The 142,654-nt window shown below is 49.8% G+C and overlaps 2 protein-coding genes, 1 long non-coding RNA gene and 1 pseudogene across 5 annotated transcripts; 2 read left to right on the top strand and 2 right to left on the bottom strand.

The window, feature by feature from the left end:
* Positions 1-24,996: 24,996 nt before the first annotated feature.
* LOC132228575 (uncharacterized) lies at positions 24,997-38,948 on the bottom strand. Its single transcript, XR_009451376.1, has 3 exons — positions 38,815-38,948; positions 32,411-32,531; positions 24,997-28,667 (listed from the first exon to the last, which is right to left on the bottom strand). It is a non-coding gene; the product is annotated as an uncharacterized LOC132228575 (long non-coding RNA).
* A 172-nt stretch (positions 38,949-39,120) lies between these two features.
* On the top strand, positions 39,121-87,747 carry GAS6 (growth arrest specific 6). 2 transcript variants are annotated; one of them, XM_059685203.1, is made up of 15 exons: positions 39,121-39,407; positions 39,687-39,853; positions 53,556-53,580; positions 55,279-55,341; positions 67,347-67,469; positions 68,480-68,602; positions 72,457-72,579; positions 73,377-73,498; positions 75,209-75,327; positions 75,657-75,846; positions 77,837-78,001; positions 79,208-79,376; positions 83,129-83,301; positions 85,878-86,106; positions 87,191-87,747. In XM_059685203.1, the coding sequence occupies exons 1-15, from the start codon at positions 39,329-39,331 to the stop codon at positions 87,343-87,345; spliced, it is 2,025 nt and encodes a 674-aa protein (XP_059541186.1). In that variant the 5' UTR covers positions 39,121-39,328; the 3' UTR covers positions 87,346-87,747. The 2 variants fall into 2 exon arrangements, with proteins under 2 accessions (XP_059541186.1, XP_059541187.1); XM_059685204.1 differs by lacking the exons at positions 53,556-53,580; positions 55,279-55,341.
* A 9,054-nt stretch (positions 87,748-96,801) lies between these two features.
* TMEM255B (transmembrane protein 255B) lies at positions 96,802-142,404 on the bottom strand. Of its 2 annotated transcripts, XM_059685200.1 has the most exons (9): positions 142,255-142,404; positions 132,387-132,529; positions 130,542-130,604; positions 115,098-115,187; positions 110,568-110,648; positions 107,104-107,189; positions 105,439-105,598; positions 102,805-102,948; positions 96,802-97,531 (listed from the first exon to the last, which is right to left on the bottom strand). In XM_059685200.1, the coding sequence occupies exons 1-9, from the start codon at positions 142,307-142,309 to the stop codon at positions 97,364-97,366; spliced, it is 990 nt and encodes a 329-aa protein (XP_059541183.1). In that variant the 5' UTR covers positions 142,310-142,404; the 3' UTR covers positions 96,802-97,363. The 2 variants fall into 2 exon arrangements, with proteins under 2 accessions (XP_059541183.1, XP_059541185.1); XM_059685202.1 differs by lacking the exon at positions 115,098-115,187.
* LOC132226425 (ferritin light chain-like) lies at positions 126,510-127,183 on the top strand (annotated as a pseudogene).
* Positions 142,405-142,654: the final 250 nt, after the last annotated feature.

Raw genomic sequence — 142,654 nt, 5'->3', positions numbered from 1 at the left:
CACAGTACATGAGCAATGAATGCTTATGTGAATGAAAGGCTCAGGTGAGACTCCTACTCAGACCAGTTGTGAATTAAGGACCTAGTACCTTAACTAGGAATGAATAAAGGAAAATACAACAACCACTTTTGAAAGCTTGCTGCTATGGATTGAATTGTGTCCCCCACGCCCCACTCCCAAATTTATATATTGAAGCCCTAACCCACAATATGATGTTATTAGGAAGTGGGGCCTTTGGGATATAATTAGGGGAGGTCATGAGGATGGAGCCCCCATGATGGGAGTAGTGTTCTAAGAAAAGGACACCAGAGCTCCCTCTGTCTTTACCGTGTGAGGACACAGGAAGATGGCGGCCACCCGTTAGCCAGCAAGAAGGCCCTCACCAGGGAACCAAATCTGCCAACACCTTGATCTTGGACTTCCCAGCCTCCAGAACTGCGAGAAATAAATTGCTGTTGTTTAAGCTGCCCCGTGTATGGAATTTTATTATGACATCTGGAGCTGGCTGAGATATTTGTTGACCCCCCAGAGTCAATATTTGTGGTGTCATTGCTCCCAGAGGATTATGGTAATTTCCTTTCCCAGCACAAATGGAATCAGATTAAGCCAAATGCATTGAGAAAACCCAAAGACAGGACCAGCGCTTCACCTCTGGATAAAGGGTGCTTGGTAAAATGATCCATCACGCCCAGTTCACAGCCAAAATTCACTTGCAGCTTTCCAAAAGTGCCAAAGAGAAAACAAACAATTGAGAGAGGATCTTCATTTGACAGATGGAAAATTTACAGCATCATAAGAGGAAGCAATTTGCCAAGAAGAAGATGGAGAAGAAAACCTCTGTTCTGGTTGTGAACCTAAGACTACGTTTCACAGAATTTCTTTCAATTTACTTGCTGATGACAATAAGGACAGTGGGCTTGCTTTCTCAGGCAGAGACTATATCAAGTGAAAAGAACCTTGCTTCTTGAACCAGGGAGATTGGGTTCTACTTCTAGCTCCTGAAAAATTACTTTCAACTTTGAAATTGGTTCCAAAAAAATTATGAAGATAGAATAAAGACATTTTCTGTGTTCAATTTATCAGATTATTTATCTCTCCCACACTTTTTTGGAAAGTTACTTGAGTATGTTGTTCAGCAAAATGGAGAAAATAAAAGAGGAAGATCTGGGCTCCATAAAATAGTAGGAAGCCCAGCCAGCCCTTCCTGCATCAAACTCAGAAAAATCGTGAGGGTTAAGTCCTAAAATGACAACTGTGCATCAGGTCTAGAAAGTAAATAGTTCTGATTGGACCAGAATGATAGCTGGAATCAGGAGGGACCGATCCTTGGGGCGGGGGTGGGGGGTTGGGGGGAGGATTAGTGAGTTACCTGACCTAATGGTAAAAGGAAAATTCAAAATATGTAAGATGGATTTTTTAAAAAATGAGCAACTTTTGTGTCTTCAATATTTTAATAATAAATGAAATCATCCTGTTTATTGAATTCAACAATGTGACAGCTGACAGTTCATATGATCTAGTCAATACCTCCTTTTTTAGAAGAGGAAACTTGTGGCTCAGACCGCAAGTGAATAAGCCAGAGTGAAAATCCAAAGTTGTAACGCAACGCCTGCCAAGCACAGAAAAGCACAACCATCTCCAGACTCCTCTGATGAGACAGGTCTCTGCCTCTGGAGCCTGATGTCTGTTCATTAAAGCCTCACCCACCCCTAAGGATTGTCATGAAATGTTGCGTCTGCAGCAAAGACCAAACTTCTGTGCCATCCTCCAGGGAAGAGAAGGAAAGAATAAAAAACAGAGTGTGTGGCGGAGCCCTGCTCCTTCTGCATGTGGGGTCATACCCCAAGAACAGGGAGGTGGACAGGGGATGGACAGGGCATGGATGGGGGAAGCCACCTCCAGCCATCTGTCACTGCTCCTTCCTCTGTCTCCTCAGGGCCCTTGCATCACCCATGGCTCCCTCACAGTCGGAATAAATGCAGCACCTCTCTAGGATCTAGCAGTCAGTAAATGTCTGTTTGGTTAAGTGTCATATCCACCCAAGAATAAAGACAACAACAGCATTTCTAGTGGATTTTCCATCCAAGCCCGTCTTCTCTACGTAAACTCCATCTGCAGGCCAACCAACCACCGGCCCGAGTAGTGACCATCACACAAACGTGGCCAGATAGGAACCTGAGTGGCAGGCTGTCCACAGTGGGGCTGCAACAGATTCGGGGCTGATGTTGCTGCAGGAGGGGCTGGCCAGGATTCCTGGAAGAGGTGAGAGGAGAGGGGTGCACATTCCATTTGGAATATAATGTGTGTTTTTAAAAAGAAGAAAACCTTCCTGGCCAGTGTGGTTCAGTGGTTGAACATCAACCCATGAACCAGGAGGTCATGGTTCGATTTCCAGCCCGGGTTGCAGGCTCAATCCCCAGTAGGAGGTGTACAGGAGGCAGCCAATCAATATTCTCTCTCATCAGTGATGTTTCTCTTTCTCTCTCCCCCCACCCCTTTTCTCTCTCTGAAATAAATTTAAAAAATAAATAAAAAACCTAAAGGAGGAAATCGCTTGCACCCTCATTTTCAAGTCGAAGCAGACATTGCCTTTCCTAAGCTGCCTTGCTGAATAAGTTTGGCCTTTTGGAACTCAGGGGCAGACAGTGCTGCAGGGAATTCCCAGCACCTTCCGAGGATCTAGCAGTCAGTAACTATCTGTTGGGTTAAGTTAGGAGAATTAGGAATTCTGATGAAGAGGGAATTCAGAGGTTAGGGCCTTGCCAGAAGCATCAACTTTCATAATGAACAAAAACTCAAGCCTGTAACCAGCCTCTAACCCAGAGCCATAACTATCTACTTGAAGCTAATGGGGTGGGGGGAGTGGAGGTCAAAAAAGAAGTAAGGCATATTGCAACACAGTGTATTTAAAATGATTTTCCTGGCAGGAGAACACAGTCATGCTTGCTTTTTGGCACGGGGATCGCCTTAATCAAGAGTCTTGGATGCCGGTGCTCACTAGTGGCTTCGGTCTAGGCAGTAACCCACCAACTTTGGGCCGCCGGCCTCCAGGGGCCCTCTGAGTTAACACTGGAGCTCCTGGCCAGGCCCAGTAGCTCCTGCCAGAAGATCCTGAGGCTTCCACCTATTACTGGACTGGAGAATCGATTCACACTTTACCCTCCAGGAGAACCCACAGCGGGCAGGCTCCTAGGACTGAGTTTAAAACCAAAAAGTTTTGTTGGAGATGCTCTCAGATGAGCCAGCTGCATTTTTAAATGTTTAGTCTCAACAGTGATGGAAATTTTTGGGAAGTTCTTAGAAATTTATTGAGCACTTGCTATGTGCCAGGAACCAAATAAGCACTTTCACATGTTCACCCGTTAGGCCCCTCAATACCCCTGCTGAGCTACCATTGAAACGCTCAGAAGTTAATTCATTTCCCCCAATCCACCCAGATCATGAAAGAGTAAGCTAAGAGCCCAACAGCCTCTCCCAGGGCCTCACTCCCTAAAGCGCTGCTGAGCTGCCCTGTGGCAGGGCTGCAGGAGGGAGCAGCGTTGGTCAGATGGGCCATGACATCTGGGGGACATGGGGATGCTGGCCAAGGTGGCTTTCTGACCATCATCTCTTAACATTCTTAGGTTACCCACCAGGGGAAGAGGAGGATACTCAAGGCACTCGCTCCTTAAAGGAGGTCTCAAGGTTCAAGTGAGGACACACACTGCATAAAGCCAGTGACCACTAACAGGAGCCTTTGGGCATCCGGGTGCCCAGGCACACACTTTGGGGAAAGTGCCTTTCCCATTGACTGATGATGAGGCCAGATGCCACACCGTTGGCCTGCTACATGCTGAGGCCCCAGCGGGCAGCTGTACCTCGAAAGCTAGTTAGCATCCACGCTGTTCCACCCCCTCTGCCAAGAGCCAGGCAGCTGTGCATTTTTGCCAGGGTGTATTTCTGCAGAGCTTCTATCAAGCAGGACAGCTCTGTCAACCTACTATTCCCATGAGCTAGTTCTCACCACCACTAGTTCTTATTACCACAGTTACTGAACCTGCTTGTCCTCCCTTGAAGCCTGGCCTTAGGAGTGGATCAGTTTCTCTCCACAAAGAAGCGTGGGCCAAAATAGCTGTGTCTGGCAGTCACTGTCGGGGTCCTCTGTGACCATTCCCAGGGCACCGTCCCTCTGCCTCCTGCTGTCCAATAGCTTCATTATGTAGCTGTGTACACATGTTTGTGTGTGCGTGTCTGTGGGTGCATGCATGAATTATGCTGTGATAGCTTTACCGTGCAGGACCATGTTCAATACCAGTAAATACATTCTACCTTCAAAGTATGCGTGGAAATGGTGTCTCATAACTGTTCCCCAGATTTGCAGTAAGATGGAGCCTAGCACACTGCCTGGTTAGGTTCTACCTGTAATGAAAATGAATGAATGGTGGAAGGTATCCATCATACCTACAAGTACATCAAATGTTTCAGCGGTGCCATTTCATATGGTGTTAGGTCTTTTTAGGGTGCAACTGAGAGACCCTGCCCAAGCTACTTTGAACAACACCCAGAAAAAGAAATCATTTGTCATATAAAGTGTAAGAGTAGATCTTACTTGCTTCAGGCATGGCTAGATCAAAGTCATTTTGACTATCTCTTGTTCAATCTACTCATCTTGGGTCTCTGCCTTTTTCTGAATTGGTTTCATTCTCAGGGAAACTTCCCATGTGATGGGAACATGGCTTATATTGAAAGCTAGCAATGTCCATCTGAGCAGAGAGCTTCTTTCTCGGTACTCCAGCAAAAGTCCCAGAGTAGACTCTGATTGGCCCAGCTCACTCAACCAATCACTGTGGACAGATGAGTGGGGCTCTCTGACTGGCCAACCCTGGGTCATGTGTCCACTTCTCTGGCAAAAGATGGAAGGGAGTGGTCAGTTTCACTTGAACCACCAAGAAGGGCTTCTTACCTAAAAAGGGACTTCTGAAACCAGAAAAAAAAAAGGGAGAAATAAAAGTAGAATGCATGACAAAAATGCCCAATACATGAAGTCTTCTAAAGAGCATGTCCCCTGAGGCTGGGGGCCCTTTGCAACTGCAAGAGGATAGTGTCCTAGGGCGGTTCAGCACAGCAGCCCTGCGGTTTCTCTGGGGTGACGTTGTGACCTTCAGAATCAGAGAACCAGTGCAAGTCCCATCTCTGTTACTGAGAACTTCCAGGCCTGGTATCCCTGAGGCACAGCTTCCTTTCTGTCAGATGTAGGTGGTCATATTTCCTGCCACACAGAGGTCAGCTCTGGAGCTGGTCACTCCTGGACTTGAATCCTGGCTTCATAATCAGTCAGCTTAAGCTAGGTTATGCTCAATATCAAACAACCACAACATCTCACGGGCCTCCAACTATAAGCAAGAGTTTCTTGCTCACGCTACTTGCACGTGGAGGGTCAGCAGGGGCTCTGCTCCATTGTGGGACCCGGACTGGAAGACACCTCTGGGGAATGGAAATCTCCTGGCCCAGAAGAAGGGGACCTGATGGGAATGCCATGGTCCACAAAGCCTCTGCTCAGACATAACTCACATTTCATTGACTAAAGCAAATAAAGCAGTCAAACCTGACACCAGTGGGGCCATGAAGAGGCGGTGAGTCCTTTGAACAATAAACCAACCGGCCTATTGTTTAATGTGACCTGTTTCAGCAACATTCCCAAGTTGGTTTCCTCAGCTGAAAAGGGCTTACCTTGCAGGACTGTTGAGGTGTTCGTGAGCCAGCATTTGCTAAAGGGCCTGCCTGGACGCTGGCTTCCACTGCAGGGCCTCCCCTAGCATTTCCTCTCACTCTAACAGCTCATCCCAAGCTACACGCTACAGATGTAACGTTTATTATCCCTGTGGTCTCAGAACCCTTCTGCTTTCACAGAGCCCGTTTTGTGCTTGAATCCCACATAGTGAGCTGTCAAAAGGGCCCTCAGTCCAACCCTCGCCCTGGCCTCAGGGTTGTCCAGGTCATTAAATTCCGAGTGCCCTTTCACGTGGGTTGTGCAGAGAACACAGGCAGCTGTGGCAGTGGGTCGAGGTGTTTCCTGTGTGAGAATTTCCCTGCCCCAGCAGAGTTTGGGTGCGGTGACCTCCCAGGTGTGACCCACACACCTTACTGTAGATACGGCTCACCTGCTGTCCAAGTGACAGGATAACACCCAACCAGGCCAGGAGCCCTGGCCCTGGACCATGTCCCTCCTGTCACTAGTCTCCATGGTGCCTGCTTTTCTTTTTCATTCCTACACTCTGGTTGATTTCACTGGCAGCAAAATTAAGGACTTCTCTCCCCTTCCCTAAAGTCGGAGGAGAGTAGCCTTTTTTGGTATTCCCTGTCAGAAACGGCAGGTCCTCGGCCCATTGTGTAAATATGAAGTGCTAGCTGAGATGAGTTTTGACTACTGGATCCAGAAGGAGTAGAAAAACGAAAGCCGAATATGGAAACTCCATGTGTATAATCTACCCTAGCTCAGTTGACCCCGGCTAGTGAAACTGTCCTTAAGTCCTCCATGGGGTAATTGAATCCTGCTGTTAGCCTGGCCCTTGTTCACTAGAAATTTTGCTGAGTATTACCAAGACTTTTGTAAGCTCTGCTGCGAAGTTTCCAGATTTTACAAGCACTCTCTCCATACGGTAAATAAGATGTTGAAAGAATTGGCATTCTCTGAAGGCTTGTTGTTGTTGTAGGGGCTCCAGTAAGTACACATCAATGAGTTTGGCTTGGTGATGTTGGCGTGGACATCGAGATGTAGGGGGCACCTCTTAGATGGTGGCTGTCCACCCCCTAACACCCCACTGGCCAGCCCTTGTTCTTCCATCTCCTTGCTATTTATTTCCTAGGAAACCACTCTCCGCTGTTTGGAACCACAATTGCACAGAGGAAAGTCACAGAATACAGGAGGATTATCTAATGTGCTTGCCAAGGACATGCTGCTCTTCTAAAATCCTCTTGTAGTTTTCTACAACCAAGGCGTGGGCCAAAGCATCTTCAGCCATCCAGACAGTCTGGGAGAGATAGCACTGGCGAGGACTTCGTTCACTGTCGCCTGGAGCCACCAGCAGCTTGGGTGTTCCGGTGCTAAGAAAAGGCATCTTGACTGAACACGTAATTAGGGCCCACGCTTGATGCCCTTTGAACTAGAGATCATCTGCACTGTGCTTTCAAGGGAGCGGGGACTCCAATCAAGAGGGAAACGTGGGCAGCTCTTTAAATGCAACCACAATAAGTAACTGCTTTATGATCAGCCAAGAAGTCAATGTCCTTAATGCTTCTGTCTAATGCAGACCAGATGCTGCTAGCACTGCTGAGCCCAGGACCGCGGGTCTGTCCCCGGTCTCCACCGGCGGGTGCGCTGTCCGCTGTCCGCTCCATCCCCGACCCTCCGCGCTCCGGGCTCACTCTGCATTCTTCTCCCACCACAGGAGAGAACATTCTTTCCAATTTTAGGATTTGTTTGAACCAAGCATGAATCCTTCTTCCATTAAACACAATTAGCACTGAAAACATGGCGGAGGAATTAAGAAACTATTCTGTGTTTGCTTTGCAGACACCGTTAACTCTTTGATATGCCAAGATGCCAAATGGTTGGCAGGTAAAAAGGACAAACCGGCAGTGCCACTAGCAAGCGGCTGGTGGGTAAACAGCAGCCACAAGGCCTTCTTCATCGTGAGGCTCAGCTACCTGCAGAGGTGGGTGTCCTGTGCAGGTCCCTGCACCTGCATTGCTGACCAGTCACCTTGGGGGAAGCAGCCAACATCGCTGTGTCCATAGAAAAGGGAAATAACTCACTGTGTGCTTGAGTGGAATGATGGGACGGATCATCCAGGGCAGTAGAAACTGTCAGCATAATGCAAAATTGTCACCAGTGCCATTGTGCGTGTTATGACCATTGCAGGAAGATCCTTTGTCTAAAAAATGACAGAATGAGAGAAACTGTCACTGTGACCCTCTGAAATATTTATCACCCGTCAGCCTAACAGCAAGCCACAATGCTGGCCCTGATGGCCTGTATGCATTTTGGGAAATGCCCCGAATGGAGGAGGTGGTGAGGGTCTGGGCGGACTCCTAGAGCTTTGCAACAGGTCTGAGGTCATCATTGGTAACCAAGGGCCAGACCAAAGAAGGGGTGTCCAGAACCTTCTTCAAGTTTGCATTTCTCCAGTTCTATCTGAATGTCCACTTGGATCTGGTGGCCAGACTTTGGCCTGCACTGAGCTGCACTGGACTCCAGTCCCGCCCTCCTGTAGGCTAACTATGTTCCCTGGTTCCTGTGACCTGTTCTGGCCATACAAGGCAAGATCCAGGAGCTCCAGGTTGTGCCCAGACTGGTGACACCAAGCAGGCCACGCAGACCAGCCAGCAGGTGGCCCTTCTCGCAGGAGGAATTAAATATAAAACCTTAATGGATTAGTTCAATAGAAAAGTGGAGAGGACAGAGTAAAGAATCAATAAATTAAAAGCTAAAACAATGAAAAACACCCAATCTGAACAACAAAAAGAAAATTATCTACCACTATATATATAAAAGCCTAAGTGACCATTACAACAGAATGACTGAATGACCAGTCGACCAGTCGCTATGATGCACACTGACCACCAGGGGGTAGACACTCAATGCAGGAGCAGCGCCCTGGTGGTCAGTGCACTCCCACAGCCAACCTCTCACGGCTGGCCAACCTCCTGCAGTCCCTCTCCCCCGGCTGGTCCCTCCCACTGGCTGGTTCCTCCCCCTGGCCAGACAACCAACCTCCCATGGTCCCTGCCTCCATTCTTCCTCCCAAGCTGGCAGGCTCCGATTGACCCAGCCCTGATTGGCCTGGCCCCGATGGGCCCTGATCGCAGGCCAGGCTTAGGGACCCAACCCATGCATGAATTTTGTGCACCAGGCCTCCAGTAGACCATAATAAGTAGTGTTTATTCCAGGGATGCAAGCTGGTTCAACATTTGAAAATCATTCAGTGTAATACCCCATATTAATGGCACAAAGGAAAAAAATATATACATAATTATTTCAATTGAGCAGGAAAAAAAATTGACAAAAATTCACAAAAATCAACACCTATTCATGTATAAGACAACTACCAGAAGTAATTACATGAATTTGGTAGTATTGTAGGATTTAAGTGTAAGGTAAAAACTCAATTGTATCTTTACACATCAATAAAAACATACCTACATGTGCATGGTCAAGTCATTTTTAATAACAATGTCAAAATAACTCAATGAAGAAAGAAATCTCTTTTCCACAAATGGTGCTAAGACAACCAGATATTCATCTAGAAAAAAACAATCAACATCGACCCTTAACACACATCACACTAAAAAAAATAACTTCAAAATGGACCAGAACCCTAAATGTAAAATAAAAAATTATATAACTTCTTGGAGAAAAATCTTTGCACTCTTTGGATAGGCAAAGATTTGTTGGATGGGATACAAAAGACATGAACCATAAATGAAAAACTTGATAAAGTTGACTTTATAAAAATTCAAAACTTTTCCTTTTGGAAAGACAAAATTAAGGAAACAAAAAGGAAATAGATCAACAAAGAAAAATTATTTGCCTTTTTTCCCCACCTATGCTGACAAGACATTGTTATATTTTTGCAACATTATCTGACTTAAAAAATGTTGATAACTAGAAATAAAAGGAAACATCCTAAAAACGTTTTTACTTTTTTTACTTGGTGGGAAACTCTCTTGAATAGTTCTACATCCTGGCTTTTATTCTCCTTTCATAGCTGTACATCTAAAGTCATAAATCCTCTCCATGAAGACAAGCCTGCTGCTACCTGGAAGCTACCCAGATGTCTTTGCCCAACACATTTCAACATCTCTTTAGAGTTAGAGATAAGCAAGAAAGAAAGAAAATAAAAAAGGTTGGAGTGGGAGAGCTAGCTCTTATTGCATATTGGGCCAATTGTCCATATCTAATTCTGCTGCTGGAGTCCACCCTCAGGCAGAGAGCACCAGCAGGGGCCACTGGCACCCAGGAACCCAACAAGGGTCCCTGACCCTGAGTCCAGCTGGTCCTAGAAACCACTTTTCCAACAAAGACTTATAGATGGCCAACAGGCACATGAAAAGATGTTGAACGTCACTAATTATCAGGTAAATGCTAAGCAAAACCACAAGGAGATGTCACCTCAACGCTGTTAGTATAGCTATTATCAAAAAGCCAAGAGATAGCCCTGGCGTCATCCCAACCAACGTCATGACATGCCCAAGACCTAGATCTAGCAAATGGTATACCTAGAGTGCAAACACATGCCTGGTTGATTCCAGAATCAGAGCTTTGAGCCACTAGACTTCCTCAAGTTCACTTAAAATAATGAACTTAAAATTAGTAAAACTAAGAAAGAAAATGACAATGATGGATAATAAAATTAATAGACAAATCCAGTAGTATTTCCAGATGCTGGCAATAACCAATTGGCAAACAATAGTGAGGACAGAGAACCTATTCAAAATAGTAACCCAATCTGTTAAAGACTTAGCATTAGTTAGGTTAAGACATGTGTAGAAATTTTGTAAGGGATTATAAGAGAAATTTGACTAAATTGAGAGACGTGAGCATAATATCAAGAGCAGAAACCCGAGATGGGAGGACTGGTAGATCTGAGTGCATAAAAAATATAAAACACATGAAAACTATAAAACGCACCATGCACACATTTGTAAAGCAGATGAAAACACAAGCCTCCAGCTATGGTCATAAAAAAGGGTGTAACCAAATGGAGAAACACACTGCCCTCTTAGGAGTCCTTTTACGTGTTGAAATATTTGGTTAGATAAGTGAAGAAATTGGTTAAAGCAGGGAATCATAATAGTGCTAATATATTTCAAATGTCTTATTTTAATTGAATGCCCACTAGAGCTAATGTGTAAGGGTGCCTGTGCCTAGGTGTTAGGACAAAGTATAGCCAGATAAACTATAATTATTATTAATTATGGAATACCATGGAGACTTTAAAATGGTACTTGAGAAGCATTTTTAGTAAACTTGAAAAGTGCTAATAATATTGATAAGAAGAAAAGGCATGTTACAGAACCATAGATACCACAGGAACACATTTATGTGAAAATATAGTATATCTATACTGATATATTTATACATTTACCTATGTATTAAGATATCAAGAAAATGTATAAAAATCTTAACAGTGGTTATCTCTGGATAAATTTTCCTTATTTCTGTTTTCTTGTATTTTTTTAGTGATCTGCAATATACATGGATTCCTTTTATAATTAGAAAAAAATTGTAAAAATAATTTGATTTGCCCTGACTGGCTTGGATCAGTGGATGGAGCGTCGGCCTGCGGACTGAAAGGTCCCAGGTTCGATTCCAGTCAAGGGCATGTATCTTGGTTGTGGGCACATCCCCAGTGGGAGGTGTGCAGGAGGCAGCTGATCGATGTTTCTCTCTCATCGATGTTTCTAACTCTCTATCCCTCTCCCTTCCTCTCTGTAAAAAATCAATAAAATATATTTTTAAAAAAATTCGATTTTTAGAGTGCCATCTTGGTTACTGCTCAGATATTTATGCGATCCTTAAATTTTTCTGTCTTAATACACATTCTGGTGCCACTTTTCCATAAGATAAATTAGGTCTGCTCTGTGAGGAGAAGTCCTATTACTGGTATAGTAAGAATTTACTTGGGAGAGGAAATTACCCTAGATTTTAAGTGGGGCTTGCCTATATTTTTTTTCCGGATTTCCCTAATAAAATGAGTAGCAGCACATACCAACTTGGTGATGTTTCTGAATGGTTTTTTACATATGTCAGGCACCCTTTTGGTGGTGGGGGAGGGTTGAAAGCTGTGTTGTTTTCTCTGTTTTGACTGCCATTGTCCGTCGTGTTTTCATGGGGGAAGATGGAAGTCCCAAAGTGTGGAGGGGAAAAGGCAAAACTTTAAAATTAGCATGCAGATGCCTAAAATTTGGGAAACATTGCCATATGAAAAAATGCTTGTTCTTCGTGTTATAAATACAGTATGTCGTATCCATGTTTTGATTGCCTTTAAATACCTTTCACTGTGCTTTCTATATATGCACCACTTCTGTTTTATTTAAGAAGATAGTCTTAATCCCCCTCTGCTTAAGTATATTCATGTTTCTTTTTCTTAGTGGATTTACATATTTTTGCAATATGATATACTGAAGTTTTGTAAAATTTGTTAAATGCATCTTTGCTTCTTAGGTTCAATTATAATCACCTTCTTCTAATTATTACAATTTGGAAATAGAATAAAACCCCACCTCAAGTGGGGTCCCAAAAAATCCAAATGGGTAGGTTGTAGGATGACATTACTGCGAGGTCAGTGACCTAGGCAAGCTTAGCTGATTCGCAGGCCACACCTGACCAGGTCGTCCTGAAATTTGATGCCACCAGCTGGAGCTGCTTCAGGTTGGCTGCATATGGTGGGGATGACTCTTGTGGTTGGCTTGGACTTCCAGGATATCGGCAACAATTCCAGAAATTCCTGATGAATTGGTATACATTTCACTAACTATTCAGAGAGATTGGAGAAACTGGCCACCTAGTTCTCCTCCCTTATAGAAGACTTGGAGAAGGTGTGATAGCAACCTGGACATAGGAGCTCTGTTTAACAAAAATAAGGGGCCAGGGCAGGTTTCCAGGTGAAAATCAAGAGTGATATGTTAGATACGCCTCGTTTGAAGCTCCCACTGGGGATACGTAGCAGAGAGGAGATCTACTGAAATTTTATTTTTGTAACATTTCATCCAAACTATTCTCATTTCAAAAGTCTAAGGGATGCATTCCAAAATATTCAGCTACGATCTCTCTTTTCTTCATGGGTGTTTATATGATCCTTTCTTCCTTTTCTTAATCTCAAACCTTGGCAAGTAGGTGCCTGTGGTTGGAGGTTGGGGTGGAGCTTTACTTTTAAACTTGCTTTGGGGCAAGTTGTGCTGCCTATAATATCAATGCCAAGATCCACTTTCAGTCAGGAAAGTTTCTGGAATTAATTTTTTAAATTGATTTTAGAGAGAGGAAGGGAGAGGGAGAAAGGGGTAGAAACATCAATGATGAGAATCATTGATCGGCTGCCTTCTGCACACTCCCCACTGGGGATCGAGTCCTCAACCCAGGCATGTGCCCTGACCGGAAATTGAACTGTGATCTGCTTCATGGCTGGATGCTCAGCCACTGGGCCGCACCTGCCGGGCCTGGAACTAATCTTTGAATTATTCATTTCCACATGGAGGGTAAAGGCCTGAAAGTTATATCTGGGTTGCAACGTGGCCCTGCTTGCTTATTAATTATGTCATCTTCCCAGTTTCTTTATTTGGACAATTGATACGAGACTGCCTGTCCTGTTGGGTTGCTGTGAGTTTAAACAAGACAATGCATCACGCACCCAGTAAATGGGGTTGCTATTATTATCACAATTCTCATGGCTACTACTACCACCTCCACGGTCATCCCTAATATTTGCAAGTAAAACCTCTGTGATTCATTGTTGACGTTTTTTCATTCTACCAGGTCCTTTGTGTTGTCATCTTTATGGACTTGGGCAATGCTTTTGGAGTCTGATCAACATTGCATCTTTGCTTGGTCTTTCAAAATACCTATTCTAATTACAAGTTTAGTATTCAAATACCACTAACCTGTTTCACTTTTACAGATATTTGCATTTTTCACTCTTTCAAAACTAGTGTAAATTCAGGGATGCTTGAGTAACAGCTTTTAAAGGGTGTTCCAACCTCAGCCCGGTGGGTCTCTCCCCTCTATTTTTTCCTACTTCCCTTCCCCCACCCCATGGAGCAACTGAGTTATTGCTAACTGGACCAAGGATGGCCTTTTCTCTAAATTCCTCATTCCTTTTAGAGAGTTCCCTGCTGAGCTTTTGTTAGTTGTCCTTTATTTTGGGTACGACTCTCACTTTGAAGAATATTTAGCCCGAGGAAAGCTATCCTTTTGACCATCTTCCTGGAAGTCTATTTCTTTCTTCTTAACTGCTACAACAGTGGCGTACTCCAATGAGACCCTGATTACTGAAGTCACCGCCAGGTCCTCTGTCTTTGACAGTGTGCATATTTGGAAGAAAGTGAGTCCAAAGCTGCAATGTCTGTCCTCCTGCCAGAGAAGCAGACAATCGGGGGCTATTGTTTGGAGATTTATGAGGACTCTGCTATAGCATGTGAATTCCTTGGCCACCAAGGGCAGCCTCATAAGGAAAGTATGCACTGAAACAATGGAGGTGTTTGGAAATGATTCACATGGTTTCCGGAATGACATTAATAGACTAAAAATATTAATCCCCCACTGAAGTTTATTGGTGGTGTGTAGTGAAGATCCGGCACGGCCAGCGCTGTGTCCTCTGGCAGGCTGAGGTCCTCTCTGTTTCCTCATCTGCACAGTGGGGGAAATGCGCAGGCAAGGCATGCGTCCTGCTCTGTAGGCACGGAGCGGACCCACTGCATGCAGGGCCCTGCGTTGCACTTGGACTCCAGGTCTCCAGGGTGTCACTGGTTTGCTCAAGGAATTTCCAGTGCGTTGAGAAGGTGACACACACACAGGGAATGGTGTCAGAACAACAGAAATCAGCTTATACACGAGTAGGAAACGCATACAAATGGAAGCCAACATCTTATTGGGAGGTTTCCATGATAAAATACTCATTATAGAACATTTGGAAATTTTTTAAAAAGAAGAAGTCACTTAAAGCTCCATCACCCAGAGAAAACCATGGTGAGCATCTTTTTATTGCCATACTCTCTTTGAGAAGTTTTATATGTAGTTAGAAAAGAAAAGAAAAGTTGTTCTCATATATCATAAACCTAATCTTCTTTCTTCAGAACAGGGCTATCACACAGAACACTTTGCCATGACTCATGGATGTATGAATAAGGGTTGTTAACTCTTGATAAGTGTTATTGCTTTTTCGTCATCCATTAAGTAGAATTTACTGCAGTTCATTTAATAATCTCCCTGTTGGACATTTGGTGCGTTTATACTTTTCACTATTACGAATAATGCTATCCTATAATGAATATTTGGGGACATAAGGATTTTCCCCCCACCCCCATATTTTGAACTCTTTCCTTTGGATAAATTCCCAGAAGTAGAATATTGGAACACAGGATATGAATGTCTTTAAGACTTGATACATACTACTTGGCTGACCTTACACCAAGTCAGTGCTGTTAGTTAAAGAAAGTATATTCAAACACTGAATCATTTGTATTTTGTTGGAGAGCTTTGGGAAGGAGTTTGGTCTTCTGCTTCGAAGAGCTGTGCAAATTTTAAAAAAGCTAAAAAGTGCATAGGTTGGACTTCAAGAAGAGTCTACTGTGAGGGTTATAATTTTTTCCTGTATTTATGGAGCACCTACTATTTGCACCCAATATACTGGGTGCTAGAAAAGATATAAAGAGGGGGTCCAAATTCTCAGTGGGCGAAAAGTCCCCTCTCAGAAGTTCTGGCCCTGTGAGTGAGGGTGAGGTAGACATTCCGACATTCCGTTCTGGAAGAGCCCTTTGAAGTTACCGAGGCACCTGCCTGGTCAGACATCACTCAGTGTGGTGGGGAGGAGGGAGGGACTTTGTAAACCGGAAGTCCCAATACAGGAACAGCTCAAAGCATGCTTACCTCCACTGCAGTGGAACAATAGAGAAAACTCTAAATACCTCCTGCAGTTTGCACTCCACCCCAGAAAACAAAGGACTTGCAGGGGGCCTGACGGTGTTCTGCATCTTTTTCCTGGAAGCCTGATTCTAAGCTTTGGTTATTCACTAGATTAATATACATTTTTTCCTGAAACAACCCCAGTTTCCACAGAGTAGGAGAAAGGAGAGGGGAGTTGTGGGAGCCCAGATGAGGAAGGGAGGGTGTGACGGGGCTGGTGGAGGCCTCCTTGTGCACACAGCTGATGAGATGACCCTCCTGCTCCCGTCAAGTCTGCGGGTCTGTGATGTTCAGGGCTGGCCTCCAGCTGGCGGGAGCCCCCAGTGTGGAGGCGAGGTGCGGCTCTGCCTGTGGTCCCCAATCTTAGAGGAGCGGCTTTTATCTCCCTCCAGCCTGTGGGTGGTTATGATAAAGCTTCTTTTTGCCTTGTTGGAGCCAGGGGTCTAATTAGTGATGATGTATTCTTATTCCAAGCCCTTTCAAGTTTGAAATAAGAACCCCAGCCCCCCCCCCCCCATGAGCCTACAACCTTTGGTTTGTTGACATTTCAGAGCATCTAAATTCCTGCTTTGTTGTAAGGAAAAACAGAATCTCGGCAACAAGAATCGAGTTCTAGACGGAGCGAGAGAATTCTGAACATTCTACTGTTTGATTTTGGAACTTCTCCACATGGATTCCACCACCAGCCCGTCATCTGAGGGCCAGCCTTCCTGCTAAGATGAGTCGCACGGAGTCTGACTGACCACTTTCTCACGCCAGCTGCTGGAGGACCACATGAGCAGTGATGCCACCAAGATGCCTCAACCGTCAGGTTCCTGCATTTCATTCATTCTTCCCTTAACATTTATTCTAAACCACCCGGGTACGGCCTTTTGTGCAGGCCCTGCTGGGGTTGCGGACACAGTTACGAGTGGTCCTGAAAGTGGTCACAAAATTGGGGCCCCTCACCCACGACATGAGCTTCCCTCTCCCCAGGGAATTGGGGATTCATCTACACGGGGCCAAACAGCCACAGGGCAGCACCTCCTTCCCCACGCTCTGTAGTGGGAGGAAAACGATACAAGATCCTGGCAACGCCACACTTCCTCCTCCGACCCAAAACATTCCGCAGAGCAATGAGGAAGAATCTCACAGGTATTACGCTGAGGGACCGCAGCACAGGATGCAAACTGCGTGCCTCCATGTCTAAGTGCAAAACCAGATCAGCCTTGGCCAGTGTGTTCAGTGGTTAGAGTGACAGCTTATGGACTGAAGGGTCGCAGGTTTGATTTTGGAGACATACCTGGGTGTGCAGGAGGCAACTAATGGATGTGTCTCTCTCGTGTTGATGTTTCTCTCTTTCTGTCTTTCCGCGCCCTTCCATATCCTCTAAAAAAAAATCAATGGAAAAAATATCCTCGGGTGAGGATTAACAACAACGAAAAAGAACTAGATCAGATTTACCTATGATGAGAACATCAGGAGACTGGCTGCCTCTAGCAGGCAGGGGAGAGAAGTGAAGGAGATAGCCTGTATTTTATCAGGGGTGAGGGTTACATAGGATTATCAATTTATCAAACTGTACAACTTGTTATACGTAACTTTTACCTCCCCAAACCCCCACATCGGTGAGAACAGACAGCCCAGGAGTGGGGACCATGACTGGGCTTGACTGAAATGCCCAGACGCAGAACCTGCTTTGAAACGCCAGGATTCTCCTCTCTTAGTCGGCTTTTCTTATTCAAAACTGAATTCTACTAAAAGCTCTAGGGCCTAGGCTGTCAGAATTATACTTTGGAAACAATTTCCTTGCACACAGCTTTCTTCCTCATCTTTTCCACTTCACCTGGACCCCTGCTACATGATAACCTCCCAAATAACTTTCCAAGTGAGTGAGTCTATACACCTTCCATCGATTTTGTTCCGTTGTTTGAAACAAACACCTCTCAATGGTAAAGAGGCCAGCAGGGAGCTGGAGCGACAGGTTTGTTCTGCGGTGGTTCTGTTTGTCATTAGCCACGGCCATGGCCATCCTAACAGACTGTGGCAGGTGCTGAGGCCGCAGCAGCAGGCTCCTCCATCCTCAGGACTCATCCCCACTGAACGGGAGGCTCATCTTCCAAAACAGCACAACCCCCAGGTGTTATCTTTGTGGGTTCTTGGCTAATTGGACAGAGATTCATTTTGCATAATGACTCAGCCATTCCCGAGTTGACCATGTGTGGGGTGCTGTTCTAAACACTGCTCCCTATGCTGGCCGGCAGCGGGTGAGACACCAGTGAACGATACTCAAAGTTGGTCCACCTCTACCCTGTCCCTCCGCCCAGGGACAAGGCTTTCTTTTGGGAGTCCACCTGGTCTGAGTGGTCTGAATAGGGATCCAGAGGTCCCCAGGCATCCGGGAGCCTCCAATTCCGAGGCTGCCCCTCCCAAGTCTTGGAGCTCCTGTCTGGCTGCCCAACAGGGCCTGCCTGAGAGTGAAGCTGGCCCTGAGGATCCACAGAAAGGAATGGGGGCCAGGGCCGGACATCAGCCCACTCTGCCCCTGGGCTTAGAGCTACACAAGCCAACAGATGAACTCACGTTTCCTGTACACCCCTTCGTCTCAGGTTTCTGTACCCGCCACCTGATGAAGTCATAACGAATTAACTGCCACCCCTGAATGGTCACCGCCCCACCCTAACCGCTGGCCACTACTGACCTCTCTCCATCCCTACAGTTTTGTCACTTTGTTACACAAATGGGATGTTGGGTATGTGCCTCTTGAGACTAGCTTTCTCCCTCAGCCCAATGTTCCTGAGACCCATATAAGGGGGCGGTGTCAGCACCTCCCACTTCACAGTTGCAAACGTCTGTGGCTGTGGGACATCTGAACTGTTTTCTAGTCTTTGACTATTTACAAATAAAACTGCTCCAAACTTTTGTGTCAACATCAGTCTTCATTTTTCTAGAACAAATCTCAAGGAGTGTGATTGCTGAGTGGCATGGTGAGTATGTTCAATGTTATAAGAAACTGCCCAGATGTCTCCAGAGTGGCCCTGCCATCTCACACTCCCACCAGGAGCCGGTGAGAGGTCGTTTCTCAGCATTCTCACCAGCACTTGGTGTTGTCACTTGTTTTATTTTAGCTATTCTAATGGGCGTGAAGTGATAGCTCCTTATGGTTTTAATTTGCATTTCCCTCATGACTAGTGATGTGGTGAACTATTCAATCTCTTGCTCATTTTCTAATAGAATTGTGCTTTGTTCTGCAGCTGAATTTAGAACACTTGTTATATTTTTGGATGCAAGTCCTTTGTTAGGTGTGTGATTGGCAGTATCCTCTGTCTGTAGCTTGTCCTTTTGTTCTCCTAATGGGGTCTTTGCAGAACAGAACTTTGAATACTTACCTATTTGGATGACTTCTCCAGTGGCCCAGGACTAAATCTTGGTCTGTGTTAACTCCCTGCCCCCCCCCCCCGCCCCATTTTTTCACATTCATTCCATCCTTTAGACATTCAGACTCTTTTGCTGAGTATCCACAATACCAGGGATATACCTTCAGGAGTGTAGCCTAGCAAAATCTACCCTCAAAAAGTGGTCACAGCCCAAGGGCCAAGCACACAGAAGGGCCCTATGAGTCAGTCCTAGGTTTGGGTTCAAGAGAGGGTCCCAGTGGGTGGAACCCTGTGCTGAGGTAAGGATGATGGAATGGGGGACAGACAGGGCTGAGGGGGAAGGGGAGTATCCAGGCCAAGGCAATCATATGTGTGAAGAACTTGGGTCCAGGTGTGAGGCGCATGGGAGAAGGGTGGGTCATCCAGCTACTCGGGCATCAGGCACACACACGGGAAGAGGTAGAGAGAGGTGAGACGGGAGAGAAGAACAGGGAACATACCTGCAAGCAACACTGAGGAGCTAAGTCTGACCATCCCAAGGGCAATGGGGAGCCATTGAAGAGTTTACCAAGCCTTATCATTCTGTGTCAGCAAGTCTCATTCATCTTCTTTCTCAATTCTCTTACATTTGCCATGTCACCATCACAGAAGGGACGGTTGTTAATTTGAGGATAGCCTCTTTCAATGACCTCTCAGCTCAGATGCCCCTCCGCTCCCACCTGTCCTAACCCATCCTGCACTGGGATACGTAGCTATATCCTTCATGCCCAAGCTCTGAGACCTTCCGTGGCTCCCTCTGCTACAGGAAATGAGGTTGGGCCAGATCCAACCTCTAAGGCCTTAAAAGTCCCATAAACTCCAGTGAGTGCTTTGCTGCTTTCTCATCATTTTTAGTCTCCGCCACTAATCCCACACTGTGTTCTACTTAACCCACATTTGCTCCTACCATTAATCCTACAAACTGTAGACTCCTGAGTCCAAAGGCCCATCACAGCCTCTGGCACTTAGTAAGTATTCACGTATGTGCTTCCCTGGGTTGCTCTAAGGAGAAGCAGTGCAAAGAGGAGCCTGGATGTCAGGGATCTTGCATTGTAACAACCTGCACTTTCCCATTTGGTGATCATGCGTTTCGCCTGGGTCAGGAACCACAGAATTGTCCAGCGACTCACAGAACTGGACATGATGTCATGTCTTCCTGCTGGCTTACCTCTGTGGAATGTGATGGGTAATGAGAGGAGCAGGCCTTCCCTACAGGTCTCAGTTGGGAAGAACCACTCCTTTTCCTCCTCCTCACCTCTCAGCAAAGCATACTTTTTCCTACCACAAGAGTGTGGGGTAAGGGGGGAAATGTACCAGCCATCAACCAACTCCGTCTCTCCTTTCTCTGGAGCAGAAGTCTTCCTATTTCTTCTAACTCCCCCCGCCCCAGCAACTCTAAATCTAATCGGTGCACCTCAAATAGGAGTCCATGATTCTGAAATTAACAACAAGACCTTGTGAATGTGACATGAAGCCCAGGTTGGTGAAGGTTAAGATGTCTTGGACCATCCAAGGGAGTTTAGCTATCTTAGTGCCACATGTTCCTATAAAAACCATGTCTCCTTTTAGGCAGCTCTAGGCCCAGATCACGGAGGGACCTAATGAGCTGTCGTCCAGAGATGAGGGCTGGTGGCTGTCTGCATAGCTGGCAGCCCCAAATTTCTAAAATCTGTGCTCAGGGGGAGGTGATGGCAGCCACATTGGTGACCCTGAGCCCCCAAATCCCGCTCCCACCCCACTATGGAGGCATGGGCAGATCCTCAGGCTCAGAACTTTGGAGCTAAAGCAAAGAGCTGTTTCTAGCTGGTGCAGCCCTGAGCAGAGACAAACCACAGACAGCAGAGCAATTCTCAGCAACTGACGTTTATGTTCTAAAAAGCCACTTCCTATGTAAACATGTAGGTGTTATTATTTTACACCCTCTATAACTGTTGACATCGAATGGTTTATCTGAACTTTACTATGAAATATATATTACAACACTAAAACAGAATTCTAACAAACCATCTGAAGAAAGAGTGTGGCTTGAAGTACCTGGACCTACATCCACCCTGATCCGCAGAGCACCAAATTTTATGTAGTTCATGTGGTCACAGCATAATGCCCTCCTAAGACATCCATATCCAAATACCCAGAACTGGTGACTATGTTACCCTGCACGCAAAAGGGACTCTTCAGGTGAGATTAAGTTGAGGATGTGGAGATGGGAGATGATCCTGATTATTATAGTGGTCAAATGAACTCTCAAGGGTCCTCATAAGAGAAAGAAGGAGGCAGGAGGCAAGAGAGGGACTGCGAAATGCTGTGCTGCTGGTTTGAAGATGGGGAAGGCACCACTAGCCCAGGGACACAGGCATCTCCTGAAGCTGGAAAAGGCAAGAAATGGATTCTCCCTGTAGCCCCCAGAAGGAAGCAGTCTTGTGACACCTTCATTGCAGACTGCTGTTCTCCAGAATGGTAAGATCATGAATTTGTGTTGTTTTAAGATCCCCCCACCCCACCCCAAAGTTAATTATTTTATTCAATAAATACTTACTGGATGTCAATATTCCAGGCCAGTGCTAGGGATCAGCTATAAACCAGAGATCCCTGCAAGCCAGAATATAGATCATAATTGCACATAGATATTTAGAATTTTCCATGTGTCTCCTTTCTATTCAAACAAGACATTCCACCATGGGATTCAGTCCCTGGGCTAACCCAAGGCCAAACAGAGGGCAAGTTAAGTTGTGGGGCTGGGTGGGTGGAGACAGAAGACTGGGCAAAGGTACCACACTGATGGTGTGTGTGTGTGCATGTGTGTGTGTGTATGTGTGTGTGTGTGTGGGGGGGGGGGTGTTGAGGCTCACAAAGCCAGAAACATGCAGACCCTCAGGAAGAAATGCTTCCATCTAGCAAGTTTCCTATTGGAACACTTCAGCATCCCCATGGTCTCCAATACAGTCCGAATTCTAGCTGGGTTTTCAGGGCCCATTGAGGAGGTCCCAGCCCACCCTTCCAGCCTCTACATCCTCCACTCAGCCCGATGAGCCTTTTAGTTTCCAGCACACACCGTCACCTTGGCTTTTCTGTGCACGGATCCCTCCAGGTGGAATGCATTTTTCTGTCAAATGCCACCACACTTGGAGGGCGACCACATTCCCTAAGGGTGTGTGTCTGGCCACAGCATGCCCCTGTTCACAGACATCCTCCCACAGCACTGACCAGCCACTGGGTACGGTCTGTCCCTCTTCCCTGATGTCCTCTTGCTGTGTCCAGCCCAGGACCTGGCCCAGAGATGAAATGGTTACAAGATCCTAATTGGAGGGGGGGGGGCAGGGTAAACAAACTAGCCCTTAAAAATATTGTGAAATAACCAGGGACTTCTGATCACTGTTGTCTGATTATTTTAAGGAGTCTGCCAATTATTTTAGTTGTCAATATGGATTTGTGGCTGTGTGGGGGTTTTCAAGTTCTTATCTGTGAGAAATACTTTCTGATATGTTTATAGATAAAATAATATGGCATCCAGGACTGGCTTAAAATAACCCAGGGTGGAAGTGGGTGTGGTGCAGACTAAACAAGGCGGGCCAGGGGCTGGCATTATTGCCATGGTACTGGCTCACAGGGCTCCGGACATTGGAACCCGGCTTTGTGTATGCTTGAAAGTTTGAATAATAAACATCACAAATGTGTGAATTCCCAATGGTTTGTGAATTCATTTTCCCTGTATTGTCTTTTAGCAGCTAACTGCCTGAGCCAAGAAGTGGGACATCTCTGATCCCAGCTCTTAAATCCAGGAGGTGACTTTGAACAGTGTTCGGTGCACATTCTTCATAGTGGAGAAGAGGAGCTCACAGCAGAGACTTGACCTTCAACAATTTGCTGCTGTCTGTCTACACCTCAGGCCTTAGTGGGACATGTTTTTTAAAGGACCTTCTCCATTCCTACCTGTATAATGTTTGCCTTCATTTTCCTCTTCTATAAAAGTCATCAACGTTCCTCAGGCACACCTTCCGTGTTTTAGAGGAGTTTAGGAGCAAATGAATGAAATACACAACGCTTCAAACGACCTTGAGCACAAAAAGGGTGGGGAGAAGTGAAAGTCCCAGTGACCATGAAAGTCTGTGCTTGCCTGCTCACCTGCATCATCTCCATCTTCACACTCGAAACCCCACACCACACATCCCATCCCCCCACCACCAAGGACAGAAAAGGTCACCGTCCACAGACTGACCAGCCCAAGGCAAGAGAAAGCAACACCCGTCTTTTGCTAAATCCCGCACCCACCACATTTATCAGGACTTCTGCCTAGTTTAACAGAGAGGAAACGACTTGTTTTGATAAGACAGAGCTACATGCTGGTAAAATCAGATAAATGGGGTTGGACGAAAACGTTTCTTTGGCCGGCACTCCCTGTTTTTTGCTTGGCCTGAGAGTCTGGTCTCATTTTGGAAAAGTTAAGAGGACCTAGGCGACCTTCTCGATGTTTCCAGGGTGCTACACGGGACGGGGACCGTGCTCGGTGACTCGGTGGACTGCACTCTTCGGAGTCACCATCCGAGGAAACACAGCTGTGCCTGAGGCCGGCCCCTTGGGTTGTAAAGGCCAAGCCCACAATGTCAAACAAGCTGTAAAGTCTTTACAGCCCTTGTTCTCACTTTACACACTGTTGCAGCTCTTCCTCTCCCTCCCGAAGTGTTGGCAAAGGTCAAATGTCCCTTTATTTACTCTCACTCAATTGCATTTTATCCATCCCTTAGAAACAGAAACCAGAAGTGTCAAATACAGCCTTCGTCCAGGACATGACCCTGATTTCTGCAGCCCTGGGAGACAGGCATGACCTGAAATAAACTCTCCCACAGCAGCCTCCCAGAGAGAGTCTCTGAACTGTGATGTCAGCACAGGGGTGAGGCTGGCAGGAAGCCCAGGGCACAGGGGAGAGGAGGAGGGGCCCACGAAGGAGCCCCGGTTGCCTGAGATGTGGCAGACAGGGACTGGGCCTGTTGACGTGGACAGAGGCCACAAGCCTGTGACAGGCCTGAGAGCAGTTCGGTGGTCCCCACGACCCAGAGCACCTGCAAGGGAAGTCCCTGCAGCATCTCAAAAGCAACTGCCGTGTCAAAGATACCTGGACTCACACACCACCTCCACCCTGTACCAGGTTGGGGTCAAGGCTAAGCTGCTCCAGCAAAGAGCCCCAACGTCACAATGACCATCAGTGAACTGGGAAGTCCATTTCTTGCTCATGGTAGACCAAAGTTGTTGGGGTAACAGCTTCATGAGGCAGCGCATGACCCAGGCCCCTCCACTCTTGCTGCTCTGTAATTTCCTGGCTATGTGACTATGTTCTCAGAGCAGCTGAGGTTTGGGGTGCCCTCTGCACACTCTAGACCTGGGCCTGGTTCTGCTGTGTGGTGGATGCTGGGCCCTCTGAAGACGGTACCAACAATAATATGGACCAGTCAGCAATAGGACACGTTTCCTAGCAGTGACATGACATGGAGATTTCTCTTCGTGTAAAAGATGAGAGCACCTCCCCACCATCCCATGGGTCACAGGAAGGGTCATTGCAAGAGGGCTGTAGAGACTCTGGAGCCCATGGAACTGGATTCAAACTCAGTTCATCCACTTCTGCTTCGAACACTAGGCAAAATACCTTCTCTGAGCCTCGCACTCCTCATCTGTATAATGTAACAAAGCAAAGTAATGTAATCAATGTGTTCAACAATGCAATAGACACTCAAGAGGTAGTTGTGTACCAGCTCCTCCCTCAGCCAACACCTCATGATTCTCAGATGCCCACAGATCTTGGGTTCCCAGCACCTAGCACAATGCTTGGCCCTTAGTAAGCCCTTAAAATTTTTCTTCTGTAAAGTAACTTCTTTTTCCCTGAACCTACACACACAGAAATGCATCAAGACTGGGATCTTACAAGTAAATGACAGTGATAGTCACAACTAGACAATGTCTTCAACCTGAGTTTCATAAAAATTAAAGCTATCCGCTCAACCGGGACTTCTATTTCACAAATACACACCAGGAGGGTAGTGCCACCGCTTTCCTTCTGCGTTCCAACATGATTCGGCTCACATGCAGAGTCCAGAAGCCTGAAATCAAGTCCAGGTGCATGAAATCAAGTCTAAATCCCTTCGCATTTCTATGGTCCTCAACAAGCACACCGTACATAGGGGTGTCAGCCCCTTGTAGTGAACCCTCTCAGGCTGTGGGAGGGGCGGCCGGACTCCACCGCAGCCTGGAGAGGAGCAGGCAGGCATTTCTGTCTCCTTGGCTCCAGCCTCTGCATCCTTCCTCCAAAATGTAGCAGTTTCCAGGGCTGCCTGCATCACACTTGGCAAACCACGACTTTAGCGGGTATAACTTCAACAAGTCATTTATTTTGTTAAATCCCTGGACATCATTAGCTCATTCTCGGCACCAGAATATACTAATCTCCTTGCCTTTGGGGCCAATGAAATGTGCTTTCCTAAGCCCTACTTAGCTCTCTCTCCTCTGTGATCATATAGGATTTGGCAACTCTGACCGACCATAACTAATTGGTTGTGTTCCCCTTGCCTCTTGCAATAAAAAGCCAGTAAAAGAAAATCCATTTTTGTGTGATGCATAAATCATGCCTGTTCCAAACCCTAAAAACCTGGAATGGAGGAAGGCTTCAGCATTCTGACGCAGGCCTTCTTGCGTGCACATCTTCAGTACACGCACACCATTTGCTTCACTGCGTACACACACAGATCATCGCAACGTTCCGACGGCTGCTTCTCGCTCCTCCTGTGACCGTTAACTGGATGCTGGTTGTTTAAAGGCCAGTAAACCAATACTGCTTGAAGCAATTTCAAGTACTGGCCAGGTTTGCTCTCTGCCCAATTCCTGGGAAATTTCCTATGTCATGCAGATAGGCAATTATAACCTTGGATTTCGTGAGTTGCAGGAGGATGAGGAGTGACTAAATACCAGAGGATCTTCAACAAGGAAAGTGCCAGGGATGAGAAGACAGACAGTCACATGAACTGCTATGAAGCCGGTTCCACTTCTGAGTCCCAAGACTCTAGTAACAGATTTCCAGCAGGGAAATAGATCCCGAGGGAGCTTGTGCTTTAGCTTCCGCCTTGAGACAGGTCACGTGGTGTGCTTTGTCGCAAGGGATTTGCCTGTAGGAGCCAGAAGGAAGGGGGCCCGCATTCACACCCCACCTCCATGACCTGCCTCTACTTGCCTGACTCAGGGAAGGCCCCACCCTGAGGTCTGGGGTGCCCTGTGTATGAAATATAAGCACATCCCATCAGCACATCCTAAATGACAGTGTAACAGAGGAGGGTTGGTTCTCACTATAAATTCTAAGAACTTGACCACATTTATTGGTTGTACCTGGAATTTGTTTCATAGATGCCGTAGTCCAAGTGCCTATTCTTGGCTCCCCGAAAGAAATTTCACTAAGAATTCCTTCTCCAATAAATACCAACATAAGAATTGCCCAACAAACCGACCTTTTGTGAAAATGAGTGGCCCTGAGGGAGGCATCTCCAGGCTCACATTGCCCAAATTCGCTCAGTGGTCTACCAACTGAGTGCTGGCATTTATCCACCTAGAATTTCTTTGTAAAGGAATTTGGCCCAAGTACACTCTTTCTTATTATCTAGAATCACTGCTTCAGCATGAGTACAGAACAGATGAAAGGCTGGTGGATAACTCCCTACACGGTGAAGAGTTCTCCAAGATACTTCCTGATACACAAGATGGCCTCCTCACAGTGGCCATACCATTATCTAGGGGAAGTGCTTATCTCCACACTTGGAAATAAGGTCAGAGAGCAGGTGGCGAGTCTCTCCACTGTCACACTGGGACGTTCCTTCCCGGGCCCCACCAGGCTATTTCATCATCGCCGCAAATGCCTGGTCTCACATGGCTATTTACTATGAATTACAGATTCAGACTCTGTAAGTTACATGAGAGCTCAGATCTTTTCTGATAAAGAGGCGAATAATTTCTGCCCACAGGAAAAGATACATTCAATATATATAAATGGCCTTGAAAGACATTCACCAGCTTTGTATCTGACCCAGCCTGCTTGCTCTCACATTCCTCCTTTAATGTCTGTGAGTACCCTGCTCCTTAAATACTCTTTGAACAAGCTTTATCAACTTCCTGGCTCCCTCGTTAATAAGTTAATAAATCTCTTTTTTTCTATTAACCCTCACCCACAGATATTTTTTTCCATTGATTTTTAGAGAGAGTGGAAGGGACAGAGGGAGAGAGAGAAACATCAATGTGAGAGAGGCACATTGACTGGTTGCCTCCCGCACAAGCCCTGACTGGGGCTAGAGATTGAACCTGCAATCCAGGTATGTACCCTTGACTGGGAATCGAACCCTTGACCCTTTGGGTGTGGGCCAACATTCTAACCACTAAGCCACACAGGCTAGGGCGAGTTAATAAATCTCTGACGCTTGTTCATTCTATATTTTAATGAGAGTCAGGCTTTGAAATTATGTCATATCCATAAGACAGAAGAACAAGCCATCGCCTGAAAGCAGCACAGGTGGGAGTACCCAGAAGATGGGTCCACTTGGCTCTGCTGTCCTGGGGAAATGGAGCACCACGATCTCCCCTTTGAAGCACGCAGGGGGCAGACAAGTCCCTGTGAAGCTCTGCCAGCATTGCCATCCATCACCCAATGTTATGGGTTAAAGGTGTCATCCCGAATTCATGTGCAAGAGTCCTAAGCCCACAGTATTTCAGGATGGGACCTTATTTGGAAATAGGGTCATTGCAGATGTAACTAGTTAAGATGAGGTCCTGATCCAATAGGACTGGTGTCTTTATAAGAAGAGAAGAGACACAGAGGGAAGATTGTGTAAGGACAGAGATTAACGTTACATGTCTACAAGCCAAGGTCTGCTGGCCAACTCCAGGAGCTGGACGAGGCAGAAAGAATCCTCCCCCAAGGCCTCCAGGGGCGTGGGGCCTCTAACACCCCGATCTTGGTCCTTGTTTGGTGGCCAGGAGACTGACACACCAATGTGCACAGCCTTCCTGGGGACTGAGTCTGGCTGGCTGCGCTGAGAGGGCGTGGCAGCTCCACCGTGGTGCCTTGAGCGTGACAACTGGCCGGTCCGTGGAGGTTAAAAACTGACTCTTCATGTGTTCAAATAGCTGAGTCAATCCTAAAGGCTCGGGAGGCTGCTATAAATATTTTGGATACTCTCCAAACATTTCTAGACCTCTTCAAGCTCCATGTGAAAACAGTTCTTCTTTTTTAATTAATTAAAGCAGAGCTCATCGTTTTATTTGAAACTTGCAGGGTTCAGCAAAACGTCAGCACTCGTGAGGAGATGTGTGCCACAGTTTATTCAATTTCCTTTTAATAACTTTGTTTACGTGTCACCAGCATTCATGTCCATGATTCCATTTCTGTCGGCACTGGTGGGTGTGTTCCCACTGAGCTCACAGCATGACTCCGTTCCTCCCAAGACTGCCTTCCATCACGTTTTCCTCGGCTTCCAGCCAGCCATGAACGCGGATCCGACCAAAATACTCTACTGCCATCCCCACTGCTGCCCGTACGGAGCTGCATTGAAATCCTTCCTCTCCTGGAGAAAGAGTCATCTGGGACACACCTATTAGAGAAAAAGTGGGGAGGTGCCATCCATGCTGAAGCCCAGTTCTGATTTGATCAGTTCATGTAACCACACTTCCTTCCTAGACTCAAGGGGAGAGGCGAGTACTAAACTCCCTTTCTACACATTTGCTTGGTTTCCCTAAAAACTCTTCCCCAGTCCCCATCAAAGAGAGGAGGCTTTTGAAACTCCTAGGGATTCTCTAAGTCTTGTTTTTAAGACTGTCCGTGACTCCTTTTAGGTAAACATTAAATGACAAAGCAGATCCAAGGCCTGTCTAGACATGCTAACTCTTCCACGCTTCTCCCCAGTTTCAACCCATCAAGTGCCCAGGGTGCAACATGGCCCCTCCAAGGCAGGGGGCAGAGCGGCTGCCTCACTTTCCCCCGAGAGACCCTAACCGTCACCTGCTCCTTTATGCTGCCAGGTTTGGCCTCAGCAGTACCATTCAGTGCCTTCTCCAGAACAATTGGAATCACTTCCTAATTCTTGTTGTGAAAACTAAGTGAGCCGCCTCTGTCTTCAGAGACCATTTGCTGGGGAAGATGGTTATCGGTATAATTTTCCAAATGAATAAACTAAGCTATATGGCTTTTCGAAGATCCTTGATGACTGTTACAGATAAGAGAAGGGAACAGTCAAATGAGTAATCAGATAATTCACCCCAACAAACCAAGCAATCCTAATGACCCTGTAATTAGGTTGCTTTAGCCTAAGCACCTAAGCACACCGCATGCACGCCATGCACACAGCTGGCCTCACAGCTGGCCTCGGAACGTCAGAGAGACCGCCCAGGGAAGACGCTTTCAGCTGAGCATGTGTAACGCTTGTCTGGGTGGAGAGTCCCCGGCCTCACACGCGGTTGTGCCTCTGTCATTTACTTAAACCCTCTCGGTTTCTATAAAAGTTCCTCTTTATGCAACAGTGAATGCTCACCCTCAGAGGTCTTCGTTGGTATTTGTAAATTCTACAGGTTATAGTAATACATGCTCATTGTGAAAAATTCAGTAAGTGCAGAAAGATACAAATAAAGCAAATAGGGAATTTCCCCTCCCTCCCACAGGTAGCTGCTGTCAGCAGCGTGTCCTCAGGCTGTCTACGACCCAAACAGTCATGGAGATGGTGTTTTCCACACACATCCCTGACTCGAGGCATACGGCAGTTCCTCCCTCCTTCTTACAGCTTCGACCCGGGACATTCGGAGGCCACCGTTCAGCCTGCCCGTCTCCCCCCGCCCCGCCCCCCCCCCCCCCGAAACACATGCTCACAGCTTATCATCAGAAAGGACCTTCCCTAGAATATGGCATCTCTCTCGCAGGTTCTGGGAAAGCTGCCGATTATCCTAGAAACCATGGTTCTTGGGCGGTTCCCTTAGAGCAGTGGTTTGCCACCTTTCTAATGCCACGACCCTTTAATACAGTTCCTCATGTTGTGGTGACCCCCCCAACCATAAAATTATTTTCATTGCTACTTCATAACTATAATTTTGCTACTGTTATGAATCATCATGGAAATATCTGATATGCAGGATGTATTTTCATTGTTACAAATTGTGATTAATCACAAAAACAATATGTAATTATATATGTGTTTTCCAATGGTCTTAGGCGACCCCTGTGAAAGGGTCATTTGACCCCCAAAGGGGTCGCGGCCCACAGGTTGAGAACCGCTGCCTTAGAGTCTAAGCATCTCCCTGTTTTGAGCTGCCATCTCGGTGAAACCTTTACACTGTCCATTGCCCTCATGGGCCTTCATTTCCAGAGCTTCCCATAGGCCAGGCCTCCCAGCAGGTGGTCTGCCTCCTCCCTTCAGGTACCTGAAAGAGACCTGAATCAGACATTTCTGGGGGGACCCGAGTGATGCAGGAGGCCCATCATCTAACACTTGTCTTCTGCATGTGGGCCATGAGGAAGAAACCAAAAGCCCTTTGTTGGGCTTGGGCATTCATTCACGGTCAAACTTGGGACTGAAAGGATGGTCCCATCCAGTTCAAAACAGTCACATGGCACTTCAGTTCCCCACAACTCTCAATGGCTTCCGTGTACCATCTAAAGAAGGTCCAAATGCCTTAGCTGAGAACACAAACCCCTCACTCTTCTCTGCTTCCCCCCCGCCCCGCCCGCCCATTCCAGAATTTATCAAGAGAGGCACACGTGTCGCTTCGTGTAGTAAATTTGTGGGTGAGATTGTCTGCACAAGGCAGGGCGTTCAGTACCCCCAGCTCTCTCCTCTAATTGCCAGTGATGCTCCCCAATCACCATGACAATGGAAATGACTTCCACACACTCTCCAGCCCCAAGGGTCACCACGGCTGTGAGCACCTCTACACATCAACATGAGGGGTGCCAGTCAGTATGGCCAACGCAGGACCTTGCACCACCCATTTCTTCAGCTCTTCTCCCCACTCTCACCAACCCCTCCAGCACCAGAAGGAAACCACAATGAAACACTAAAGCACTTCTGAGGAGGGAGAGACCAGATCCAGCCTGAGGGCGGGAGTTAGAAGAGCAATGGGAGGAGGAAGCATCGCAAGCTCCAAGCAGCGGGTCCAGCAAAACACCAGCTCACAGCAAACCCAGCTCTCCTGTGCTGAACGCACAACACGTTTCATGCCGTGTGTGTGTGTGTGTGTGTGTGTGTGTGTGTGTGTGTGTGTGTGTCCCTGCTTGGCCCAGTCTGGAGGGATCCTGGTCAGAGGCCATGAGTCATAACTTTGACAGTTGAGCCGTCTCAATGGGAGGATGTGAATCCAGACTTCCAGGGCATGAGCCTCGTCCCTTGGGGAGCGGGGACGCCGGCTGAGCACTGCCAACTGCTGCAGAGTGCTTTGACTTCCTTCTGGGACATCCCGAGGTCGCCTCTTCCAGGAGCAGGCCACCCGGCTGGAGTGTTCGGTCCTCAGAACATTATCAAGAAGCCCTCACGTGTTGTACCAGCTTGTGTCTCGCGGGGACACGTTCGGCCCTCACCCCTCATATCTCAAGTGAGAAGGATTTCAGCCAAGACATCCCTCGGGTGGAGGGGGAGGGTGCTCTCTGCCCATCTGCGAACACAGCCTAGAGGCCCAGTAAAAGGAAGTACCAGTGGTGCCGAGCATGGCGGGGGCAGTTTGGGGCTTCCTGTCCTTGAAAGCAGCACCTGATTTCCTGAGGCCACAAGACCCAAATGTCTGGGTGTTGCGGGCCAAGCTGCAGAGTATCCAGGTCAAGCTTCTGGAACATACCTGCTTTCTGTGTAGATCTGGCTGATTTCTCTCCCGAAAGAGAGAGTGCGGTGCAGGCAGCCCAGCTGCAGTCAGCAGCCCCAGGCTCTTGCTCTCAGCCAAAGGGCCTTTGCCAAGAGTTCCCCTCCCTCTAACGAAGCCTTGGCAGTGAAGGCAGGTACGCTGGCTATGCTGGCTCTCTCCCATCTCAGGGTCGGGGGAGAGGCCTCATCTGGCCACACAGCATCTTGTCGGCATCAAAGACCTTCCTGCTTTCAGCCAAGAAGTTCCATGTCCACCCCTCCTGGGCCTTCTTAGAGCCAGACTGACAAGGAACCCGTTGCAAAGGGGAGACTTCAATTCGAAAAGCACTTGAAGCGTGTTCAGAGTTACTTAGCTAACAAAATTTACTGGGGGTGCTAAATGGGTGCAAAAAGAACATTTTTCCTGTTGGCTTTGCAAAAATATAGCTCTTTGTCACAATTACAAAATTAAAGGCCACCTGTTATGTGGTGTAATGAGTGGGGGAATGTGACATTACCTCCTTCCATGGACACATCAGTCGGTGCCAGATGCCACAGTCCAGCACCCCATGAAGACGTTTTCTGGAAACTATGACTCCATTATATGGTCACGGCAGCAAAGAGTAGACAGATGAGGCCCTACAAAATAATGCCAAGTTTTCAGAATTTTACAATACATGTCTACTAGTAAGCTGACTCACAAGCTTTTCTAACAAATATTTTTATCAGCCAGAAGGGAAAAAATGTTCTGAAAAAAGTTACTGAAAGCTCTAAAAATGTAAACTTTTATATCACTGGACATTTATCTACACCTCCAATACAACAAGCTATTCTTCTAAATAAGGGGCATCTGTTGCATTTTGTCTGCCCAGCAACCTTTCCTTTTTGGAGCTCTGCCCTGCCGCTCAGGGCTGTTGATCACATGGCATATTTCCAGTGAGAGCCGTCCATGCACGTCCCACAGATCAGGAGTGGGAGCGCAGCCCATGCAAGGCCAGCCGACTCCTCCCTGGAATGCCAGTGGGAGTGCTGTGGAACCATGGAAGCTTCCTCCGGACCTGAGGACATTGCAAGCTGAGAGCGGTTGTGCCAACGGAGCCACTCCCAAAGGAAACAGAACTTCAGGAGAAATCCATCTGAAACCCTGAGGTCAGCGCAAGCCTGGACTTCTCAGTTACTCAAACCAATGCATTCCCATTTGCAGTGTAAGCACGTTTGCATTGAGTTTCTGCTCATGCAGTCAAACTGGCCCTAAGCAACACATTACTGAAATCTCCAAGTCTTGCTGCAGTTATCCCTGGGCAATGGCATCCCAGGACACAGGCTTTGTCCAAACACGGGTGCATGAGGATGACTCTGGCAAAATATTTATGCTACCTTGGTCATCCCTGCTTCTGGGGTCCCCGCAGACCAGCAAGCCATGGAGCTGGCTGGATGTCTCGGTGACCCGACCTGGCATCATCAACCATCCAGCCGCACCCTTCCCATGATTCTCAGCTCCCACAAGGTGTCTCGGGGTGGGGTGATCGGTTCTGGCAGCTCCTTGTGCTAGAGCTGAGCATGGGGATGTTTGGGACTGAACTACCACTTGGTCAGTAGTAGCCCCTCTACAGTAGACGTGTTCAATAATGAGACTGTCGCCCTCTTCTTCCCTTCTAAGACCAGCAGGGAGTCAGCAGTGGAAGCCGTGTGGCTGCAGCAGGGCTGGGGAGTCAGGCATGGCTTCCATTTGGACTACCCAAGCAGTTCCCATTCACTGTCTCATTGAACTGCCATATTACGCACCAACAGTTAGGACGTGTCATGCCATTTTGCAGATAAGGAAGTTTGGGGTGGAGAATAAAGGTGACTTGGGAAAGGTTACATTCCATGGAAGAGGTGAACTGTGTATTTCCAATTTAAAGGTCCTCCTTTTCCCACCATGCACCTCCTCCCTGCACCATCTTCTCCCCTCCCTTGTTTCATCCCTCCCCTTTCTCCCTTCCTCCTTGCACCTGCTCAGCAAACTCACCAGGACTAGAATCAGGACTCACAAAGGTGAGGTTCCACATTTCAGACTAAGGAGGGGTTAATCAGGCTATGGTAGGCAGCCTTGCCTGGAAATTGGTGTTGCTTCTATGGGAAGATCTCTACGGAATTCCATACAACCACTTATATTTAGTACTAAATACCACCATCAGTAACAGGAGACAAAGGGCACAGAGTAGGGAGAGCAAAAATCTTCTACAGCAAGATTTTTGATGTTAAAAACAAATCTTCCCTTGAAAACCAGAATAAGATGGTCACCCTCAGCAAAGGCCCCGAGGACTTTTCCACAAAGGGATTTTCACCTTAACGAGATCTGGCCACCTTCACTCCCTATGGTGAGCAGTGTTACAAACTTTTTACCACAACCCACAGTTATAATGACATTTTACATCATGACCCAGTGCACACTCAGAAAACAGATATAGTGGAAATGAAGAACTCACATCTGATAAACTCTGATATCCTCTATCTATTCTGTATCATTAAAAAACTGCTCATTAACAAAATACTAAATTGATTTCAAAACCTACCAGTGGGTTGCAAACCATGAAAGAAACATTTACCAACTAATTCTATGAGGCCAGCATTTCTTGGATACTAAGCCAGATAAAGATAATACAGGAAAAGGAAATACCATCATGAATAATACATCATGACGAATGGGGTTTATTCCAGGGATTCAAGGTTTGTTTATTTAACACTTGAAAATCAATCAAGGAAATTCACATATTAATAAATGAAAAAAAAAGAAAAACATAGGATTGTCTCAATAGATGCAGAAAAAGCATTTGACAAAATCTAATGCCCATTCCTAATTTTAAAAATCTCACATGATATTATTAATAGAAGAAACTTCCTCATATTGATGAAATGCATCTATGAAAATCCTACAGCTAACATTACACTTAATGGTGAATTATTTCTCTAAAATCAGAAATAAGACCAGGATACCCACTATCTACTATTTCTACTAGTAGAGAAGGTTGCTAGACAATCAATAAGGCAAGAAAAGAAGTAAAAAGCACCCAGATTGGAAAGGAGAAAGTAAAGTGTCTATATTTATAAACGACATGAACATCTATGTAAAATATGTTATTGAATCTACCAAAAAAGCAATGAAACAAAAAATTTAGTTATGCAAAGTTGTAGGATAGAAGGTAAATATACAATAATCAAGTGTTTTAATCAGAAGCTGAAATAAAAAACATTTACAATAGAAAGAAAAATACAAAATACTTAGAAACAAATTCAAAATGCATCATAATCCCAAATGAAAAACTTTTACCTATAAAACTTCTGGAAGAAAGTCTTTGTGGCCTTGGGTTAGGCAAATATGATTGCAAAAGTAGAATTCACTTAAAAATAATAAATTGTACTTCAAAATTTAGAACTCTGCCTTTTGATAAAGCAGAGTTTCCATTCCTTAATGGAATGAAAAGACTAGTCACAGATTGGAAGTAATTATTTGTAAATCACACATCTGATAAAGGACTTATATTCAGAATATTTAAAGAACTCTTAACAGTTAACAAATAACTCACTAATTGGAAAAGCAAACATCCCAAGAAAAAGGAAAAAAAGAGAAAATTTAAACAGAGACTTCATAAAAAATATATATTTGGATGGCAACAAGCACATTAAACAACATCATTAGTTATTAACAGCACCATTAGTTATTAGAAAAGTGCAAATTCAAGTCACCTACTCGAATGGCTAAAATTAAAATGACTAGCCATCTCAAGTGTTGGTGGGGATGTGGCACAACTGGAACTCATACACTGCTGGTGGGAATGTAAAATGGTAAATCACCTTCAGAGACAGTTTTTCACTTTCTTAAAAAGTTAAACAAATACCTATCATATGGTCCAATCATTTTGTTTTGAGATATATCCCCAAGAGAAATGAAAGTTTATGTGCATACAAAAACTTGTATGCAAATGTTCATAGCCACCTTATGGGTAATAACCAATAACTGGAAGCAAGCCAAATGTACAACAGGTGAATGATGAACAGATTTTAACACGTCCATACACGAGAATACTACTGAGTAATAAAAAGGAATAAACTATCGAAATATGCAACAATGTAAATGAACCTGAAAATAAATTTGCTAAGTGAAAGAATACAGACAAAAGAAGTCTACATACTGTACAACTCCTTTTATGTAAAACTCCAGAAAATGCAAACTATCCTATAGTGACAGAAAGCTGGCCAGTGGTTTTGCCTAGTGATGGGTATGAGGGTTTATGTTCAGGAGGGAGGATTTACTAAAGGGCCTGAGGAGATGTTTCTGAGTGATGGGCATGCTCCTAGCTTGACTGTGGTGGTGGTTTCACAGGTATATCCATACATCAGAGATCTATCAAAACTTATGCGAGCAGTATATTGTATTACCACTTTAGTGCAATAAAGCTGTTCAAAAAAATCAAATAAAAACCAATTGTGAATGGTCTGGTCAGCACCCCAGCACTATGTCTTCTTTTAAGACACTTGGCCCTTGAACAACATGGGTTTGAATTGTGCAGTTATAGACAGATTTGAATTGTCCACTTATAGACAGATTTTTTGAAATAAATACACAGTCAGCCTCCCATATCCCTGGGTTTCATGTCCATAGATTCCCAACCAACCATGGGTAGAAAACAGTATTTTAGATCCCTGGTTGGAAATGCATGGACATAGAGAGCTGACTCTATGCATTGTTCTATGATATCTTATATAAGGGACTTGAGCATCCACAGACTTTGGTATCTGAGTGGGGGCCATGGAACCAATCTCCCCTGAATACCTAGGGATGACTGTAGTTAAGTTTTGGGGGAGTCAAAATTTATACATGAATTTTTGACTATATGTGGGGAGGGTCAGCACTAAGTTGTCCAAGGGCCAGCTGTACTCAATTCACATTTATTGAGTGCACACCTAAATAAATGGTTTTATTGCCTTGAAATCATCACCCACAGATGTGGTGACAGGAGAATACAGAACTTTCATTTCCCTACAAACACCTCATTTCCTACCCACCTCCTACCCCACCTCTACACTTTCATCTCAGGTTTATTTTTTTAAATATATTTTTTATTGATTTTTTTACAGAGAGAAAGGGAGAGGGATAGAGAGTTAGAAACATTGATGAGAGAGAAACATCAATTTAGCTGCCTCCTGCACACTCCCTACTGGGGATGTGCCCGCAACCAAGGTATATGCCCTTGACTGGAATCAAACTTGGGACCCTTCAGTCTGCAGGCCAACGCTCTATCCACTTAGCCAAACCAGTTAGGGCTCATCTCAGTTTTTATCCTTAGAAAGACCCACTGGCTCTCCACCTCCTGACTACAGGCTGGTTGTCCACATAAAGCTTCCATAGCCCTGGATCTAACCTTCCCCTTGTGGAGGTGAGCTGTCTACTTCATCGTTGCTATTTCAGGGTATATAAAACAGTGCCCGACAACTCTTTCCAATTTCGGAACACATTATCCAGTTTATTTATCTATTTCCTTGCATTGGTAACTAGGTTGAAAATTGTGGGCTTTAGCATGGATCAGACCTCCTCCACTACTCCCCATATTTTCTTTCTGCGTTCCATAGTTATCAAAATCACAATGAGCAAGTATGAATGCATTTTATTAAATGAAGTTTCTGCATAATGGGAGGTATGATAATTATTGGGGTACCAACTCAGTAGAAGGGGTGAATGGGGAAAGGGAGTGAGGTCCATGCTAGCAGGTCAGGGGACCTGAAAAGCTCCATCCAGTGGGACCATACTGGTGCCTGGCCACCTGAAGCAGTGAGCCCACCCCGCACAGACCCTTCCAGAGGGACATCGCAGAGGCCAGGATGCTCACTCTTACTGGGATCAGCTTCTGGGAATTACATGCGCTCTAAAAATTCTCTTCTCCAAACACACACAAATGATGCAGAAACTAATTGCAAACAATTTCCAGTAGTTTGCACACTCCCTGAAATCTATCCATGGGCCACTGGTTTAGAACCCCCAAGAAATAATGAATAGAAGTGCCCGCGCACAGGTCTTTCCAAGCTCTGCGGTGTTGGCAGCACTCTCAGCCCTAGGCTGCATGCGAGTCGCCAGCTGACAAGGCAGTGCCTGGTGACGTTCAGACACAGATGCAGATGACTTATCTATTAAATCGTTAATTCTATTTGAAGATGGGCCTCATGAGCATTCACTTCCCCGAATTTAACGTATTAATGCTCATTAACCTGCCTTTAAACCCATGGCCTAAAAATAATTGTACCAGCAATGACATTTCATTCTCCTACTGTGAAAGGGGAGAAGAAACGGGTCTGGACCTCAAGTGTTGAACCCACAAGCAACATGACCAGCCATTTGGGGAGGAGGTGACATGCTGTCCCCTTTCTCATCACATTGGGGTTCAGGGGTATGGAACTAGGAGTCTCCAGAGGCCCTTCGGTTTCCAGGACCCCCTCCTCCTGCATGCTGGGCTCAGACTGCCTTGCTCCCCCCCCCCCCAACGCCCCTACCCCTACCCCCAGAGCCAGTGGTCTGCTGTGTTTTGTTTTTGTTTGTGTGTGTTTGCCTATACCTTTGCGAAATGTTCGGGAAGGAGAGACAGAAAGTCGTGGTCTCTGTGAACCAGCACAATGTTGCTTTCAGCTTAAATGTCCACTGGGAAACCTCAAGGTTTTCAATGTCATCATTATGGAAAACACAGATTACAGAAGGAAATAATCCAATGTCACTCCTGGCCCTCGTTGGGATTCAGTTTGGCCTCAGTTTGTCTTCTTTTTGGTGGGTTTTAAGTCTTGAGAAAATTTGCCTAAGAATGAAGAATCCAAAAGGAATATGGTAGATTTGAGTTGGGGGTGGTGGGGTGGGAAAGAGGTTTAATTGTAGTAAATGGTCATATTCTAGCACCTGCTCACGTTGTACCTGGGTGTTCTTTCTTCTTTCCTTTCACCCCATTCGGATTCATACGCTCGATCGCCGGTTTAGTAGAAACTCCCCCCAGCAGTCTAAGCAGCCGGCGTGAGAAGTAGCTGCGCCCGTGACCTGTTTCCCCTTCAATCTTTGATCTTCCCAGCTGAAACCAGCTCGGGCGCCAGGCTGCGGGTGGGAGCTACCGGCCCCGCCCGCCCGGCGCGGCCCCGAGGCCAGTCCTGCCCCCGGCCGCGCGCCCCGCCCCGGCCACCCTGGCCTCCGCGCCGCCGCCCAGACCGCCGCAAGTCCGAGGTGCTGCTGCCGCCGCCGCCGCCGCCGCCGGGATGTGACCTTCAGAGCCGCCTCACAGGATGACCGGAGCCACCGCCCCGCGGCGCCCGCGGCTCGCCACGGCCTCCCCGGCACTCTGACCGCGCGCGCTCCCGGCTGCCCGCCCGGCTCCCGTCCCCGGTCCCGGTCCCGGTCCCGGTCCCCGGTCCCCGGCCTCGCCATGCCGCCGCCGCCCGGGCCCGCCGCCGCCCTCGGCACTGCGCTGCTGCTACTCCTGCTGGCCTCGGAGTCCGCGCACAGTGAGTACCGCGCGGGGGCCGCGGCGGGGGCTGATCGAGAGACCCGCTCCGAAAGACCCCGCCACCCGGGGGCAAGGGCCACGCCAGTGCCCGCGTGCCAACCCGGCCCGTGCGCCCCGACTCCGTGCGCTCCCGCCCGCCGCTGCATCCCCGGGCCGGCTGCTGGGAGGACGCAGCGTGCCGGGCCCCGGGTTGACAGCGTGCCCCCGCTCTCTCTCCCCTCTCTTTCTCTCTCTCCCCGCTCCTCCCCGCGCCGTCCTCCCACTCGCGTCCCGGTAGCCGTGATGCTGCGGGCGCGCGAGGCGGCGCAGTTCCTGCGGCCCAGGCAGCGCCGCGCATACCAGGTCTTCGAGGAGGCCAAGCAGGGCCACCTGGAGAGGGAATGCGTCGAGGAGCTGTGCAGCAAGGAGGAGGCCCGGGAGGTGTTCGAGAACGACCCCGAGACGGTGAGCGGGGGGCCAGGCGCGGGCGCCGGCGGGGGAGGTGGAGAACCGGGAGGTGTGCCTCTGGCGCTCCGGGATTCCACGACTGGGCGGGACCGGGACCGCGGCGCGGAGCATTAAAGCGGCCAGGTCACCTCGAGTGCTGTCCCCGCAGCGCCGCATTTCTGCGAACATGCATCCGTGCGCGCCCTTGTAGGGAGTCCCAGAGTTCCGCAGACTTCCCTTTACAGAGTCTGAGATGCGTCCCCTTCACGTGGGGGGACCATGCTGCAAGTCACGCCCAGAACTCTTCAATACGGAGATATTGCGTTTGGGAATGGTGAAAGGCCAGGAATATGGGGTATCTGGACCCGGCTCACCCTCAAGGCTTCTCCACACTTTTTGAGCCCCAATTCTCTAGGTGACCTCCAGGCGCTCCTGTTAGCTGGAGGCAGAAACAGATCTTTGAGCGGGGGTCCTGTTGAGACCCTGCAGCTCTCTTCTTTAGTAGACCTCCGAAGGCAGTCACCTTTAAGGAAATACGCAACCTAGGACACCTCCACCAGAATAAACTAGAGGCTGTTTGTAAAATGTGAAAGAAATACCATGGTTAAAAAACGAACAGCTTCCTACCTCCCCCCCCCCCCCCCCTCAACTGGATGGGAGGAGTAGAACTGCCCACAGCTTCTTGATCCTCATGAAGAGGAGTAGAGGGTTTGCCTGGAAGAGGAATTAAAAGGTGTGCAGGCTGGGTCCTGGTCGGTGTTGCTCAGGTGGTTGAGTGTTGTGCTGTGCACTGAAAGGTCACTGGTCTGCTTCCCGCTCAGGGCACATGCCCAGGTTGCAGGCTTGATCCCCAGTAGGGACGCATGTGGAGCCAGGCTATTTCACACTGATGTCTCTCTCTCTCTCTCTCTCTCTCTCTCTCTCTCTCTCTCTCTCTCTCTCTCTCCCTCTCACTTCTTCTCTCTCTAAAATCAATTATATATATATATAGACTGGAATGACTTGTAGCAGTAGGTCCCAAAATATGATTACAGGAATAGTGCTAGAATATATATAGAGGGGGGTACCTGGAAGGGGGCGCAGGGTCAGGGGGCCTCAGGGTGGAAGTTAGGAAAGGGCCTCAGTGTGCACGTGCAAACACACACACACACACACACACACACACACACACACACACACACGCCAGCCCTTTTCAGCAAGGTGTTCTTTTAGAAACAGCTGGTGATTTCAGAAGCCTAATGGTGCTGGCTTAGGACATATTTCTATTAATAATGTCCTTGGAGACTGTAGGGCGCCAAACAGCCAAGTGCAGGCAGGGAGCAGCCCAGGTGTGGGCTTGGCGTCTGTGCAGGAGCTGTGCCATCTTAAGGGGAGGAGATGTGTAAGAGCGTCCTTGGTGGTTGTGACCTGTGGGGCCCGTGAAAGCCCTAGATGTCTATCTGTTCCTGGGCAAGTGACTTTGGGAAGCAGTCTTGAAAGAAACGGGGTGGACTTACGTTACTTCACTTCATGCTGTGAGGTCAGGGTGATTTCACAGCTGGTTTTGGTAGCAGCTTTGGTAGCAGCTTTTTTCTTTTAAAGAATTCTCTGGAATGAAATAAATGTCTCATGCAATAAATGAAAGGCTCTGTGTGACCAATGCAGGCTTCTTTTGGACTTGTCTTTCTGATCACTTGACTTGACCATCCCTTCTAGGTCACCTTTCTGAAAACAAGCTCTAAAATGATTGACCGCCACTGTGTGGTTCTCTCTGGCACCATTAGTTGTTGCCTCTGCTGCGCTATGATAGGATTATTTTCTCCAGTGTTACTGCCTTCAGTGTCAACAGCAACACAGTTTCAATCCTGTCCTATGGAGCAGGTTTGCAGGGTCTGTTCTGGCCTCACTGTTTTCCCTTTTCTTTGATGATGAATCTTCATAGCCCAGTGACTCATGCCTCTGCAGAGGCTTTCTGAAGGTCCTCGTAGCAGGGCTGTGTGCCTGGCCATCCAAGATCCCTGCCCAGCTGTGAGATTGTGTGGCAGGTACAGTGCTCTCCATCCACATGCCTAGCCTGGAATATTTATTCTGCAGAAAGTGTTGTCTGGTTTTGGCCCTTGGCTTGTATTCCTTTTCCTTGAGAGGCAGTGGGGAATGCTGGGAGGAGCTGGGTTAGGGTTAAGGGTCAGGAGTCAGGGTTAGGAGTTAGGGGCTGATTTGAGTCCCAGCTGTTTTGGTAGACCAGTTGTCCACTTGGATGTGTCCAGGTTTCCCACTCCACCACCCTGGCAGTGGTGAGATCCTCCAAACACTACTCACTGCTAATGTATTTTAGTAAATATACCTGTTGAAAAAGGTAGTCCTATGAGTTCCCCTGCTCCAAAAAGTTTAGGGCTCTCACTAGGAAATATTTATTCCTTGCATGCAAAGGCAGCTCATTTTGCATTTTTTGACTGAGGCTGATGGAGTGACCCAGGATGATGAGCACTGGCCTTATTTAGTTTAAGAAGTCCCCTGGACCTGGCCATGTGACTGTCACAGGACCTCCAGAGCCATAGTATCCTGGTGTGAAAGGCTATACCAGAATTGGCACTTCTTGGGTTGTAATCACCTGACCCTCTGATGGGTGTGCTTGTAGGCAGTGCCAGTCCTCAGAGGCCAGGGTCACCTTAGTGGCTGATTCCACCTGCCCTACCTGGCTGTCTGCTGGGTTAGGATCCTGGAAGCAGCCTGCCTGTCTGCAGTGTGTCTGGCTCCATTGTAATCACACCTGCCCAATTTTGGTTCTGCCTTTGGTGGAGTTTGCAACACTGCTCTTTCCCGCTGGCTGAGATGGCAGTGCTGCGTGTTCCGTTCCCGTTCCTGGGCCTTTGGGGACACCCTGGAGGAGGAAGCCTCCAGGAGGGACAGGGGAAGCTGGGGGAGGGGTGAGGTAGACTTGGGTCCCTGGAGCCAGCTCTCTGGGCTGCAAACCCTCTTCCCCTGAGCTCAGAGGTTTGTGCTTGTTGGGCATGTGCTGTGTGCTGGGTGTGCTCTAGGTCTTCCTCTCTGATCTGAATCTTTCCAGACTGGGCTGTTTTCCTCTTTGGGACGAGGGAAGGAGTCTGACCTTCAAAGTTCTTCTTGCCCTAGCTGTTTTGGCTCAGTGGATAGAGCATCAGCCTGAGGACCGAAGGGTCCCAGGTTCAATTCCGGTCAAGGGCACATGCCTGGGGGTTGTGGGCTTGATCCCCGGTAGGGGGCATGCAGGAGGCAGCCAATCCATGATCTTCTCTCATCATTGATGTTTTTATCTCTCTTTCCCTCTCCCTTCCTCTCTGAAATCAATCAATCAAAAATATTTTAATCTTAAAGCTCTTTAGCAAGTAGCTGTTAGTGCCATGGCTCTTCCTGATTCCTGGGGCTATCACATACCTGGCTGCAAAGGAAGGGACTCTCAGGCATTCTGGTCACCTGCTTCCCTCCTGGGGGCAAACTGTCTCCCACCCACAGTCTTTCTGGCCCCAGGAGAGTGTCCCAGGGCCCAGGAGAGGGGCCCAGGGCCCAGGAGAGGGTCCCAGGGCCCAGGAGAGGGGCCCAGGGCCCAGGAGAGGGGCCCAGGGCCCAGGAGAGGGGCCCAGGCCCCGTTGTTGCCACTGCTAATCATGTTTCTCCTCTCCAGAGCCCAAGGGGTGATTACATTCCCTCCTTATCTTGTTTCCTTTGGTGTTGTTACTCTCTGTTCCTGGCATTTCCCTCTCCCCTGCTTTTCCTTGTTCTAGGGCCCTGGGTAGTCCGTCCCCCAGCTGTCTCCACGGGGGTTCTCATGAATTCTTCTGAAAGGTCACCCAGGCCAGCCCCGCAGGTCATCTTTCTACGTAAATCCTTTAAGGCAGGTGGGTTCTGAACACCTTAAAGATACCATCTCAGTAATCACCCTCTGCTTTCTGAAAGGATTCTGGACAAAAGGCTTACCTGCCCGCCCTGCTGTCGAGGTACACGTCACCACCTGGCAGCACTGGGCTGCCCCTGCCCCTCAGCTTGTGGGGAAGAAAAAATTCCAGGCTGCAGTTTCTTATCCCACCACCCGGTTTAATTTGAGATGCAAACAGTAATATTTACACTATTCTCAACTGGCTAGTGGCGCACCCTGAAGACTTTACAATATGCTTGGCCGCTGGCCTGTGCTGGAGTGCATTTGTGTCTCTTTGTCTCTCCATCTTTGTCTCTGTCTGTGTCTCTCTCTTTCTCTATGTCTCTGTCTCTCTCTGTCTCTAGCTTGGTCTCTGTCTGTCTGTCTGTCTGCCTCTCTCTCTCTGTCTCTCACTCTTTCTGACTCTACGTCCCATCTCTCTCACCCCACCTCCAGCTCTTGCAAATGCCGGGGAACCCAATTGTGATGGGTTCCCTACCAAGGAGAGTTTTGGGGTGCAGTCAGTTTCAGAACTGCATCTGCATTCCCAGGACACCTGTCTTCCTGAGATCCCAGATTCTTTGGGGACAACTTGGGGAGGAGCACCCCCAACAGAAGTGAAAGCCTCTCCCTCAAGTTACCCCTTTTTGGGGTGACCTAAGGGATATCATGGGGGCAGAAGTGGGGCCCCAGCAGGAAAGTGGGGAGGGAGTTGGAAGGGGACCTTGTCAGCCCCACTGACTTGCCTTTGAAATGCAGGACCCTGAGCCGGGGTGGTGACACCTTGGCAGTGACATCCAGGATAGCTGCTGCTCACCTGCACCTTCCTGCCCCCCACCTGCCCTCCACACCCCACTCTGCCTCCCCAACACACACACACACACACACACACAGCTTGTTGGTATGAAAAATTGTGAAGGCTACACCAGAATTGGCATTTATTGGGTTGCCTGCACATGCACATATATGCAGACATACACTCAGATACATACACCCATACTGACACACAGTACACCCATGCAGACACATAGACACACCTACAGACACACACAGCCACACACATGCACATACTCTTCTCTCTGCAACTGTGGGTCCACTGAGCCCAGGCCCCTCACCCTGTGCAGCCCCTGTCCTCTCTTTTACGGGTTCTGTGGAGCATCCTGATTGCAGAGCAAGTGGTTCTGCTCCCACTGACCGCTCTGGGCCCAGGCCTCCCCTCCCGGGACCTCTCCCACTTGGGCTGTTGCCACTGGAGGCCTGAGGAAGCCCGTCACAGGGGCTGGGTCGCTGAATTGTTGTTCGACCGGTTGTGCTTTCTCTGGAGTTGGCTCCTGCACAGCTCAGAGGCCTGCACACGGCTGGTTAGACCCGAGCTGGCACCCACAGGTCCTGGCACCCAGGCTGCCACTGTCTGGGGGTGGGCCTTGAGCGAGATACAAACCCTGCCTGGCTCCCCCCCCCCCCCCACCCACCCCACCGTCGCCTTCTGCTGTCCCCGTGCCTACCTATATGTTTGTTTTAATCCTAGGAGTCTGCAGGGACTTAGTGCCAGGCTCTCCGGCGTAATAACAGGCCAGGCCCATAAATTACACTTCATCCTCGCCAAGGGGCTCAACATCTGCGGAAAAACAATTAAAGACATTTCAAAAAACACTGAACGTCTGCCTTTGTTATTTAGGAACAAAACGCCCTTTTAAGAAACTGATGCTGATGGCCTGTTTCTTGAAATTCCAAGGGGCTGGGCCAGGACATTTCAAACACCTCCCAGGTGAACAGTCTCCAGCACCACTGGCAGGTGTCCCAACTCCTTCACGCTTCGTTTCCCCTGGTTTTCCTAAGGTCAAACCAGGAGCTGTTTCTGTAATGCACAGAGTCGTTGTGGGTTAAGGGTTCGTATTTGATGTTGGAAATACTCTGCCTCTTCAGTGGTTATAATAGGCCAGTGATTTCATTGCACACCTGGTGCATATGCCGTGTACGCTTGACCCTGACACAGTCGTTCATTAAACGCTTTGAATTAATTTTTAAAGGGGAGTTGGAAGTGGAAGAAGTTCAGAAGGACATCAGTCCTTTATCTCCCTCTGACAAAGGCACAGGTCTGCTTGGACTGATTGCAGGGATTCAAAATGTAATATTCCCGAGAGATAGTAACATAGCACTGTCATACTTTTTAATACCATACTTGTTTTCTTTGGGCTTGTTTTTTTAAATTGCAGCTGAAATTTGTTTCTTTCTGGTGTTAGTGCCCATGATAATAAAATACATTTTCCCCACATTGGTCTCTAAAGCCTGCCATCTAGACCCAGTTTTTCCAAGGTCTCTTCTTGGAATGTTGGGCTCCTTGGAAATCACAGGCTGGGCTCCGCCAGATCCTGGGCGGGGTGCCCTGCTCACTGCTGCAGCCTCACACGCAGCGGCCCAGGGCCTCCCTGGGGCGGGCTGGGGCCATCTGCCTGGGATGGCTGCGTGACGGGCGGCTGCAGGTGCAGCCTGCCTGGAACCCTCGGCTGTGGACACACATTTCTTTAGCACGACGCTTCAGAAAGGAATGGAAGGCTGCTCAGGAGGGTCCTGTTGGAGGTTGTCCAGGGGCTGACATAGGCATGTGGGTTTGTGCTTCCTTCCTGCCTCATTGGATAGCAAACGCCTCACCTTCAAAGGCAAGCCCACCGTTTGTGATGTAGAAATCTGTTTCCTGCGTGCTTGCGACAGCCGTAATCACCAGATGCATTCTCCGAGTTATCCTTGTCCACATCACGCTTACCACATGCACGCTGTGATTTAGCATGGACCCAGAGAGGCACCCAGGTGCTCATAAATTTCCCTTCCATAAGCTAGGAACAAACAAGAATTTTGCAATAATGTTTATGGCAGATGAGAGTCTTGGGCATCATCTCGTTTTAAGCACTCCGGTGAAACTGGGACCCAAGAATCTATTAAGGGACTTGTCCAAGTTAGCTCAGGACTTGTCAAGTTAGTGGGAGGACTCAGATGGAAACTCAGGTCCCCTAACTCCAAGTTTAACATGTAAATGCTGAAGTGATAGAGACCTTCAGAGTGTGGGTCCAAAGAATTGTCTATACAACCGGCTAGATAGTGACTTCTAGAGAAAAATACCTTTGCCCCAAAGATTGCTTTAAACTACTAAGTTGTTAATCCTGTACTCTGGTAAGTATTTTCTTCTAGTTTACATGATGGGAAAATGCATCATTTTGTTTTTCCCAAAGAAACATAAAAAGAGAAGTGCAATTTTGCATTGGTGATGTGGGTGTGTATTCCTTAGTACCTGCCCTAAAGGCAGGTTTCCCTAAAGCAGGGAGAACTGTGCCATCCAAGGGGGGAAGCAGGAGGGGAAGTGGTCATGGGCTCTCCTCCCGCCACCGTTAAACCTGTAAGCTGTGGGTGGGTGCCAACGTTGCTTCCCACCACACTCTCCTCTTTTCCGCTTCTCATCTCTCTCTTCCTCCCTCACACTGGCTTCGTTCCTCCTTCCTCATTTTGGTCCATGCTGCTCAGCCTCTCAGGCCTTGGGTAGAAGTCCCAAGGCCCCTCTGCTCTCCATCCCCTCCCACCACTGCCTGTAACCAGCGGCCTCCTCCCGGGGCATGTCTCCTGCTTATCGCCTCCCTGACCGCCCTCGGCCATGGTGGACAGGCTGACATTCCATCCCGTCTGTAAAGCCCCCCCCCCCAACAACTGGCCTGTCTGCGCCCATTCACACCCCCAAACAACCGGGCACAGCCGCTCCCCTGAACATTTTGGGATCAAGCCCAAACCTCTCACCGGGCCTGTCGAGGCAGCGTGCCCTCTCCAGCACCCGAGATCACCAGGCCTCTTCCGTGTCCAAAACAGACGGATTCCCCTCCCTGTTTCTCTGCTCCAGCCACGCTCCTGGCTGTGTGTATTCTACCCGCAGGCACCCTGCTTGGGGCCCTCGGGGTGTGGTCTTTGATTCCGGCAGATGGACAGCGCTCAAATCTCAGCCCAGGGGCTGTGCAGCCAGGGCAACGGCTGGAGCTCTCCAAGTTCCAGCGGCCACCTGTCGCTGGAGACCGGAGCGGCCGCCTTATGTGACTCGGTGCGGATGACATAAGCAAAGGGAGTACAGCTGCTTCCTCGCTGGGGCTGTGGCCAATCAGCATAAACTCACACCTCTGGAGGTCCGAAGTCGGGATGGGTCCCCGGGGCTAAAACCAAGGTGTCCCACGGCTGCTTCCTTCTAGAGGTCCCTGGGGAGAATCCATCCTCACTCGCCTTTCAGCGTCTAGAGGGGCCACATGCCCTGGCTGGCAGCCCCTCCTCCGCCTCCACAGCTGCCATTTCTGGTTCTCTCTCTGCCTTCTTCCACATGTGAGGATAGTATAGACATAATTTGAATAAAGTCCCGTTGTTTCCCCCCTGTGAATCTCGTTTCCCCAGCAAGAAGGTGGCTGGCCTAGCAGGCAGGGCCCACCACCACGCCCGAATCCCATGAGGGCTAGCTGCTTCCTGCTCCTTCCTGTCAGCACATCTTCCTCACTCAGTGAGTGACATTGCTGCGTTTGGCCTTGAGAACCAAGGAGTTTGCTGAGCAAAGCTGTTGATGATCAGCCAGCGCTGTGAAAAGCCAGAGAGGCCTTTGCCAGGAGAGCACATGAGTACAGGAAGAGAGGTCTTTCAAAGTGACTCCAGTTAAAACACATCACATTACACAGTAAGTATACAAATCAATCTTGGGAAATGAAACTGTACAATATAGAAACAAATTTGGTCCATCTCATACTCTATAAAAGTCAGAGTATAAATGCAATTAGGCACTAAATTTTTAGTACAAAGGAAGACGGAAGTAAGAATTTAGGGAGGGAGCCAGGCACGATTTTTCCGAAAACCATGATTTTCAGAATGTTTCTTCTGACCATAAATGGAGATATTTTTGCAAACAAAAAAAAATGTGTGATGGCTTTGTCCATATTCTTAATCATCAGGTTATTCTCTTGGAAGCAGCCATTCTATGACACTCGCAGACGTCTCCTTCTTTTATTGTTAACTAGGGGCCCAGTGCACGAAATTCGTGCACCGGGTGTGTGTGTGTGGAGGGAGTGTCCCTCAGCCCAGCCTGCCCCCTCTCACATACTGGGAGCCCTCAGGCATTGACCCCCATCACCCTCCAATCGCAGGATCGGCCCCTTGCCCAGGCCTGACGCCTCTGGCCTAGGCGTCCGGCCCGGGCAGCGGGGTCCCACAGCTGCAGCGGCCCCTTGATCGTGGGCTTCGCTTAAGGCCCAGGCAAGGGACCCCTAGCTCCTGGGACTGCCAGCTTCGACCGTGTTCAGCTCCCATCGCTGGCTCCACCCCTACTTCCTGCTATCACTGGCCAGGGCGGAAAAGGCACCTGATTCTCCGATCATGGCTGGGGGGCAGGGCAAAGGCGGCCCCAGGGCCGCCTTTGCCCTGCCCCCCAGCTCTTAGCTCCCCTCTGGGTTTCCAATCACTGTCAGTGGCAGGGGGCTTCTTCCTGCTTTCCCTTTCACCTCCCTGCATTGTGCCTACATATGCAAATTAACCGCCATCTTGTAGGCAGTTAACTGCCAATCTTAGTTGGCAGTTAATTTGCATATAGCCCTGATTAGCCAATGAAAAGGGTATCGTCGTACGCCAATTACCATTTTTCTCTTTTATTAGTGTAGATTGGCCTACACCCTGACTTGTCAATGCCTCTGCACTGGGGGGCTCCCAGACCTTCTCATGAACTCATGAGATCTTGACCCGTGGTAGATTTATAATTTCACTTTGCGGGTGATTACAGTTCTGTTGGCACTGATCTGTCAAATTCAGCTAGCCTGATATTTTTTTGCTGCATACATTTGAAAAATGTAAACAAGGAGATAGAAGTGTATTTCTTGTGCAAAAGGCGGGAGGAAGGCTGAGTCATGCTGCTCAGTAGGGCCCACAGACTCGCATGACCTGTTTGTGCTCTGCTGTACTGGTGCGTGGCTTTGGTCTTCAAGGCCTCCTCACACGCCTGCCAAGATGCTGGAGCACCAGACATCACATCTGCACTGTAGCAAGGAAGGTGGAGAAGCAAAGCTCCCCTCCCCCAACTCTCTTCACTCAGTTTCACCTTGTGCTCACATCTTCTTGGCTAGAATTTAGTCACATGGCCACCCCTCCCTGCAAGAGAAGCTGGGAATGTAGTGTAGCTGGCTGAGTGCAGTGCAGCTCTGAAATAAACCCAAAGTTCTATTACTAAGGATGGAAGGAGAATTGGGCATCTCTGCTATGGGGAAAAGGTATTTGGGAACAAACCTCTTTAAAAAAAAAATATATATATATATATATATATATATATATATATATATATATATATTATTGATTTTTTTTTTTTTTTTTTTTTTTACAGAGAGGAAGGGAGAGGGATAGAGAGTTAGATGAGAGAGAAACATCGATCAGCTGCCTCCTGCACATCTCCTACTGGGGATGTGCCCGCAACCAAGGTACATGCCCTTGACCGGAATCGAACCTGGGACCCTTCAGCCCGCAGGCTGACTCTCCATCCACTGAGCCAAGCCGGTTAGGGCCTCTTTTATGAGGTTAATTCCTGTGAATATTTCCAAGCCTGGTGATAGACACTGTAATTAGCTGTGCCTAAGAGTTTTTGCACAACCCACCTCTCAACACGAGTCTTTCCAGCTACACTCACACAATCTGCTGTACCTTTTAATGCAATACTTGGTGGAGGGACCAGCCCTCCCCTCCATTCCTTGGTGTCCCACGCTGGGCCTGTGCAGTCACCTTCCAACCTGCAGCTGGCAATGAGGGGAGGGCTGCAGCCCTCATCGTTGGGGGCCCAGGCATGGCTGGAGAGGAGCCGGGGGCTCCACTCAGGCCTCCTTGCAGTTGCCGGGTGCCCATAGCACATGCGAAGCGTATGTGCACAGTGCAGAGGCACGTGCTGTGGGCAGGTGCAGAGTGCAGTGAACATGGTCACTGAGGTTCAGGGAGGGGACCAAAGTTTTCACAGACCCAAGAGCTTCTGCTGCTCATACCAGAGCCCTGAGCATCCAGAAGAGCATGTGTCAACTCACCTTGGTTACACGTGTTTCAGTTTTGTCCTAACACTGGCTGTGAAAAAGAACTTGGAGACCTTGGCTTTCCAGTGGGCTGCATCCACTCCCGAGCTCCCTGCTGGTTTAGGCCCCTCTCCCTGCCCCACCCTGTGTGTCGGGCACAAGGGGATGGCCATGGAGGAGGAGGGTGCCTGGAGCTGGGGACTGCAGGCCACACAGGCCCTGCAGAGCTGCAGCCGACCTCGAGGTCAGTGACGGGCTGTGCCTCTGCTCGGTGGATCCCCATGGCGTGCTGCTCATCGAGCCAACGCAGCTCCTGGGCCCTAGGCCAGGGTTTATGCCCTGACCAACTTGTGATGCAGGTGGAGCCGGCTCTGTGTTCTGTGGTTGGTGCCTTTATTCACAGAAAAAAGGGGAGGACAATTTTCATAGCCCTCCTCTTCTGTCAGAACGTTGAAGGACAAATGGGAATGTCTCTTTCTCCGGGGAGAGTGTGTAACACGTTTTATGTGTATTTGTGTTAGCTTTGCTTTTATTCGGGGCTAACCCTCTCTCTTTCCTAGATTACCAGGCAAATTAGCACATGGTTTACAGCCCTCTCCCACCCCAAATAAATCTAACACACGAATTAGGATAAATTGTCACCAGGTTTTATGACCCTGTGGTTTCAGTAACCACATGCTCATTAGGTGTGGTTCAGTGAGGCGCAATGAGCACGGTTTTTCTATTAATAATGTGTTGTTGTTTTCACAACAGCAGAACTCATTATTAAAGCATACGACTCATCACTATAAACTAAGCACAATTTTGAACAATATGATACACCTTTCTGGGAACCGGGGTGCACGCTTTTTGCATTCATTCTGAGTCTTTTCTTTCGGAGCCAACACCTTTCCGTTTGTGACAAAGCTCTGCGGCCTCTGTGCTCCCTCTAAACCCAGAAGGACATCGCGGCCTGCTTGCACCCCATGAAGGAGGCAGCAACCCTCCTCCACCCTCCGGTCCGAGAGGTTTCACCAGCGCGCACCTGGCCGGGCCTCCTTTCCTGGGCTCGGCAGTTGGCCAATCCCTGACCCAAAGCAAGAGAAGGAAGTGAAAGCAGGCATGCCAGGGGCCTCTGAAGCTGGCAAAGAGGGGCAATCCCTCCTGACTTCGTAGCTCTGACCTCCAAACCTGGCCTCTTTGTCCCTGAACGTTATCTTTGTGACTGTCACACAAGCTGAAATAGCAAACTTGCTCTATTACTTTTCCTTTAACGGGTTCAAGAGTTTTGGTTTTTAAAATCATACCCTTACTAGAACATGACTTTCTAAAATCTCATCTGTGTGCATCTTAGCAAAGCGTTCCCAGCTCCACCCAGTCTAAGAACTCTCATTGCCCTCACGTGGTACCACCTAGCCTGCCTCTTTCACAAACAGTGGGGAGGGAGGTCTGGCCACACATATTTGCGTGAAGGTGACAGACGAGGCTGTGCCAAGACCAGTGTATGAAGCTGGCAAATCTGTGGAAGAGCAGCGCCCTGTGTGGGTGGCCCTGGGGGCACCTCTGCCTATCACTCTTCAAATGCCACGCACCCGCTCCCGTCCACGCTCTTCCGGGATGCAGTGTGCCATTGGGAGCCCTTTCTAGCTTCATGACCTCAGTCACACTCCACCACCCCCCTTGAGCCTCAGTGTCCTCATCTGTGATAATGGGTTAATACAAAAGACCTTCCTTGGACGTGGTTGTGAGAATCAAACAAAATAATGTAAAAATGTGGAATGTCACCAGCATGCAGTTGACACCCAACATCTAGTGCAGTGATGGCGAACCTATGACATGCGTGTCAGAGGTGACACGCGAACTCATTTTTTTGGTTGATTTTTCTTTGTTAAATGGCATTTAAATATATAAAATAAATATCAAAAATATAAGTCTTTGTTTTACTATGGTTGCAAATATCAAAAAATTTCTATAGGTGACACGGCTCCAGAGTTAAGTTAGGGTTTTTCAAAATGCTGACACGCCGAGCTCAAAAGGTTCACCATCACTGATCTAGTGGCTGACGTTGCTTAGCCAGCCGCTTGGCTCCATGAAGGGGGGTAATTAGGGCCTAACTGTCCCATGACTGTCCCAAAGGGGGGGATCAGAGTGGACGTGGTGGGGCTGCTTTAACCAGCCACAGCCTGAAGGGCTTCCCAGCAGGTCCCTGCTGCTCGCCGAGGCAGGGCGGGTGGTTTTCGTATTTGACAGTCCCCTGTGCAGTGCTGAAGGCTTTAGCTTGCATTTATGGACAGAAGACTCCTTGCTTATACCCTCCATAACTCACCCAGCACCACTGTGGTTTACAAACAGTCAGGGCACATCAGTGCCTATGTGTGGATAGTCACACAAGGTCTCCACATGTCTGTGAGGACCCCTCCATCCACAAGGGTCTAAGACCTGGCCTTTACTTGCATCATTTCTCGTCCTCTGAGACACTTTGAGTGGCGCCTTCAAAGTCGCCACAAAGGGCATCGCTGTTGCTGGTTACAGAAAGTCTAACCACGTTCACGGTTCTGCAGAAGCCGCCTGGGCTGTCCCCTCTCACTTCCCTCGTGCCTCCAGGCAGGAAGTGGCTTTCTGGGTGGTGCTCGCTCTGCTGGCCCTGTCACTGAGCCATCTGTGGAGAAATTCTCCGCTCTCCTCAGACACCTGCTCCCCGAGAGTCTATTTCTATCTACGGGGGGAGAAAGGCGAGGCTCGATGAACCAACTGGGGGCTGTGCTGTGTAGGAAGCCTCATATTGTGCCAGTAAACTGTTGCCCTTTTTCTTTTTCCACAGGAATACTTTTATCCCAGATACTTAGGTAAGTTTAAATCACTGCTTCCTTCAGTTGTCATAAAGGCATAGTTGGGGGATGGTCGTTACATGTCAGAGAAACAAGGGGTCAAAACCTCATTTACCAAGTTATTCCTGGAGGGAAGATCACTTAATTATAGAGAGTTTGAAACTATCCAGAGCACATAGGTCAAAACACTTGTGTCTTTTGTACCATAATGATCCGTGTTAACCTCAATCCAATGCCATTATTTGCAAACCTTTTTTCTGCTCTGAGTCCAAGTTTAGCTTAATATTTGGGGATATGACCGATTCAGTAATTCTCAGACTTTTTGATCTCAGGACTCTGCATTTCTGACATTACTGAGGATGCCAAACAGCTGTCATTCACGTGGCTGGTAATTAAAACTGAGAACATTAAAGAACGTTTCTATTTCATTTGAATGACAGGAATGTACAAGCAAACACGCTTGGCCACTGAGCAGTGATGTCATTGTGTGAGGGTGGCTCTGCTGTACGCTGCGGGGAGAGTGAGAGTAAAGGGCAAACGACAACTGAGTCCTATCAGGACGATGACATTGACCTCCCCAACCACCCGGAGGGCCCTGGGCTCCCCTGAGAACTGCTCCTTCAACGAATACCGTTTTAAGATGGTCTGGGATGCATATCACTTACAATGAGAGAAATGTATTCCCGGTCTTCCTTGTTAATTTTGTAAAGTCCGTGTGGGTAAATGTCCCATTGGCCTTACATTCTCCTAGAGGTACCTTCTCGGGATCCGTATCTGGCAACAGGCCGAATGGACCGGTGACGCCCTGAAAAACCCGGAAGCTGCCTGCCTCTGGGCGCTCTGTTGGTCTCTGCTGGCCTCGCTCCTGGGTATGCGAGGTTTGTTTCCTGAGGCAAAGGATGACCAGTTATCCCACGAGCCCACCCTTTAGGGGCCATCTGTTGCCGGGCCAGTGTCCCCTTAGGCATGGAGAAGTAGCAGGGACCTGTGGAAGGACCCGATGAATTGGTTCAACACCCATTCTGCACAACTTCAAGCTTCCTATCATCCCGGGATGCGTGTGTTCAAGAGGCCAAGCCTCCCGTCCCCATCCCCATGCCCGGGCGCAACGGCCAGTGTCCGTCTGCATACGCAGCGGTTCCCAACCTGTGGGTCGCGACCCCTTAGGCGGTCGAACGACCCTTTCACAGGGGTCGCCTAAAACCATCCTGCATATCAGATATTTACATGACGATTCATCACAGTAGCAACATGACAGTTATGAAGTAGCAACGAAAATAATTTTATGGTTGGGTCACAACATGAGGAACTGTATTTAAAGGGCCAGAAGGTTGAGAACCACTGGCATACAGCACCTCAGACAGCTTGACTTTCACAGTAAGGTCCATTTGAAATGGAAGTTTAGCTCTCCGACTACGACCAGAAAACTTACTGGATGTTCTTAGTGATCCTTCCGTACACGAGCGGAGGGAGCCCGCTGAAGGAGCTGCGGACAGTGTGCACAGTCTGCCCCTCGGTGGAGGCACTTTCATGGGTCAGTGCCAAAATGTTTCGTTAAAGTGTATTAACAAAAGCGTTATTGCTGGCGGACAGGAGCACTCAGGTCAGCGTGAGTAGTCTGCTTTCCCCGAGGTCCCGAGAGGCTGTGGTATTGTCTCTAAAGCCTGTCTCGCCTCCCGCCTGAAGAGTGACACGCCACCCGTTTCTCTCTTGCAGCGTGCATTAGTAAACATGGATCTCCGTACTCAAAAAACCCAGACTTTGTTCAATGCGTTCAAAGTAAGTCCGTCTCCTTCCTGTCTTCCTCAAAGCCCCGTGAGTTTGGGTAACTGTCAGCTTTGTTGTGGTTTTCGGGGGGATCTTGAATATTTCCATTATCTGAAGGGGCTATCACACCTGCCTGAGGTCTCCCTTTTCAATGAACTGTCTTGTTCAAGCAAGTATGTTTTGGTTTTGAGTCGGCAAGAAGCGCACAGGGTACGAAACAAACCGTTCCCGAGGGTGTAAAGAGAAGGCACGTCCCTGGCCCTGCCTCCTAGTGAGCCTGGGAGTTCTCTTTCCCAGAGGCCACCACGCTACCAGCTCTAAGAATACATGATATGAGCAGTGTCGAGGTGGCTCCCCCTACACACGATCTGACCCCACTTTTGCCACCCAATACGGTGGATACCTCCCGTATCAGTACATACAGAGCTGCCCGCTGTCAACATTGGTCATGGGTGAGGGGCATAATTTAACCAATGTGTACTGGTGGACTTGTAAGCTATTTCCAGTTTTTTTGTTATCATAAACCAAACCAGAATGACATCCTTGTGCCTCTGTCACCTCTCACACATCTAAGTATTTCTGCAGAATAAATTCCCAGGAATGGAATTGCAGAATGAAGCCTATATTTATTTTTCCTCTTGATGAAGATCTGACCCTAATTACCCCCTCAGCAGGGGGTGAGCAGGAACGCCCACCCCCAAAATCTTCAACAGTCTACTGTATTTTTTTTAACTTTTTTATCTTCTCCAATATAAGTGGTGAAAAATGACACTTTATTTTATATTTTATTCAGTCATTTCCGTTTATGTTTTTCTTACTAATGGGTGAAGCTGACCTTCATGTGTTTAAGGCCTTGTATTTCTCCTGTGAACAATTTGTTCACATTCTTGACCTATTTGTCTCAATTTATAGGAGCTCTTGATTAGATTTCTGCAAATTTGCCATTTGTACCAAAGGTAGCAACATTTTTTACTTGGGCCATAATGCTTCTTTTTATTATTGTTATTTTAAGTGATCATACGGTAAAAAGGATACTCTTGTTGCATGAATTTTAACCCACTCATAGAACTTGCAACCACCTGCGCTGAGCCTGACTCAGGGCCTTCCTTGGTCTGAGAGTTTCAAAGTACAGCCCATGGTGCTGGAATGTGTACTGCACCTGTTCTACAGGTGAGGAAAACTGAGCTTCGAAGGGCACAGCCAGGCGCATGTAGCAGGACTCTCCCTGTACTTGGTGTCAGACCTGCCATTGCCGGGATAGCCTAGAAGGCTGGCCAGACTCCGAGCTGCTCCTAGTACCTGGCTGTCAGGGGCTCAGGGGGTGGGAGGGCTGTGTGACCCAGAATCCCTTCTCCCCCTGGGAAGAAGCACCTGTTAACGCAGAGGGGCCACAACCCATGGCCATGCCTGGAGGGAGACCTGGAGCAAGCCCCTCCCCTCAGGGTCAAGCCATGACATCAGCCTCCCCGGGATCATCCACGACCTCACTGGGGCCTGAGGCAGACGTGGGAGCAGGTCAGCTTTGTGTCATTTTGGCTTGTTGTTTTTAGTTAGCACTTTTCTGTCCATTTGTTAAGCCAATTTCTTATTTTATAATAATGTACTCAAATTCATTAGGCTGTTTTAGTTCCTGGGTTTTAAATTGCCCGTTTTTTGAGGTTATAACAAAAGTTATCTAAGTTTTATGTTTAACTGTATGATCCGCCTGGAATTTCTCCCGAGGAGGGAGGGGTCTGGATGTGTTCATATTTTCCCAGATAGCAGCCCCCTTGGTCCAACACCATTTATGTAAAAGCGCTGAGGTTTGGCTCAGAGAAGGGCCACCACAGTCCTGGGCTACGTTGTTCCTATGTGAGAGATTTCATGGCATTAAAGTGACTTAAATTGTTTGAACAACAAAGATGATTTCTTAATGGGATTGAGACTTTCTCTCCTCCTGGGTGGCGGGCAGCCTGGGAAATGAGGAAGGAGGGAGAATCTCAGAGCTGTTTCCTGAACTGATGCTTAGAGGGGGGAAATCGTGCAGCTGCTGCTTATGCCAGATGTTTTAAATGCAGTTCCTAGAAACTTAGGAAGCTGCCTCCATGCCTGGTCTCTCTGGCCAGCTCGTCCCATCTGAGCAAGCCTCTCACTCCTTCCCTCCCTGTGGACCCAGTACCTCCTCCTCGGGCACTGGGCCAGGGCACTGGGCTTCTCCGATGGCTCCTGGCGTGACAGGAGTCTCTGAAGCCCGAGGCCCTGCACAAATGCACCGGCTGTCCTTACGGAGGGATACTGTAAAGACTGCAGGGAGTTGGGGTGTCATTCAGGGAAATACGCACACCCTGTTGCTGGGAGCCGGTCCATCCTTGCTGTTTCAAGGGACCTGGCATATATGGCATACGGTTCTTAATATGTTTGCTCACCTTCTTGGCGCTGTGTTTTAACCAAAGCCACCTCTCCGAGAAAGGTTGAATCCCCAGGTAGGGATTTTCCCCTGAAGTTAGGGAGGGAATAAAACCCCTCAACTAAGTGCCAGGCGGGTAATTAATCCCTTTAACTACGAACAATCATGCTTAAACTACATAATCTTTTCTCCCTGGAATGGAGATAAGAAACGCCCTAACCTTTGTAATAGAGATTGATAGGATTGAATCAACTGGTATAAATACAGTTGTAACAAGACAGAAAGACTCAGAACTTAGAACAGAATTCAGAAGACAGAACTCAGAACACAGGGCTTGGAAGACAGGACCAAGAGAGACAGAATTTAGAACACAGAACTAGAGACAGAAGAACTTCGCTGGAGAGAGCATGCCGGAGGATCCTGGAGAGGGACTGGCCTCAGAGCCTAGAGACAGAGCCTAGCGGGAGAACATGGCAAGGGATCCTGGACTGAACCTGACTACAGAGATTGGCAGGAGAACCTGACTGGAACCTGGACACTGAACCTGACTGGAGAGCCTGGACAGAACCTGGCTGGAGAACCTAGCGAGGGAACATGGCTACAGAACCTCGCTGGAGATCCGAAGCAGAACCTCTCTGGAGATCCGGGCTAGAGATCCTGGCTAAGTTGCTGATCAACTGAACGCTGTCTCCGTGTCATCCCCTCTTCGCCGACTCCGTCCACGCCTTTGGGGACCCCTGGACCTGCTGGGGTTGGACCCCGGCACCCTGTCTTGTGGGCCCCGAAGATGTGCCTTCTAGGCATGAGTGCACATGGGGTCAATTCAGGCAACTTTGCACTGTTTTTATTGCCGGAAGACTGAGCGGGTAGAATTTCTCCGTCACTAGTGGGAATGGGGTGCTTGCGATATATTGAGAAAAGGAATTTTCTAAGACTTGCAGGGGAGAATGAGTGGTTTTTATTTGCGTAGAGTTACATCCCTCAGTTTGCAAAGTCTCGGGTCCCTTAATCCAGTCCTGGAAAAGGTGTAGCTGGGGCTCTAGCAGAGCCGAAAGCAAAGCCAGTGTCCAGAGTTTCCGTTCCACGGTGGAGCTGAGTCCGACGTTGCATCAGGCTAATTGCTGTCTATAATCCACTGTGTGGGTCCTACGTGGTTGTGAGCGACATGGGTGATGTAGGGGAGCACGCCCCCTGAAATAGGAGTCCCAAGAGAGAAAAGAGGGAACTTCCTTTGCTCTGGAGTTAAGTTTCTCAGATTTCACGCCCTTGCGGTGCTGAACATACCATACATAAGCAGATGTATTATAGAATACATCATGCCTGTTCTGACCACTGACTCGCACCCAGGTGTGACTGACAGGTAAGCATCTTCCCATGTCACCCAGACCTTACAGGGCATGCATCTATTGTCTAGTCCCTCCAACGATCTACAGGGAGCAGACTTGGAGAATGTTAACTACAGCTTCCTGGCAAAGCTGTATAAAAAGCATGCCTATATTATGTAGTCTCCCCTTTGCTCCTTTCTTGTTAAATAATAACCAGGTTATTATAACAGTACTAGAGGCCTGATGCACGAAATTTGTGCAAGAGTAGGCCTTCCTTCCCCAGGCTGCCAGCACCGGCTTCCCTCTGGCACCCGGGACCCGGGCTTCCCTCGCAGCCCTGGCTTCGTCAGGAAGGTTGTCCAGAAGGACATACAGAAGGACGTCTGGTCTAATTAGCATATTATGCTTTTATTATTATAGATAATTTTCATCTGTTTCTTCCTAAAAATAGTCCTATCTGGTGATGATGGGCAGTTTATGGCTGAGTGCTTTGATTATCAATTATTGTTAAAATTAAAGCAAATGGCCTCAAAGTGTTCATCCCTGACAAGCCCCAGGCCTGGGGCAGACTTTCCCACTGACAGTTCCGCCTTCCCTGCTCACAGATTCCCTCAGCACGTTGGTGTGCCTCCGGCGGGAGGGCCTGCGGTCGGTTTCTGAGGCCTGGGTTTCTCTGCTTTGCCCAGGCCGGGCTGGAGGAGATCCAGGCCTGATTCTCCTCGTGAGGGAGGATCCCTTTGCCCTTTCTCTTCGGTCAGAACGGTGGGCCTCCCCATGGAAGCATGCTGTCCAGGCTATAGCTTGTCATTACCTTCCAGTCTGGGGGGAGTAAAAAGCACCTGAGAAAGCGGTCCTGTTGGGTGTCCGCCGATGTGTCACATTCCAGGCCATAGCAACAAAGGAGTGCCTTCCTCCCTCTCCTTCAACACAGCCGTCTCAAGGCCAAGATAAGCCCATTATCTCCTAAACAGCTCCTTCCATTCAGAGGCCTGACATCGGGGCACAGATCACCTGTCAACTCAGAAACCCTCTGCAGGCTTGCTGGGGGCAGAGGGAGGGGCGTCAGGGATGGGGACTTAAGTGGATGCATTTGGGCCTGCAGAGGTTTGTCTCAATTCCAAAGAGGTTTGCTGGGCACCTGCTGAGTGTCAGTCAGGCTCTCAGATGCTCATTCCTCCTTCCTTTTGTCCTGGGGATAAACTTTGTTTTTGTTTTTTTATTGGATTTATGGAGGTGGCATTGGTTAATAAAGTAATATAGGTTTCAGGTGTATAATTCTATAATATATCATCTGTAGATCGTATGGCATGTTCACCACCCCAAGTCAAGTCTCCTTCCATCACTATTAATCCCCCTATACGTTCTTCTACCTTCTTCCACCCCCTTTCCCTCTAGTAATCACCATACTGTTGTCTCTGTCTATGAGTTGTTGTTTCTTTTGCTTAACCCCTTCACCTTTTCCACCCAGCCCCCCTACCCCCCTCACCACTGATAGCTATCAGTCAGTTCTCTGTGTCTATGAGTCTGGTTTACTTTGTTAATTAATTTTGTTCACTATATTCCACAAGTAAGTGAAATCATATGGTACTTGTTTTTCTCTGACTGGCTTATTTCACTTAGCATAATACCCTCCAGGTCCGTCCATGCAGTCACAAAACATAAAGCTTCCTTTTTTACGGCTGAGTAGTATTCACTCATCTCCTGATGGGCATTTGGGCTGCTTCCAGACCTTGCTACTGTAAATAACACTGCAATGCACATAGGAGTGTATATGTTTTTTCAAATTAGTGTCTTGGGTTTCTTCAGATACATTCCCAGAAGTGGAATCACTGGGCCATAAGGCAGTTCCATTTTTAATTTTTTGAGGGAACTCCACACGGCTTTTCATAGTGGCTGCACCAATCTTCATTCCCACCAACAGTGCGTGAGGGTTTCCTTTTCTCCACTTCCTCTCCGACACTTGTTGTTTGCTGATTTATTGATGATAGCCATTCAGACAGGCGTGAGGTGATATCTCATTGTGGTTTTCATTTGCATTTCTCTGATGATTAGTGATGTTGAGCATCTTTTCATAGGTCTGTTAGCCTTCTGTGTGTCCTCTTTGGTGAAGTGTGTATTCAAGTTCTTTGCCCATTCCTTTTTTCTTTCTTTCTTTTTTCTTTGCCCATTTCTTAATTGGATTGTTTGTTTTTTTGGTGTTGAATTTTGTAAGTTCTTTATAAATTTTGGATGTTAACCGCATATCAGATTTATCATTGGCAAATATGTGCTCCTATTCACTGGGTTGTCTTTTCATTTTGTTGATGGTTTCCTTTGCTGTGCAAAAACTTTTTAGGTTGATGTAGTCCCATTTCTTCTTTGATTTCTATGGCTTTGAGTCTAACGTTTACATCTTTAATCAATTTTGAGTTTATTCTTGTGTATGGTGTAAGAAGGTGGTCTGGTTATTTGGGGGGGGGGGGAGGTGCATGTATCTGTTCAATTTTTCCAACATCATTTATTGAATAGACTACCTTATCCCATTACTTGCTTCCTTTGTCAAATATTAATTGACTATAAAGGCATAGGTTTATTTCTGTTCCATTTTTCTATATGTCTGTTTTTATGCCATTGCCATGATGTTTTGATTTCTCTGTCCATGTAGTATAGTTTGATATCATGTATCATAAGTCCTCCAACTTTGTTCTTCTTCCTCAAGATTGCTGTGGTTATTCTGGATCTTTTGTGATCCCATATAAATTTTTGGAATATTTGTTCTAGATCTGTGAAGTATACCATTGATATCTTGATAGGGATTGTGTTAAATCTATAGATTGGTTTGGATTATATGGACATTTTAATGATGTTAATTATTCCTATCCATGAACATGGTATAGGCTTCCACTTACTTATATCTTCTTACCTTTCTTTCTTCAGTGTCTTATAATTTTCTGAGTATAGGTCTTTTACATCTTATAATTTTCTGAGTATAGGTCTTTTACATCCTTGGTTAAATATATTCCTAGGTATTTTGTCTGTTTTGAAACAATTGTGAATGGGATTGTTTTCCTAGTTTCCTTTTCTGATAGTTCATTATCCTATATAATAAAGAGGTAATATGCAAATTGACCATCATGCCCTCACACAAGATGGCTGCCCATGTGGTCAAAGATGGCTGCCACAAGATGGCTGGCAGGGGAGGGTAATTGTGGGTGATCAGGCCAGCAGGGAAGGGCAGTTGGGGGCAGCTGAGCCTACAGGGGAGAGAGGGCAGTTGTGGGGGACCAGGCTGACAGGGGAGGGCAGTTGGGGGCAATTGGGCTGGCAGGGGAGCAGTTAGGCATTGATCAGGCTGGCAGAGGAATGGTTAGGGGGTGATCAGGCTGGCAGGCAAAAGTGGTTAGGGGCAATCAGGCAGACAGGCAGGTGAGCGGTTGGGAGCCAGCAGTCCCAGATTGTGAGAGGGTTGACCTGTGGGATCAGACCTAAACCAACAGTCAGACATCCCCCAAGGGGTCCCAGATTGGAGAGGGTGCAGGCTGGGCTGAGGGACACCCCTCCCCCAGTGCATGCATTTTGTGCACCAGGCCTCTAGTTGGTGTATAAACATGCAACAGGTTTCTGGATATTTAATTTGTATCCTACTACTTTATTGAGTTCATTTGTCAGTTCTAGTCATTTTTTGGTGGAATCTTTAGGGCTCTCTATATACTGTATCATGTCATCTGCAAAAAATGAAAGCTTTACTTCTTCCTTTCCAATTTCAATCCCTTTTTTTCTTCTTCTTCTTCTCTGATTGCTGTGGTTAGGACTTCTACTATGATGTTGAATAAGCGTGGTGAAAGCAGACATTCCTGTCTTGTTACCAATCTTAAGAGAAGCACTTGTAGTGTTTTCCCATTGAGTATGATGTTGGCTGTGGGTTTGTCATATATTGCTTTTATTATGTTGAAGTATGTTCCATCTCTTCCCATTTTTTGAGGGTTTTTATCAAAAATGGGTGCTGGATTTTATCAAATGCTTGGTCTGCATCTATTGATATGATAATTTGCTTTTTATCTTTCATTTTATGTGGTGTATCACTTTTATTGATATACGGATATTGTACCATCCTTGCATCCCCAGAATAAATCCTACTTGATCATGGTATAGGATCTTTTTAATGTATTGCTGGATCTGGTTTGCAAATATTTTGTTGAGGATTTTAGCATATATGTTCAGCAGATTGGCCTATAATTTTCTTTCTTGTAGTGTCTTTATTTGGTTTTGGAAATGGGATAATTCTAGTCTTGTAAAATGAGCTTGGGAGTCTTTCTTCTTCTTAATTTTTTATAATAGTTTGAGAAGGATACGTTTTAGTTCTTTGAATGTTTAGTAAAATTCACCTGTGAAGCCATCTGGTCCAGGACTTTTGTTTTGGGTTTTTTTTGTTTTTTTTTGTTTTATTACTGCTTCAATTTCACTAGTTGCAATCTATTCAGATTCTCTGAATCTTCCTGATTCAGTTTTGGAAGATTGGATATTTCTAGGAATTTATTCATTTCTTCCAGATTGTCCAATTTGTTGGCATACAGTTGTTTGTAATATTTTCTTGCAATCCTTTGTATTTCTTTGGCGTCAGTTGTTACTTCTCCTCGTTTGTTTCTGATTTTATTTGGGTTCTGTCTCTTCTCGATGGGTCTGGTTAACCGTTAAAGGTTTGTCAATCTTGTTTATCTTTTCAAAGAAACAGTTCTTGGTTTTATTGGTCTTTTATATTGTTTTTGCTAGATTTTATTTCTGCTCTGATTGTTATTATTTCCTTCCTTCACTGCACATTTTTTGGCGAGGGCAGGGAACCGTAATGCCTTCTACCGGTAAGCAAGTAGAAACTGGGTCTAGCGATCAGAGGAATTTAGTCATGGAGTAGTGGGTCACCCACAGCTGCCTCAGATCCTCCCGAGGTCAGCCCTGAGGTCCCATATGCTACATGGATGCCTTTCCAGGCTGCTGCACTCACTGTAACAAGAGTTATACTCTGGGGGCAGAAAGGATGGGGAGGGTGAGGTCGAGTCTAGCCCAAGGACTAGAGAGATGAAGGGACATATCTTGGCAGGAAGGGGCTCTGAGGGATTTTCTTCTGGGATGGGTGTTGTGTAGGAATCTCTCAGAAAACCCCACCCCAGTAGAAGTTGGTGTTGGCCTCTCAACCCTGGGGACTGTGTGAGTTGTTTTTTAAGGAGGGTTGAGGCATTTTAGGCAAATTCTAGACAAAGTTAACCAGCTCTTCACGTCAAAGGTACATGTGTGTACCTTTAACTTTAAATCTTTAGCCAATATGTCAAGTGGAGACCCATACCACCTCCTTGACCCTTTTTTCCTGTGGGGGCCCATCTGGGCTTTGGACTGAGTGTTGTGGGAGGTGTCAGGTGAACCAGCTGCCCCGCCTGGGCTCAGGTGTTGGCCAGGCCGGTATGTTGCCTACCTCCAGTCTCTGACCCTCCTGCCATCAGAGCCCCTTCCTGTCAGGACGAAGTCAGGAAAGCAGACCTGTCCCTTCAACTCCCTAGTCCTGGGGCTAGACTTGACCTCACAGTCTAGTCCTTTCTGCCCCCAGAGTATAACCCTCTTTACAGCGAGTGCAGCAGCCTGGAAAGGCATCCATGCAGCATGTGGGACCTCAGGGCTGACCTCGGGAGGATCTGAGGCAGCTGTGGGTGACCCACTATTCCATGACCAAATTCCTGTGATCGCCGGACCCAGTTCCTACTTGCTTACTGGGAGAAGGCATTACAGCTCCCTGCCAAAAACAACTGTGCAGTGCCTCACAAATACTGGGAGGCATGATCGGTCTACACTCGCAAGTGTTTTGTGTTGGTTGTGACCATGCATACAAGCCCACTTTGAGGTGTGCCATGGGGAGGTCACAAGAAAAACACAACAAGAGACTTGGGTTCCAGTTTGTAGACAAGGTTATGCAGATTCCCCGAGGATCGGGGTGCACAGACCGCGTGGGCAGCCGAGAACATAAAGCACAGCGACGGGAGCCCACGCCGGGTCCCGCGAGGAACACAGAGACCACTGCCATCCTGTGCTGCTGGCAGGGGACAGGTCTACCAGGACTCATTGTGGTGACAAGAGCAAGCCCTGCGGTGGGAACGCTGTCCCCAAATTTGGAGTCAGGCTGGAAACATCAGTCATTTTAAGAACGAAGTGATCAACTGTACGTGACACCTGGTGCTTTCAGCTTGGGCCTGTTCCCAGGGGCCAGGCAGTGGAATGCATGGTGTCTGCAGATCTGGACGGGGTGGGGGCAGAGAGGAAAAGCTGAAGAACCATTGAATCCTAGGTCCCTGGGGGTCAGATGATCCTCTACTCACCTGCCACATTACCTAAGCTGGGCTATTCACTTTGTACATTAAAAAGGTGATAATACCTGATTCACGTGCTGTCGATGGGTGTGTGGCCCTTGGAAACCACACAAGTGACATGGTGTGAATGACAGTGGGTGCTGAGTGTCAGAGAGGGTGTCAGTGTAGCTGGTCTGAGCCACATCTGGGTGGCACGCCCCTGGTGTCACCTGCCCTGCTGCTGCCTGGTGTGCCACCTGCCTGGGCCTGGGGGTTGTGACAGTCAATTGGCCTGGGTGACCACATCTCCAGGGCTGCTGAGGAAATGTACCCAGCTGCCCTTAACTAAAAACAAAACCGAGAAGCCGATTTTGCTTTCGGTTGTCAATGCAGCTAAAATCCACGCACCGGGGGCACTGACGAGTTTCCGGAGGGCAGTCTGGGTGCCTTGCCCATCTGGCTGAACGAGACGGCCTCCGCCCTCAGCTCGGGCTTCAGCCATGAACCCGTGCTGTTCGGGGCCTGGATAAGAACTGGAGGAGAGAGAAATAGGAAAACAGCAGAGAGTCACCGGGAGATGTTTGATGTCTGTAGACTCATGAGGGAAAGACAGTCAGTAAATTCTGCGAGGAGCAAAGGCAAAAGCAGCTTTAAATGAGGGAAGAGAAAGGGCCTTTCAGGAGCAGACGGTCACGTGGCGCTTTCTGCCTGAGCTGGACGGGACATGCTGCCAGAGGCCAGTGTGGACACAGCTTGGGCTGGGCTGAGTCAGGACACACCTGCACTCGAGGAGAGTCTCTGGGAAACCTCAACAGGTGAGCAGCGGTGGATGCAGGGCCTGCTGTTCCCAGGACCTGCCTGTGTTCCCCCACCAGCTGTGCCTGGCCAGCTCCGGGTTCCTCCACCTCCAGAAACGGCCCAGCCATCGTGTTGTCTGTAGGCATGAGCCTTCCTCAGGCCAGTGGAGTCCGGCCTCTCCACGGTGTCCTGATTGAGTGCCGATGGCAGAGAAAGGGCCGGAAAGACTTGTCTCTCCCGGCCAGGCCCACTTTGGTGTGGCCAGGGGCCTCGTGGGAGGATTCTTGGAACTCTGAGTGCAATCATAGCTTCCCCAGGACTCTGATCTCCGCTGCTTGAGCGTGGGAGCGTGTAATCGCCACACAGACGGGGTAAGTGCCCGGCCGGCCTAGGTCGTGGGAGCTTTAGCCGTGTTCGTGAGAAGCTCCTCCTCATGTGGAGAGCCCTCAGGAGGCACCCCGCTGGGACAGTCTCTTAGCCACAGTCCCTAAAACAGGTGGAAATGATGCTGGTGATTGACATGCTATTATCCCAGGCAGAGGGCTTCCCAAGCGAGTGGGTCGGGCACGTCGGCCTGGGCACTGCCACCCCGGGGCACTGTGGGAGCAGCCAGTGCAGCCTGGGCCTGGGACAGTCCCCATCCTGGGCAGGCAGATTTCTAGGGGAAATGAGGTGGGGCTCCCACAGAGGCCAAGCCAAGTGGAGAGAATGTTGGCGAATGTGGATGGGCTCATGGTGTGAGTGGGCAGGGGGCCTGGCCTGAGAGGGTGGAGATGTCCACTAGGGACATCTGCCTGGAGGGCCCTTGGGTCAGCCAGGGCTCTGTTGACCTGCTCCCTGGGAGGTCTGAGCTCATGGGGCCAAGCCAGGCTCACTCCCTCCTCCCTTGCTTCCTGCGGGGCCAAGACCCCAACACCCTGGCCCTGTGTGTGGGTGGCCACTCCCTCCTGGAACCAGCCAGGGGCCTGGCCAGCCTGTTCTGTGACCCTAGTTCTGCCCAGAGGTGGGGTTCTATGTGGCCGGCCTGGGCCAGTGGAGAGGACACTGGTGCCCAGGACCTGCTCAGAGTGCTCCTGCCAGAGGCCAGTGTGCCCCAGGGTCCAACAAGAGGCTGTGCTCCTGCCCACCATGACTGCTCCCCCGCCCCCCTCAGCTGGCCCGGAGCAGCTCAGGACAGTTTCCTCCTTCCTTTCATCCCAGACCTGCCTGACCAGTGCTCTCCAAACCCCTGCAGTAAGGAGGGGACCCAAGTGTGCCAAGACCTCATGGGCAACTTCTTCTGCCAGTGCAAAGACGGCTGGGCGGGACGGCTCTGCGACAAAGGTAAGGCCACCACAGTCGCCGGACAAGGGGTGAGGTGTGGGCATTGCGACCTCCTTGCAGGGCCCCTCCCTCTTTCCTCTCCCTGCCCCAACCACCCTGCCCCACGTGGGGACACGGCCATGCTGGTCCGTTCTGGCTGAGACAGGAGTGGGAGGCATGGAAGTGCCTGCAGGCTGTCCTAGGACCCAGGCCCCACACTGGCCGGCCTCCACTCAGCTCCCAGGCGAAGAGGGAGAAGATGGGTGGGCAGGGCATCCCCGGCCCCTCACGAGAGTCATCCCAGAGTGAGAATGTTAACACAGTGCTGGAGGCCCTGTTTGCCTCTTGGGACAGGGGCGCTGTCCAGCTGGAGAGGCCATCAGTCAGCTCCTGAGAGAGCTGGGGAGGAGCAGAGGGATTCTTCTCCAAGAGCAGGGCTGGAGCACAGGACGGGGCCACCGCAGACAGTAAGACCCCCGCGCGGGAGCCTAGCGGCTGCCCACTTAGCCTCAGACCTCAGTGAATAAACGAGACGAGAGTAGTTTCTTCTCCCTCGAGTCTGCAGTTGTACAGAGTCAGCAAAGAAGCAGCAACCCCGCCCTCCCCCCCAACCCGGACCTCAGGTGGGCCCTTCACTCTGGTGGAGAGCCGGGCCTCCCCTCAGGGCCTCCTGGTGTTTCCTCCTGGGGCCGCTGAGCAGAACTGGAGGCCCTGCGCACAGGTGGTCCGTGAGGGCTCAGCTCAGCCTGTGTGGGGCTTGGCCAGACTGCGTTTGGGCCTTGCGGCTGCCTGGCCATATCCACCCTCGGGCACTTCAGCCTTCTGCCCTCGTCCCATGCACACTGGGATGGCCACGGAGCTGGCACTGGACTGTCACCACCCACAGCACCGGAGAGCTCCCTATGCCCTCCCGCCCGTGGCCTGGGGGTGGGTGCAGTGGAGAGAGACGTGCAGACACTGCCACGTGCTCGAGGCGGATGTGTGTCACCTCCGGGCTCTCCCCAGTCCCTCTGTGTCCTGTGTGTACCCAGATGTCAACGAATGCAGCCAGAAGAACGGGGGGTGCAACCAAATATGCTACAACAAGCCAGGCAGCTTCCACTGCGCCTGCTACAGCGGCTACGAGCTCTCCCGGGACAGCCGGAGCTGCCAAGGTAAGGCCTGGGCCAACCGCGGGCTTTCCCGGCCTCTCTCCTCCCCTCCCCCGCCCTCCTCGCGGCTCCTCCCCTCTTCCACTTTTGCAGTTGCCAAGTTGCTGAAGTTGGCAGTCACGTTGGCTCCTCTGCAAGAGGCTTTGGCAGTGGCTGCTTCTTTGGTTCTGGAAGGGAGGGCAGGAGGGCGGAGGGTTTCTGCAGAAGGAGCACATGCCCGGGCATGCCGGCAGCCCGAGGGAGCTGCCCGTCACCATCTCGGCAGCACCACAGACGGGATGATTCACTGTGTCTGTGGAGATCGCTGCCCCGGAGGGAGTGCGGCTGCTGGGCCTCCTTCCAGTGCCACGGAGCCTGCAGGCTTTTCTGTGCAGCTAAGCGCCCAGGACATCGCAGGGGCCGTGGGCAGGGAGCCCCAGTGCCAGGGTATCACTCCCTGCACACACCCCGCTCCCATCCCCAGGGCCGGCTCCCTGCCCAGTGGCCAGCATTCCTCCTAGAAAGGCCCCGCTGGCTGAGTAAAGCAGGAAGCAGCTCAGCAGCCCACTCCCCCTTCTGCTTCCAGTCTGGTCTGGGGCTCCCTGAGGCCCAGCACCCTGAGCTGACCTGCGAAGGACACTGCAAACTGTGGCCCATGCCCTCTGCTCCTGCGCAGCCCATGGTGCCTGGTCAGAGCCACCACGAGTCACACAGCAGCCGCACCCCACTTTTCAGGGAGAGTCTTCTCCCTCTCTCCCCCTTTCCAATCCCAGTGTGCTAGCATCAGGCTGAGGTTCCCAACGCAGGCTTGGCACCACGGGGCGCATCTCTGAATCAGGACCAGGGCAGAGCTCCCGGTTTGGAAAACAGCTTCCACTTTTGTCCACATCAGTGGCCCCCATTCCTGCATCCATACGACAGTTCTCACCTGAGTGCACAGGGTAACCCATTGCCCTTCCCATCTGCCTCCTCGACCTGAGACCAGCAGCCTCCATCAGGGCTGCCGGCCAGGCGCCAAGCCCAGCCCCGGCTCGGCCATGCACCCTGCAGGCATGTCCTTGTCTCCAAGAGCAGAAGTGTTTTACACCGCGCCCAGTGGTCCCCCAATCCTGAGGACCTATCTGCAGACCAGAAGCTCTTGAACTTGGGTTTGCATCTGGTGCACCTGCAGCCACGGGGCGGGGGGGGGGGGGGAGGGGGGGGCGGGGGCTGCCCACACGCATCACCAGGTTCCAGGGTGAGGCTCACTACTGGGCTCTTTAGATGCCCCAGGCAGTGACGCTGTGCTCTGCAGAGGGAAGCCCTGCTTTAATCTCCCGGAAAGACCCCAAGTGACCACATCTTAGTTTACTTTCAACCTCCCACCAGGTCTGTGAAGCTTGAGGAGGAGACAGTGGTCTGAGAGAACCCCTGCATCCTGTGGCCTTTTCCCCCCAGAGTGTGGGCAGGACAGCAGGGTGGGTCTGCACCTGCCCGAGTCAGGGGGCCGAAAGGCACTCCCCGTACCATGACTGATTAGTAATCAGTGTGATGGCAGGAACCCCGCCTGGTAGCCAGGCCTCAGCGTGTGCCTGCAGATACTGGCCCTCACACAGCTCCCTTCTTTTGGCCATTTCTTTTGGGACTTTGGGACACCAGACCTAGGCACAGGGCGCTTTGGGGAATGAGGACCATGGAAGATACTGGACTTTTCATCACGTCCTCCTTGGATGCTGGGGGGGAGGGGGGAGGAAGAGGTGGGAGGTCCCCTGAACCCCTGTTTCAAGCACTTTCCCTGGGAAGCATGAGAGAAATGGGCACTGGGTTGGTGAGTTCAGGGCTCAGGACTCTCCACCATCCCTCCTTGGCTGCAAGAAGGGACTGGGCAGCCTCAGGCCATGTGGCCGGGCAGGTGAGTGGGCCGGCCCCTCTCCTAAGGAGGGAAGCAGATGCAGGCCCCCTGGGAAGAGGGGGTTGGCACCTGTGGGCCCCTTGGCCACAACGCACACATTGGGCTCGGGTTGGGCTTTATGTGCTCAGTGCCAACACCATCCGCCTGCCTGCCCACGTTCAGCTTTCCTGAACGTGGACAGTGGCATCTTCAATGGGCAAAGTGTCAGGAGGACTGAGGAGGAAGGAGGGGAGGGGGCTAAGGTCATGGAGGCTGCAAGAATGGGGGTCGGGCGTGGCCTGGGCCCCCAGCTCCACCAGCCGCATTGAAGGAGGCCCTGCAGCAACGCAGTTGCTCTGGGAGAAGAAAGTGAGGTGACTGGGGGTCATGATGGACACAGTGGAATTCGGGGTTCCATCTGCTGTTTCTTGTGGGGAAGAGATGGCCCAGTGCTGGGGCTGCTGGGCTGCGGCAAGGACAGACTCCTGCCAGGAGAGAAAGTCCCACTCCAGGCCCTTCCCTGGTGCTGCTCTGACGCTGGTCCCCAAGGGTGTCCCGGGCCAGCAGCTCTGGAACGTGGGAAAATGCCGCCTCTCGGGTCCTCCCTGCCACCTGAGTCAGAAGGTTGGGGGTGGGCCACCCAGGTGGAGCAGGGCCTCCAGGGGCTCTGGGGCAGCTAGGGCCTGAGGACCCTGTGCAGGGCATCCTGGAGCGGCCAGCAGGATAGTATCTGCTATGGTCAGAGTTTGCCCGACCAGCCATCCTTGGTGCTGGGCGGCTGCTCCAGCACTGGGTCGGGGCAGCCGCAAGTGTACACGGGGTGCTCACCCAGAAGAGCCGTCTCCTCCCCGCTCCCGGGGGCTCTGCCCGTGTCCCTGGGGCGGCTGGTGCCAGTCTGCACCCACCATGCACTTGCTGAGGGGAAGCCGGGTTTCTCAGCTCCCCGATGTGGGGTTGGCCAGCCTGGCTCCTGAAATGAAATACAGGTTCAGAAGCGTCACCACAGATCCATACTGACACAGGAGAACCGGCTGTTTTACACACTTTCTCTTGGGGAACGCGCGCTGTTGGTGTTGGCTCATTCTTACATCTGTGAGCAAGGTCTTACAGCAAGCATGTCGAACTCGCGGGCCGAGGGCTGTGGGCCGCCTGCCTCATTTATTTGGCCCGTGTTAGCCTTTGAGTTTGACAGGCTTGTCTGACCGGGTTCATGTTTGAAAGCCTGTGTTTGTTGGTAAACTATCCTTGTAAAGAAATTAGGAATAGTTGGGAAGCTTTGTAATACAGGCCTTTATGTAGCCATAGGAGGAATCACATGTTATTTGAAACAGTCACATTTTCTAGAACCAACACTTTCTAGATATTCCTTCTGTTGCTGAAGGGAATGGGTTTTTCACAGCAGGGTTTTGGGTTGCCGCAGTGGCAGAGTGGGTGGAAGTAGCAGGACAGAGCCTTGGTGATGTGTCATTACTGAGGTTTGGTTTCCAAAAGACAGAGCCCAGTGTGAGGAGCATGGAGGCCATCCCTGGTGGTGGAGATGAGTCCAGGGTGCCCCGGGGAAAGCAAGGGCTCCAGGGATGCAGGGTGGGGCTGCAGCTCAAAAGGCCCCAGGGGGTGCTGTTTTACCTTCCTGTGCTGCAATTATTTGAATTAAACAATAACTCTGTGCACACCTCTGGCCAAGCAGTGCTCTCTCCAGTGTCTGAAATGGACCTCTTCGGTCGGGACTCTGATCAGAAAGCCCTTCCATCCTCAGTCCCCACTCCTGGGCCTAGGGCTGAAAAGTCCAGTGGATGGAAAGAAGGGGACAGGCAGGAAGGGGGGAGGAGGAAGAAGAAGAGGGCAGGGTCAGGACCAGCAGAACCTGGGACCAGGGTGCTCTCAGGGGCCTGTTGTCAGCCTGCCAGCAGGGCGGCAGTACATTCCTGGCTCACCACGGGCGGCCTAGGCCGGCTGCATCCTCCCTGTCAATCTGGACACAGCCGTGGTCCTCTGGGTTGTTTTGCAGACATAGATGAATGTGCAGATGCGGATGCCTGCGGGGAGGCGCGCTGCAAGAACCTGCCCGGCTCCTACTCCTGCCTGTGCGACGAGGGCTACGCATTCAGTTCCCAGGAGAAGGCCTGCCGAGGTACCCATCCCAGCCGCTGCAGGCACCACACACATACATACACATGCATGCACTGCACATATGTAAACATGTGCACTGTATGTATGCACGCCACACATGTGTGCACCACACACATATGCACACACATGGGCTTCTTGATGCAGCTGGGCACCTTCTCCAACATGCCACAGACACAGAGATAAACAACACAAGGCCATGCCTGTGCTCCTGCAGCTCCTGGGGCTTCTCTCCAGCCTCCACTCAACCAGCTGTATTTGGGGTCAGGCCTGTGAGCTCTCACTTCCCTGCTGAGCCCAGCCATGTCCTCGGGGAGCTCAGAGAGATGTTCTCTCTCCCCAGCTTCTTGCCTGGTGCCCTGGCAGCTGCCCAAAACTTGAGGGGGATGATAGGGTGGTCCCGGCCCCCGCACCCTCCTCCAGCTCCCAGATCCACTCTCGAGACCCCCAAACACTCCAGGGACTACTGTCCATGGCACAAACCTTCCCCCGAACCTTCAAGCCAAGCGTCGTACAGACGAGATTGTTTGCTGACCTGGGAGTGCGTGGTAGGCCTCACTTATCCTAGCATCCTCCCTCACTTCGTACAGTAACTGCTCCCCTAGGAAAGAGCAGGTCGGACGCTGGGGCCGCGGGCCTGGTGCTGAGTGGGAGTTGGGAGGCCGGGGTGGGGCCTCTGGGAGTGGGAGCTTGGAGGTGAGTGCCTCCCAAGTCACAGTGAACACGCCATGGATGTGATCAGAGAGCAAGTGTGTGCAATTGCACAAAGTGAGGTGGGGACGTTTCCCTTGTGGCCAACAGATGTGGACGAGTGTACGGAGGGGCGCTGTGAGCAGGCCTGCGTCAACTCCCCGGGGACCTACACCTGCCACTGCAACGGACGCGGGGGCCTCAAGCTGTCCCGGGACATGAACACCTGCGAGGTAGCACCCACCTAAAGCCAGGGCGCTTGGCCTTGCTCTCAATTGACTGGACTGTCCAAGCAGGCTCTTCTTTTCTTTTTTTCTTTTTCTTTTTTTGTCCTTTAGAAGCTGGTGGAAGGGTTGCTGGGAGAAATGCTTTTGCTGAAAGGCCTAGTGTGCTTGGGGCTACATGGAGAGATGTGGGGTGGGAGACGTGCTTGTCCCACCCCAGGGGTTTGGTTGTATCTATGAGATCACTACAGCAGCTCCCTACACCACCACGGACCAGGTGGTGTGGATCTGCAGCGTGCATTGCTGGCACGGATATGATGTATCCTTGCCCCACAGGTTCCTCAGATGTGTCATCTATGCCTCCTGACTCTGAGGTTCCCCAGGTGTGCCCTCCGAGCCTCCTGACTCTGAGGTTCCCCAGGTGTGCCCTCCGAGCCTCCTGACTCTGAGGTTCCCCAGGTGTGCCCTCCGAGCCTCCTGACTCTGAGGTTCCCCAGGTGTGCCCTCCGAGCCTCCTGACTCTGAGGTTCCCCAGGTGTGCCCTCCGAGCCTCCTGACTCTGAGGTTCCCCAGGTGTGCCCTCCGAGCCTCCTGACTCTGAGGTTCCCCAGGTGTGCCCTCTGAGCCTCCTGACTCTGAGGTTCCCCAGGTGTGCCCTCTGAGCCTCCTGACTCAGGTTCCTTGGATGTGCGGTCAGTGCCTCCTGACGCTGGCTGGCCCCTGACCACCCCCGCGGGGCTCACCCCGCAGTGTCCCTCTGGCAGGGAGAAGCTGCACTGTAGAGCAGCCTCCAGTAACCAGAGGAACAACGGGGATAACAAAGCACACTGACTCATGCAACCTGGTCAAGAGGAGCTTCAGGGGAGCTCGAGTCTCCAAATACTGCTCAACTGATGATTTTTTTGAAATCACAATTACCATATCATTATCTATGAAGAATTCCTCAAAAAAATGAAACGCATGCCCAGACAAGTAACACAAAACCTAGAAAATGGTCTGACTAATCAACGAAAGCATACAAACGCTTTCCAGCGACCAGAACGCTAACGTTTTAACCATTGCTCCTAGTGGTTCTCAACCTGTGGGTCGCGAACAATGAAAATACACCCTGCATATCAGATATTTACATTACGATTCATAACAGTAGCAAAGTTACAGTGATGAAGTAGCAACGAAAATAATGTTATGGTTGGGGGTCACCACAACATGAGGAACTGTATTAAAGGGTCGCGGCATTAGGAAGGTTGAGAACCACTGCATCAGGAGACCAATGTTAGTGGATGGCAGCTATCCAGAAACACCAGCCTCCAGGGCTCCATATTTTATTGATTTTACAATATTTTGTAGCTGCTTTTTACGATTCCCTAGACTTTGTGTAGGTTTGAAATATTTCATAATTTTAAAAAAACAAGAGGGAAAGGAACATGGGCAGGGAAGGTGGCATAGCAGGGAGAAGTGCTCTAGGGGGTCCCACCGGGAGCGCAGGAGCCCGAGGCTTCCGGGGAGACTGGGTCCAGCCTCACCTGGGAGCCCCACACGGAAGGTGGGCTCTCACAGAATCTTGAGGGGTTGTAGCAGGAATCAAGCCCTGACGCCACGCACTACCCATGTGTGCGCCAGGGCCCTCGCTGGGCGGGGTGAGTGGCAGGACACGGAGGGCTGAGCCAGAAGAGGGGCTGAACCAGGGCATGCCCCTGCCTGACGCGCCCGTTCCCACAGGACATTCTGCCCTGTGTGCCTTTCAATGTGGCCAAAAGCGTGAAGTCCTTGTACCTGGGCCGCATCTTCAGTGGGACACCGGTGATCAGACTGCGCTTCAAAAGGCTGCAGCCCACGAGGTGAGAGGGGGCTTCCCCAGCAGGCCCCTGGGAAACGGCTGGCTGATAGCTCCGCTCCCCATGTTCCCAGGGTGACACCTAGAAAGGTCCTGGCTGCCCTGGCTATCAGCTCGGTCTGGGCACAGACTCAGCCACAGTGCGGATTTCATGCTGGGCTCTGGGTCCGCGACAGCAAGACACGTCCCGTAGGCGCTCTGCCCCGGCTGCCTGTGGGGGCTTGGCAGGGGTTGCCACGGGACACGGCCTGCTTTCCTGTTTCTCTTGCTGGGGCCAGTCTGGGCTCTCACCGGCCTGCGTCTAACCACTTTGTGTCTCGGTGCCGCGCTCAGATTGGTGGCCGAGTTCGACTTCAGGACCTTTGACCCCGAAGGCATCCTCTTCTTTGCTGGAGGCCATCAAGGCAGCAACTGGATCGTCCTGGGCCTGCGGGCCGGGCGGCTGGAGCTGCAGCTCCGCTACCATGGCGTCGGCCGCGTCACCAGCAGCGGGCCCATCATCAACCACGGCATGTGGCAGACGGTGAGCGTGGCCCCACGACCCCTCCTGGGCCAGCCTGGGTCTCCTGGGATAAGGCCCCGGCAGTTACTCATTCTCTCACACACTCAACAGTTGGTGGGTACTGCACCTGGCAGGACAGGCCCTCTGGCCCCCCAAAACTTGAAGTCTGATGGGGCATTGTCTCATCATGTGATCAGAGCATGGCTCCCACCTCGAGAGCCATGACTGTCAGCAGGCGCAATCCCTCCAGGGGGCATGTGTCTGTATCTGGAGACACAGTTTGTGGGTAGGGGGCCCTGGCACTGGGTCAAGGTCAGGGAGGTTGCTAGATACCCTGCAGCACACAGAATGCCCACTGCAGCAAACCCTCCGGTTCAGACTGTTAATAGTGTTACAGCTGAGAAACCCTGGTCAGGGTCCAGGCACCTGCTCCGCCTCCACGTGGCCGTTCAGGCTCCAGGAGCTCACCTTTCAGCAAAAGGCAGGCTCAGATGGACACACTGACACCGTCCCGGGCTCTGGCTTCTGGTGTCTGCCCTGTTCCTGCTGAAATCACCCTTGGGTGCCTCTTTATGGAGAAAGTCCTGCTGAGACCTGACCTGGAGGCAGCTGTCCCGCCAGATGTTGGCTTTGGAGCACTCTGCTTTGTCCTGCCTCCCACGCCCGGAGCAAAGCAGCCTGGGGTGCCGCAGGCTCCCCCCAACAGTTCAGAGGCTCCATAGTTGGAAGTGGGCCTTGAAGAGTAAACACTTGAACGAGAAATGAGGAAAACGTTCTCTTTTCCTTTACAAGTGGAGATAAAATGGAAAAGTCGCCCAGCCTCTGTGAATGAAAACACTTAGATGTTTGCTAATATTTCCATCCTGTCAAGTACTACTTAGTTCCTTCTCTCCCAACCTCTTAAAGTGCAAGTATCTCCAAAGCGGCGACGCTGCAGATAAAACAATAGATCTGGAAGGAAGCCGCCTTCAACACGGGTTGAAGCAGGTGTTCCCTCCATGGCTGTGGGTGTGAGGGGTCCTGGGTGGCTGGGCACGGTGCCCAGGTGAGGAAGTGGGGCCTGCATGGCCAGGCGGTCGACAGAGGTACCATCACCCTAAGAAGGAGCTGGTCCTTGAGGAGCAGAGTCAGCTCAGGGACGATTTCTTTCCAATCTGCTCACAGTTTCCAACCAGTCCCTGCCCCCACGGCACCCCACACACAGACACCACGCTCTTTTGACCAAACTCAGACCCAAGTACCTAAATGTTTCTCCACATTAGCCAAAGAGGAAACTTAGATTTCTGGAAGATACACGGTATATAGAGGGATAGGTTTTAAAATATTTTCTACACAGAAAGTAGAAAAGAATAAAAAGTCATAGAATGAACTCATGTGTTCATTTAGCATCTAGTGGATGCCATGTTCTGAGATAAGTGTTGGAGATTTAGAAATAAAATGTGTTTTCCTGCCTTCAATGGTGCACAGCTAAGAATAAGAAGGGCCAAAATGGGGGCACAGTGATGTCAGGGCTGGCCTTAGTGGAGTGGTGACATCAGGGCTGACCCAGTGGGGTGGTGACATCAGAGCTGACCCAGTGGGGTGGTGACATCAGGGCTGGCCCAGTGACATCAAGGCTGACCCAGTGGGGTGATAACTTCAGAGCTGACCCAGTGGGGTGGTGACATCAGGGCTGTCATGTCAGCCACAGTTCCCACTCCCTGGCTGAGGTTTAGGGAAGTGCTCAGAGACACTGGATGAGATAAATGGCTCCAACTGGGCTCCCTTGTAGGGAGAGGATGGGCGGGAGTGGGGGATGGGTAGCAGTGCTGGGAGGGAGCCCATCAGACCTGAGCCACACCACCGGCCACATGGAGGCTGTGTGGGCATGCGGAGGCCAGGAGGAGGTGTGGGTAACGGGCATGTCATCTGAGGTGGGGTGTCTTGTGGTCCTGGGTGGTGATGAGCGTGGTCCCCTGTGGTCGGTGCCCCTCAGATGGCACACTCCCACTCTCATAGCTGGTTTCCCCAGGTCTCCATTGAGGAGCTGGAGCAGAGTCTGGTCATCAAGGTGAACAAGGATGCCGTGATGAAGATCGTGGTGGCCGGGGATCTGTTTCAGCAGGTCAGGGGCCTGTACCACCTCAACCTCACCGTGGGAGGCATTCCCTTCAAGGAGAAAGACCTCGTCCAGCCTGTAAGTATGGCACTCGCCCTTGGGGTCGGGGCCTGGGGTCGGGCTGAAGACAAGGGTTACTGTGAGCCGCCCTGTGCTTAGGGTTAACTAGGTTGGGCGAAGGACCGGAGAAAGGTCAAGTTTTCCCAGAAGTGAACAAGCAGCAGGTGCAACGGATAGCATCTATCTCAACCATCACTTCCTATGAGACTCATGTGAGCTTTCATCTGAGTTGATAACAAAAATGTCAATTTTGCAGTGGAGATAAAAACACAATGAAATTACTCTTTAACGAAAAGAGCAATCCGCTTTTTCGGACAATTCCTAAGAACATTTGGGTTGTTGACCTTGTCAGAATCTTCATAGGGGAAAAGGCCTAACGGACAGTCAGTACTGGTCAGGTTTAGAGCCCTGCCCTTCCCACCGCACCCCGCACCACGTGCCTTCGCCCCTCATCTGTGCTTCTCCCTCTCCCAGCATGCTGATGTCCGGGGCCAGAGTCTTTGGCACTGTGACGATGGTTTCCACACCAGATATGAGTCATGAGTTGGTGTTCTGCATAGTGGGTGGTATTAGCACTATCTTCCCTCCAGAGGGGAGGGGAGGGACGTCCTGTCCTACCCACGGCCTCCAGGACCAGCCCCATTCCAGGGCTTTCTTCCCACAGTTACCAGTTACATCCCTTATGCCTCCTCATTCTACAGACCAAAGCTGAGGTGCCCTGATTTGCTCAAGACCATCTACAAAGTGGGTGGCCGGGCTGGAATCAGTATTCCTGGCGCCGGGACTTACATCCGTGGGTGCTTTTCGGGTGCCGGGTAGGAAGACCAGGCACAACTGTGGTATAAGTGCTGCCTCACCCCACATCCTTTCAGCTAGTGGCCAGTGCTCCTTACTCTGTTTGGTAAGTGGGGCCACCGATGCAGACAGAGCAGGTGGGGTTCACGACACGATTTGCGTTCTCAGACTGCAGGGAAGGAGGGCCCACCGTGTGTGCCACGCTCAGAGGGGCTCTGCAGTGAGTCGTTTGTCGAGGACAGTGCCCCTCTGTGAAGTAAACGGCCTCCACAAGTAGGGTTTGGCCATCTTGCAGCCGATTTCCACGGGCCTGAGCCAGAGGGTGCCCCGCTCATCTGACGAGGGTGGCACCCGCCATGTGTTCTCTCCTCGTGGTGTCTGGGAGACGGTGGCTGTGAGGAAACCACTTGGATTTCTCTGTCTTTCCAGATAAACCCCCGCCTGGATGGCTGCATGAGGAGCTGGAACTTGATGAACGGCGAAGACACCACCATCCAAGAAACAGTGAAAATGAACACGAAGATGCAGTGCTTCTCTGTGACAGAGAAAGGCTCCTTCTACCCGGGCAGTGGGTTTGCTTTCTACAGCCTCGACTATGGTAAGTCCGGGCTCCTAGGTGGGGAAGCCGATAGATGCTAGGCAATGGAAAACCACGGGACAGCCTCCTACCTGGGATGGCAGTGCCGGGGGCAAGCCGAGCCCACCATGGGCTGTGGGGCCGGAGGCAGGGGACGCAGGCCCCACCTCTCGGGCCTGTTTTGAGTTAGCCCGTGAGGAAGAAATGGCAGCCGGAGAGAAGAGCCCCCCCACACACACACACTGGTGCCGTGGTGGCTGAGCTGGGGAGGCTGGGGAGGACAGGAGGGCTCTAAGAGGGCCTTTGCAGAGAGCTCTGAGACAAGCTTGGGTTTGTCCAAGTGGATGGAGAAGCTCCCAGAAGTGTACTTGGCATTGCCATCTCCGGTGACTCACGAGGCATTCAAAGGGGGCGGTATCTGAACATCACAGTGCGGCTGACTAGGGGACTTCAGGGAGCCCAAGTGTTAAAGAAAGAGGAGAACGGGGGGGTGGGGTGCGGGGGGGATGACTAGAGGCCCGTGGCCCTAGCCCAGACACTGCCCAGAAGGCTGTCACCCCCAAAAGAATTGAGGCTCCCAAGCCAGTGTTGAAAGCAGCCAAGGAGCTTTTCTTTTACACCTGGAGACAGAAGGCACCCTGAAAGGGAGGTGACGCTCTGTGCGATACTGCACAACGGGAAGAAGGCGGGAGACGGGGCAGACAGAGGCAGGCAGGAGTGGCGGGCGAGGCCCTGATGCCATTGGCACACACTGAGCTGTGTGGGGATGGTGGGGATGGTGAGGGGTGGGGCTGAGGTCAGCTGGGAATCCCTCCTTCATCAGTAACTCAGTCACGAGCGTCCAGGAAGTGAGGGTAGCTGCAGAGGGTGGGCCCAGAGGCCCTCCTGGCTTCTGTAAAGCAGGGCCCAATTTCTTAAAACAAAACACAACACAGCTACCTCTTTCCCTTTATTATCAAGTGAGCGACAATTTACAATAAGAACAAATGATCCTAACATGCTGACAAGTGAGCATTCCCATAAACATAAACTTTACAGGAAATGAATTCACATCCCAAGTCACGTTATCGATTACCCGATGATAGAAACACTGTTCTGAGGATGTGGCGAGAGTGATTTGGATGGTGGTGGATGGCTAAGCAACTCCGTGGTTTGATTCCATACTCACAAGGTTTTCCCTAATCTTCTCCTTAGATAGGTTTAAAATCAACCTTTGTTTCTTGAGCATACCCCAATTGGAGCCCTCGATCGTCACCGTGCCTGGGCTCAGAGGCCAGAGTGGCTCTGAGCTTGGGGATGCTAGGAGAGCCATGCATCCTGGCCCAGGAAAATACACACTCACAGAATTGTGCAAGCTCGTCCGGCGGGTTCACTGCCCCCTGGAGCCCACAGGGCACCCCGTCCAGAGCCTTCTCTGTGTGATGGCTCTTACGGGTGCTTCCTGCGTCTCTCTGGCTCCTGGCCCGCACCCTGGTCCAGGCAGGCTCTGTGGGAATTCCTCATGCTCCCTTTTCCACCGCTGCCCAGGGTCCCTGCATCACTGCAACGCCATCTCTCCTGGGGCCATTTCTGGCTTTGCCCTGCCTCTCATTCCCACCTTGCAAGAGTGCCACTGGGGTGCCTCAGCCCCTCCCTGTTCCTAAACCCTGGGCCTTTTATAGTTAAACTTCCACACTCGGTCTTTCACCTGCTCCTCAGCCCAAGGCCAGCAGCATGCTCCCTCCTTCAGACCTCATCTCCACACATCACCCCAGGCACGCAGCGGGGCCTCTGAGTTCAAGGAGGGCCCATCCAGCTTGGAGGAGGTGAGAATGCTCCTCCCTCCTTAGCAAGACAGGCCATCCTCTCAGGACCCTGTATCACCAGCCCCCTTGTATCTTTGCTTTAATGATCAGAGCATTACTGTGTCATTAAAGGTATTTTGGAAAAAAGAACCATTCACTCCTAATTGTACCTCCTAAGATAATACATACATGATTCCTTTAGTCTTCATCTTTATACATACAAAGCGAGGTACAATGTTTAACATTAAATCCTATAATATAAAACGCTTAATTCTTTTTTCACTTAAATTTTAAACATTTTTCATGGTGTAAGAGACGTCACAGGCATAACCTCCAGTGGCTGCAAACGCTCCCATGACAGTACATGGCCCGGTCTGCTGTGTGGTTTAATCTGTAAATTCTGTGACAGCAAAGTGCAAACGGTATTCAGAATCTATGCATTTTTAATGAGTGTTGAGCTGTACCCTTAGTGTCCACTTTATAACAGAAGGACTCATTGGAAAATCAGGTTCTGTACTCTTTCTCTCACTTGGCAGTAGTTCAGAGTCCGTGTGGACTTGCTAGGTCTCGAGGTCCGAGAAGCCGGTGCCCAAGGACAGTTCCCAAGGAGGGCTGAGGCACTGGTGCCCTCAACAGCTCCAACAACCTCCCGTGGGCCCAAACCCCATCACAGGGGAAACTCACACACCAGAGAACTCTCTTCTCACTTCCCTCACAACTAAAGGGAAAACTTGGCAACAGAGGAAAATTGTGTGTGTGTGCGCACGCGCGTGTGTATAAGATCTATAATTATTTTTAAATTCTGTGTGCACTCGATTCAATGGACAGTTACTGAGAACGGACCATAGTGGACCCCACTTAGGGACGGGACCCACAGATAATTCGAGGAGCTCACAGTCCAGTGGGGAGGAGACAGAAACAGCGTCACGATTCACCCTCGGTTCACCTGAGCTCGAGCGTGTGCAGCATTGCTTCAGTGTCATTCCGCCTGAACACGCTCCTCCAGCAGGATTTTCAAGTTCCTGTGAGATAGAAACACTGGAAAACCATGAGGGCAGAGGCTTTCTCTTGCTTCTTCATGAGCAGGCGATTCAAACATAAGGAGGAAACATGGGGTGGTATTTGCCCTCCAAGAACCACAATCCAGCCCTTCCCACCAAAATGTGGTTTTTGGAACTGTGTGTGTAAGATATAGGCATATTATATACATACTAGAGGCCCTATGCACAAAGTTCATGCAAGGGGCTTGGCCCTCGCAGCCCCGGCTTCGTCCGGAAGGTCGTCCAGAAGGTCATTTGACTGTCCAGTCTAATTAGCATATTACGCTTTTATTAGTATAGATTTTCTTTAGATGCGTCATGTGTGGTACATCATATCACTTCTATATGACATATGATGCATCTAAATAAAAATCACTCCACTGAGGCACTGGAATAGTAAAAAAGCTGCAGCTCAGAATACACCATTGCATATGGTCTGTTGGGATGATGCCCGTGGCAGCTCATATTTGCATTGCAGTTTGAACTCTCCAAAGTGCAGCCAACCTTGTAGAACTGCCTGAAAGCCACAGCTGAGATGCAGTGGGACTGGGGCTGTGCCTCCAACACGTTCTGGGGAAGAGGCGAGTCCTGCAGGAGAGACCGTGAGGGAGCCCAGGGCCCACACAGCACCCTGCCTGTCCAGTCTGTGGTCATTCTCAGGGATGTTCGGGAGACCAGGGCACTGGCATGGCCAGGAAGGAAGCAGCTGCCCTCAGTGGCCCCAGTGCCTTTTGAATGAATCAAGTGCCCGAGTTGTCCTGTCACTTTGCAGCTGAGGGCTGTTGGCTCAGACAGTGACGGCTTCTTAAGAGCCCAGCACTGAGCTCTTGGTCGGCTCCCCACCTGCTCCTGCAGCGCCAGGCAGGGCTGGGGCTACTGCGGGTGCTCTCTGCTCACTCCCATCTCTCCCGCGTTTGTATGGCCTCTTGATGCGCCGCCTTCATTGCAGCACGAACATCGCCGGACGTTGGGACGGAAACAACCTGGGAAATAGAGGTCGTGGCTCGGATCCGCCCCGCCACCGACACGGGGGTGCTGTTCGCGCTGGTGGGTGACAACCACACTGTCACCCTCTCCGTGGCCCTGGTCGACTACCACTCCACCAAGAAGCTCAAAAAGCAGGTACCACTCCCCATCCGCCCCCAGGTTGGAGGGGCTGCCCCAGCATCCAGCAAGCAACCCTTGGGGCTGTCCACCCTCAGGGCCCCAGCGCCCTTCCTGGGGTCAGGTCACCCATCCCCTGTCCCTGGAAGTTCTGTCCCACCCTCACACGTCTCTCACCAGAGTGAACCAGCCACACTTGGCTTGGGGACACTTGACATAGATCCCCTGACACAATGTCCATCTAAACTGCGTGGCCTGGGGAGGCCAGGGGCCTTCGAGGCAGTTGTGTGATGGGACGACCTTCCTGTCTATACAGCTGGCCAGCTCTGAGGTTTAGAACTATTTGAATTAGTTGCTCATATTTAAATCGGGTGATTTCACTAACAAATTCAGATTTCCAGTCTCTCTTGAAAAGTCAGATGCGCAAACCCTCTGAGAACATTGTTCTCTGGAAGCCACCAACACAGAACAGCAAGGGCAGGCGGCAAACATAAACATCCCAGCAGGCAGCCGGGCCCTACAGCCTGGAGGGCTCATGCTGCAGAACACGCCTCTAACAACATGGCCAGAAACACACTCTGTACCAGTGATGGCGAACCTATGACACGCGTGTCAGAGGTGACACACGAACTCATTTTTTTGGTTGATTTTTCTTTGTTAAATGGCATTTAAATATATAAAATAAATATCAAAAATATAAGTCTTTGTTTTACTATGGTTGCAAATATCAAAAAATTTCTATATGTGACATGGCACCAGAGTTAAGTTAGGGTTTTTCAAAATGCTGACACGCCGAGCTCAAAAGGTTCGCCATCACTGGTATAGAGGGTGTTTCTGACCCATGGTATATGATGGCGAACCTTTTGAGCTCAGCGTGTCAGCATTTTGAAAAACCCTAACTTAATTCTGGTGCCGTGTCACATATAGAAATTTTTTGATATCTGCAACCATAGTAAAACAAAGACTTATATTTTTGATATTTATTTTATATATTTAAATGCCATTTAACAAAGAAAAATTAACCAAAAAAATGAGTTTGCGTGTCATCTCTGACACGCGTGTCATAGGTTCGCCATCACTGCTCTATACCATGGGTCAGGAACACAGTATAACAGAGCTCTGAGTACAGCTGCCCCTCCACACAGCCTGTCCTGTCCACTTCAACACAGACCCCACCACGCCCTACTGTCCCCCGACGCTAAGCCAACTATCTCTGGTCTTGGGGCTGACTGTTTTCTTAGAGAACAGCTGAGGCCCTGGAAGTAGGTTTTATTCCCTCAGATCTGTCCAAAGCAGGGAACGTTGCTGACGCTCAGGGGTGCGGGTTCAAGTCAGCCTGTCTTCAAAGGCAGTCAGGCTCTTCTGCTGACCAGGACTAGGCACTGACCGGTTCGGTTTACGCCCAGACGCCCTCACCACCACCATGGCGCAGGCGCACGTTCACAGCAGTTCCCGGTGTTTGCAATAAACAGCTGTGGTCACCACCCAGGCGGGGTGGCGAGGGCAAGACTGCCTGTGCTATCGAGGGTTTCTTCTGTCAGAGTGTGTGTCTGACCCGTGTTATAGAGTGTGTGTCTGACCCGTGTTATAGAGTGTGTGTCTGTTCTGTGTTATAGAGTGTGTTTCTGACCCGCATCATAGAGTGTGTTTCTGACCTGCATCATAGAGTGTGTTTCTGACCTGCATCATAGAGTGTGTTTCTGACCCGCGTTATAGAGTGTGTGTCTGACCCGTGTTATAGAGTGTATTTCTGGCCCGTGTTATAGAGTGTGTTTCTGGCCCGTGTTATAGAGTGTGTTTCTGGCCCGTGTTATAGAGTGTGTGTCTGGCCCGTGTTATAGAGTGTGTGTCTGGCCCGTGTTATAGAGTGTGTGTCTGACCTGCGTTATAGAGTGTGTTTCTGACCCGTGTTATAGAGTGTGTTTCTGGCCCGTGTTATAGAGTGTGTGTCTGGCCCGTGTTATAGAGTGTGTGTCTGACCCGCGTTATAGAGTGTGTTTCTGTTCTGTGTTATCAGTGTTTCTGGCCCGTGTTATAGAGTGTGTTTCTGACCCACGTTATAGAGTGTGTTTCTGGCCCGTGTTATAGAGTGTGTTTCTGGCCCGTGTTATAGAGTGTTTTTCTGTTCTGTGTTGTCAGTGTTTCTGTCCCGTGTTATAGAGTGTGTTTCTGACCCACGTTATAGAGTGTGTTTCTGGCCCGTGTTATAGAGTGTGTTTCTGACCCGCGTTATAGAGTGTGTTTCTGACCTGTGTTATAGAGTGTGTTTCTGACCCGCGTTATAGAGTGTGTTTCTGTTCTGTGTTGTCAGTGTTGCTGGCCCGTGTTGTCAGAGGCATGTCCTGCCCGCCATGAGCACCCTAGACTGCAGAGTCCGCTGCCTGCTGGGTTGTTCATGTTTGCTGCCCACCCTCACTGTTCTGTGCGGTGGCTTCCTGTGATACCTCCCGGCCGCAGGAGACCCCTGCCCCCACGGAGGGCGCAGGGCATGGGGAAGGCCAGCAGGCCGCCAGCCCAGGACAGGGCACACCGGGTGGTTGCCGGGCTGCACCCCCCACCACCCCTGGGTGCTCAGGTGTGCTTCTGCCCTGCAGCTGGTCATCTTGGCTGTGGAGAACGTCACCCTCGCCCTGATGGAGATCAAGGTCTGTGACAGCCAAGAGCATGTGGTGACCATCTCTGTGACGAAGGGAGGGGCCACCCTGGCTGTTGACGGCACCAAAGGCCAGACTGAAGTGAGCCCCGTGGAGCTGCAGGAGAGGTTGGCCGTCCTCGGGAGGCGCCTGCAGGACCCTTTGCTCACCTTCGTCGGGGGACTGCCAGGTAGGGCTCCCTGTGGGCTGCAGGCTCAGAGGTGGGGGCACTGGCTGTTCTGACCACCCCCGACTCACTTGCCCCAAACTGAGCCTAGGAGTTTCTGCACTGAGATGCACTTTTATTTTAGAGCAAGAGAGAACACGAGTAGGTTTATTGGCTGGCATTGTGAGCGTTCATGTTCAGCAACACCAGCCTAGCAGCTTATCGGTTGAGACTGAGACCATATCCCTGGGAACAAGCGTCAGCCTGAACCTGCCCCCACCCCCCACCTCCCCCCCCCCCACACCCCCGTCCCCTGCATCCTCCAGAAGCAAACAGCTGGGCATGCGTCAGGCAGTGACTCCAGCCAAGGCCCATGGGAAGGCCCAGCTGACCTAGAGCAGGCTGGAGCCAGGTGCCCAGTGCCCCAGGCCGGCTTCCCCCTGAGGCCTGGTGCCCAGCTGCTGCAGCAGTGAGCCGAGTCCCTCCTGAGTCGGGCAGGGGGGCCGAGAGGGGAAGGCTGTGCACAGCTGCCTCCTACAGGCCGGGCTGGACCTGTGTCTGATCAGATGGAGAGTGTCCTTGCCCCTGGGGCCTGCCATGAGCCGAGTGATCAGGGCAAAGTGGTAAAAAGGCAGACGAGGGCCAGGTGCTGATGATGTGTAAGCCAGTCTCCACGTGCTCCCGTGGCCCCGCAGGTCTTCACTTGCTGGGGATAGCAGGATCGCGGTCTTGGCTACCAGACACAAATTCCCATTTAGCTTTCATAAACAAAGCTTTGAAGAGGGTGAGAGGGCCCGGCGGCCCTGCAGCATGAGTGATTCATTCGGGCCAAGAAGATAATATTTATTTAACTGACTTGACTATCTGTGTGCACTTCCTTGTGGGGCAAAGGAGGGTTTCTTGCCAGAGCCTGGCTGGCAGATGGTCAGTGCTTGCCTGTGGGCACATACAAGGGACGGTGATGTTCTGGAGTCAAAGGAATCAGTGCCCTTGAGAGAAAGGCCGGGACTGAGAAGGCCCCGCGGTGCCAGTGAGCGCTGCAGTGGGGATGCCGAGGTGGGGAGCCCAGCCTCCTAAGACGGTGTTTGTTCTTTCCCCGCTGGCCCAGATGTGCCGGTGACCTCAGCGCCAGTCACGGCCTTCTACCGCGGCTGCATGACGTTAGAGGTCAACCAGAAGGCGCTGGACCTGGACGAGGCCGCCTACAAGCACAGCGACATCACGTCGCACTCCTGTCCCCCGGTCAAGCCGGCCAGCCCCTAGAGTGACCGCTGCTGCAGGAGGAGCGGCCACAGAGCACGCCTCGCGCTTTCTTTTCACAACAAGCCAGAAGGGAAGGTGGCAGTCACCCCAGCCCGCCCCGCGAGCAGCTCCCCGAAACACTGAATCCTCCTCGCGAGCCGAGTTTCTTTTGAGACCTTCTTTACCTTGTAATATATGTGTAAATAGTTGAGAAGACTAATGTAATGACCCAGAAGCACACCCCGACCCCCAGAGCGCCCTGCGTGAAGCTGGGCTCCGAGGAGCCGGCCTGAGGGTGGAGGCAGGGGGCCCACGCAGGCCCGAGGGGACCCAGGAACATAATTCTCTGTTATTTTTATTACCAAACGCTTCTTTCTGACCTAAAAGTATGGGGAAATAAACTATTTACAGAAACCTTTTTAACTCTGTGTTGGCAGCCTCTGCTCCTTGCAGCGTCAGTGCTCAGCAGCTCGGGGTGAAATGACGGAAGGACGGACTTGTGCTGAGGGTCTGAGGCCGAGGGGGGCCTCGTGCACGGACCTCACCTCTGCCCACTCGCCGGCATCCCCCAGCGCCCACCTGAGCTCCAGGCCCGGGGGCAGCTGGGCTCTGTAAGAGAGATGAGCCACCTCCCTGGGGAAGGGGCCGTCTGGCCCCGGACGCCCTCCTAGCGGGGCAGTGGGGTCAATGGAAGCGCAGGTCGGCCCCTCAGCCCCACATCTTCTCTGAGGCCGTGAACAGCTGGAACGGAACCAGGAGGTGGGCCCCGCATTGGGCTCCCCCTGGGCCTCGCTCCTGGTGCTCCTGGTCCATAGGGGGTGGGGCAGACAGTCCTCACACGGACCCCAGGAGAGCGAGGGGCCATGACAACACCAGCTGTGGGGAAATGCACATGGGCGCCGGGAGCCCCCCACACACAGCGGAGGCCACTGCGGCCTGCGGTCCTGACCTGGGAGAGTACAGTGGGACACGTCCATGCTGTGCCTGACGTGACGGTCAGGGAGGGGGCCCGTGCCCCACAGCCGGGGGCGCCATCACGGTGATGTTCAAGCAGAGGGTCCCAGAGAAGCTTTCGGCATCTGGTGGGGGCTGCACTCGAAGACTGAGTTTCTTTATTTTTAATACCAACCCCGTGTGTGGTCGGAGGTGGTCGGGCAGGTTTGGGTTTGTTTCCTTTCAGACCCCGTTCCTCAGATGGCAGCAGAGTCCCATGGCTCCGTCATTCCACCATGATGGAGTTAACCCCCAAACGCCGCATTAGCCCAGCGCAGAATCAGGCGGCTTAGGGGCTTGGGTGTCGGTGTCTGCGTCCTCCTGGCTGCTGAGCATGAGTTCATAAGTCACAACTTGACTCGGAGATAAGCAGGGTTCGGGAGGGAGGATGGAGCCTGAAGAATCCACCCACCGCTAAATAATGACTGAAACGCACCGGGTGTGGCCCACTGAGGAGGAGCAACGCCCCTCTGGCTTTCCGAGAAGAGGGCAGGGGCCTCGAGGACTGCGTGCGAGGCCCCGCCTGGCTGGGTGGGCCAGGTGGGTGACCCCGAGTGCACCATGTGGGGGGAAGCAATAGTCCCTTTCACCAGAGGCCTGGCTTCCCCTTGAAGGGGCAGGGATCCCCGTGTCACTGGAAGGAGTTGGCAAGCACAGACACCCATCCAGAGGGACCTCCTGGGCCAAGCTCACCTCAGAGGACCAGACTGAGGCATGAAAGTACAAGGGTGACTTGGCAAGGACACACGAAGGCAGAGGTGTGTAGGCAACCAGGTCCCGACAGGGCTGGCCAGAGTAGCCAGGGTCCACTCCACTGAGGGTCACCATGGGTCCTTCGCACACTCACCTGTGTCTTTGGGGTTCCTGCTGGCTCGAACCCACATTTCTGCTTCCTGGCCCATCCTACAACCCCATGTGTATGTCACGCACCAGGTCCACCTGCCCCACCATCAGGGGCACAGCTCGCTCAGGCTGTGCTGGCTGCATCCTTTATGCAGCATCTGGTTGGAAGTTTTGTTGACTCGGGACTTCAGAAAACTCGTCTAAGAGGTTCTCCAGGTAGTTTTCCACATCGATGCATGAGAAATAAAAGACGCAGCGAGCACGTGGCAGGCCGTCCCTGAGCCACTTCCACCACCGTGTCCTCGTGGGATACCCATCATCAGCCACGGTCCTTGTGGAAAGAGTGTCCTCACCAGCCTCTTCTCCCAGCTCTGGGGTCTCCCCACTCTCGGTCTGTGGCCCAGGTGGATGTGTGTGCCGGCTCACACTATAAGTGGACCCCAAGCCCAGGTACCAGGTGCTGGCTCTGGGACGGGCAGGCGGCCTGGGTGGGCTGAGCTGCGCAGGCCAGGGCCTGGAGCTATAGGACATAGCCTCGGGCTGTCCATCTGGGGCATGAGAGCCCAGTTCCTTAGGACTCTGGCATTGAACAGGAGGACTCAGGCAGGGACGCCCTCTGCTCAAGAAGCAAGAGGTCTCACCCCAACCCGGATGGCCCCGGAGCCAGCTGAGCACCGCTCTGAGAAGCGTGGAGTGCATAGCTCCACCTCCTACAGCTACGGGAGCCCAAAGCCACTTCGGGGCCTCATCCGTTTCTCACCCCTGTACTGCAGCATTCCCTGTGGTGTTCTCTGATTTTTGTCCACTGTGGAGGCGACTCTGGAATGTTCTTGAGGAATGCTCTCCTGGCCGGCTAGGAGTCTCCTCCAGCCAGCCCCAATTCTCCCGAGAAGGCCAGAAGGGCCAAGACCAGGAAGGACACACACTGAGCTCTGGGCCTGGACACTCTGGAACCCCCACAGGGACACACAGCAGAGACCAGCATCTTAGAGGCTTTCTGACTACTTTGGGTTCATCCTCTGTCTAGGTTCCCTGGCGTGGCTTCCTTCGCCTTCCACTGGCTGCCAGAGGTTTTTCTAACTACTGCCAAGAAAAAGCTTATAGCAAGCACAGAGCCAAATGCTGCAACACATTCCCCAGCTGTGCCAGCCAGGTCGGCGTCCTTGCCACGCTCCAGCCCAGGCAGGGCCAGGCTGCAGAGGAGGCTGTGACAGAGTCCCATATCCTCCGATGGTGGGCTGTGACAAGGAGCTGCGAGGGTTCTGGGTGTGAGCTATGGTGATGGAGCTGGGAGGATTCTGAGTGTGCGCTGTGGAGACAGAGCTGGGAGGGTTCTGGGTGTGAGCTATGGACATGGAGCTGAGAGGATTCTAGGTGTGAGCTGTGGAGATGAAGCTGGGAGGGTTCTGGATGTGAGTTATAGACATGGAGTTGGGAGGGTTCTGAGTGTGCACTGTGGAGATGAAGCTGGGAGGGTTCTGTGTGTGAGCTGTGGAGATGACGCTGGGAGGGTTCTGGGTGTGAGCTATGGAGGAGGAGCTGGGAGGGTTCTGGGTGTGAGCTGTGGAGTTGGAGTTCAGAGGGTTCTGTGTGTGAGCTCTGGAGAGGAGCTGGGAGGGTTCTGGGTGTGAGCTGTGGAGAAAGGGAGTAGATGATTTGATTGAATGTGTGGAGATTGAGTAGGGAGTGGATTATGCAATTGACACATTTATTGTCTGAGTTAATTTCAAAGTTTTTTTTAAAGAGAAAAGCAGTAATAATTTTATTTATTTTTGTTCTTTGTGTTTGTTTATAGGATACTGTTTATTGAGAATGCCTTTTTGTGTGGAGGGCTATTCTGTGCATTTGGGTCATTTAATAGCATCCTTGCCAACTACACATTAGATATGAGTAGTACACCCACACACACACCGAGAGAGCGCGCGCGCGCACACACACACACACACACACACACTTATGACAATCGAAAATGTCTCCAGAGATTGTCAGATGTCCCCTGGGTGCAAAATCATCCCTGTTGAAAACTATTGCATTTTAGAAAAAGGAAATTTGACCCCTACCTCATATAACCCAAAAAGTTAACTCTAGGTAAAGTACTGGTATATATTTAAGCCTAAAAGTAATGTGTAACTATAGCCTGTGGGCCCAATGTGCTCCTCCCTTGTTTTTATTAATAAAGCTTTATTGGCACACAGTCACACTAATTAATTTACTATTGTTTACAGCTTTTTTTGTACCAAAATGGCAGAGTTGAGTAGTTGCTACACAACTACTGACCCTCAGAACCTAGGACACTATCTGGCCTTTTGCAGAAAAACTTACTAATCTCTCTGATAGAAGAATATTTTCATGACTAGGGCAGAGGAATATTTATTTATTTATTTTTAATTCATTGATTTTAGAAAGAGAGGAAGGAAAGCAGGGAGGGGGGGTAGGGGGAGAGAGAGAAAGAAACATCAATTTTTGTTATTACACTTATTTATGCATTCATTGGTTGATTCTTTTATGTGCCCTGACCAGGGATCGAACCTATAACCTTCATGTATCAGGACGATGCTCAACTGAACTACCTGCCCAAGGCCAATAAGTATTTTTTAAATAACACACAAAATGCCTTAATGATAAGGGAAAATATTTTAAAATCGGGCTATGGTAAAATCAAGAATTTCACCCTGGCCAGTATGCTCCCTGGTTAGAGCATTGGCCTTTACACTGAAGGGTTGAGGATTCAATTCCCAGTCATGTGCATGTACCTGGGTTGCAGGTTCAATCCCTGGCCCCAGTCAGGGCATGTGTGGGAGGCAACCATCAGTGTCTCTCTCACGTCGATGTTTCTCCCCCTCTCTCCCTCCCTCTCTTCCGCCCACTCTCCCTGCCTCCCACTCTATCTAAAAGCAATGGGAAAATATCCTTGGGTGAGTATTAACAACAACAAACAAACAAATAAGAATTTGAAGAACGAAAAACAAAAAAATCAAGAACAAAGTTGGAAGACTGATGCTACCTGACTTTAAGACTTACTATAAAGCAACAGTAATCAATACAGCCCAGTATTACCAACAGAATAGACAACTAGCCCTGGCCAGTGTGGCTCAGTTGGTAGGAAGGTCATCCCATGCACCTAAGGGTGGCAGGTTTGATTCCCAGTCAGAGCACATAACCAGGTTGTGACTTTGACCCCTGGTTGAGGGGCATGCAGGAGGCAGCCATTCAATGTTTCTCTCTCTCCCTCCCTCCCTCTCCCTCCCTCCCTCTCCCTTCCTCTCTCTAGAGCCAATTTTAAAAATTGTTAAAAACTGGCCCAGAGAATAATTTTTTAAAAAAGAACAGACAGGATAGAAACTCCAGAAATAGACCCACATAAATACAGCCAATTAATCTCTGACAAAGGTGCAAAGACAATACAATGGAGCAAAGACAGTCTTTTCAACAAATGGTGCTGAAACAACTGGACATCCATCCACATGCCAAAAAAAATGAATCTCGACACAGGCCTTATACCCCTCACAAAAATTAACTCAAAACGGACCACAGACCTAAATGTATCAATAAACACACACAAAACCCATAAAACTCCTAGAAGGTGACATAGAAGAAAATCTAGATGACCTTGGATATGGCGATAACTTTTTAGATACAACATCAGAGGCATGATCCATGAAAGAAAGAATTGATGAGCTGGACTTCATTAAAGTTAAAACGTCTGCTCTGCAAAAAGCACTATTAAGAAAGTGAAAGGACAAGCCACAGACTAGGAGAAAATATGTGCAAAGGACACATATGACAAAGGACTGTTACCCCAAATACACAAAGAACTCTTAAAACTCAACAATAAGTAAACAAGCAACACAGCTAAAGAAATGGGCCAAAGAACCTAACAGATACCTCACCAAACAAAATATGCAGATGAGAAATCAACACGTGAAAAAATGCTCCACCTCCTATGTCATCGGGGAAATGCAAATGAAAACAACAGGCGACCACTGAACACCTACCAGAATAACGGAAATCCAGAACACTGGCAACACCGAATTCAGAGCATCAGGCACTCTCGTTCGCTGCTGGTGGGAATGCAAAATGCTACAGCCACTTTAGGAGACAGCTGGTGGTTTCTCACAAAAGTAAACATCCTCTCACCATGTGATCCAGCAATCACGCTCCTTAATATTTACCCAAAGGAGTTGAAAAGTATGTCCAGAGAAAAGCCTGCACATGGATGCCCATAGCAGCTTTATTCTTAATTGCCCAAACTTGGAAGCAACTGAGATGCCCTTCAGTGGGTGAGTGGATAAACTGTGGCACATCTGGACAATGGAATATCATTAGTACTAAAAAGAAAGGAGCTATCAAGCTATGTAACAACATGGAGCCGTGGTCGGCAAACTGTGGCTCCTGAGCCACATGCGGCTCTTTGGCCCCTTGAGTGTGGCTCTTCCACAAAATACCACGTGCGGGCGCGCACGTAGAGTGCAATTGAAACTTTGTGGCCCATGCGCAGAAGTCGGTTTTCGGCCTGGGCGAGCCTATTTTGAAGAAGTACTGTTGATATTTGGCTCTGTTGACTAATGAGTTTGCCGACCACTGACATGGAGGAACTTTAAATGCATATCACTAGGTGAAAGAATCTTAGGTAATCTGAAAGGCTGTGTACTCTGTGATTCCAACTACATGACATTCTGGAAAAGGCAAAACTACAGAGACAGTAAAAAGAGCAGTGGTTGCCAGCGGTTAAGGGAGAGGGAGGGAGGGATGAATTGGTGAAACACAAAGGATTATTAGGGGAGTGAAAATGTTCTGCATGACACTGTAACATTCCCATCACATCACAAGGTGGATGCATGTCATTATATATTTGCCCAAACCCACAGAGTGTACAGACCAAAAGTGAACCTTAACGTAAACTGCAGGCTTTGGGTGATCATGATGTGTCAATGTTCATTGATTTAAAGGTTTCAGAAAATGGAAAAGGGAACTATTTGCATAGATAACTATTGCCACTTAAGAAGCTGCTGATTGAGTGAGGGCCATGCCCCCTGGACTTCCTTCTGCTTCTGTGGTCAGAACAGCTCAGCCAAACTCTTCCCCCAAAATTCAGAGGGCATCTCTGCTCCTGCCACCTGTGTTTTCACCCCCACACCCAGAGGTGTGGCAATCGGGCTGCAGAAGTTTGGGACAGGGCGGGAGTGGGGAGGCAGAGCAGTGCTGGGTAAGGACAGGCTGCTCAAGACCCAACCAGAGATGGTTCATTACGGTGACAGTGATGGCAAGTGGCCTGTTAATGGAGCACGTGCTGGTCCCAGCTGCTCTAAGTGCTTCACATGCATTCCTGTCCCACCCTTTTTCATTGAGATACAATTCACATACCATAATATCCACCCTTTAAGAGCATACAATTCGGTGAGTTCTAGTTCCGCCACTAAAGGTTGTGCCATCATCACCACTACTTAGTTCCGGAATATTTCCATCGCCCCACAAGGGAGCCCTGCACCCATTAGCAGTCTCCTTGACACCCCCACCCCACCAGCCTCCAGCACCCACTGTATGCCATCTGTGGTCAGGAACGAGAGGGGGTAAATTCAACAGGACACCCGCCCCAAGGCGGTGCCCATCAGAGCTGTGGTCCAGCTCCTGTGGGGCATCAAGACTCAGGTCTGGATCCCCTGCAGCGAGGCAAAGGCTTTGGCAGAGGTGGTGCCCCACACGCACTGGGGCGTGGCACCAGAGCACATGGCGGGCCGGGTGTGGCCAGACGCTGTGTGCCAGGGGTGGAGATGCTTTCCCTGCAGACTGGGCGACCAGGTGTGGGTGCCTGCAGTGTGCAGGGCGTGGGGGAGGTGTTCTGGGGCCTGGGGGGCGGGACTTGGTTGTGTGGGAGCCACCCCCAGACTGGAAGTTGAATTGTTCACATATTTTTGTGGCTGGAGCAAGGGAGAAAGACATTTTTGTGGGCAAGAGCAAAATTATTGGCCTTGGAGCTTAATATTTTTTATCAGTCTTGGCTCTAGGTTAGATAAAAAGACTGCAAGACAGACAGAGCGGGTTGGGGTGAACAGTCTGGGGACACTGACGCCACTGAGTGTCTCTGACCGGGGGCATGTGTGGAGGACGAGGTTGTCCCTGTGATCTCTGGCACCCGGTTGTCTTCCGGGGTTGGTGGCCCGGTCCAGTCGGCACAGGCTCGCTGCCAGGTCTGCAATTCAGCTTCTCTACTGTTAGCAGCGGGGCAGCATGGGCCTGATGCTGCCCGCAAGGCCCAGCGGGTGCTCGGTGCACGCTCAGGATTCCTGCGGACAGGATTCCCCTGTCCACGGGCTCATGCAATAGGAAACGCACCCCATGGGTTCAGCGTTTAGATTGCAAAGGCCTCCTGACTCCGTGAGCAGTTTGGTTCTTAGGCTCCAGCCAGAGGAGTGTTGTTCTTTGAGGCACTTGCTGTGTGACCCCAGACGTGCCAGCTCCAGGGCTGCCTGGTGGCTCTGCCAGGGTCTATTACTGCCAACATCCAGTCGGGTGTATCAGGCAGAGGCGAGGGTCAGCCCTTTGTGCCTCGCGGCCGCACTCTGGTTTCTGCTCCCCAGACCCCTGGCCGGATGCTGGCTCCTGGGATCTCACACTGCGTTAGTCTGTCTTCATGGGCCGCACTTCCCACTCTCCGCGGTCTCACTAATAAAAGGAATTTTCCTCTTAACAACACAGTGCCTTCTTTCCTGTTTAGGAACCCCGAGGGTGGGCCCCTCCTGTCTTTGCAAACGGGAAGTGGGGGACCCCAAACCTGTCCTGCGGAGAACAGGGGTATGCTGGGCCACCATCAGATCAGGGTCTCCTGGAAAACACTAGGCACGTGAGTCTAAATTTAACAAAATGATACTCTTACTAAAGACGGCTCACCAGACCAGGGTGAGCCTTTCGCTTCCCGGTCTGTAATCAATAGCCTCTCCCAGATCAATTAGCCAGGCTCCTGGGGCCTGACTCCCGAGTTGCTATATTCCACGTGTGTCACTTCCTTATGTGACATGTGTGTTTACCTTCTTTACAGGAAGCGTTACGTGGATGCCCCAGGTAATGTTCCCTATATGCGCAGGAAATTAAATGAGATACTTCTGTACGGGGCTGAGAATATCTTGTCTGTTAGCCAGATTTGTGTTCACAGCCAGCAGCTGGAAGCAGGAGACTTTGTCCTCTTAAAACGCTCCTCCCCTCACCCCTCTCTCTCCTCCCCCCTCCGCTCCCCCTCCCTTATCTCTTTCCCCCAGTGATCCAGGACTGGCATATGGGGACTCTGGCCTGTCACTCAACCAGGATTGGATCATATCCAAGGGCTGTGCTCACCTACTGCCTCAGGTGTGTTTGGCAGCAGGGGGATACACATTGGGCCCTGAGTCAATAGCTGTTGGTCTGTGATAGGCAGGGCTGCACCCCAGGCTCTGGCTGTGGGGGCCTCAGAAACCACCCACTCTAGTGGGGTAACCACACCGGGTGCCCTACCAAGCAGACCAGGCGCCTCCAGAGCACCCCATGAAGGATGGCAGTTGGAAGCCCAGAAGTTAAGTAAGAAGCACGCAGCCTCAGGTAGCAAACCCTCCAGGTGTGATGGCAAATTTGTAAAAGACAGAGGCACACACAGAGACCAGAGTCACCGCAGGCCCTGGAAACAGCGCTTTATATTTGAGCCAGAGAATCTTGTCGTTTGAGCAAATAAATGCAGGAGAGCGCATCCCTGGCGTGGAGACCCTGCCCCCTCTGGGGGACCCACGTAAATAAATAAACACTCAACACGTTTACTTTGAAATGATCCTCACACATGGATGCCCCAGGATCATGTACTCTTTGTAAAATAATAGTAGTAATAACTACCTAGTTAAGAGGAGATGGAAATGTGTAGGGAAATGGGACTCAGCTTTATGTAAGCGGTGACAGACACCAGAGCACGGAGGCTCCAGGTAGAACTTTTAGTGCTATTTGGCATCTGGTTTACACACTGGGTGAGGCGACCAAGCAGAGGTGCCGCCCGGGCCTGGGTCACCTGGGGCTCTGTCCTCACCACTGGTCCTGGCCTCTCCTTGACCCGGGGAGGGAAGGAGGACAGAAACCTCGGAAACGTTCTCCTGATGTCTCTAGGAGGTTGGCCACAGAAGCAGGCGTGGTGGAGGCTGCTTTTTAAAAAAAAAAACCAAAAAGAAGTTCTTTTTCAATCTCCCCCCTGTCATGGTGCGTAGGGGGGAGGCTTCTCCCCAGGGAGGAAAGGGGCTGGAGCATAGAGAGGCGGGGCGTTGGGCGGGAGCCCGAAGCTGGAGCTGGACTGGGACGGAGGCTGCGTGTCCTCAGACAGAGAGAGGTCAGTGGAGGACGAGGCTGGGAAGCTGCTGGACGGCTGCAATGGAACAGAAAAGGCTCCCTCAGTCCGTGGAGAGGGCCAGCCACACGCAGTTCACGTGGAGCACCCCTCAAAGAGCCCACCTGGGGCTCGGGCTCCCCCAGACCCAGGGTCACCCGCCTAACCAAGGCCCTTAGGGTGGGAACACTCCCTGACCAGAGTGAGTTCTCAGGGAGGCCAGGGGGAGGCCGGGCCCTGCCCAGTGGGGGCCTCCTTTCCACAAAGTCTGCTCCTGCCGTCGCCTGTGGAAACACCCAGCTGTGGAATTCCTCAGACTTCCCAGCCCTCACGCCTGCTGTGCGGGAGTCTCGTTTTTCAAGGGCAAACATGTCCAAGGAGAAGGCTGCCCAGCTCATTTGGGGACCCCTGGGTTCACCCAGCACGTCACACTTTACAGAAAAACCCAAGAGCTCAGCATTTGTCACCGAGTGTGATGATTAATTTTATGTGATAACTTGGCCAGGCCTCGGTGCCCAGATGTTTGGTCAAACACCTGTCTGCAAGTGGCTGTGATGGCATTTTGAGGTTGACATTGAAATCAGTAGACTGAATAAAGCAGGTCACTCTCCATGATGTCAGTGAGCCTCATCCAATCAGTTGAAGGCCTTAAGAGAACAAGACTGAGATTTCCAGGGAGGAGGGAATTCTCCCAGGAGACTGACCTTGGGCTCGAAACTGCAACATCCATTTTTCCTGGGTCTCCAGCCTGCCATCCTGCCCTACCCAGGACACCTTGCTCTGTCCCTGTCTCTCTATTTCTCTGTCTCAATGTCTAATCTATATCTATGTCTACATATATGTGCATCCATCCATCCTATTGGTTCTCTGGAGAACCCTGACGTAGACTCAAGTAGAAGTGATTGAGAAGAAAAATGTTTTTTCAGTTTTTCTCCTGAAAAACTGTTACAAACTTGTTACACTTTTTTCTTTTTCAAGTTCTAAGAGTTGAAAATGCCTACTTAAAACCGATCTTTAGACAAATAAAGCACACAGGCCCTGCTGTGAAATGCCACAGGGTGAGTGTAGGGCCCTGGTCTCCTGGCGGTGCTGTAATTCCTTTGCTCTCTGCCCGCCAAGTGCCCCAGGGCCCCCGAGAGGCCGACCTGTCTGCCTTGCCCTTCCCTGGAGACTTCTCCACGAAGGAGGTCCAGGAGCCCCAGACCTCAGGATCTGAAAGGAGGATTTCCTCACAAGCTGTCCCTGAAGCCAAGAATGTCACCTTGCTCAGGGTCAACATCCTGAGTTTTCAGGATCTGACAGCCCAGGGCCCCTGCCCACCTTCGTTTCTTTCTTTCTCTCAAACTCACACTCTGACCACAGGGACAAAGAAAATCTCTAGAGAACATTCTCTGGGGTCTGCTGGGAGCTCCCAGATCCCACCATGTATGTGTCCAGCTCTTCACTGGAAATGAGCACCTGGGAGAACCACAGCATAAACCACCCAGACCATAGAGCAAATCACCAGGAACCAGGGAGTAAACCAGAAGGAACCACGAAGTAAACCACCACAAATCGCAGAGTAACTTGCCAGGAACCATGGAGTAAACACCCTGAACCACAGAGTAAACTACCACGAACCACAGACTTAACCACCATGAACCACAGAGTAAAACACCATGAACCACAGAGTAAACCACCACAAGCCACAGACTAAAATACCACAAACCACGGAGTAAAACACCATAAACCATGGAATTAACCACCATGAACCACAGAATAAAACACCATGAACACAGAGTAAACCACCATGAATCACAGAGTCAAACACCACGAACCACAGAGTCAAACACCACAAGCCACAGAGTAAAACATCACGAACCACAGAGTAAACCACCACAAACCACGGAGTAAAACACCATAAACCATGGAATGAACCACCATGAACCACAGAATAAAACACCATGAACACAGAGTAAACCACCATGAACCACAGAGTCAAACACCACGAACCACAGAGTAAACCACCATGAACCACAGAGTAAACCACCATGAACCACAGAGTAAACCACCATGAACCACAGAGTAAACCACCGCGAACCACAGAGTAAAACACCATGAACTATGGGTAAACCACCCCGAACCACAGAGTAAAACACCGTGAACCACAGAGTAAACCACCGCGAACCACAGAGTAAACCACCGCGAACCACAGAGTAAAACACCGTGAACCACAGAGTAAACCACCGCGAACCACAGAATAAACCACCGCGAACCACAGAGTAAAACACCATGAACCACGGGTAAACCACCGCGAACCACAGAGTAAAACACCGTGAACCACAGAGTAAACCACCACGAACCACAGAGTAAACCACCACGAACCACAGAGTAAAACACCACGAACCACAGAGTAAAACACCATGAATCACAGAATAAACCACCATGAACCACAGAGTAAAACACCATGAACCACAGAGTAAACCACCATGAACCACAGAGTAAACCACCGCGAACCACAGAGTAAAACACCATGAACTATGGGTAAACCACCGCGAACCACAGAGTAAACCACCGCAAACCACAGAGTAAAACACCGTGAACCACAGAGTAAACTACCGCGAACCACAGAGTAAACCACCATGAACCACAGAGTAAAACACCATGAACCACAGAGTAAACCACCATGAACCACAGAGTAAAACACCATGAACCACGGGTAAACCACCACGAACCACAGAGTAAAACACCATGAACCACAGAGTAAACCACCGCGAACCACAGAGTAAAACACCATGAACTATGGGTAAACCACCGCGAACCACAGAGTAAAACACCATGAACCACGGGTAAACCACCGCGAACCACAGAGTAAAACACCATGAACCACAGAGTAAACCACCGCGAACCACAGAGTAAACCACCACGAACCACAGAGTAAACCACCACGAACCACAGAGTAAAACACCACGAACCACAGAGTAAAACACCATGAACCACAGAGTAAACCACCATGAACCACAGAGTAAAACACCATGAACCACAGAGTAAACCACCATGAACCACGGGTAAACCACCACGAACCACAGAGTAAAACACCATGAACCACAGAGTAAACCACCGCGAACCACAGACTAAAACACCATGAATCACAGAATAAACCACCATGAACCACAGAGTAAACCACCATGAACCACAGAGTAAACCACCATGAACCACAGAGTAAACCAACACAAACCACAGACTAAAACACCATGAATCACAGAATAAACCACCATGAACTGTGGAGTAAACCACCAGTAACTATAGAGTAAACTACACGGACAGACAGGGCTGGATCAGGGGAGTGGACAAGAAATCCCATAATCACAGGGTGTGAGCGAAATCTCTCCTTGTGTCCTTGTTCACAAAACTCATCAACACCAACCCCTTCCCTGACTTTCCTGACCAATCAACTCCTAGGAGCAAGGAAGGTGGGTTCTCTACAAAAAAATTTTTTTGGCCAACTGCCCAAATCGGCCGCCGGCAGCTGTCTCGCCCCCTGCTGCTGTGCAGGAGCATTTTGCTGCTGCGGACGCCCAGGGTCCCCTCCCTCCCTGCTGTCAGCAGAAACAGGAGCTTCAGTTCTGTTGTTTTTCTGCTATGGAAACACGGGAACCTCATTGATTTGTCCTCTCCTCAAAATCCAATTATTGACCTATATGTAATTATACTCCTACATGTGCTGGCGATAATAGCTGATTAGGCCAACGGGATGAGAGCCCAGGCCTCCCCCGGGAGGGTGAAGAGGGGCATCTGCTGCTTGTGAAGAGCCAGAGGCCCCCGAAGGAGGGAATGTGACACTGGAATCGAGCAGACCCACTCACCAGCACTGGGATTTAGGGATGGAAGACCATCCGCCACATCCCGCACTCCTGCAAGGAGCACGTCTCCTGAGGGAACACGGCAAGAGCAGGACACCACCCAGCACCCCGAAGTCAGGCTCCAGGCTTACCAAGAGCCCTGGCTGCTGCCCACCCCCAAGGACCACTCATGCATCCGGCAGTTGACACATGAAGATGTATGACTTCATTGCAAAGGATCAGGTCTGAGCCCCCCGCAGCACCCCTCCCGCCCAAGCACAGAAACACAACTCCGCGTGCATGTTAATATTGTAAACTTCCTAGCACTTGCTGCTGGCGTTGTTAGTAGTACAGGCAAAAGAATGCTAAGCCCATCTGGTTGCCCCACCCCGAAATGGAAGCCTAGGTAAGTTGTGTGGACCAGTGGTTCTCATCTTCGACCCCCTGAGGACACTGGGCAACTTCTGGATACATTTTTGGTTGTCACAACGGGGGTGTACTGACAGCTGGTGGGTGGAGGCCAGGGACGCTGCTCAACATCCTATCATGCACAGGGCAGCGTCACCCCTCAGAGCTCTCTAGCCCCAACGTCAGTAGTGCCACGATTGAGGTCTGGAGTACATAAGGCGACAGATTATTAGGGTCTATTTCAACCAGAAGCTTCCTAGCTTATAAAGAAGGAAAAGCCGAAACCACAAATGGAAAGAGAAGGACAAAGCAAATGCCGCTCTACAAACAAGGTCTCACCCCCACCAAGTGCCCCACAACAACTCCAAGGCCAAGAGCAGTATTTTAGGGTGAATCTATGACATCGCCGTTGCTGTGGGCAGTGTGGTTGGACATTGGCAAATTCACATGCCTCCATCTAAATAACTGTGCTCTGCTGACGGGGCCCAGGCACGTGGTGGTATGTCCCCAGCCGCTCTGGCCCGGAAATCGCAGTGACCTTTTGTTGATGGAGAAAGGTTAGCTCTGGCCAGTGTGGCTCAGTTGGGTGTTGTCCCATTACACCAAAAGGTCACCAGTTCCATTCCCAGTCAGGGCAGATGCCCAGGTTGCGGGCTCGATTCCCAGTAAAAGGCGTACAAGAGGCAGCTGATCTATGTTTCTCTCTTTCTCTCTAAAACCAGTAAAAACATATTTTTTAAAAAAGAAAGAAAGAAAAGGTTAGAGTCCTGAAGGACACCAACAATTGGTCACCATGACCATGTGGAGCAAAGGATGTCCAAACTGCCAAGTTTGGCTGTGGAATGAACGTCCCTGTGAGAGGCTGTGTGTGGAGTGACCGCCACATCACCCCTCGGATAATCCCAACCCCCTTTCCAGTCCATGCCTGCTCCGCCACCACATCACCTACATGAGGAGAGGGGAAGCCCTGGGTCTTCCTTTAACCCAAGCCACCCTGCACGCCCCGTCTGACCAGCGCTGTCCTGCATGACTGCTGCCCGTGATGTGAGCACCGCGGCTTCAGGCAGGTGATGCTCAGCCTACCTGGAGAGGCAGAGGGTAGGACGAGCAGGTGGGGAGGGTCGCTGGTGCCGGGCAGAAGCCGGAGTAGGCCAGGATCTGCTGGGCAGGGTTGTAGAGGATCTGAGGTGGAGCAGAGGGTCTGTAGGCCAGCTGGGACAGAGGGACCTGCCACAGAGAATGGAGATGCATCAGCCAGCCCCCTAAAGCCTGGCACCTTCAGCCTCAAGCAATCTCTCCAGGGAGCCCCATGTTCAAGTCATCCAGGAAGGTGAGGTCCTATCAGATCTGCCAGGAGGAGATGTCTCAAGTCCTCAGATCAAAATCTCTCGGATTGGAACTAAACACCTGAAAAGCGGGCTTATTTTTGCTTTTTATTTTTTTAAATTGTCCCAGAGACCCACTAAGATTCCAAGTTAGGCCCTGGCCCTCTTTGGTGCTGTTTTGATAAAGCACGAAAACCCCTGGCCCCTCCCTGCAGGTGACGCAGTGTTACACCACCTCCCATGCAGCTTCGGCCATGGCGGGGGGACTGGCTTCCATGCTCAGACATGGTCCTACTGGGCAGCCCCGGGGACACAGCCCAGGGGTTTCTGGGCTGGCACAGCAGGAGCTGGGCCCCACAGAGGGCAGGGGGAGAGGGGAGCATCCTGGCCAGAGGAAACAGCTGCAGCCAGAGCCCTGGGAGCTTGGGCTGAGCTGGGGTGATGGAGGTTGAAGGCCAAGGTTCAGAGATGATCTCATGGGCTGAAAAGGAACCCTCCTGGCCTTGCTCAGCATTTTTGCCATTTGGGGTTTAGGAAGGACAGGGCAGGGCCGGGGGTTCTCCCATGAGGGAGCTAAACATTTTGGCATGGGCAGCTTCACTCTGTCTGCAGGAGGCACTGGGAGGCCCGGCCCAGCTTTGGCCCTGGCTGCCTGCATCTACCTGGTCTTGCCCTGGCCCCCTGTCTACCTTTCTGTGTGGGTGACCTCAAGGAGCCCCCAGCTGGGCCAACAGGACTGTCCACCTCGTTTCTCAGTACATACACCTGAGGCTCAGTGCAGACCCTTCCCTGCCAGACAGGGTTTAAATGACTGTCTGCAAGTGTTGTCACTGCCCAGGCACCACCTCAGGAACCCTGCTGCAGACCCCAGACTCCCCCTGCCCCGCCTGCTGGGCAAAGGGACTTACTCTGCACCAGTGTGACGCGCATGTGTGACCTGCATATGAAGCCCTCGTATGCTGAGAGGGCACACACAGCTTTGGGCTGGTTCATGAAGGGCCTTCGTGCCTTAAAATAATTTTAAATTGTAAGATCCATTAAACTTACAAGAGTATTACTCAGTGGATGTAGAATGTTAAGGAATCACACTTTTTGCTTCTCACAGCACCCCAGAGCTTTGAGTTGGAGAAAGAAAATTGTCCAGAGCAGAGTTTAGACACAACGCTGAGGTCTGGTGGGAAAGAGTGGAGCATCGGTACATTCCCAATAGAACTATACTGAGGGTTTTCTCAGAGGGCGCCCTGTGGGACCCTCCGCAGACCCCAGGCACCCTGGGAGAGCTGTGGCACCCACTGGAGACTTTGCTGAAGGCATGGTGACCAGCGACTTTCATCCCTGGAGGGTGCTTGTCTTTTTCATGAGTGTAAAGAATCTTATGACCACAGTCAGAGCTTGGAGAGGCCGTCTGCCCCCTCCAGGGTGGCAGCCAGGAGGAGGGTTTGGGTCCTAGGGGACACTAGGATGTCCCGTGTTAGCTCAGATTTTATCTAGAGAAACAAAACCTTTTAGAAAATCTCGGGAGGGCTCCAGGCTCAGCTACTAAAAATGGTCAATGACCAAAGTCTCCAGAATAGCTGGGTAGCAAGAGACTCAGGAAGAGCGTTAGCTGCAGGGCAGGTGCCTTGCCTGCAGGCACATTCACACTGGCCTTAGAGTTAACACTGGGTCAAGGTGGGTGGCTCCTCTCTCTGAGATGTTATGTGCCTGCCGCGGGGTTTGCAACTGGGGACTCTGAGGGGCTGCCCTTCACCTGGGGCACCTTTAGGATGAAGGGAGGGTTGTTGCAGGAGGTGGTACGGTGGTGAGAATTTCTAGTTTGGAACAAAGAGGTGCCAGGGGGAGAGGGCTGGAGAAGGGGCATCCTGCAGCCCAGCCCCAGGCAGGGCTATTTGCCTGTGAAAAGGGAACCATGCTGAGGGGAGGCTCAGCTAGAACAGCCTTCACAGTGAGGCCCTGCATTCACGGCCCCTTCCTGGCGCTCCGGCACACGCTAAGCACCTGCTCTCCCTAATTCTTGCATCAGAATCACCTATGAGTTCGGGAGAGTGCAGACCCCAGGACCACCCGCTCCTCCAGATCTACCAAATCGGAGGCTCTGGTGATTGCACACGCAGTCGGGTGAGAGGTGGTGGAGACAGACACATCTAAGCGTCAAGCTCAGGTTCTTCCTCAGAGGGTGGAGGCCAGTGCTGGGACAGACTCTGCTTCCAGAAACAACGGGCAAAGGCTGGCTGTCATTAAAATGTATGGCGGATGGTGTTCATGAGCCTCAGTTTCCCCATTTGTGAGGGGAGATCACGAGGCCTGCCTTGTGTGCCTGTGAGAGCGTGGGCCCCGAAGCCCGGGTCCGTCCCGAGTGCTATCGCTGCCCAGCCCGGGCGGCACTACTCACCATGTCCTTGAAGGCCCCCAGGACCGCGGCCGTGACGATGCCCAGGAACAGGCCCAGGACGTTGAGCACCGTCGAGGCCCAGAGCAGCCGGTAGAGGTGGAGCACATCCTGACAGCCGCTCACGCCCACGAACTCGTAGTAGGTGGGAGAGTACTCGGTGCTGCACACGGGGAGGAGACAGCAGTGTCACCTGTGCCTGCGAGGAGAGGACCTGCCAGGTGGCAGCCGGGCTGGGAGGATGCAGGGCTGGGCCAGGTGAACTGAATCCAGACCGGCTGTGGTCTTTGCTCTCAAAGGCCCCGAGGGCCCCACTGGTCATGCCAGAGAGAGGCACCAGCCCAGTGGCACCCTGAGGCCAAGGCAGCAGGGCTGTCCCCACCCAGGGAAGGAGCCCCGGGCTCTGAGCAGAGAGGATGGCACCATCACCTTGCCCCCTCCCCAAACACAGGCCCTGCACAGGGAGAATGCAGGCCCCAGAGCCCCACCAATGGGGCCCCAACTGAGTCAGCCTTCAGCAAGCGGCCGCACTGGTGGAGGTTTCATCCTGGCCCCCACAGCATGGCTGAGATGAGCCTGCATCCTGACCACAGGAGCTGCTGGGGGCAGTCACCGTGACCCACACACATGCTGCTCCTCCATTTCATCTTGGAAATATCGTGGACCCTTTTCTCGGGGAAGGGGGTGCAGTTTAAACCCCTGGGATTTCCAACAATTCAGGGGGGACTACCCAAGGAGCAAGCATTAAAACTCCCACTGGCTTTAAGGTAAGTGTTCAAGCTATTAATACAAATGTAGAAGATAATCGTGGGATGATTTCAGTTCCAGCTTGGAACTCTCACTGGGTCCCAACAACAAGTAAAAAGCCTGATAGCCGGGAAAATCAACAACTCGTACTGGGTCCTAAGAGGGGAGGATGCAGGACACACGGCTGCTCCCAGATTGGAGATGCAGACAGGTGGATACAGGAGCCCAGCTCCGCGGAGACACACGCAGGAGCAGAAACGCCTGGGCCCCAGGGGCCGGGGTAGAAAACAGACCTGTAATGGTGAGCTGCTGTGAATAAGTCTGAGCGTTAAAACCTGTGGGGAACCAGTCTGGGGACCCCACATGCTGTGAGATTCACCTTCAGGAGCTCAACCTGGTCCCACACTAAACACCCAGAAAAATGCTCTCGGGCTTCCAGCAGGGGGAGGGAAAGGGACAGCTCTGAAACAGCCAGAGCTGCTTTCGCCTCAACAAGGCCTGGCCTCGGGGACACTGGTACCCAGGGCCTAACCTGCTGGAGTGTTATCAAGGGGAATACCCAGCTCCAGCCCTGTTTAGCCACCTGTCCCAGCTAGAGGGGGGTGGAGGGTGGGGGTGGGAGACTAAGAAAGGCTGGTGAATTCCACAGGCCAGAGGCACAGGCTCACTACAGAGACATGATCATGGGGCTTATAGAACACTTCCCCTCCCCACACCTCACCACATCACTGAGCCTTGGTTTTCTCATCTGTGAAATGGAGCTAACTCCCTTCCCTCACATAAAGACTACAGGTGATGGTGTCGGTGCAGTGTCCAAGGACAGGGAAGAGCAGAGAAGGGGGAGCAGGGACGCATGAGAAGAGGGGCTGCCTCCCCTCCTCCCATGAGGCACCCCCGGCCCCCACTCCCTGCTGGACTCACCTTTGGCAGTTGTAGAGGTCACAGCAATAGCAGGTATTGCTCTTCACCTTCAGCTGGCACTTGCCATTGAGGGAGTGACAGGTGACCTGCAAGCAGAAAGGCCTTGCCAGGTCTCAGGGACCTGTCCCCTGTGTGCCCGCTCATTCTCTCCCCACGGTGAGCAGGGCTGCACCTGGTCAGTCAGGCAGTTCTCCCTCCTGAGCCCACATTTCTTGGCCTCCCCCTTCATCGCCCTATCCCAGGTGCTTCGGGGTTGGGGCATGACAGGACTCTGCCCTGCAGGAGGCGTTAGAGGACCAGGCTCAGTCACAAAGGGCGTCCAGGCGGACAAGGATTGCTAGACAAGGAAAGGAAGAGGGTTCTGAGCACCATGCCTCCAGGCAGATTCCTGCAGGTGAGACCCCTCCAGGCAGGGGTTCCTGCAGGTGGGGGAACCTCCAGGTAGGGTGAACCTCCTCCAGGTGAGACCCCTCCAGGGAGGACCCTTCCTGACAACACAGAGAGCAACTCCCAGCAGCCTGATCTCACCAAGCCACCGGCTGCCTAACCCACACAGGGGCCTCCCCTCAGGCTACAAATGTTTGGAGGACATTTAATTTTTAAAAAAAAAAAAAAAAGCAAGATTAGGGAAAAACACATGCCTTCCTCCCTCCCCCAGTGCTATTCAATGTGGGGGCCTGAGACATGCCACCCACAGTTCGGAGGTAAGCAGGGCAGAGACCACTGACTTCAGAAAGAAGACAGTGACATTTGGGGGGAAAGAGCTTCCAAGGGAGGAGGATCGTACACCAAGCGATAGAAGGAGGTTCGAGCAAACTCTCCCAGCTCTTTCTGCAGGAGCTGACGTGGCTCTGAGGGGCAGAGACCTGGGCTCACCATGCCCTAGAGGTCCTCAGAGCCTCTCCAGGGCCCCAGTGGGTCGGCAAGCTCAAGCAACCCTTTGTGCACATGGCCTTCCTTTCCGAGTTCTGTGGTTAACTTCTGGAAACCACCCAAGCTGGCAATGGGGCACTCCAGAGCTCTTGAGAAGCGTTGCAGAAAGATTACTCTGGAAATGGCTTGGGAAACAGTCCCGATGGGGAGGAGACCAGACACCGGCCAGGGAGCCATGGAAGTAGCACCAGCGTGACTCAGACCCGGAAGGAGACTGGGCCGGGAGGCGTGACAGGTCACACTGGAGGACTGGAAAGACAACAGTCCCGAGCAGGCACAGGGCACGGGGAAGGAGGGAGCAAGGGCAAGGTGCGGCTCTGAGCCCAGCAAACAGCTCGTGGGAAGGTCAGAGCCCCGGCATGGGGAGTTGGAGGTCAAAAGGCCTGACCCTAACCCTAGGTGCCCCCTCTTGGGAGGTGTGCCCTCCTAGGAAGCATAGCGAGCAATAGCAGGGGACGGTGGCTTAGACCAGGGTCAGCCACTAGGGGCCTGGAGCCAAGCTCAGTCCACCCACTACATCAGCGGTTCTCAACCTGTGGGTCGCGACCCCTCTGGCAGTCAAACGACCCTTTCACAGGGGTCGCCTAAGACCATCCTGCATATCAGATATTTACATTACGATTCATAACAGTAGCAACATTACAGTTATGAAGTAGCAATGAAAATAATTTTATGGTTGGGTCACAACATGAGGAACTGTATTTAAAGGGCCAGAAGGTAGAGAACCACTGCACTGGATAGTGGCTGCATCGCCGTGGCTGCTCCCACAGGGCAGCGGAGAGACAGAGCTGAGTAGCTGCGACAGAGTAGCTGACTTTTAAATCCTAAAATACTACTGACCTCTTATGGAGAACGTTGCTGGCCCCTTGTTTGAACTATGTGGGGCAGCTTCTTCCCCATTATCTTCGGGGAGCTTTTATTTTTTTTAATACATACTTTTATTGATTTCAGAGAAGAAGGGAGAGGGAGAGAGAGATAGAAACATCAATGATGAGAGAGAATCTTTGATTGGCTGCCTCCTGCACGCCCACACTGGGGATCAAGCCCATAAACCGGCATGTGCCCCGACCGGGAATGGAACCATGACCTCCTGGCTCACTGGTTGATGTTCAACCACTGAGCAACACCAGCTGGGCCTCGGGCAGCTTTTAAATCCTCAGGTCCACTAAACCTCCCCCCTAGGATGAGAACCTGGGCCGAGTCCTATGGGCAGGGGTTCGAGAAGCCCTGGTGGAGGGGTGGAGCTGCGGCAGCCCCACACATGGGCTGGTCGTCAAAAGGTCTGACACATCTGGTCAGGAGGGGGCCATGCTCCTCCATGATCCCAGGAGCAGAGGGTAACAGTTGACCTTGAACTGGACTGAACACCTGAGTAGAAGGAAGGGAAGAGCAGCGCCAGGGCCTTTGGAGGGCAGGGGCACACATGGAGGGCCTGGGGAGCCCATGACCACTCTGAACAGGACAGGTCCCCAAGGCTCCCTCCGGCCAGGAGAAAGGCCACACGTGCCTGGACCTGCCTTTGGAGGAGAACTGTGCCACCTGCTCAGAGAGGGCAACAGGGAGCCTCAGGCCAGCAGCAGGGACCTGGCCACTGGCCACTCAGGGCCTCATGCTACAGCATCCAGGATGCACCTTCTCCTCCCATGGTTCTCGGAGCACCTCAACCACCCTGCAGGACGTTAACCGTGCTGTTTGCCTCCGGTGTTCTCCTGCTTCTCCTGCTTCTCCTGGCTACTCTGTCCCTTCTTTGATATCTGTTTGCAGTTTGAGAGCCCGTGGTTAGTTAAACCAGCAAATCTGCACAGAGCTGGAGTGACACAGCCAGATGAAGGGAGCTGAGTGCCCTCCTGGGTCTGAGAGAGGACGGCATGCCATGGGGCACTTTGCTACTCCTGGCATTTCATGCGGCTAGAAATAGAAATGAATCACCCTGCAGATGTCCTTGGCCCGGGGACCGTGGAGGAGTTTCTTGGCCAACGCAAATGTAGTGCACTAGCTTTTTATTGCAGCGATTAAGTCAATCAAAAGGCTCATCAGCCCTGACTGGTTTGGCTCAGCAGATAGAGCATCGGCCTGCGGACTGAAGGGTCCCGGGTTCGATTCCAGTCAAGGGCATGTACCTGGGTTGCAAGCACATCCCCAGCAGGAGGCATGCAGGAGGCAGCTGATCGATGTTTCTCTCTCATCAATGTTTCTAACTCTCTATCCCTCTCTCTTCCTCTCTATAAAAAATCAATAAAATATATTTTTTTTTAAAAAAAAAAGGCTCATCAGATAGGCCACAACGAATTGGACTAGTGAATTGTAGGACTGTTGTGTGTCAAAGACAACAAGTCGGCAGCTGTGATTCCAGAATAAATACAATACATTAAGATGTCAAAGCTAGCGCAAAACAAAGTCTCACCCTGGCACAGAGGGCAGACGTGACAGGGAGAACCCAGACATTCGGATTTTAACTCGGGACGCAGGCACAGTGGGATCCGCGGATGAGCAGAGTGAAGCCTGGCCCATCAGCCACTGCTCCTGCTTACCTCCGTCTGGTAGACGTCGGGCAAGTATCCCACCCCACTGGAGTAGAGCTGGCATCTTCCCGTGGTGAGGGGCCTTGTCTCCTAGAGACAAACACACAACGGGATTCAGAGTTTCCTCTCTAAACCGGGAGTGGCCGGAGGCAGTTTCAGACCTGCCTGCCGTTTCCAGGCCTCTCTACAGGAGAGACTCCAACGTCGACTAACAGCCTGCCAGGCAGAACACCCAGCAGGAAATGCCACACCTCGTTCCAGAGCAGCCGGCTCCTGCATCCCGGAGGCAGGTGAGTAGAAGGCCCCAGGGGAGCAGGCACCCTGTCCCTGCAGGATGGGCTGACACATGTCTCATCAGTCAGCACAGGGCAGCTGACAGGAGGGGTTGCAGGACTTTCTGAGGTGCCCTCCTACAACTCTCAGCAAGTTGACCCCTTGGCTCCTATCTCTTTCTTGGAAAGCAAAACATATTTTTCCACTAGGAAGGGAGCAAGATGAATTTCAGACTAATTTATTCATCCAGCCAATCACCCACCCACCCACCCAACCATCCACCTAATCATTTAATCATTCAATTATCTATGCATCCATCCATCTCTCCTCCATCCCTCCATCTACCTATTCTTTAGCAATCCATCCAGTCATCCCCATCCATCCACCCACCAACCACCCAAGCATACATCCACCTGTCACCCTACATAAGTATTCATCCATGAGTCTCCCCAACATCCATGGAGCAGACACGGAGCCAAATTATAAGGGTGTAGTTCCTGCCCTTAGGGGATTAGTGAAGAAGACAGATCCGCCCACCCCCTCCCCCCCCCCGCCCCCTTCCCCCCAAAATACCCTGACAATTACAAAATGTTTATAATCTCTGGTAGAGAACAGCTATAAAATGCCATGAAACTACATAATCTGTAAGTTATAAAATGAGTTAGAATCCCAACAATTATAGTCAGGTTTAATACTGTGTTACGTTAGTTGTAATTCTCAAAGTAGTCCTACTTCTGACCTAAGAAAAGAGTATAGAAAACTACCAATGGCAATGGCAACAGAGAGGGACAGTCACGCATTTGTTCACCCGGGCAGCAGCTACTGACGGACTGGGCTACCACACGCCAGGCCTGGTCTGGACGCTACGGCAATTGGGGGGTGGGACCGAGTCCCTGTCCTCACAGAATCTATCTTCCTGCAGGAAGACAGACGCCAGGGCACAGGAAATGTGTGTGGAATGTAGAAGGTGGTGGAAAGGGCTTTGGAGAGAAACTTGGTGCGGCTGCCGTACCAGGTCAGTTATACCCCAGAAGGACCCTCTGCCAGGGGCCCCCCTGCCTGATTCCACTCCTCCCTTCACTTCCTGGTATCGTCCCAGCCAGGCTCTTTCATCCGCAGCCCCGGCTCACTGTCTGTTCCAGGGAGTCAGGCCGGTGCCTGCACAGTCCACGTGGCTGCATCATGTGCAGGCGACAAGCTTCAGGTTCCGGTGGATGACCTGTGGACAGGCGTTCTCCTTCGTGCCTGTAATCACGGGGAAATGCCCCTCCGGACTGGACGGTGATGCCTTGCTGAAAGGGTCCTTGTTCATGAGTCACCAAAAGTCACCCTCACGCCTTCCTGGTCTAAAAGTCCAGTCCAGCTCAAGAGCGGACTGCCCAGGTCTCAGAGAACCTCTTCCCATTAGCTCTGTCTCAGTCAGCTCGGGCTGCTAGAACAAATACACAGGTGGGATGGCCTAACAGCACACACTTATTCCTCACAGTTCTGAAGGCCGAAGTCCGAGATCAGAGTGCCAGTGCGGCTGGGTGCCATCAGCCACTGACGATGCCCCAAAGTAGCCACTAACACACACAGGGGCGACCACAACGTTGCTCTGCGAAAGGCAGGTCCTCCCTGAACTGGCACAGGAGGCCCAGTGGTGGCCACAAACTCCACTGTTTCCCGTTTCTCCTGCAATGACCTGCAAACCCCAGGAGTCCGCAGCCCAGCAGGCCTGACTGGGTGGAAACAGACAAGTGGGCTCATTCCCGACCGATCTACCAGGACTCACGTTCCACTTCACCAGGTGCCCGGCCAGTGTGGAACACGGGAGCCTGGATTTTTATCTAGCGGTATTTAGACCTCGCCTGCAATGATGAAGGGCTTCAAAACATCCTATTCCTCCATGAAACAAGGTGGGGCTGAGGGGCGCACGCCTCCGTCCTCACTCCTGCCATGCTGGACAGAGGAGATCCTTCCACCTGGGAAACCGCTGGCTCTTAAGAGAATTTCTCCAGGTGTGCGCTGAGCGGGAGAGGAGGCCTGGGGAAAGCCGGTGACACCGCAGCAGGGCGGGACCCACCTCCGGCTGCTGGGAGCCCCTCTGTCAGGAGGGACCCTCTTTCTCAGGAAGGCAAGTCTGGTTTTTCCTTCACAACCAGGATTCCCAAAACCACCTTCCAGACCCAAGCCTTCAATTTGGTGGGGAAGGTAAAAACCTTAAAATGATCTCATTTTGAAAATGGTCTTAAGAAATTATATTGACCAGTTGTTCTCCATCTCCATTGAGAGAGAGGGATGGGTTTGTGAGCAGCCGCAGACACGCGGTCCGAGTTGGTCCTGGTACTGAGGGTCCTCATGCCCCACCGGGCTTCACATGGGCTGCCTCGTGGTGAGAGGAAACCAGTTGGCTCGAGGTCAGGTAGCATCACTCGAATGCCCCTGTAAGCAGATGTCCAGGTCCATGCGCTAACACTGCCCCCAAGTGCACATCTGTCTCCGGGCACTCCTCCCACACCAGCGTCCTGAGGGCAGACATGGATTGTCTCCATAGAAGACCTTGGCATTGTCAACCCCCAGCTGGCATGGTTTGAGCACTAGGACGCTTGCTCCTTGAGGAAAGGGCCAAGGCATGTCCATCTTTGCACTCCCAGCTCAGGTGAGGCCCTTGATCAATATTTGCTGATTGAGTGACACTTGAGATAATGCAGGTATGACAGTCCAACACCACAGCAACCTGCTGACCTCAGTAACTTAGCACTGGATGGGAAATCAGGTTCGGATCAAAGGATATGCTTTCTGTTCCAACCAAACAGTGTGCTGAAACCATGACAACAAATATGGGCCAGGGACTCCTAGGTCAATTAACTTTCCAAAAATAAGAAACAAGGGGGGGAAAGTCTGGGACAAAGTATACACCATTTCCTAAAAAGTGCTATAAATGTAAATATTTATTCGACAAACAGTGAATAACCTAGAACAGCGGTTCTCAACCTGTGGGTCGTGACCCCTTTGGGGGTTGAAGGACCCTTTCACAGGGGTCACCTAAGACCATCAGAAAACACATATATAATTACATATTGTTTTGTGATTAGTCACTATGCTTTAATTATGTTCAATTTGTAACAATGAAAATACATCCTGCATATCAGATATTTATATTATGATTCATAACAGTAGCAAAATTACAGTTATGAAGTAGCAACGAAAATAATTTTATGGTTGGGGGTCACCACAACATGAGGAACTGTATTAAAGGGTCGAGGCATTAGGAAGGTTGAGAACCACTGACCTAGAAGGATAATTGTGGTGCAGTTCTGGCCTTGGCTGGGGGTGTTAGGCCTCCACCTCTTCCAGGTGGCTCTCTAGCTCACAGGACCTGGGAGGTTCTGCTGTGTTTTCCTCTGTCTCAGTCTTACCACTGGCACCACAGTAGGCTTGTTTACATCAGCATCACGTGAGTACTTCGTTGCACTATGACATGACGATGGCTATGAAGTCACTAGGCGATAGGAATGTTTCAGCTCCATTGTAATCTTATGAGACCACCTCATACATGCACTCGGTCACTGACCGAAACATCATTATGTGGCACATGACTGTAACCACTGACAGAATCTTCCATCTCAGGCTTCCACACCATTAAGTAAACCTATAAGGATTTCACAGGTTACAGTGTCAAGCTTGAAAATTCTGTCATAACTTTTTTTTTTTAAATTGATTTCAGAGAGGAAGAAAGAGGGAGAGATAGAAACATCAATGATGAGAGAGAATCATTGATCAGCTGCCTCCTGCTCGCCCCCTACTGGGGATTAAGCCTGCAACCCAGGCATGTGCCCTTGACCGGAATCGAACCCAGGACCCTTCAGTCCGCAGACCATTGCTCTATCCACTGAGCCAAACCAGCTAGAGTTGTCATAACCTTTTAAGAGAAACAGATTTGAACTATAAAACCTGGGAAGGCACGAGTCAGCAGATTTCGGGATGTATTTCGTCTTGTTAAATTTAAAGAATGACCTGAGGAAAGTTGAAGACTTTGATTCTGACTGATGGGATGGTGTGTGCACACACGTGTGTGTGTGTGTGTGTGTGTGTGTGTGTGTGTGTGTGTGTGTGTGTGTTGCAGGCAATAAAGAAAAGTGACAGAAGGAAGGACATCAATTGACAAACAGAAACAGAGAGAGGAGCAGGGAAGGTCTCTGAGCTCCGGGAAGTTATTTCTGTATGTAGGTCTTTCACACCCAGGAAAGCGATTGAGAGCAAAATTAAAAAGATGGAACTCACTATGTGCCGAGCGGCAAACACGCCGTCCACGATGGCACAGCAGAAGGCGGCCACCACGCCGAAGCTGATAAACACAATGGCTGCCACCAGCTGGAAGCAGAAGACAAGAGGAGGGTGTGGGTGTCCAGTGCTTAACAAAAACCTGTTTTCAAATGCAGACCAGTTCCAAGTCCCGCCTGATGTTAGCCATGCCTTTTGCAGAATTCTCACTTCTTCCCTACCACCTCTGTCCTCAGTGACTCACAGCCTCGAACAGACCCTGGGCCAGAGTTCACCCCATACAAGGCACATTCTTGTTGATTTTATTTCACACAATAAATAGGCTGCTGTGTGGGTGGGGATCTTCAGTTCCCGCCCCTCTGCACAATCCTCACGAATAATCAGAGATTATTTAACCAGCTCCTACAATGGGTATTTAAATGGTTTACAATTTCTTGCTATTACTTACTCTGCTACAAAGACCCTAAATTTGTTCTCCATATAAAATCTGTGTTAATGTATGAGTAGGACAGATTCCTGGAACATTCAAGAACCCATACTTTCAGATAGGACCCCCTTAGGATCGCTGCTCTTAGACTCTGAGCGAGAAGGCTACGTTGCCCCATAAAGGGGCTTGGCCAATTGGACTCCCTCTCCCTGATAGTCTAACACCCATCTCCTTAGATCCCAAACAACACTTCATAGCATTAACCTTTTACACTTTACCAACCTGCGATTGGTGATCTTTTCTTACAGTTGCTGGCTATTTCTTTAAATTTTTGCTTGTGAAATAATTTCAAGTTTACCAAAACACATAGCAAAAATCGTACAAAGAATCCTTTCCTCAAATTCCAACCCTTGCAAAACCACGTTCATGACTTTCCTTATCATAACTCCTCTCTCCAGCAATGAGAACTCGACTCTCATGAGCCACAATATACGTATTTCCTCGGCCCTAGAATGTGCATTAAAGTAGTTGGGGAATTACTAACCCAAACCTTGTGAAAAACAAGCTGCTATCTAGAGTTCAATGTTTGTGCGCAGTTCTTTTTGTCTCTAGCCTTAGAGAATATGGTCAAAACCTGTTTCCCCACGTGACTTAGGTTGGTTCCCTCCCTGTGGCTGAGTTACTCATTAATAATGCAGTCAGGCTCACAGGTGAGTGCATTCCATATGGCCCTCTCCCTCTCCATCCTTGTGAGTCTGCATTATTTATATATCCAACTAAGTATAGGGAGTTGGTAAGAAACGTTGCCTGCCCAGACACCCCAGAACTTTGAGTTCAGTTTTGATGTGACCAAGGGGACAGATGCCGAGACGGGTGGCGCCGTCCATGCTGTTGTCCAAGGTGAAAGGAGGCCGGCCGGTTCCCGGGCTTGCCTTGAACATAGCCCCTTCCCTCACACCCCCACTCCAGCCCCATTCTGTGTTGCTTCGAAATGAAAACAGCCCCCTGACATTGCAAATCAGAGCTGTCTCCTGAGTCCTTTTGGGGGGATCTCTGAACTGGTCACCTTTTTGGTCCTCAGTTTCCCCATCTGGAAAGGAGGTGCGGGGCTATGACTTATCAGTGGGTTGAATAAATGCCTCCGGACACCTGAGCTGCTCTAGGTGCTGTGGGTGCAGATGTGACAACGCCAGCAGATGTCCTTGGCGTTTCCCACAATAGATGGCATTTTATGATGCGTTTATTAAAGAAGAACTTGGGGCCGCCTGTGGCAGCTGTGCCTGCATAAGCCTTGATCTGTACAACAATAAAAAAAATTGGACTTTCTACGGTGCCGAGGCAGTTTTAACACCGGGTCCTCTGAAAAGCTGCTCTGGGTCAATGGACTCAATAATGAGTCAGTATCTGCTCTGAGTGCTGGAGAGAAGCAGAATGGGATGGGTCCCCACCCTGAAGAGCGGACGCCCCAGGGTGATGACGCTATAACAGGTGTAAATCAAGAGCTCTGGATGTGGGCACAAAGGAGGACCCACCTTACCCTGAGGATGATGGAGGCCCTGGAAAAATACACCGAATTTCCTCCAGAAGCCGTGCCAGCCAGGAGCTCCACTACCTATCACGGGACATTTGATGTTCATCAACACTAAGGAAATATGGCCTAAGGCAAAACTGCTTCCTTTATCTCAGTGGGGAGGGGAACAGCCATGTGGCTTCTTCCCCTATGAAATGACTGCATACAAATAAAATCATTGTGATGTACATTGTACAGAGTTATGTAAACATCTTTTGAGGAATTATATCTAGCCCAGTGGTTCTCAACCTTCCTAATGCCGCGACCCTTTAATACAGTTCCTCATGTTGTGGTGACCCCCAATTTCATTGTTACAAATTGAACATAACTAAAGCATAGTGATTATTCACAAAAACAACATGTAATTATATATGTGTTTTCTGATGGTCTTAAGCGACCCCTGTGAAAGGGTGGTTCGACCCCCCAAAGGGATCGTGACCCACAGGTTGAGAACCGCTGATCTAGCCGGACTTCCCTACATTTGTATTGTTGTTATACAAAAAATAACAACAAAACATTGTTGTTATAAAAGATTCAGAAGCAACTTTCAGATTTCCCAGTAGGGAGGCCAGGGGCCTTTGCTTTTCTGAAGGGGAAAAAAAGCCTGCCTCTAATTTGGCAGCTTGTCCTCCCAGCCTCTTCCTTTGACCTTCTTGCCGCTCCCAGATGGATGCTCTTTGTCCTCACTCGGTGCACACCCTTCGAAGATGAAAGACGAAGCCCCGTGGTTCATGCTTTTCTTTCATTCTCACCTTGAATCCCAAGGTCACACCAGCTCGTTTTAATCAGCTGGGAGAGAAGGGTGGTATGTCACCATTATTCCTGCCAAGGGTGCTTCTGTGATTAACACAAGGGCCCTCAACCCAGCAGCTGGAGGGGACGGACGCAGCTCACACTCTGTCCCATAAGGGCACCCCTAATTCTTTTTATTTTTTTACTTGGGAGCTTGAACTTAAACTCTTGTATGTGGTTTGTTTTGTTTTGTTTTATATTCTTTATTGTTTATAGTATTACATATGTCTCCTTTTCCACCGCATTGACCTCTCCCCGGCCACCTCCATCTCCCAGCACAGGCCCTCACCCCCCACCCCCTGGTGTCTGTGTCCATTGGTTATGCTTTTATGCATGCATACAAGTCCTTCGGTTGATCTCTTACCCCCACCACCACCCTCCCCTGCCTCCCCCTGAAGTTTGATGGTCTGTTTGATGCTTCTCTGTCTCTGGATCTATTTTTGTTCATCAGTTTATGTTGCTCATTATATTCCACAAATGAGTGAGATCATGTGATATTTATCTTTCTCTGACTGGCTTATTTCCCTTAGCACAATGCTCTCCATGTCCATCCATGCTGTTGCGAATGGTAAGGGTTCTTTCTTTTTTATAGCAGTGTAGTATTCCATTGTGTAGATGTACCACCGTTTTTTAATCCACTCATCTGCTGATGGGCACTTAGGCTGTTTCCAAATCTTAGCTATTGTAAATTGTGCTGCTATGAACATGGGATATATCCCTAGAAGTGGGATTACTGGGTCAAATGGAAGTTCCATTTTTGAGGAAACTCCATACTGTTTTCCCCAGTGGCTGCACCAGTCTGCATTCCCAACCCCTAATTCTTGTTGGGCAGAATTTGCAGCCAAAGAGGGTGAAGGAGAAGAGACTCAAAGATGCACAAAATCACTTTGGAGTTCCCAAAGTCCTTTAGCACAGGGCGTCCCATCTAATTCTGACAACTGTGATGTTATTACCTGAGAAACTTCCAGAAACAAAACTGTACATGACCCCCCTAATGCCCTGTCATTTTTCTGAGCCATGTCAGGACCTGCTGCCCCGTGAGGTTATGATGAACCAACTCGATGACTCCTCAGAGAACCCCACGTGTCCTGGCCAGGCGGCCAGCTCTGGCCCTATGTGCCTGGTCACAGCTGGGATCGTCGAGAGACCCTCATCTTTACCTCCACCTGATTTCATCCAGAAATTCACAGAAAGCACAAAATTTCCAAAGTACCCTTCAACACAGCAGGATTGCCCTCAACTGTCCAGATTTACAACCATGCTCTGATTTGGTCTTGCACAAACTGTCCCCACCATTTGAATGTCCTTATCAACTCTCACGGGTCCTGCCTGGTGGCCCTTCCTCCCCCCACCCCTGAGAAAAGTCAAGTTTAGTGCTAGCAGACCGCTCCCATGGTAAACTCATGACCATGCATGTGGTAAATTCAGTGCTAGCAAGATCCCATGCGTCATCAATGCAGTGCTGGGATGGTCACACGCATGACACTGCCCAAGAACTTCTTTGGTGCGTAAGCCCCGGAGTCTGGGTGAGAGTGTTGGGAAGGACGCTGGAAATTCTCTCCTCCAACTCTTCTGGCTGGAAACGGAAAACTTGCCAGAATCAGCAACGGCAGAGCTGCCTCTTGGGAAAAACCGAGATGGGTTTCCTGTCACAGCTACTTCACTCCTTTCACTAACTCCCCTTCACGCTAGTGGTGAGTATGACAATGCAAAGCAGAAGCTGATCAGCTCCCTAAAGGTACAAACCAAATCACTTTCCATGGGTGAGGCCTGCCAGAACCTGTGGATTTTGCAAATAGAAACTGTCTGTTACTCTAGCAACTTTGAAAGGCTCTAGATCAGTGGTTCTCAACCTTCCTAATGCCGTGACCCTTTAATACAGTTCCTCATGTTGTGGTGACCCCCAACCATAAAATTATTTTCGTTGCTGCTTCAAAACTGTAATTGTGCTACTGTTATGAATCATAATGTAAATATCTGATATGCAGGATGTAGCTTCATTGTTACAAATTGAACATAATTAAAGCATAGTGACTAGTCACAAAAACAATATGTAATTATATATGTGTTTTCCGATGATCTTAGGCAACCCTTGTGAAAGGGTCGTTCGACCCCCAAAGGGGTGGCGACCCACAGGTTGAGAACCGCTGCTCTAGATTGATATTTTAATTTCACTATTAACATTTTGATAATTACTTATTAATATTTCATCGCACCATTTGGGGGTCTCTTCTCTTGGGAGAAGGGCAACCAGGTTATTGTGGGGGAAAGGTCACCTTCAAATCCCTGCTGGGCTCACCGATCTGCATTTCAACAGGGAAAGTAGATTAAAAAAACAAATACCAAATAGACGATAAGGCTGTGGTGATAAGAGGAGACAGAAAACAGGGGAAGGTGAGAGCCTGTCGCTGGGAAGGCTGTCACTTGGGCGGTCAGGACTCTGTGTGCCCCTCATCCCCATGTGGCCCTCCATCTTCTTTTCTAAACCAGCCTCCTAAAACTTGCCCCTGTGCCCTCTGGTGTCATTGGTAAAATCCAGTAAGTCCGCAGCCCCTTTGTAACTTCTCCCCTTCTGGCTCTGATTGGGTCCCTCTGCCCCACTCTTGGTCCCTGGGACTCCGGACAGGCCAGGCTCTGCCTTGGCACCTATCACCATGGAGACCATTCTCTCTTCACCTCCCATAACCCCAGACGTAAGTCCAGGTCCCTGACTCACTCCTCCTGGCGGCTGTCATTCACGGACCTCCAGGTCATTCCCTCTTTCCTGGCTCACGGTCACCCTCACCAGTGTGACCACAGCCACACTCATTGTGACTCTGAGGTCCAGGGTGACCCTTCCAGTGCCCTGGCTCTCAGCACCTGGCCCATGTTCACCACCTTCCTCAGCGCACAGCCCCTCTCAGTGCTGGCCACATGCCCTGCACCGTCTGACTGCCCACTCAGCACTGCCACACAGGCGCCAACCGTCCAACCACCCGGCCCTTCATCCTGGTCCCGCACTGGTCACCATCTGAACTGTGAGCACATCTCCCAGCTTACAGACCCTGTGAATACCCACAACCCCTTGCTTCTCCCTCACAGTCTTGTATTCATTTGCCAAAACCCAAACTTAGTTAAATACGGCTCTCCAACTTCACACCTGAACAGGTGAGCATGGGGACCTGTGCTCACTCATCTGAGGACCATGCCTGCTCCTCCGACCAGCCCCACACATCCCTCCTCCCAGCAGCAGGTGAACCCTTGCTCAGTTCCCTGGGAAAGCAAAAGGCATCAGAAGAGAACCTGTACAATGACCGCACCTGCCAGCCCTGCGCCGGCCCCACACTCAGGGCTGCACGCCTATCCGGACCAGCAGCTCCACGCCTTTGTGCTCCACAAACACCGCACCACCAGCCCTGCCTCCTCGCCCCCAGCCCCCTGTCTTCACCTCCACTAGACCTTCCGTCAGCACAGACACGCCAGAATTCCTCCTTTCTCAAACCACAAACCACTTCCTTGATGTCCACTCCCCTGTAGCTCCTCCTCCTCCTCCTCCTTTCAGCTTTCCCTAACCTTCCGAAGGCTGCTGATGTTGCTGTCTGCACACTAGCGACTGTCCCTACCTTGCCAAGGTTAGCCATCACCTGCACGTGTCTCCTCCATCTGTACCCCTACCCTTTGTCTCTTCATCTTTGCCGCTACCTTTCCTCCTCTCGACCATAGTCAATAAAGCTAAATATCAATAACAAATGGAAAATCCACAAATATGTGAAAATTAAACACACCCTTTTAAACCAATGGGTCAAATTAGAAATCACAAGGGAAATTTAAAAACACTTTGAGATGAACAAAAATGAAAACAAAAACAGCCAAACTCAAGGGACAGGGCAAACACAACACTCATTAAAAAAGAAGAAAGATTTCAAATTAATAACCTAACACTTTAAGAACTTGAAAAATAACAGCAAACTAAATCCAAAGCCAGCAAAAGAAAGGAAATAATAAGGGTTACAGCAGGTATACAGAAAATAGTGAATAGAAAAACAAAAAATGTAACTAAAAGTTGGTTCTTTGAAAAGATTAACAATATTGACAAGTCTTTAGCTAAACTGACTACAAAAACTAGAGAAAAAAAGCAAATGACTAAAATCAGAAATGAAAGTGGGAGCATTATACCAACTTTAGAGAAATTAAAAGAATTATAAGGAAATACTATGAATTATTATACACCAATCAACTTGATGATCCAAATGAGATGGACAAATTACTGACAGGCACACAAATTACCAAAATTAACTTAAGAAAAAAAAAGAAAATCTCAATAAACCTATAAAAGGTAAAGAGATTGAATCAGTAACCAAAAACCTCCCAACAAAGAAAAGCCTAGGACCAGACGGCTTCACTGGTAAGTTATACCAAATAGTTAAAGAAGAATTACATCAATCCTACTCCAACTGTTCCAAAAGCAGAAAAGGAGGGAGCACTTCCTGACACTCAATGAGGGCAGCATTGGCCTGATACCTAAGCCAGACAAAAATATGAAAAGACAGGATCAATAGTAGACGACATCCCTTATGAATATCGAGGTGAAAATCCTCAATAAAATACTAGCAAACTGAATCCAACAGCACATTAAAAGGATCACACCCCATGTCCAGGAATGCAAGAGTGGTTCAACACAAGAAAATCAATCAATGTAATATAGCACATTAAAAGAATGAAGAAAAAAAAACAACCAAAATTGTCATCTCAATTAATGCAGAAAAAGCACTTAACAAAATCCAAACTCTTTTATGATATAAACACTCAACAAATTAGAAATAGAAGAGAATTTCTTTAACATAATAAAGGGTGTTAACCAAAATCTCCAGCAAACATCATACTCAATGGTAAAAGACTAAAAGCTTTCTCCCTGATATAAGCAATGGGACTAGGATGCCCACTTTCACCACTGCTGTTTAATATTTTCCTGCAAGTCCTTGCCAGAGAAAATTAGGCAGAAAAAAAAGAAAAACAAGGCACCTACATTGGAAAGGAAGAAGTAAAACTATCTCTATTTACATGATTCCAAGTATATAAACTACCAAATAATCTACAAAAAACTACTACAAATAATGAATGAATTCAGCAAAGTTGCAAGGTTCAAGATCAATATACAAAAAAATGAGTGGTCTTTCAATACACCATCAATGAACAACTTAAAAAGGAAATTAAGAAAAAAATCCATTTATAATATCACCCAAAAAATAAAATACTTAAAAATAAATTTAATTGAGGAGGTCTATATGTCACTGAGATTGAAATTCAGAAAGAAACCCAAACACCTATGTCCAATTGATCTTCAACAAGGGTGCCAAGTTCATTGAATGGGGTAAAAGAACAGTCTCTTGAGAAAATGGTACTGGGTGCCACGCCAGCACGGCCAAGGGTGAACCTAAGTGGGGGTGGCTGAAAGGCTTAGAAAAGACAGACAAGAGAATGAAAGCTGGGTCTCCGTGGGACGCTGCTTCTCTGAGAGACAGCACCGACGCCCACAAGCCGTGTCTTTATTTTATAGCAGATGCCACGAGGCCAAGTAAGGGTGTGATCAAGATGTTTACAACATTCTCGTGGGTTTCCATCCTACTCAACTACACGCACCTGAACTCTATCAAGCCCACGTCACTCAGGCATGTGGGGCCACATGTTCGGATCATAGGTTCAAGCTTACAACTACAGCTGTTGGCTATAATTGTGCTGGGAGGGCTCTGCCCTCCAAGCTGGGACACGCACGTGGCAATGAGAGGACTGTCCCCTCTCATTAGTCCAAGGCTTGAACCTGTCCAAAACACTGTAGCAGCTCCCCACAGAACTGGAATAACTAGATACCCACATGCAAAAGAATGAAGATAGACCCCTACCTTATACCATATGCAAAAATTAACTAAAAATTGATCAATGAGCTAAAACTATAAAACTATTCAAAGAAGGTCATCTTCATGACCTCAGTGTGGTGATGAATTCTTAGATTTCACAACAAAAGCCTGAGCAGTAAAAGAAAAAATAGATAAAATGGACTGCATCACAACTTAAAACTTTGGGGCAGAGACCGTGTCCCTTGTGGTACCTAGTAAGCTCTCGATGACTACATGTTGAAATGAGATGCATCTTTTCAGACACACAGGTCACATAATGCATTGCCTGAAACTGGACTTTCCAGTTCAAAGAAGACAAATCTCTGTAGGGAATCCTGCTGGCTGTCAGTCCAGCATCCACCCCTCCTTCCTTTCCTGCTAACTAACGTTGATTTTATTCAGGCCCCTCATGTCCACATAAGTCACCTCCCTCTGGGGACTGACCCCACCCAGCTCCTCAGTGAACCTGTTATTAGTGAGATAATCCAATGACAGGGGTTGGTTTAGAAATGAGTGTGGACCTGGCCAATGAGATAAAAGGAAAAGTCTGTCATGGACTCGGGGAAAGTTTTCAAAGGAAGACACCATCTGCTTCCTTCCTCTGGATGATGCTCTATCAGGAGGGTGACAGCCCTGTGGGAGAGGGGCCTCAGGACACACTGAGCCATCGAGTCAGCCGACCATAAAACCACCCACTCTGGACGTCCTGGAGGGATACAAATCCTCACAGTCTCTGCCAGTTAAGGCTGGAGTTTATGTTCTTTGCAGACAAAAGCTCTGCAACCACTTCCACCTAAAGTTCATGTTTTCCAAAGAGTCATTCATTCACTAAGCAAAGGTGTGTGGCGGTGAGAACACTAGATTGGCCTCTCAGGGAACATGTCTTTATAAACAGGTAAGTGCTAGGATGGATAAATGTCATAAACGAATGGATCCCGGAGGTTAGGGGAGCTTTCCTGAGGACATGGCATTTTTGCTGAGATATGAAGGAGGAACTGGAGTTAATTCAGTAGAAGAAGGTGGGGGTGGAGGATAGAGCATTCCAGACAGGTAGAAAAAGGCAGAGACAGACAGAGACAGAGAGGGAGAGACAAGAGAGGGAGACAGCTCAGCTAGCAGGAGCTTGGCAAGGAGTGGCACTCTTTACGAGTTTATTCCTTCCCTCAGCACCCAGAGATGAGGAGGAGGACAGCCTGGAATGCCCCCTGACCTCTCCAGGCTCTCCCAGGAGGTGGCTTTGGTGACCTGAGCCTGTAGGTAAAAATCCTAACAGGAATAAAGCAAAGACTCGGCTCTGCTCTGCTTAAGGTGAAAGGAGGCTGAAAGTGGCCCTCCTCTTGTCTTCCCCACCCTCCCCCTCTTCCGAACAGACACACATGTCAAAGATAGAACCTGTCTTGTAGAATAAGATGGAGGGTTTTCATTACCTGAGAGGAGACCAAACACTCCTATATGTTCCTTGGGATAATTTGTTCTTATCAAATCTACTAAGTATTATTCTTATAGGACATAGAGGTGAAATCTTTGCGATGATCAGTTGCCTGCAGCAGGATCTTGTCTATCATCACAGAGAAAAACAGGTGAAGGGAGATAGGGAATGGAGCAAAGGAGGATTTCAGCTGACATTTGAAGAAATAACGAGGGTCAAGGTCGAAGAGGAGGAGATGATATACAGGAAAAGATGCCAGTGGGGTCATGAAACCCTCCTGGGATTGGGGAGGGAGCCCCTCCATCGTATATGGTGAAAGAACACTCACAGCACATCACTCGATGAAAGAGCTTGAGAGATGAGTTCAGACAGAGTTAACTCCACGTTGACTTTCCGACAGGGCCATGGTGCCATTGATTCTCCTGGTCTCATTTCGCCCTTTATCCACCAGCAGCCCCGCCTTCTCCTCCCAGCCTTGGAATGGAACCTTCTGGGCCCTTCTCAAACTCAACCGCCTCTTCTCTGCCCTCCCTCAAAGCCCTCCCATGGTGCCCTCTGGTGCTCTGGGCATAAGCCGGAGGTCTGTGAGGTGATTCCCCGCCTGGTGCCGAACATGACATCTTGCACATGGAGTGCGCTTGGTAAGTGTGGGTTGAAGAAAGAAATGGATGGATGACAGCCATCTGTGTTCGGGGAACGCCTGTGAAGTAACAAGTGCCCTCTACGCAATATTGATGGTTATTGACAGTTATTGATGGTTATTGCTAGGGTGACAGTTAAAGTAGCTTTGAGGTGGAATCAATAGTTTCGTTTTCCCTCCAGAGATGCCCATGCGCACACCAAGGCTGCAGCTGCATGGTATTCCTGGTGGAGTGGCAGCAAAAACAGACCTGGTTGTGGCTTTCCATCAGCAAATTCCCAGGGCTCTTTCTTAACAGGCAGATATTTGGATCCACCCAGAAACTGATTAATTTTTCCCAACAGGCCTCCCACGAACATGGCTTGCAGAGCAGTAAATATAAAAGTTCTGGCATTTGTTTCAAACAGAGCACTTTTGTGAGCTCATGGCTGCACAAACAGAGATCCAGAGTGCCTGGCCCTACGTAAATTCTCCCCATGTGGCCACGACAGACCTAATCACTGCGTCCTGAGATGTTTGCCCCCAGGACCAGCGGAGTACAGAGCGAGGCGCTCTCTCACGCCCACCATCCACCTTCGCTGCTTCTGAGTGGGACTGCAGGACAACATCGCTTCAGAGGAGCTCGCGGTCAAGGGGAGACCAAGAAAAGAACAGGCTGGCAGTGCCCTCGGCGGTCCCGGATCTGTCTCTTGCTTCAACAGTGTTTGGACAGAACAGACCCAGGGACGCCCCTTCTTCCAGCCTCTGGCCACTCTCCTGCGTCTCATCCAGTCACCACCTTCAGAACCACCTCCAGGACCAGCCAACACACCGGTTTTTTTCTGTCTTAACTCCTTATGCTGAACAGCCATGAGCTTCCAAATTCGTCAGAATTATTCCACCGAGGTGGAGGCTGCGGTCAACTGCCTGGCCAACCTGCATCTGCGGGCCTCCACACCTACCTCTCTCTGGGCTTCTATTTCCACTGTGACGATGTGGGCCACTTCTTTTGCGAGTTGGCGGAGAAGAAGCACGAGGGCGCTGAGCATCTCTTAAAGTTGCAAAACAAGCGTGGCGGCCGCATTCTCTTCCAGGACGTGCTGAAACCTTCCCAAGATGAGTGGGCCAAAACTCAGGACTCCATGGAGGCCGCCCTGGCCTTGGAGAGGAACCGGAACCAGGCCCTTGTGGAGCTGCAGGCCCTGGGTTCTACCTGTGCAGACCCTCGGCTCTGTGACTTCCTGGAGAACCACTTCCTGGATGCGGAGGTGAAACCGATCAAGAAGATGGGGGACACCTGACTCACCTCCGCAGGCTGCCGGCCCCGGGCTGGGCTGGGAGAGTGTCTCTTCGAAAGGCTCGCCCTCGAGCCCCACCAGGAGCCTTAGGAGCCCAGGGGCCTTTCAGAGGCCCCTCTGCGTCGCCCTGGTGTCTCTGGCTTTTACCTGAGCCTCTTCCTGAAACTATTAGCCATTCTTTTAACCACCCTGGAGCCCTCTCCCATGCCTTGGACCAAGTGAAACAATAAAGCTTTTTGCAGAAAAAGAAAAAGAAAAGAAAAGAAAAGAAAAGAAAAGAAAAGAAAAGAAAAGAAAAGAAAAGAAAAGGAAAGGAAAGGAAAGAAAAGAAAAGAAAAGAACAGGCTGCCAGGGAGCCGCTGGCCAGAGAGCCGCTTCCCGGCACACACACTCGCAGCCGCAGCGTGGGCAGCTCCAGGTTAGTGCAGCGAAACGTGTTCTGAGTTGCGCAGCCAGCCCCGCATGCTGGGGCAGGATGGCCCACAGCCCGGTGGCTGGATCCTTCAAACTAGAAGGAACAGAAGGACCAGGGTCCAGAGGCCAAGACCCTGGGTGGAATGGAGGCTGGCTGTCACCCCAGCAAGTGGCAGGGCAGAGGTCCAACTTCGCTTCTCCTGGTGGTCCGTGGAGAAGGCAGGTGCCACCAAAGGAGCAGTTCTTATGTAATCAGAGTGCTGAGCCTCCTCGGTAGCAGGTACACACGCTCAAAAGCCCCAACACCCGGGTGCTTACATACTGGAACTTGACCTGTTTTCTTATAACCAGATCTAGTTTCTGTCACACACACCCCAGGTGGCCAGATGGCAGGAAAGGTGGGCAACTCCGGTGGCTTCTCCATTCACCCTCCTCGCCCCAAATCCCCCTACCCGCCTTCTCCCGAAGTTAACCAAACTTCTGGAAGGTGTAGGTGGCAGCATCTTCAGGGGAAGGTGTCCCTCAGGGTCCCTTGTCCTTCAGCCCCTCCCCAACAGACCAAAAGCAGAGGAGTGGAGAGGGAGACAACAGGAGCCTCTCTCACACACCACTCAGCAGGAGAGAAAAAATGGTATCTCCAGACCAGACAGACAAAGGCTGATGCCCTCACCCTTCGCCGGAAATGTTTTTCATCTATAAGTTACGTATTAGTCTTTATTGGTTCTTCTAGTTCAGTGGCTTTTAAACTATAATCCAGGAAGATTCCTGTGTGTGTGCGTGTGCATGTGCATGTGTGCATGCACATATGGTGGGGAGGAGATCAGCAGCTAACAAACTTTTAGGCCTTTACCTTCTCCATCTCTGCCTTTGGGGCCATGCTAAGCCACAGGGCTATTAGTGAAACCAATGATTCATGTGTCTGTTTCGGTCACTACAAAGTAATAACTCATTCATCAATGGAAAAGTATCAAAAGCTGACTCAGTTTGGATCATTCTTTAGATATCACTGGAGACTAACATAATAATGGGCAGAGATAATGGTGAAGCCACTTCTAATGATTAGATTGAACAGAGTGAAATGATACCACGTAATGATATCATTATAGACGAAATGAGACCATGTCTGGGATTAGTTTCAAAATAACATGAGAAGGGAAGAAATGGGTGGGAGCCGATGCAAGACTGGCCCTGAGTCAACAGTTGATGAAGTTGGGAGATGAGTACAGAGGGGTTCCTTCTACCAGTCAGTCTAGTTTGGAATCTGTTTAAATTTTTCTGTAGTAAAAATTAAAATTAATCAAGAAAAAATAAAGCATTCTTCATATTTAGGAGCATCTGAAATACAAGCATTTTCTCTTCGGCTGACATTTTCTCAGCCTGCTATTGTCTCTCTTTGAAACAACTTGCTCTGACTAACCGATGTGCTTAAACACAGCATTCAACAATGGCTACTAGTCTCTGAACACCTGCCATGGGCCAGCGTGTGCTAGATATCCTCCCGTGCATTAGCTCAGGTGCTCCAGGCACCCCTGAGAATGCGGGCACTGAGGTTCAAGTCTGCCAAGTTGCCGGGGTCCAACCCCAGCAGGTCCAGGGGTTCCCAAAGGCGTGGACGGAGTCGGCGAAGAAGGAAGGACACGGAGACAGCGTTCAGTTGATCAGCACCCTAGCCAGGATCTCCAGCCCGGATCTCCAGCCAAGTTTTGGTCTCGATCTCCAGAGAGGTTCTGCTTAGGATCTCCAGCCAGGTTCTGTCCAGGTACTCCAGTCAGGTTCAGTCACCAGGTTCCAGTCAGGCTCTCCTGCCAATCTCCGCAGTCAGGTTCAGTCCAGGATCTTTTGCCATGCTCTCTCGCCAGGCTCCGCCTCCAGGCTCCCAGGCCAGTCCCTCTCCGGGATCCTCCGGCATGCTCTCTCCAGCGAAGTTCTTCTGTCTCTAGAGAACGTTCTGTGTAGGTTCTGTGCCTAGGCTCTGTCTCTCTTGGTCCTGTCTTCCAAGCCCTGTGTCCTTAGTTCTGTGTTCTGAGTTCTGTCTGTTTTTGTCTTGTTGCATCTGTATTTATACCAGTTGATTCTAATCCTGTCAATTTCTATTACAAAGCTTAGGGCGTTTCTTATCTCCATTCCAGGGAGTAAAGATTATGTAGCTTAAGCATGATTGTTTGTAGTTAAATTGATTAACTACCCGCCTGGCACTTAGTTAAGGAGTTTCATCCCCTCCCTAACTTCAGGGGAAAATCCCTACCTGGGGATTCAACCTTTCTCGGAGAGGTGACCTTGGTTAAAACACAGCACCAAGAAGGTGAGCAAACATATTAAGAACCGTATGCTATATATGCCAGGTCCCTTGAAACAGCAAGGATGGACCGGCTCCCGGCACCAAGTAAGTTTCCCGAGAGCACGCCACTAATGGTGATCGACACAGGTTTCGGCTTTCACAACCATTAAATTGTTAGACAGTGAAATATGTGTTTATCATTCAAAGTTAGCCTTGGAAGAAGCGTTCCTTGAAAAGGCAGAAATGAGGTTGTGGAGGCATCGCAGACAGCGCCAGTCAGAAGGCTGTGCTCTGCGGAACCAGAGGCCCTAACTTGCTGGGTGTTCAGGGAAGCTAACTGGGGAGTTGGACCGCACACTGCTTTGGCAGCTGCTGTCAATTCCAGGTTTTCATCCTTCCATTCCAAGGCCCACATTTCTTTTACTAAAACCATAGAAATGAACTTCCAGTATCCAGACTGTGGAAAAAAAGAAGCAAAACTATCTAATTTGCAGGTGATCTAATCTTATAGACGGAAAATTCTAAGGAATTCACTAAAGATAAAAACTATGAGACCTAATAAATGAGTTCTACATGTATTAGGTCTCACAGATACAAGACTAAATAGAAAAACCAATTGTATTTTTATATACTTGCAATAAACAACCTCAAAAAGGAAGTTAAGAAAACAGTTCCATACTATTCGGCCTAAAAAAAAAAAAAGGTGAAGTATTGCCATTTGAAAGTAACAATGTACTCTCTTACCATTTGCCTTCGGTTCTCCACCAGGTTGATGCCAATAATTCCTAAGAAAGACCCGAAGCCAAGCTGAAAGCAAAGGAAAAACAAGGAAAAAGCACCCAGTTAGCACGCTGGTGGCTTGATGCTGACTTCTAACAGTAAAGAATGCATAGGAGACTGCCGCCCTTAAAGCATCTCACCAAAGGCCCAAGGCGGGCCACTCCCGCCTCTCCAAGTTCTGACCACCAAGTGGCAGATGGTCCATATACATTTGGGCGGACTCCTCAGGCTCAATGGAAGCCGGTGATTGGAATAGAAACTTCTGAGTCATGATCCATCCCTTCTTCTTTTTTTTAATCTTTATTGTTGAAAGTATTACATATGTTCCCCCCTTTGCCCCCTATGGACCTCTTCTAGCCCCCCCCCCCCCCGTTCCACACCCCAGGCCTTCACCACCATATTGTCAGTGTCCATGGGTTATGCACATATGCATACAAGTTCTTTGGTTGATCTCTTCCCACCCACCCACCCTCCCCTGCCTTCCTTCTGAGGTTCGACAGTCTGTTCCATGCTCCTATGTCTCTGGTTCTATTTTGTTCATCAGTTTCTTTTATTCATTAGATTCCACATATGAGTGAGATCATGTGATACTTGTCTTTCTCTGACTGGCTTATTTCATTTAGCATAATGCTCTCCAGGTCCATCCATGACGTTGCAAATGGTAAGAGTTCTTCCTTTTTTTACAGATGTGTAGCATACCATTGTGTAGATGTACCACAGGTTTTTTTATCCACTCATCTGTTGGTGGGCACTTTGGCTTTATCCAAATCTTAGCTATTGTAAATTGTGCTGCAATGAACATGGGGGTGCATATATTCTTTCTGATTGGTGTTTCTGATTTCTTGGGATATATTCCTAGAAGTGGGATCACTAGATCCATCTCATCTTCTATATTCAAACATTTTATCTCTTAGGTCAGGAAGAGATTACAGGAAAAGATAGCATTGTGTGTCCCCTTTCCCCCTCGTGGAGGACAACCTCTTTATGGTAGCCCAGACCACTCACGACTCATCTTCTGCATCTGGGCCTCAGGTGAGAGGCCCACCTCATGTTTCTCCTGGGCCTGTCTCAAGTCCCATAGTCAGAGAGGGACTCCTCTGGTAAGATATTAGGAAACTAGAACCATGGGTATTTCAGAAGAAGGGTTACCTGTCACCTGTGGACGTGGCTGACACCACTCAGAGATAAGCTTTAGACTCAGGTGAGCAGACAAACAGGTAACCTTGGGGAAGAAGAGAGGGAGAAGGGAGGAGGGTCCTAGAGGCTCCTGAGAATCAGTTGTAATCATCAATCAAGGCTTCTTGGCAGGTATCTTTTAAAGCTACATGCCCGTTTTCTGAGAACTAGTTCAGTCAGCTTGGTCTCATGGGGCTAAAATCTAGGTGTCACGGAGCTGGTTGCCTCTGGAGGCTCTGGGGGAGAATCTGGGCCAGGCCTTTCCCGTGTCCAGAGCTATTCACTCCGTGGCTCATGGCCCTTTGTCCATCATCAGCTTCTCCCATCACACAGCTAAGGCCTCTCCTGCACGCTCCCCCACTTCTAAGGACCCTGTGCTAACACTGGCCAGATGCAGGATCATCGTCCACACCCTGGAACCCTCGTTACTGGGTAGCCCACCACAGTCCCAAGTCCCAAGGAGTAGGACCCTGATACCTCTGAGGTCATCATTCTGCCAACAATAACCACCAAAACAAGTGTCCATGCCCTAAACCTCCAGCTCTGGGGAGCTGGAGCAAAGTGTGTCACCACCACACAGACATCTGTGGTGCCTAGTGCCCCTCCCTCAGACCCCTGGGCCCCATCACTCACAATGATCCCTGGGTAGTAGCCCCCCACGGTCACATTCTCCGTCCTGGTGGTGGCAGCGAGGCCGATGGTCAGGATGAAGGCAGACACCACAAGCAGAGACCCCACAAACCAAAGGGAAGTCTTCTTTCTTCTCCCAAACCCTTCTGGGAGGAGGACAAACGAGGAAGCTGTTAGTACGGGGCAGGCTCCGAGGGGGGTCCTAGCAAACATGAGTGCATTTGGTGTCTGCGTGGCCCTTGTCTCTGAGCCCTACAGGCTCTGGGAGATCTCTCTGTCCCGGAGCCAGGGGTCCATGCTAACTGCTCTCTCTTTCGTCAGTGCCTACCTCAGGTGCACTGAAGCTTAACCATCTCAATCCCTATGACCCCACAAAACAGAATGAAAGAAACACATGGTGTTTCTTCTGGTGCCAAAGGTAAATCAAGTGTGTGTGTGTGTGTGTGTGTGTGTGTGTGTGTGTGTTTAATGGGGAAAACCACTTAGTATCTCATTGCAACCACTAGCTCAGATGACCACCTGAATTGCAGACATGCAGGCATTGTTCATACTCTAAAGCAGGGGTGGGAAAACTTTTCTCTGCCAAGGGCCGTTTGGATACTTATAACATCATTTGCAGCCCATACAAAATTATCAACTTAAAAATTAGCCTGCTCTATTTGGTCAAACATTTAATTAACTCTCCCCTAATGCCTTGGCAGGGCCAGGCCAAATGATTTCTCGGGCCTTATACAGCCCGCGGGCCGGATGGTCCCCAGCCCTGGCTCTAGGTTTGCCTCCACAGATTTGCACTTCTGCAGTCCTAACAACAAGGTTGGAACACCCCAGAACAGGATTGTTACATACTCAGAAATAGATTGCATGAAATTATAAATCGATGTGAAAACTCAGAAAAACTTGGCTCAGCTGAGTACACTGACGTAGCAAGGGTATATATCTTAGGAAGGACAGTTCAGTCCGGGGGCTAAAGGGAACCTCATGCAAGACCCCCCATCCCTTCACCAGCACCCCTCTCAGACTACACACAGCCCTCAGCACAGCCCACTCCCTCCAGCGTCTTGGGAAGACACTTCTCCGAAGAATCTCATCCTAAACCACCTATTACCTTCACCCTGGAGGGGATGAGATCAATTCATTCACTAAGAAAATAAACCACCAAAGAGATGAAGGTCTGGGCCCAGGCACAGCACCCAGGACCTGGGCATGGCAGGGTGGAGTCAGGAGGGGGCTCCCCTCTGCACAATGGCCCTGCCCTAATGTTGCCTGCAAGGCTCTGCTCTGCAAGCCCTGGCCCAGACTCTTTAGACTCAGACGTGGATATTTAGGATTTAAATCCCAGCCTTCAGGCTCCACAGTTCCTTCTGTTAGGCGCTCCTCTCTCTGGCTCCCTAAAGATGTAGGTTTATCTACATCCACAGGGAGAACTCTTATACCTGCTCCCTGGCTTTACTTGCTAGAGCCAGCTGTACCTGGGAGAGCCAACTGTTGCAGAATTTTGAGCAGCACTGTGCTTGCTGTGTTGAGAATAAACTACAGAGGAACAAGGGTAGACTATATAAAACCTTTTCCAAAGGCTCCGCCTTGAGGATGGACCAGCTGGGCAGCCCGGCCATGCAGTAAAGGGCAGAGCCTTCCTTAAGAGCGGTGGCCCGCTGACGAAGGCGCTGTGCAGCCCTCAACAAGAGCACAGGTAAAGCAACAAAGTTGTCGTGATCACAGCCCCCCGGGGCCAGCCACATGCCACACCTCTCATTTAAGCCTCTCGGATATGCCCTGGCAGTGGGCTCCCGGACCCACCACAGTAGCCTCTGCAGAGTTTTTGCTGAATGAGCATTGAGGGATGAGTATGGACCCAAGAGCGAATGCATAAGTGGTTGTATGAGTGGACCCATGAGTGGATGCATGAGTAGACACACAGGAGCACAGAGATGATGTGGGAGATGATGCTGACTGCCCAAGGCCACACCACCAGGCACATCACTCCGACACAGGTTCTGCAACATCTCCCAATGTTTCTAACCTTCGCACATATTCTAGAGTGGCATTCCCTACTTTCTGTCCAGTCATACCAGCCACCTTGAGGCCCACCATCCCTCCCAAGGCACTCTGTCCTGAGGGCACTGGCCAAACGACAACCCATGTGGCCTGATGCCCACAGTTGTACTCTTATCAAGAGGATGGGCCCTGCTTGCTGTGTCAGCAGAAGCAAGTCACTTCCTGTACCTGCTGCAGGTTTGTGGATGGCGAGGAAGTTCCAACTCAAATTGAGGTTTGCCGGGGTATCTGAGAAGTGCCTTGACTGATTAATTATGTCTGCCCTAAGCATAGGAGGAAGGAGCTGGGGCACATTTACCAGCCCTGAATAGGAAATCCAAGGCCCCTCCAGATCCAGCATTCTTGGATTTTTCTCCCCACTTGTCTTCCTCGATTTCACACTTCTTCTTTTTTTTCTCACATGTAACTTTTTCAGTGACTTCAGGAATTTCTCTTTCCAACACCTCTCATTATATTTGTGAACTAAAAACCAACCCTAATTGGGGCTGGAAATTATAACCAAAGTGATAATGACATTTTTACAAGAGAAAGAAATAATGTAAGTTTTCTATTTAAAAAGTATGGTTTTTATCCTGTTCATAAAAGCAATTGTTATTTATTGTAGAACAGTTATAAAGTACAGGAAAATACCCCCTCCCAAAAATTCACAGTAATCTTATCACCCAAAATTGACAAGTAGGCATATAGCCTTATGGTTTTTCTTAATTTGGGATCAAAATGTTTTCAAAATTACTGCCATTTGCAACAACATGGATGGACCTTGAGAATAGTATGCTAAGTGAAATAAGTCAGTCAGAAACAGCTAAGAACCATATGATTTAACGCATATGTGGGATATAAAACTGAAACTCATGAACACAGACAGCAGTGTGGTGGTTGCCAGAGGGAAGGGGATGCGGGGGAAGGAAGTCCTAGTATATGATGATGGGAGAAGATTTGACTTTGGGTGGTGGGCACACGGTGCAATACACAGATCTTATAACATAGAAACCCACACCTGAAACCTATGTGAACGTATTAACCAATGTCACCCCAATAAATTTAATTAAAAAATAAAATAAAAAGTTGTGTTTTTTAACCTAATAAACTGTAAGAATTTGTCCAGCTTTTAAAACACTTTTCTAAACATAATGTTTATTTATAATGTGTATTCCACTAAATGGATATGTCAATTAGCCTATCCCTAGGTTAGGTTAATTATTTGGGTTGTTTCTAACTTGTTATTATTAAAACACAATGCGGAGCACAGGGGATTTGAGGGCAGTGAAACTGTTCTGAAAGATATTATACATGTCATTATAAATTTGTCCAAACCTGTAGAATGTACAACACCAAGAGTGAACCCTAATGTACACTATGGATTCTGGGTGATAATGATGTGTCGATGTTGGCTCATTGATTGTAACAAATGTTGATAACTGGGGAGGCTGTGCATATGAAGGAACAGGAGGTGTATGGGAATTCTCTGTATCTTTCCCTCAATTTTGCTGTAAATCTAAAACTGCTCCAAAAAATGAAATATAGTTTTAAAAAAGAAAAGCACAATATGATAAACACCTTTTTAGAATGAATTTCTACAAGGGGGATTTTAAGGCAAGGAAGCAAAATATTTTTAAGGACAGAGTAAAAGTTTTGAAGTAAAATTGACTTTGCAAAGCAGAAGATAAACCTACAGTCCTTGTACAAGCTTTGGAAAGAATTCTCTGTAACTCCACAGAATCCTTCGCTTACAAGCAAGAGAAGTATATATAGCTTTATCTGATTGTTGTTAAATTCCTGTTTTCATTGTTGTTTTCTAGTAGTTTTTATTACAAACATAGAATTGTTGAGGGCGACGCATGTGTGGGAGTGTTCCAGGGGAAAACACAGCCACAAGTGCAAGCAGACACTCGATGTCTTTGGGACACTGCATTTGCATCTGCTCTGGGAGTTCCCTACAGTGGACTTCCCCTTGACTAACATTTACAGCATCTTACTTGCAAAGAAGGGTGCATGCAGATAGAATGGATCTTTGTTCTTGCATTTGTTTAAAGCCGGAAACCAAGGCTACTTGTACAAGGTAGTGTGCCTGAGAGTCAGATGGGCAGTTCAGGGAATGATGGCAGCAGATGTGGGGTGTCTGTGGCCTGAAATGGCAACGCCACTTTGAGAACAAGTGGCCACAAAAGAAAGAGACCTCTCCAGGGGTGAAATTCTGCTTTGGTTTATTAATTTTACAAAGATGGGAACATTTTTTAAAAAAAGGACACAAAAGTTAAAAATGTATATGCCGGCTGGTGTGGCTCAGCAGTTGAGTGTTGACCCAGGAACCAAGAGGTCGCCGATTTGATTCCTGGTCAGAGCACATGTCCTGGTTGCAGGCTCCGTCCCCAATAGAGGTGGCAGGGGTGGGGGGTGCAAGAGGCAGCCAATCGATGGTATTTCTCCCTCATTGATGTTTCTATTTCTCTATCCCTCTCCCTTCCTCTCTCTCTCTAAAAATCAATAAAAACATATTTTTTTAAAAGTTAGAAATATATCTTCTACATTTTGGAAGTTAATGTAATTGTTCTTGTGGACATTCATAAAATAATCATATTAATGATAACAATACTACCTAGTAACTGGGTAGCAACTGCGGCTTTTCTCTAACTCTCTTCATCTCATTCAATGAAGATCAGAGGATTAATCTCTCCTGATTCCTGTGTTACCCTTCCCAGCTTCCACATATCTGTGAACAGAGCCAAAGCTGATTGCTTTTAATCAGTGCAATTTCCTCTTCAGCTTTTCTTCCTTGACTATTTTTTCCCCTTAGTTGCCCATTTCAATGTTTTGATTGCTAAAATGGGATTTAAGATCCATAGGACTTGTAAACTGAATTTTATGGGGCTAAGTATTTGAGGAAATTATCAGACAAATGCCCTCCTCCTCAAAGGATTTTGTTTTGCTAGTTTTCTTTTTTTTTTTTTAATTAAATCTTTATTGTTCAGATTATTACATTTGTTCCTTTTTTTTCCCCCCCATAACTCCCCTCCTCCCAGTTCCCGCCCCACCCTCCGCCCTCACTCCCCACCCACTGTCCTCATCCATAGGTGCACGATTTTTGTCCAGTCTCTTCCCACATCTCCCACACCCCTTTCCCCCCCAAGAATAGTCAGTCCATTCCCTTTCTATGTCCCTGATTCTATTATAATCAACAGTTCATTCTGTTCATCAGATTATTTATTCACTTGATTCACTTGTTGATAGATGCATATTTGTTGTTCATAATTTGTATCTTTACCTTTTTCTTCCTCTTCCTCTTCTTAAAGGATACCTTTCAGCATTTCATATAATCCTGGTTTGGTGGTGATGAACTCCTTTAGCTTTTCCTTATCTGTGAAGCTCTTTATCTGACCTTCAATTCTGAATGATAGCTTTGTTGGATAAAGTAATCTTGGTTGTAGGTTCTTGGTATTCATCACTTTGAATATTTCTTGCCACTCCCTTCTGGCCTGCAAAGTTTCTGTTGAGAAATCAGCTGACAGTCGTATGGGTATTCCCTTGTAGGTAACTGAGTTTCTTTCTCTTGCTGTTTTTAAGATTCTCTCTTTATCTTTTGCTCTTGGCATTTTAATTATGATGTGTCTTGGTGTGGTCCTCTTTGGATTCCTTTTGTTTGAGGTTCTCCGAGCTTCTTGGACCTGTAAGTCCATTTCTTTCACCAGGTGGGGGAAGTTTTCTGTCATTATTTCTTCAAATAGGTTTTCAATATCTTGCTCTCTCTCATCTTCTGGCACCCCTATAATTCTGATGTTGGTACGCTTGAAGCTGTCCCAGAGGCTCCTTACACTATCCTCGCATTTTTGGATTCTTTTTTCATTTTGCTTTTCCGGTTGGATGTTTTTTGCTTCCTCGCATTTCAAATCATTGACTTGATTCTTGCGCTCCTCTGGTCTGCTGTCGGGCGTCTGTATAATATTCGTTGTTTCTAGTTGGTTCCCCAATATAAGATCGAGGGTCTTATTAGTTTTCGTGTAGATCTCATTAAGTTTATCGGCAGCTTCTAAACAGTTCTTGAGAGACCTTAAAAGTGTGGTTCTGAACTCTATTTCTTCCACTGACAATTTTGTCCTGTTTCTTTGTCTCCGCATTTTGTTATGCTTCCTTGGTGCACCCCCTAGTGGTCTTTGTTCGCAGTCTTATAGATAAATCTTGATTGTTGTAGCTAATTCCAGGGAGGGTTTGACCTCCAGGCCAAGTGGCTATGAGAATCAGCTGTGTCAGCAGTGAGAGAACTTCTGTCCTCTAGGGAGGTGCTAATCTAGCCTTTGCCTGAGGCTATCCGGCCAATGCCTCCGTGCAGGGCTTGGGCGGGGCGGGTCGCACAGGATCAACAGGGTGGGCCAGAGAGAGCAGTTATGGCGGCTCTCAGTCCTGTCCCCAGGGGCTCTGCCTCTCTGAGTCCCAGCACCCGCTGCAAAGCTCGGAGAGAAAGCTGCACTCGCTCTGACCGAAGCCAGACAGTCCCGCTTCTCCCGTTTGAGTCTGGGTCCCTAAAGACTCGCCCGGATCTGGTGCTCAGAGTCTGCGACTCCCTCCCGATTGAAAACAACAACCGCGCCCTCCGCACCTCAGAATTTGACTTCAGCACTGCGCCTCCTCTGAGTGTCCGTATGCGTTTCTCTTTCCTCCTAGTTGTAGGACTTCCACTCAGCCAGCGTTCCTGTGGTTCTGGGTGATGTCCCTTCCGTTTTTTGGTTTCACTTTTGAAGTAGTTGTTCAAAGCAGCAAACTCCGGCGTTAACCTATGCCGCCATCTTGGTTCTCCCCCGTAAGGGTCTTGCTAGTTTTCTTAATTAAGTGCATTGCATGTCTGTTATGCCCAAAATAATTAGCGAGGTGCCTCAGCACTTACTTCAAACCACAGTTATAACCTTCTCCGTGCCTCATCTCTTAGCTCCCTTAGGAGTCTGTCTGCAGAAGCCCCTGGACGATATCCTGGTTCTTCAAGCTTGTGATTCTGTTTCTTATTCATCCCCTCGGGGATGCTGGCATGATGAACGAGGATCAGATCCACCAAGCTAGCAGCATTTGGTCAGCCCTTGTCAAATTTGTTAGTGACATACTGACTTCTAATCACAGAGTAAAACGTTAAACACATCTCTGAGCTCGTGAAAATCTTCCGATGAATCATTTTCAATATAACTTTACCATTTCACCCCTTTTCCCCAAGTTGGGCTCTTCTTCTGAAACGGCTGCACGATAAAAAGCAGAAGGTGTAAGCCACCCCTTTTTGTCAGCATTTCTATCATAGGTTCCCAGGTTCATAGATGGCCGGGAAAGAGAGCCAGCATAATTCACGTGGGAAGCCAGGGACAAATGGTTCTGAACAATCTTCTTCTGTTCACACCTGCTGTCACATGTGACTCCAGGTACAACAGAGATAACAAAAAGAAGAATCTTGACCTTATTCTTTATAAATATAGGATAGTGCAAAAAAAATAAGAATCAAAATATTAATTCAAGGAAGGTAAGACTAGGTTAAGATTGCCTTATAATTACATGAGACATATGCATTTTTAGATTAGGTTTTGGAGAGAAAGGAGATTCTGAATTGGAGAAAAACAACTAGAATTACCTGAATTGTTCCCTAGATCCCCCTACCCCATTTGCAAGGCTTTTATTATGTGCATTGCTACCATTAAAGACAGTGCCTGCGAACTAAAATACCTACTATTAGGTGTGTACCTGTGGTGACAGCTTCCATGGACTGTGTCTAACCTGTTCAGGACCTGCTCAGACCAGCTGTGTGATCTTAGGCAGCCAGCCATCCTCTCTGCGCCCAGCCGAAAGAGAACTCCGTGAGAGCAGGGCCTGTGTCTGTCTTGTTGCGCGCTGGACTCCAGGGCGAGCTCACACTGGGAGATAGCGCGTTTCCTCGTGTTGGATGAATGAATGAACTTCAGTTTCCTGATCTGTGACGTTGAAGTAATAATAACCACCTACTTTGCCCACCTCTTAAGACTGTTATACGGATCCAGTGAGAGAATATATGTGAAAGGTCTATCGATGTTTCTATGAATGCAATGAATATATTAATCATGGCACTCATAAATATATTAACCATGGTAGTGTTAATGTTAAGATGGCATAGCACTGGTTCTGAACCAGTGTTTCTCCAGGGGGGAGTTGAGGGGGGGAGTCTGACATGTGAAGCTCAATGGGCCAACAGCTGCATCTCACCTGTCTTGCTCACTGTTTTTCCAGACTCCAGTCTGTCCCCCTGTGCGTCCTATTAGAATATCTCAGAATATCACTTTGTCACTCCCCGTGAGCCCCTCCAGTTCTCTTGCCCCTACCTGTCCCTATGCCCAGCCTTGGCCAGAGTTGCTAAACCACAGCTCCTGTGACAACCTGGTCTTGTCTTGAAGAAGTGAAAGGATGGGGGGCAGGGCGGGCGGGGGCGGGGGCAGATTCTGTCTCCGTCACTCAGCATTTTCTCCACTTAGTAAAGCCAGGAAGGGAAGGGGGATTTCATAAAGACTTGGGGAGGGGGTCAAAGTCATGGCCTACCTGCTGGCAGGGCCCAGGCCTCCCCGAAAGAACAATGAGTTCTTTTAATCATGGGGGGATGCCCAGTTGTGGAGGTAAAGTGACAGTCCCTGGGAAAATAGACCAAGGCAGAATGACATAGCCCCAGCCATCAATCTCCCTTTTTTTTCCTGATTTTAATGTAACATGTGCCCAAGGTGGTGAACACAAAAATGTAAGAAAGAAAATACCCATAATCCCATCCAACTACACTAAGGTTTTGTGTTTTGACATAAAAGACCAACTCCTAGTATTTTTTTAAATTTGTAATCCCTCCTCACAAGAAAAAAAAAAAGGCAAATGCTATTTTAAACCACCAAGTCATTCTAGTATAATAATACAGTAATAACTAGTTAATAACACAAAGTTATTAGTAACTAACTCATTTCCTGGAGGATGAAAACGCTTGTAAATAAGTTTTGCAATAGAGCATTTTGCTTTAGAGAGTGGGGGGAGATAGAACTGTTTCTTTGAAGAAGAAGCCAGAGTCCTTGATTATTATTTAAAAATCAAACAACATTTCTAATCTGGTTTTTAAAAAGAGACTTTCCAACGATACTCCAAACAGGGTTCTGAGGTTTAAAACCCATAGTTTTCAACGGGATCGTTTCTGAAGCCAGGGGCAGGGCCCGGGGAGACCGCCTGTGGCCCCTCACTGCAGCTGTCAGCACATCCCTTACTGTGCAACTTTTTCCCTTATTTTCAAAATCTTCTCTGCCCTCTCCCCTTCAGGAAAACACATCCAACATGACCCCATATTGGCCACTTCCCAGGAGAGAACCTAGGCCAGTTCCCCAACTTGTAACGTGCAACAGGTTTCCTGTTTTCCCGCTCACGCCTGGCTTCCAGGCTGCATGGGTCTTGATTCCAGAAATCAAAGGATTAGAGATTCCGAGGATTTGCGGGGCTGAAGTCTGTGGAGGGGCGCATTGGAATGGAGAGAAAAAAAACTGTGCCTAGGTGGCTTTCAAGCAGGAAGAAGCTAACTGGCTCCTTGAAAGGAACGTGAAGAAATTTTAGAGACTGAACTAGGGAGAGACGGAAAGGGGGGAGTGTGGGTTGCCCCATTCATACATACGGTGGTCCGTTGTTCTTAATGACAGACAGTAGGAAAGAGACAGGGAGAGGCGTACAGAAAGAGGCGGAGGAGCGGAACTATGAATGAAGAAGGGCCTGTGCCAGGGCCAGGGTCCCAGGGCTACAGGGGGCGGAGGGCGGGCGGGGACCCGCGGGGAGCCTGCGAGGATGCGCGGGCCGCGCTCACCTGTCGTGTCCAGCAGGGCCAGGGGCCCCGGCACCGGCAGCGCGGGCGGCTGCATCCCTGGCTGCTCCTGGGCGCGGCGCGAGGTTGGCTCTCCCGGTGCAACAGCGACAGTCCAGGTGCTGCGCGGTGGCTGGAGATCTGCCGCCCTGAGCGCCGCCCTTCTCTCTGTCCGCGTCTGTGGGCTCCCTTCCCACCTGCTCTCCGCCCCCTTCTCGGTCCCCTCCTCTCTGCCCTCCTCCCCTGCCCATCACTCCCCCTCCCCCCACCCCCCATCCTTCCCCCTTTCCCCACTCACCCCCTCCACCCCCTCCACCTCCCTCACCCCCTCCACCTCCCCCACCCCCTCTCCCCCTCTCTCCCTCCTCCTCCCCGCCCCCAGCCTCCAGCCTCCTCCAGCTTT

Source organism: Myotis daubentonii, chromosome 2 (assembly GCF_963259705.1).
Source record: "Myotis daubentonii chromosome 2, mMyoDau2.1, whole genome shotgun sequence".
Lineage (NCBI taxonomy): Eukaryota > Metazoa > Chordata > Mammalia > Chiroptera > Vespertilionidae > Myotis > Myotis daubentonii.
The sequence above is the reverse complement of the archived record's forward strand: the minus strand, read 5'-3'. Positions and strand labels throughout refer to the sequence as shown.

Excerpts from the sequence above, each read along its gene's own strand:
- GAS6 (XM_059685203.1), top strand. The coding sequence starts at position 39,329 with ATGCCGCCGCCGCCCGGGCCCGCCGCCGCCCTCGGCACTGCGCTGCTG. Across the intron at positions 39,408-39,686 it reads GGCCTCGGAGTCCGCGCACA|CCGTGATGCTGCGGGCGCGC; the intron begins GTGAGTACCGCG and ends GCGTCCCGGTAG. Across the intron at positions 67,470-68,479 it reads GGGACGGCTCTGCGACAAAG|ATGTCAACGAATGCAGCCAG; the intron begins GTAAGGCCACCA and ends GTGTGTACCCAG.
- TMEM255B (XM_059685200.1), bottom strand. The coding sequence starts at position 142,309 with ATGCAGCCGCCCGCGCTGCCGGTGCCGGGGCCCCTGGCCCTGCTGGAC. Across the intron at positions 115,188-130,541 it reads TGGAGAACCGAAGGCAAATG|CTGGTGGCAGCCATTGTGTT; the intron begins GTAAGAGAGTAC and ends TTCTGCTTCCAG. Across the intron at positions 102,949-105,438 it reads TGGGGGCCTTCAAGGACATG|GTCCCTCTGTCCCAGCTGGC; the intron begins GTGAGTAGTGCC and ends TCTCTGTGGCAG.